Source organism: Pelophylax lessonae, assembly GCF_965119305.1.
Source record: "Pelophylax lessonae genome assembly, chromosome: 2".
Lineage (NCBI taxonomy): Eukaryota > Metazoa > Chordata > Amphibia > Anura > Ranidae > Pelophylax > Pelophylax lessonae.
In genome coordinates this window covers 110708390-110827134 of record NC_138769.1, presented here as the reverse complement: position 1 = coordinate 110827134, position 118745 = coordinate 110708390, and the positions used below count along the sequence as shown (strand labels likewise).

The 118745-nt window shown below is 43.0% G+C and overlaps 1 protein-coding gene across 1 annotated transcript; it reads left to right on the top strand.

The window, feature by feature from the left end:
- The first annotated feature begins 29465 nt into the window (after nt 1-29465).
- Nucleotides 29466-107616, top strand: ASB9 (ankyrin repeat and SOCS box containing 9). The gene is made up of 7 exons (XM_082248557.1): nt 29466-29909; nt 77085-77164; nt 78084-78191; nt 86420-86570; nt 103064-103198; nt 103288-103479; nt 107433-107616. Exons 1-7 carry the CDS (start codon nt 29810-29812, stop codon nt 107555-107557), a joined length of 891 nt encoding a protein of 296 aa, XP_082104683.1. The 5' UTR covers nt 29466-29809; the 3' UTR covers nt 107558-107616.
- Nucleotides 107617-118745: the final 11129 nt, after the last annotated feature.

Genomic DNA, 118745 nt, shown 5'->3' with positions numbered 1-118745 from the left:
CGCCGGGCGAACCGCAAGGCCATCTCTATTGAAGACTATAGTTACAAAATTTATACAGTTACTGGTCTGTAAACTTTGATAGAATGTTGATAACAGTCTACATATTTTGACTTTAGGTTTTTAATGTGGATATTTTGACCATAGACAAGGTTTCTCCTGTTCATGAAGCTTGCCTTAGTGGTCATGCCTCATGTGCCAAATGTTACTAGAGAATAGAGCTTGAGTAAGTCTCTGATCACTATGCCATGTCTTTTCTATGATAATTGCATTGGTTGCATAAACAAAATATGAAAACATTTTAGGTAGACTTCTAGGGGTTATTGTATTAAGGTTAAAGCTTTAAAAACATGCCGGACTAAGGAGTGGCTCCCACCATATCTATGATCCAAGTTTCTAGCGTGATTTTTTAACTGTGAAGATGTAATACTAAAGTTCTTCACAGGATGTCAGCAACTATACTGCTCATGAATGTACTGTATGACTGCACAGTTCCAGTCACCTCTGGTTAGACTTAAAGGATTAATTTGAGTAGTTGCAGGTGGTGGAATGATTGCTTATTATGGTGATATGGATGGATATAGGAAAATCCAGTCTGCCAGCCATCTTTGTGACCTGAAGTAACTTCAGTTCCAGAGATTATTAGAATAGAATTACTGGCATTTGTGTTTGTGACTTGCTACAGAACGTACACAATGTAATCTAAGCATCTTTCAGTTCCCCACAGACAACAGATGTTAGGAAGCAAAATATAATTTATTGTATAACAAACAGTAGTATTATGTTGTACCATGTCCATGAACTTAAGTTTGATTTTGGACTGTATACAGTATCTCACAAAAGTGAGTACACCCCTCACATTTTTGTAAATATTATATCTTTTCATGTGACAACACTGAAGAAATGACACTTTGCTACAATGTAAAGTAGTGAGTGTACAGCTTGTATAACAGTGTAAACTTGCGGTCCCCTCAAAATAACTCAACACACAGCCATTCATGTCTAAACCGCTGGCAACATAAGTGAGTACACCCCTAAGTGAAAGTGTCCAATTGGGCCCAATTAGCAATTTTCCCTCCCCGATGTAATGTGACTCGTTAGTGTTACAATGTCTCAGGTGTGAATGGGGAGCAGGTGTGTTAAACTTGATGTTATCGCTCTCACTCTCTCATACTGATCACTGGAAGTTCAACATGGCACCCCATGGCAAAGAACTCTCTGAGGATCTGAAAAAAGAACTGTTGCTCTACATAAAGATGGCTTAGGCAATAAGAAGATTGCCAAGTCCCCGAAATTGAGCTGCAGCACGGTGGCCAAGACCATACAGCGGTTTACCAGGACAGGTTCCACTCAGAACAGGCCTCGCCATGGTCGACCAAAGAAGTTAAGTGCACGTGCTCAGATTGTCTTTGGGAAATAGACGTATGAGTGCTGCCAACATTGCTGCAGAGGTTGAAGGTGTAGGGGGTCAGCCTGTCAGTGCTCAGACCATACGCCGCATACTGCATCAAAGTGGTCTACATGGCTGTCATCCCAGAAGGAAGCCTCTTCTAAAGATGATGCACAAGAAAGCCTGCAAACAGTTTGCTGAAGACAAGCAGACTTAGGACATAGATTACTAGAACCATGTCCTGTGGTCTGATGAGACCAAGATAAACTTATTTGGTTTAGATGGTGTCAAGCATGTGTGGTGGAAACCAGGTAAGGAGTACAAAGACAAGTGTTTTGCCTACAGTCAAGCATGGTGGTGGGAGTGTCATGGTCTGGGGATGCATGAGTGCTGCCGTCACTGGGGAGCTACAGTTCATTGAGGGAACCATGAATGCCAACATGTACTGTGACATACTGAAGCAGAGCATGATCCCCTCCATTTAGAGACTGGGCCGCAGGGCAGTATTCCAACATGATAACGACCCCAAACACACCTCCAAGATGACCACTGCCTTGCTAAAGAAGCTGAGGGTAAAGGTGATGGACTGGCCAAGCATGTGTTCAGACGAAAACCCTATTGAGCATCTGTGGGGCATCCTCAAATAGAAGGTGGAGGAGTGCAAGGTCTCTAACATCCACCAGATCCGTGATGTCGTCATGGAGGAGTGGAACAGGACTCCAATGGCAACCTATGAAGTTCTGGTAAACTCCATGCCCAAGAGGATTTAGGCAGTGCTGGAAGATTGGAGTGTGTCATTTAGCTTAATAAACTTATTTACACCTTATCCGTCAGGGTCTTGATTCCTTAGTGCAGCCAACTGATCTGATCACCCTTCCTGGATAACAAACAAAATGGCCCCTGCCCCCATCTATAACTGGCCTTCACAGCAAGAAGCACATGGAAGGGCAACGCATGCAAGACAAAACCAGAAAAATTCCCAGCTCAACTCACCAACCAGTTTGCTTACCAACTGAATTAACCTGTCTAACAGTATGCATTAAAAACAGGGGTTTAGTTAGCACACAGTTGCAAAAGCATGCGTAAGTTGCAGGGCCACTTCACAGCACCTTGTAATACCTGCAGTCCTAACTTTTGTAACTCTAAGAAAGGGTAAAGTGGGGTAGAGTATTGCCTGCAGGGGAATAATGTGCTCTCCTTACCCCTACACTGTGCGTTGCACACCCCTGATTCCTGTACTCCTGTGTTTTGTACTCATGATTCCTACTATGCATTACACACTCCTGTGCCCTACATTTTGTACATTAAATATTCCTGACCCCTGCATTCCATGCATAACACTCACAACTCGGCCACACCCACTGTTCGCCGTTATGTGTGCCGCATTACTGCTCTCCTTAGGGCAACTGAAAATGTCCCAGGTCTTTTACAATCTTATACACCAAAATAAAATTGGCAGCAAAGGTGTCCAGTGTGTCCCCTCACCAGTAAAACATCAATAACAAACAAAATGGCCCCTGCTCCTACCTATAACTGGCCTTCACAGCAAGGAACACATGGAAGGGCAACGCATGCAAGACGAAACCAGAAAAATTCCCAGCTCAACTCACCAACCAGTTTACTTACCAACCAAATTAACCTGTCTAACAGTATGCATTAAAAACAGGGGTTTAGTTAGCACACATTTGCAACGTATGCATAAGTATTGATGTATACAGGTGAGGGGACACACTGGATGCCTTTTCTGCCATTGTGCTATGTGCTGGGCGTCCATTGTGCCCCTGTGCCTTTAAGGAGGTTTGATCTACTTCCCAGGCCCACCTGCCCCCTATATATCCATTAAAATGCATGTGCTTCCACTGTGGAGACTCTGTTACACTTATAGTGTTTTAGGAATGCAGGTAATACAGGGTCCCAGGAAGTGGCCCTGCAGCTTACGCATGCATTTGCAAATCAGTGTTAACTAAACCCTTGTTTTTAACGCATACTGTTAGACAGGTTATTTTGGTTGGTAAGCAAACTGGTTGGTCAGTTGAGTTGGGAATTTTTCTGGTTTTGTCTTGCACCCTTGCTGGATGCCTGCATGTGGTATCCCTGACAAGGTTGTTCAAACTGTGTGCATGTGGAGTGCGCTCTCTCCCTCTTTAGTTGCAGCAGCTAAAATCAGTCTGTTCAAACTGTGCACACAGCTAGGCCACTGCAGTTGGAGAAGGAGAGAGCACACTGCACACACAATGTAATTCAAATAAGCCAGAGCAGCCACTAGGGGCGCACACTTAGAATCCAGCGCATGGATGGGGGTTAGGTTCCACCAGTTTCTGTAGAGAGAATCTCCATGACTGCATATGTAAAGGAAAGCAGGAGCAGCAGGGTATGTACTATTTATGGGATTTGGAAATGCCTAGGGGTGGTTTTATAAAAAGTTACAATGCTTACTGTTTAAATTTAGCCTCAAGGCCCTGTAAAGGTGATCTCCAAGTTTCTTGTGATTTTAAATTGTTTAGTCCCCTCCACTGTGGGAAGAGACAGGGCTGCCCCTTTCCCCAGGGTCGTTTGCCCTCATCATTGAGCCGCTCGTGGCCAGGATTCGGGAAGCACACTAAGTCCGAGGTATTAGAGGGGGTCCAATTTTGGATAAATTAGCTTTATTTGCAGATGACCCTGTATTATTTGTAGAACACCCATTCTCCTCCCTACAGACCACATTTAGTTTGGCTGACAAGTTCGGAGTGTACTCTGGGATGGGGATCCACTGGGTCAAATCTATCCTCATTACCCTAGGTCACTGGCAATCCAGACTTGACACTAACATTCCACTGCAGGGGGTTGAAGAGTTAAAATACTTGGGGATTAAGACTGGTAGATGTCTCCTGTCATATGCTGATTAGGGATGATCGAATGGTTCGGGTCGACCATCGGTTCGACCCGAACATTGGCTGTTCGAGGTTCGGCCGAATTTAGAACTTTTTGCCCAAAAAGTTTGGAATTCAGCAACCAGAACCGACCAAAATGCAATGATTCAGGAAATGGGCTTTAAAAGCCTGTGATTAGACCAGAACCATCAGTAAAAGCCAATTGAGGGGGCAGGAGAATGCTAGGAATGTGATTGGAGTGACTAGGGGGTCCATAGTCCAATCATTAGTGAATACGCCCCCCAGTATATAAGATAGCCCCCGCCAAATTCCTAGCATTGTTATACAGGGACATGGAAGAGAGTGGAAGCAGTTCTGTGACTTCTGTTACAAAGTGTCATTTAGCAATTTTTAGTGTGAGGAAAGGGATATCTAGTGAAGTTAGGGTGCTATTTTCCACTATAGTTAGCTTTAATTATTCAGTTTCTGTAGGGAAAGTGTTAAGTGTAAGGGGACCGTAGTGTAGTGTAGGGTTAACTGACTGTGACTGCTATGGAAGGGTGACAAAACCCTTCCATATCAGGGTGACCGCTATAGAGAAAAGATTGTTTCTCTTGTGTCACTTTCACTGCACTAATATGGCTCAGCTCCTGTCAGCATTCTTTTTGCTGCAGGCATTGATAGTGCTTTTTTGAGGACATGTTTGGAGTCAGGCATGACATCTGAACATGTGTATAGGGGTATATATACACACACATGTCTGTATATATACACATGCACATATATAGGTGTGAAAGGAGCAGAACACTATACTTTCGCTAATGAAATAATTTGCACTAATATGGCTCCGCTCCTAACACACCTATATATGTGTAAGTGTAAAATACATATAAGTGTGTGTGTATATACAGTATGTATATATATATATACCCCTATACAGAAGTTCAGATGTTTTGCCTGCCTCCAAAGAACCCAAAAAAATGCCAGCGCCAAAAAAAAAAAAAAAAATGCCCAGGTTTGTTCTTGCAGGCGTTTTTTTGGGCACTTTTTTTGGGTTCTTTGGAGGCAGGCAAAACATCTGAACTTCTGTATAGGGGTGTATATATATATATATATATATATATATATATATATATATACACACACACACACTTATATGTATTTTGCACTTACACATATATAGGTGTATTAGGAGCGGAGCCATATTAGTGCAAATTATTTCATTAGCAAAAGTATAGTGTTCTGCTACTTTCACACCTATATATGTGTAGGTGTGTATATATACCCCTATACAGAAGTTCAGATGTCATGCCTGCCTCCAAAGAACCCAAAAAAATGCCCAAAAAAAAGCCTGCAGGAACAAACCTGGGCATTTTTTTTTGGCGCTGGCATTTTTTTGGGCATTTTTTTGGGTTCTTTGGAGGCAGGCAAAACATCAGAACTTCTGTGTAGGGGTATATATACACACATACTTATATGTATATATACCCATACACATATATAGGTGTGAAAGTAGCAGAACACTATACTTTTGCAAATGAAATGATTTGCACTAATATGGCTCCGCTCCTAACACACCTATATATGTGTAAGTGTAAAATACATATCAGTGTGTGTATATATATATATATATATATATATATATATATATATATATATATATATATATATATACCCCTATACAGAAGTTCAGATGTTTTGCCTGCCTCCAAAGAACCCAAAAAAATGCCCAAAAAAATGCCAGCGCCAAAAAAAAATGCCCAGGTTTGTTCTTGCAGGCATTTTTTTGGCCATTTTTTTTGGGTTCTTTGGAGGCAGGCAAAACATCTGAACTTCTGTATAGGGGTATATATAGATATACACACACTTATATGTATTTTACACTTACACATATATAGGTGTGTTAGGAGCGGAGCCATATTAGTGCAAATTATTTCATTAGCAAAAGTATAGTGTTCTGCTACTTTCACACCTATATATGTGTAGGTGTGTATATATACCCCTATACAGAAGTTCAGATGTCATGCCTGCCTCCAAAGAACCCAAAAAAATGCCCAAAAAAAAGCCTGCAGGAACAAACCTGGGCATTTTTTTTTGGCGCTGGCATTTTTTTGGGCATTTTTTTGGGTTCTTTGGAGGCAGGCAAAACATCAGAACTTCTGTGTAGGGGTATATATACACACATACTTATATGTATATATACCCATACACATATATAGGTGTGAAAGTAGCAGAACACTATACTTTTGCAAATGAAATGATTTGCACTAATATGGCTCCGCTCCTAACACACCTATATATGTGTAAGTGTAAAATACATATCAGTGTGTGTATATATATATATATATATATATATATATATATATATATATATATATATATATATATATACCCCTATACAGAAGTTCAGATGTTTTGCCTGCCTCCAAAGAACCCAAAAAAATGCCCAAAAAAATGCCAGCGCCAAAAAAAAATGCCCAGGTTTGTTCTTGCAGGCATTTTTTTGGCCATTTTTTTTGGGTTCTTTGGAGGCAGGCAAAACATCTGAACTTCTGTATAGGGGTATATATAGATATACACACACTTATATGTATTTTACACTTACACATATATAGGTGTGTTAGGAGCGGAGCCATATTAGTGCAAATTATTTCATTTGCAAAAGTATAGTGTTCTGCTACTTTCACACCTATATATGTGTATGGGTATATATACATATAAGTATGTGTGTATATATACCCCTACACAGAAGTTCTGATGTTTTGCCTGCCTCCAATAACCCCCAAAAAATGCCCAAAAAAATGCTTGATACTAAACCGGCAAGGTGTGAAAATAGCGGAGCCATATCCCTGTTCTATAAGTGACAAAATACAAACAATCTTTTTTTTTTTTTTTTATGGTTCTGGACATGCTACAGAGCTAAAACTTCACAGGTACACTTTTTAGACACTAAATCCAAAGTCAAAATAAAAAAAAATCTAATTTTTTTAAATTTTTTCAATAATTGGCTCTCTATCAAAAATGACAATTTTGAAGAACTTTTTTTTGTGTGATTCATAGTCCCTGGGGCATGACCCAGAACCCTAGGCACTTTTTAGGGGCATTTATTGGGTTTTAGGGCTTTAAAAGTGTGTTTTTTGATTACCGAAGTTCGGGTCCCATTGATTTCAATGGGGTTCTGAAATCCGGGCCGAACTTTCCGGAAGTTCGGATGTTCTGGCCGAATCAAACTTTTGAAAAGTTCGGTCATCCCTAATGCTGATTTCAATTTGATGCCTCTCCTGTAGTTCTCCTTCCAGAAGTGTGTGACTTGGAGGGCTCTCCCATTGTTACAAGTAGGAGAATTAACTTGTTAAAAATAACCTATCTGCCCAAATTCTATTATTCTTTCCCCGGAACAAGCCAATAATTGTATCTAAATCTTTTTAATTGCTAGCTCCTTTTATACGGGGCAGGAAAATTCTGCGTCTTGTGAAGAAAACTCTGCAACTTCTTCTCACTCCAGGAGGTCTCTCCCTCCCACCCAGACTTTAGGTTGTATTGCTGGGTGGCCGTTTCAGTTGCCCTTCGATGGTGGTTCTCTCAGCTGAGGGACAATCCAGCAGTTATGTTGGAGGCAGCCATTGTAGGGTCCTATGCTACTCTCAGTAATTTGATTTTCTGTGGCCTGAGTGCACACCCAGCACTTACTTGTCTGATGAGAACCATTATCACAGTCTGGAGTCAGGCAGGCGAGGGCACAGTACCGTACACCCTTTTCAGTTTCCCCGCATATGCCATTTATGGGCTTGTGACAAACTCACTCAGAACAGGAGCTTTTGGAGGGGACTGCAGGCTAGCCTCTTGCCTACTGACTATAGGCCCTGGCTTGTGAGGGAACACTGATCTTTGTGCGATGTATGCTGGGGGGACCCTTGGAGTAATGTTACTTTGGATTCAGGTCCACATCTCCCCAGGACACACAGACTCTGGGACTCTAGGCCTAGGATCCATGTTAAAGGCCTAGCTGCCTATTGCCAATAGGGGACTACTCCGCACAGTCAGACTCATGGCAGATGCTAATGTTATCAGCTCAACCACCTGTCTTCCACAAATAGTTGATTGTGCTGATTAACTCACCCATTGTCTACTATGGGGATGTGTTTACACTTATAATATTGCGTATTGTACTTCATGATCTTGATGAGGGAAAGTCTGCTAGTTAATTAGCTCAAGTTAATTAAATCACTGTCATCTATTAGTTGCTAGTGGGAAAGTAGAATACTGTGTGTTTTGGTTGTTCCTTATGTTATGTTAATTATATTTCTATACACAATTTCATCTGCATATGATAATGTAATCAGGTACCTGACCTGGTGGGGTATTTATTCGGTGTGCGTTTGTTCAATAAATGTTCCAGATCTTATGCAAGCTATTCTCAGCTAGATTTGTATGGGGGCGGATAGAATATCTGATATCTATGTTCAACACTGAAGGAAGTGGTGTTCTGACAGAAGCACACAAGCACATTGTGGGGTCGTGGTTCCACTACAGGGCTAATCCCACATTACCTCATTTACGAACTTTGTGTAATCTACAATTGTGAGCCTCTCAAAGTCATAGCCTTGAAACACATCATGTCTGGAGGCAGGTGGAAGAGTTTTTCTGAGCTTAAAGCAGAATATCATCTTCCTAACTGCATGCTGTTCAGATATCTGCAACTCAGAGGAGAGCACATCGAGGAGAGCAGAGTGTCAGTGAGGAGAGCGGAGAGCGGAGTGGAGAGAATGCAGCAGGATGCTTGCAGCATGCAGGGGAGACGCTGAGGGAGTGTGGGGGGAAGCTGACTGGGCGGTAAAACTGGGACCGGGTCTGTAACAGGCGGCGGATCAGCGGCGGTGGCGGTGGCGAGTGGAGGAAAGTCACTGACAGGAGGAGAGGAAGCAGCTCCAGAGATACAGTGGGGACTGTGAGTGGATGGCGGATAGGGGAGTCAGCAGGCGCTGGGCTGATCAGATGATCGGGAGGGCCAGCGAGGATCACACAGAGAACTGTTAGGATCTGATCTGATCAGAAGAGGCGGCAGAGGTGGGGATCCAGGGGTGACAGGCACAGACTGAAAGAAGAAAGGCCGACAGGGGGAGGCTACAGGAATTGACAACAGACCAGGGGTGGCCAAGCAGTTAGACTGGGAATACCTTAATACCTGGGAGTACTTGGTGACTGGGAGTACCTTGTGACTGGGAGTACCTGCAACTGGGAGTGCCTTAGTACCTAGGAGTACCTGGTGACTGGGAGTACATTGGGACCTGGGAGTACCTGGTGACTTGGAGTAACCTGTGACTGGGAGTACCCTGTGACTGGGAGTACCCTGTGACTGGGAGTACCTTGTGCCCAGAAGTACCTTGTGACTGGGAGTAACCTGTGACTGGGATTATCCTGTGACTGGGAGTACCTTGTGACTGGGAGTACCTTGTGACTGAGAGTACCCTGTGATTTGGAGTACCTTAGTACTTGGGAGTACATTGTGACTGGGAGTACCTTACTACTTGGGAGTACCTGGTGACTAGGAGTACCTTGTGACTGGGAGTACCTTGTGACTGGGAGTACCCTGTGACTGAAAGCTGGGTGCTAGGAGCGACTGTGAAGTAACTGGAGTAGGTTTAGTATCAGGGGAGCTTGGAGTAGTGTCGGTAACAAATAACAGGTCGTTATCCTTATTATCCCCATAGAATAGAGGGTAATAATGTCCGACAGGATTGGGGATGCCACTCAGTGCACTTCTTGCTCTATGTATGCATTCCTTGATGAACCAATCAAGGGCGAATACTGCAGTGCGAGATGTGAGCGACTTGTTTCTCTGGAAGCACAGATCCTAGATCTAGAAAACAAGTTGGCAACACTGCGCAGCATCAACAACCTGAAAAGGAGCTTGGACATTACCCAGGAGGATGGAGACACAGGTGCCAGAGGTAGGCGGTTAGGTGACAGAAGGAGAGGAAAACGGAAGAGTGCTAGGGAGGCCAGTCCTGAGTTAATACACCCCAACACTTATGCCAAGTTGCATGATGTTTGGGACATAAGCTCAGGGGTGGTAGTGCTGGAGCAGGCACCCTCCCCTAGCTGCCAGGGAAGCGACGACTCCAGGAAAAAGGGAGACAGAGACTCAGGAAAGGTTAGACAGGTAGTGGTAGTAGGGGACTCAATTATTAAGAGGACAGAGAGGGCTATCTGCCAAAACTATTGTGGTCGCCAAACAGTATGTTGTTTACAGGGCGTTCGGGTTCGGCACATCGCGGATCAGGTGGACAGATTATTGGGCATGGCTGGGGAGGACCCAGCGGTCATGGTGCATGTGGGCACCAATGACAAAATAAGAGGAAGGTGGAGGATCCTAAAAAATGATTTCAGGGACTTAGGGAATAGATTGAGGAAAAGGACCTCTAAGGTGTTTTTTTCTGAAATACTACCTCCACCTCGAGCCACACCAGAGAGGCAGAAGGAGCTTAGGGAACTGAACAAGTGACTAAGGAACTGATTTCGGAAGGAGGGGTTTGGGTTCCTGGAGAACTGGGCTGACTTCTGTCCCATTCCTGGAAAAAATCAAGGTGGTGAGGATATCAACCTTGTCCTGCTACCAGATCACAAAGGTCTGAAGAAAATGTTTAAAGTTAAATGAAACCTGGAGATCAACTTTGACATTTTGTTACACCTCTGATGCTACTTATCCCGCTTATGGAATATGTACATGCTTAAAAGTGCCTCCTGGGTAGGCACATTGTGAAAAAAGGCCTATCTATTAGTTCAGTTGGAAGCATTCATTCGATAGTCCCCTTAGTGATGAGCCGAACACCCCCCCCCCCCCCCGGTTTGGTTCGCACCAGAACACCTCAAACAGAGGAAAAGTTTGTTCGAATAAACAAACCCCATTGAAGTCTATGGGAGTCGAACCTCGAAAATCAAACAGCCTCATTTTAAAGGCTTAAATGCAAGTTATTGCCCCAAAAAAAATGTATGGGGGTCCGGGTACTGACCTTGGAAATATGTAGCAATGAAAAAAAAGTTTTTCAAAACAATCGTTTTTTTGAGGAGCAGTGATTTACTGATTTTAATGAGGCTTACAGTGAAACTATAAATATTAAAAATTCCTTCAAATATCATGCCTGGGGGGGTCCCCTGTATGTGCCTGTAAAGTAGTGCATCTCTACGATGTATGTAGCCTGCTGCAGTAATACTTACATTTCTGAAGCAAAAAATGTCATACAAATATACATACAAATTTCAAATCACATGTACTTGTCATACAGGTGCAGAAAATTTGGACCTTGGTTGTTGGTGGTGCCTGAACACCGTAACCCCTCAAAGTTACTCTTGCTGGGCGCAGGAACGCCCGGGCCCTGCTGCTAAAAAATCCATACAAATTTGAAATCGCATGAACTTGTCATACAGGTTCCAAAAATTGGGCCTTTGCTGTTGGTGGTGCCTGAACACCGTAACCAAGCCCTCACAGATACTCTTGCTGGGTGCAGGAACCGGACCTGCTGGTAAGAATTCCATACAAAATTTGAAATTGCATGTGTAGCCCTACTCCCAAGGGAGCTACTGGTGATGGGTTCCCCTGGGTTACCATTAGCAACAGTAGAACATTTTGACATATTTCCAAGTGTTTTTACCTATGTTTTATTAGGAACTTGGATAGGAGAAGGGATGAGTGGGATACTTCAACTGAACTGAACTATGCACAATAGGCGGGACGATCAAGAAAAATGCTGATTGATGCTGGTTAATGCTAGCTAACGCTGGTTAACGCTGATTGAGCTAGTCACAGCTAAGCAGCTGCTTTACTTTGCCCTTGGCTATGAAAGGTTCTCTTTAAGCTTCCTGAGGTAATTCTGTCCTAAGGCAAACTATTCCTTGAGGTAGACTGTACTGCTAAACAACTTCGGGGCCCTTCCTGGCATCCCTTTTATCCCTAATCTTCAGGGCTTAACAACTTGGCACCCCCTTTACTGTAACACTCTGGGTTAGCTGGCTCTGTGATCCCCTTGACCTCTCTGGAGTGGTCCCCTCTCTTAGGCAGACCCCTGAGCAGATCCTTGAGTACTCACGACACTGTTTTTCCTGAATCTTCTGCCCAGCAGCTCCACTGGTCAGCACACTGGATCCTCTGCAGCACAGCTCAACCGCAGGTCCCTAGGCTGACTGCCTGGACCACCTTCCTCACTTCAGCAGGAGGAGAGACAGCCGTCCACCTCCTCCTGGGACTTTGCTCCCGCCAAAAGACCCCCTGTCACATGCCCCCTCCGGATTTATTCCCAACCCCAGGATGCATTGCGGCAATGCCCACCCACTGGGACAGTCATAAACCCTGGTGTGCTATTGGCTAGGTTTTCTCCACTGTCCAACAAGGTCGCTCATTGGATACAGTGGGGAGACTTCCAGACTCAACAGTTTACACCTGGAAGCATGTGACAGGCTAACTAACAGATCAGGCCCTCCTGATAAGCAGCCAGGGCCACTCTATGCTTTACCTAGCACCTACCTAGGAGGGTGCTACACATGTTTTATACAGGTGGCAAAAATTGGGCCTTTGCTGTTGGTGGTGCCTGAACACCATAACCAAGCCCTCACAGATACTCTTGCTGGGTGCAGGAACGGGACCTGCTGGTAAGAATTCCATACAAGTTTGAAATTGCATGAGCTATACAGGTTCAAAAAATTGGGCCTTTGCTGTTGGTGGTGCCTGAACATCGTAACCAAGCCCTCGCAGTTACTGTTGCTTGGCGCAGGAACGGGACCTGCTGGTAAGAATTCCATCCAAATTTGAAATTGCATGTGCTATACAGGTGCCAGGAATTGGGCCTTTGCTGTTGGTGGTGCCTGAACACCATAACCAAGCCCTCGCAGATACTCTTGCTGGATGCAGGAATGGGACCTGCTGGTAAGAATTCCATACAAATTTGAAATTGCATGAGCTTATACAGGTGCCAAAAATTGGGCCTTTGCTGTTGGTGGTGCCTGAATATCGTAACCAAGCCCTCAAAGTTACTGTTGCTGGGTGTAGGAACTGGAGCTGCTGGTAAGAATTCCATACAAATTTGAAATTGCATGTGCTATACAGGTGCCAAAAATTGGGCCTTTGCTGTTGGTGGTGCCTGAACACCGTAACCAAGCCCTCACAGATACTCTTGCTGGGTGCAGGAATGGGACCTGCTGGTAAGAATTCCATACAAATTTGAAATTGCATGTGCTATACAGGTGCCAAAAATTGGGCCTTTGCTGTTGGTGGTGTCTGAACACCATAACCAAGCCCTCGCAGATACTCTTGCTGGATGCAGGAATGGGACCTGCTGGTAAGAATTCCATACAAATTTGAAATTGCATGAGCTTATACAGGTGCCAAAAATTGGGCCTTTGCTGTTGGTGGTGCCTGAATATCGTAACCAAGCCCTCGAAGTTACTGTTGCTGGGTGTAGGAACTGGAGCTGCTGGTAAGAATTCCATACAAATTTGAAATTGCATGTGCTATACAGGTGCCAAAAATTGGGCCTTTGCTGTTGGTGGTGCCTGAACACCGTAACCAAGCCCTCACAGATACTCTTGCTGGGTGCAGGAATGGGACCTGCTGGTAAGAATTCCATACAAATTTGAAATTGCATGTGCTATACAGGTGCCAAAAATTGGGCCTTTGCTGTTGGTGGTGTCTGAACACCGTAACCAAGCCCTCGCAGATACTCTTACTGGGTGCAGGAACGGGACCTGCTGGTAAAAATTCCATACAAATTTGAAATTGCATGAGCTATACAGGTGCCAAAAATTGGACCTTTGCTGTTGGTGGTGCCTGAACATCGTAAACAAGCCCTTGCAGTTACTGTTCCTGGGCGCAGGAACGGGACCTGCTGGTAAGAATTCCATACAAATTTGAAATTGCATATGCTATACAGGTGCCAAAAATTGGGCCTTTTGCTGTTGGTGGTGTCTGAACACTGTAACCAAGCCCTCGCAGATGATGGAGACGCTGCCGATGGTTGCTTAAACCTAACAGCCCTGGGTGCTGCTGAGGACAAAAAAACTGTTTAAAGGCATTAGTCAGCCAGCCGCCTTCTCCACCGCTCCTCCTTTGGCTGAAGGATGCCTCAGAAACACGTCCAGAGAATGTTGACCTCCCAGTGTCTGGAAAGGTGGTACACAACTTTTTTTTCAAGGCCTCCTCAAGAAGTTTCATCCTCTGCTCCCTCTGTGAAGGCAGGATGAGCTCTGCAACTTTACCCTTGTAACGTGGATCAAGAAGGGTTGCTAACCAGTAATTATCCCTCTCCTTGATTGCACGAATCCTCGGGTCCTTTCGCAGGCTTTGCAGAACCAGGGAGCCCACGCAACGTAAGTTGGAGGAGGCATGAGTTTCTGAGTCCTCTGGGTCACTAAGGATGACATTATCAGCAGGAGCAACCTCTCCCCAACCATGTACAACTCTTGGGGTTTCTGGGGAATCAAAACCATCCCTTGAAGGCTGCTGTATGCTATCCTCTACATCCATGCTGCCGAAATCTTCATCCTCCTCCTCCTCTTTCTCCTGTGTGTTTTGTGGCCCTGCAGGAATGATATCTGCATAAAGGGGGCCTTGTGAGGAAAGGAAGTCCTCCTCTTCCTGCCGCTGTTCTGCCTCAAGTGCCCTGTCCATGATTCCACGCAGTGTGTGCTCCAGCAGGTAGACTAGTGGGATAGTGTCACTGATGCATGCATCGTCCCGGGTCTCACCATCCTTGTCTCACCATCCTTCACGTAAGGCCATTTCTGCTCTCTACCGTCATGTGGAAGGTAGTGTTTTGGCCTCTATGGACAAAGCGGTCAACAGGAAGGTGCACATTACTGCTAACTCTTGGCCCAGCAGGCATGAACAGGGACGTTACATTTCTTTCACGGCGCATTCTGTAACTCTGCTGGCAGCTGGGAAGGATGCAGGACAGGGTACGGTGTTGCAGCTTCTCCAAAAAGCTGGTGCTGGTTCTGCCACATCTGGCTACTCCACCACCTCCTCCTCCTCCATGTCCTCTTCTGCTCAATTGTCAGCAGCAGTGCTCCCTAAGCGTTCAAGGGGCTACACAAGCAGTCATGCTAAAAGATGCCATGCTGTGCTTCAGTTGGTCTGTCTAGGGATAGGAGTCACACCGGTGAAGAGATTCTTTCAGCTCTGCAGGGGCAGGCTCAGAGATGGTTGATGCCATGACAGCTTGAGCCAGGAATGGTTTTATGCGACAATGGCACCAACCTTCTCTCCGCCCTCTGACAGGAACACTTGACACATGTTCCATGCATGTTCTGAATCTGGTGGTGCAGCATTTCTTGAGCAGATGCCCGGGGCTTCCAAGATCTCCTGAGGCAGGCCAGAAAAGTCTGCGTCCATTTCTGTCGTTTGTTCAATGCCAGTGCTCGCTTATCTGACATTCAAGGGGAATTCAACCTGCCCACCAACCACCTCATTTGTGACATGCCCACCAGGTGGAACTCAACGTTGGCAATGCTGCAGCAGCTGCACACGCAGCAGAGGAATGGCCACCCGTAACATTCCTTCAGAGCCCTGTGCTGTGACCGGTGGCTTCCGTGCGGGAGTGACATCATAGTGGCTCCGGATAGTATTTAGCAGCTGATTGACCTCAGCCAGGTGGTGGTGCTCATAGGAGATCAAGAGTAACCGGCTATATGTATGTGTATATCGGCCAGAGGGTGACCATTTCATGTGATAACATATATACTGTACTGCTAAGAAAAAAAAAAAGAATCCTACGTGCATTTCTATATACTTAGGAGATAGTGATGTACTAGCCAAGTCCAGCCATGAAAAATGAAAGTCTCTAAGCTGATCAAAATATCTGACAGTTACTGTGGTCCCGCCCTCACTCCAACCCATATATGGGGCTGGTAACGTACAGTAATAGTTTGTCAATTCACTCTGTGCTAGGCAGCAAGGTTACAAAGTTAGTCAGGCTGAAAAAAGACACAAGTCCATCATACAATCCTATATACACAATCCTATACTCACAGTTCAGAGGAAGGTGAAAAACCCCAGCAAAGCATGATCCAATTTGCCGCGGAGAATTCCTTCCTGATCTCCCGAGAGGCAATCGAATATTCCCTAGATCAACTTTACCTATAAATATTAGCACCCAGTTATATTATGTACATTTCGGAAAGGCTTTTACAGTATTTAACCACTTCAGCTCCGGAAGGTTTTACCCCCTTAATGACCAGGCCATTTTTTGCGATTCGGCATTGCGTTACTTTAATGAAAAATTCCACGGTCGTGCGACGCTATACCCAAATACAATTGATGTCCTTTATTCCCCACAAATAGAGCTTTCTTTTGGTTGTATTTGATCAACTCTGCAGTTTTTAGATTTTGCGCTATAAACAAAAAAAGAGTGACAATTTTGAAAAGAACGCCTTATTTTTTACTTTCTGCTATTAAACATTCCCAAAAAATCTAATTTTTTTAATCAGTTTAGGCAAATTTGTATACTGCAACATATTTTTTTAAAAAAAAAAATCCCAAAAAGCGTATTTTGATTGGTTTGCGCAAAAGTTATAGCGTTTACAAACTACGGGATAGATTTTTGGAATTTTTATTTATTTTTTTGTTTTTATTAGTAATGGCGGCGATCAGCTTTTTTTAGCGGGACTGTGACATTGCAGCGGACAGCTTAGCTGAAAGTTTCAGCTTGGCTGAAACTTCTGATCTCTCCCTGCTTGTCTGACAGAAGACTCGCCTGCTTTGTTTACATAAGCAAGCTGGTCTTCTGTCAGTTTATCTGACGATTGCGGGAGGACGGCGTCAATCGCCGCCACTCCTCCCGTGGCCCGCCTCCCGCTGTGTCTAAACACAGCGGGGGCGCAGCTCCGGCGGTGCGCATGCGCCGCCGAGACCTTGTGCACCAAATCAGGTAGTACTACCTGATTTTGCGCAGCCCAGCCACCCTGCCGCAGTAATACTACGGTGGGCCGTCGGCAAGAGGTTAAAGCAATCTACTGAGCTGGACAGAACAAGCTCTTGAGGGAGTCTATTCTACATTTTCACATCTCTTACAGTAAAGAAACCTTTCTGTATTTGGAGATGAAATCTCTTTTCCTCCAGACATAAAGATTGCCCCCTTGTCCTCTGTGATGACCTAATGCTGGCCATACACCAGCCAAAAAATCGTTCGAAAATCTATCATTTGGTTAGTTCATTTGTTTTTCAACCAGTTAATGGGCAGAAATAGAAACTTGGTTTTAATATTTTAGCTGAAAAATCTAAGGAACAGTTTGGAAAATTCAGCAGAATGAACGATAAATTGAAAGGTTAATGTGTTTCTCGCCCAAACGGTTTTCACTAGGCATATGTGACAAAATGAACGAAAAACTGATTCATTGAATGATTTATCGATCAAAATTAGGTATAACATGATAGCACAATTGTCTGCTCTCACGGCTGAGTGTTTGTTTTTCATAAATGAGTTTGAACAATTTTTCGTATAGTGTATTACGAGTGTATTATAGTGTAGCCAGCATTAAAGTGAATACCTCAACACCAAGTTCACTATATGGACCACTTATGTATTTATACATATTGAATCATTGATCATATCCCTCTTAATCTTCTCTTCTCAAAAGAGAATACATTCAGTTCCTCTAATTTTTCCTCATAGCCGAGCTCCTCCATGCCTCTTATCAGTTTGGTTGCCCTTCTCTGACTTTTTTTTGGTTTCCAATATCCTTTTTGTGAACTGGTACCCAAAACTGAACTGCATATTGCAGATTCCTGTTTTTCACATATACAGTATGTTGCTGAGACCTCTACAGTAAAGTTTGCTTATAGCGGGGTAATGGTTAGGAGGGGGCAAGCATTGAAAAGCTGCCGCTAATCAGCTCCGATTATTTGTCTTTAATAGATTAGACATGCACTCTGGGTGTCCTGTTGTGCTGCAGGCTATAAGACCATGACGTCCTCAATATCCCCGTGGCTGGGGCATAGTTTGTAACCCTGCTGGATCCACAGCACTGGCATACATGCCGGTATAACAAGACATCGGACCACCAGTGGGGGGGGGGGGGAGTGTGCCCCCTTTCTCCTACGCGTTTCACTGCTCCCACTGACTGGGGCTTCGTTTGGGCATACTAGGGGATTGATTGGTGGCTCCTATATACAGTATCTCACAAAAGAAGAGTACACCCTTCACATTTTTGTAAATATTTTCTTATATGGTTTCATGTGACAACACTGAAGAAATGACACTTTGTAGTGAGTGTACAGCTTGTATAACAGTGTAAATTTGCTGTCCCCTCAAAATAACTCAACACACAGCCATTAATGTCTAAACCACTGGCAACAAAAGTGAGTACACCCCTAAGTTAAAATGTCCAAATTGGCCAAAAAGTGTCAATATTTGGTGTGGCCATCATTATTTTCCAGCACTGCCTTCACCCTCTTGGGCAGGAAGTTCCCCAGAGCTTCACAGGTTGCCACTGGAGTCCTCTTCCACTCCTCCATGACATCATCACAGAGCTGGTGGATGTTAGAGACCTTGTGCTCCTCCACTTTCCATTTGAGGTTGCCCCACAGATGCTCAATAGGGTTTAGGTCTGGAGACAGCTTGGCCAGTCCATCACCTTTACCCTCAGCTTATTTAGCAAGGCAGTGGTAGTCTTGGGGTGTGTTTGGGGTTGTTATGATGTTGGAATACTGCCCTGCGGCCCAGTCTCCGAAGGGAGAGATCATGCTCTGCTTCAGTATGTCACAGTACATGTTGGCATTCATGGTTCCCTCAATGAACTGTAGCTCCCCAGTGCCGGCAATACTTATGCAGCCCCAGTACATGACACTCCCACCACCATGCTTGACTGTAGGCAAGACACACTTGTCTTTGTACTCCTCACCTGGTTGCTGCCACACACACTTGACACCATCTGAACCAAATAATTTTGTGGGCTTTCTTGTGCATCATCTTAAGAAGAGGCTTCCTTCTGGGATGACAGCTATGCAGACCAATTTGATGCAGTGTGCGATGTATGGTCTGAGCACTGACAGGCTGACCCCCCCCCCCATCCCTTCAACCTCTGCAGCAATGCTAGCAGCACTCATGCCTCTATTTTCCAAAGACAACCTCTGGATATGACGCTGAGCATGTGCACTCAACTTCTTTGGTGGACCATGGCGAGGCCTGTTCTGAGTGGAACCTGTCCTGTTAATCCGCTGTATGTTCTTGGCCACCATGCTGCAGCTCAGTTTCAGGGTCTTGGCAATCTTCTTATAGCCTAGGCCATCTTTATGTAGAGCAACATTTTTTTTTTTTCAGATCCTCAGACAGTTCTTTGCCATGAGGTGCCATGTTGAACTTCAAGTGACCAGTATGAGAGAGTGAGAGCGGTAACACTAAATCTAACACATCTGCTCACCATTCACACCTGAGACCTTGTAATACTAATTAATCATATGAAGCTGGAGAGGGAAAATGGCTAATTGGGCTCAGTTTGGACATTTTAACACCAAATTTACACTGTTATACAAGCTGTACACTCACTACTTTACATTGTAGCAAAGTGTCATTTCTTCAGTGTATGTCACATTTAAAGATATAATAAAATATTAACAAAAATGTGAGGGGTGTACTCACTTTAGTAAGATACTGTATGTACATATATGTACAGAGCTGTCAATTATAAGTCCCACCCCTTAAAGCCATTGCCCTGGGTTTTAAACCCATCTTTACAGTGCAGGTATTTCACAGAAATTCAACTAATCTATCTTAATCCTTGCTAACCCTCTATAAAAATGATTGGAGAGATAGTTTGTTATTTTAGCCAAGGGCATTTTAGTTTTAAGCACAAAAATCCATCTGGATGCTTTCTGTATTAATAACTTATCTTTGTCCCCCCTCCTTTCAGATAGTGTCAGTTGGTATATAGCCGCACATCTTATTTCCTGCAGTGAGGAATTATGACACTGCTGGAAGTGCACTGCAAAAGGAGACTCCTCATTTTTCCTGTTATACTGCTTAAATGTTCTATTCTTTTTCCACATATTTGCATATAGAGCAATGCCCACATGCATATATACCTTTAGGGAGAGACTGTAAATATGGAGGAGTTAATAGACGCCACCATAACTCGCTGCCGACCAAATCCTCACCTATGGTCACTTACTAGCTATCATCCATGGTCCATCCCATATAATGTTTGATAACCTTCGAGCAAGCATCAAAATGTGCCAATGTTTATTTAGCAAACCTTGTAATTGGTCCCCATGGGTACCATATCTATTAACTAGGCCTATTTTGTCTTTTCCTTCACTTTAGTTTTTATTTTTAGGGCCTTTACGCTGTAAGATCTTATCTTGTTTAAGGGGCCTAATCCTGCTATCCTCGAAAAACTGACTTTGGGTAACCCCTTGCCATGAACTTTGCCTGTAGTTCAGAGCTTTCCACATGGAAGTCCTCTATCAATGTACAGTTTCTCCTGCTTCTTAGGAACTGCCCATATCGGATACCCCTATTCAGAGGCCATAGGTGGTGACTGGTGGCATGGAGCAGTGTATTTCCAGCTGTGGGTTTTCGAAATGTGGTCTCAATCCAACCATCCACTTTTTTTAGTTGTAAATCCAAGAAATCCATTTACTACTGGTCCACTTTGTATGTGAGAAAGATATTTCTATTGTTCTCATTCAATACCTCTATTGTACCCACAACCCCCCCCCCCCCTCACGAAACCAGAATATCATCCATATATTGTACCCAAAGCTTGACCTTTTCCTGAAGGAATCGACTGGTATAAACCTCTTCCTTTTCCCACCATCCTAGGTGTAGGCGTGCATAAAAATAATTGTGAATGGTATGTCTCATCCCTGTAACTGTAAGAGAGTCGTTTTTTTGAAAAACAACAGACTTACTGACTGGATAGCCAGATGAAAATAAAAGTAAAAAAGCCTAAAAAAAGAAAACGTATACAGCCATCGCAACTAAGAATCAGTTAGCTGCAATATAATACATGTTTTTTTTTTGGGTTTAATGCTGCTTTAAATATTACATGACTTTCAAGAGTACAGAGGCTGTAAAATCAGACTTTATAGAGTTTACATATAAATGCTGCTTTGACATATGTAATTAGTAGCACATAGCTTTAACTAAAGGTAGTGCTTGAAGTGTACAATCAATGTAGAGGTAAGAGAAGAAGAAACAGGAAAGGATAGGGAGTAGGATCAAAAAAGGGGAAATGGAGGGGGAAAAAAAGAAGAGTTAAAAGAAAAGAAAGATGGGGTGGGGTAGGATTCAAGCAAAGAGAGAAAGGCTAGCCAGGAGAAACTCTTTGTAGCCATAATAGCAAGAGTGGAATGTGTTCATTAGAGTTTGAGGTGACAGTTCACACCGACTGGTAGGAGATGTGAGACCCTTGCCTCCTAGACCCTACTGAACCCAGACATAGCACCCAGTAGCTTCAACTTCAGCTTTTCATTGATTAACGACCAATGTAACCTAGATTTGACCTCACAAACAAGGCTGCTGTTGAAACACTATAAAATATCAAAATTATAATTTCACTAAAAAGACACTAAAATCATTATTAGTGGACACAAATATAACATAACTTACAAAATTCCTGCTAAGTAGATACAACTGTATTGAGTTATAAATAAAGTTTTGTGTGTAAATGAGGTCTTCGGGCTCATTCACATACATGCTATGGCCTGTACGGTATGAATCAGTGTTTTTTTTTTTTTTAAATGTGGTGTTTCATTAATACTGCCTGATCCAGAGAACCCATGTGAATGGGTCAATAGTTTTTTTTAAATTACAGTAATTTTATTTTTTACAATTTCTTAAAATTATTTTTTCAAATTATTATTATTATTTATTTTTATTTTTTTTTTTACAATGTTTTTAAAATGATTTTTTGCAAGTTTCTTTTTTTTACAACTCTGTTGGGGGTGCTTGGGTGAAACAGACCCCTGACAGCTAACCTTTGAGACTTTGGACACATAAAGGTTCCTGCACTACTTTGATGCAACTTGAGTGCCAGCTAAAAGAAACTGGCTTTCAGCTGCTGCAGGGAGGCATTGTTCCTGTAATCGCTCCCCCGCCACACCAATCTCCCTATCCTTAGGCACCCTGGGGGGATGTTCAGGATGGAGAATAGGGGAAGGGGCCGGTAAGTATGTGATTTACCATCCCCTTCCTTTAGTGAATGAATACAGTCAGTGAGGTCTCACTGTGTTAATTCATAACTGAAGCATAGTAAACTGTTTACTATGCTTCCCTTTATGAATGAACAGGAGCCTCTGTCTTCTGTTCATTCATCTGCAGTGCAGCTAAGGCTGCAGAAAAAGGAATTGAAGAATCTGTGTCCTCAACTTCTTTCTCTGTCTCAAAGGTGAGATGTCAGAGGTCTGTTTAGACTCCTGATATTTCACCCAAGCACACAGCCACACAGGGCATCTTTCTTGTAATTGCCCCCCCCCCCCCGGCACACCAATCCCCTTTCCATTCCTGCCCACATTCGATTCCCCCTGCTGCCTAGGACCTCTTGTGTGCCTGGGCCCCATACAGGAGCATTGGGGGTAATATCTTATCTGCACCCCTGGTCACAAGCAAGGTTTTGGAGAGCCATGCTTTAGCGATTGTCTGATTTGTTACACGATCTTTGGACCAGTCTAGCCCCGACTTGAGTGTGTTGATAATGAGGAGTTCTGGGATATAAAAGAAGGGGACAAGAAGGTGAAATATTATTAGAAAGTTTGTAAGTACGAAGAAATAAAAAAATGAAAAATTCTGTTTTGCACAAAAAAAAGCTCTCTGAAATCACCAATATTAAGCTTATATGTGTAGCAGTTTTTCCAGGCATTGAGCCTGATATGGGTCTGCCATTGTTACTGGTGACACTTCCAACACATTTACTGTAAGTTGTGAACCCAAGTGTGAAAACTGAGACAGTGACCATTCTGGCATCTTTGTTTTGTTTTGTTTATTTTATAATGGGGATGGGAGAAGGGAATGAGTGGGATACTCCTCTGGCTCAACTAGGTTCAATTGGGACACTGTACAAAATAATGCCTGTTAGCGCTGTCTTGACGCCAGCTGAATGCCGGCCAATACTCCCTGGCGCTTGAAGATACTGTTCTGCTGAACTGTGCTAGAACTTCGACTTTAACTCTCAGGTTAACTCAGAAGATCCAGGACTGTAGGACATTTGACTCCTGACACTCTGTTTAGCTCAAAAGTCCGGTGAACAGCTCCCTCCAGCCCTTCACTGACTGAGGTAGCTCCTTGTAACTGCTTATGCTGCTGCAACTCTTAACACTGTACACTTCACACTGTACACTGCACACATTAACTCTTCAGGGCCCAACTGCTGGCGCCCCCTTTAACACTTCTAGGCACCCCCTCTAACACTTCAGGGTCCTCTGACTAGGCACCCCCTCTAACACTTCAGCGTCCTCTAACTAGGCACCCCTTTACTGCTAGCTAGCTCCTGGATCCCTTGGACCTTCACCAGAGTGGTCCCCTTTACACTAGAAAAACCCTCAGGGGCAATTCACAGTACTCATGACCTTGGAAAGCTTTCCTGGAACTGAACCCCTCTTTCTCCGCTGGTCCTCAGCACACTGGATCCCTTCTGAAGCTCAGCTTAGCTCTCACTCTGCACCCTCAGGCAAGCTGCCCAAGACACCCGATTCTTCTGACAGGAGGGGAGACAGCCGTACTCTCCCTTCTGGGACTCTGCTTCCCACCAAAGACGCTGCATCATGCATTCTCCTCAAACTTATACCCACTCCCAGAATCCTCTGTGGCCAAATCTGCCTTCTAGGGTAGATACAGGCCTGAATGGGCCAATGATTGGGTTTCTTCCACTGACCAATGAGAATCCTCTCATGGAGTCAGTGGGGAGACTCCCCTCTCAGCAGCCACGCCTGGGAGACATGACAGCCCAGCTGAAAATCATGGCCCTGCTGTTAGGCAGCCAAGGCCCACTATACTTTACCTAGCACCTACCCTGTAGGGTGCTATATATGTATACAAAACAACAAGTCACACAACAATATTTTAACCTTCAGTCATCCTGAGTGTAATTCTATACGTACCGGTTTTACCTTAAAGGAGATAATTGGGCTCTTTTGTTAACCACTTTACCACCAGAGGATTTTCCTGCTTTACGTCCAGGCCACTTTTTGCGATTCGGCCCTGTGCGAATTTAACTGACAATTGCCTGGTCATGCAACGCCGTACCCAAACGAAATTTACGTCCTTTTTTTCCCACAAACAGAGCTTTCTTTTGGTGGTATTTAATCACTGCTGCACTTTTTATTTTTTGCGATATTAATAAAAAAATGCGACAGTTTTGAAAAAATAACAATATTTTTCTACTTTGACACTTAAAAAATATCCAATATATTCAATTTTTGTCATATATTTAAGCCAAAATGTATTTAGCTACATGTCTTTGACAAAAAAATTCTCAAATGAGCGTATTTTTAACCGCTTTAACCAGGCCATATTTTGCGATTCAGCACTGCGTTACTTTAACGGACAATTGTGCGGTCGTGCAACGCTGTACCCAAATTAATTCGTTTTTTCGCCACAAATAGAGCTTTCTTTTGGTGGTATTTGATCACCTGTGCGATTTTTACTTTTTGCGCTATAAACAAAATAAGAGCGACAATTTTGAAAAAATAACAATATTTTTAGATTTTTTTTATATGAAATTCCCCCCCAAAAAATGTAAAAATCAAAATTTTTCAACATTTTAGGCCAATTTGTTTTCTGCTACATATTTTTGGTAAAAAAATCGCAATAAGCGAGTATTTTGATTGGTTTGCACAAAAGTTATCGCAGCTACTAACTACGGGAAATTTATGTCATTTTTATTGTTTTTTTTTTAACTAGTAATGGCGTCGATCTGCGATTTTTTTTGTGGGACTGCGACATTGCGGCGGACAGATCGGACCCTTGACTGATATTTTTTACACTTTTGGGGGTACCAGTGACATTACTACAGTAATCAGTGCTATAAATATGCACTGTTACTGTAAAAATTACACTGGCAGAGAAGGGGTTAACTTTTATTGGTGATCAAGGGGTTAATGTATGCCTGGTGCTTACTGACGTGTGTGCTGGGGAGGGGACTGTGTGACACAGGCACAGATCGCAGGTTCAGCTATGCTGAATCCTGCAATCTGTCACTGCCTGTCACTTAGGAGATTCGCCCGCTTTGTTTACACAAGCGGGCGGATCTCCACACTCGATCCCCGACGATCGGGGAAGACCGTTCCTCCCCTGGCCCGACTCCCGCTGTGACTGAATACAGCGGGAGCGAGCCTCCGGCAGCACGCGCGCGCGCCCACAAGGGGAGGAGTCCAGCGACGTAGGTCTACGTCGCTGGACGATAACGAGCCACATTGCCGCAGTACGCTCAATGTGAGCGGTCGGCAAATGGTTAAGCAGGTTTTTTTATTTCCAGTATTCTGTCAAAATAGGGTGCTACATCCACCCCACACCAAACTGAGTCAGGTCCCTCTGACTCTGAGGCAGCCGTCTTCTATCAAAAACACTGCCAAAAACTCAGCAGTATCCCACAAACTGGAAAAGGGAAAAACAAATGTACAAATAAATTACGGTGGAAAAATATAGCTTTACATACTCTGCTGTACAAATATACAAACATTTTTAAGGTGCATGAAAACTGATGCACCCCCCCGCCCCCACCAAACTAACCCGCTTGGTGGAGACCACGAAGAAAAACACAATGCACATTTCCTAGCTAACTGTCTGTAGACAATCCCACCTGTGGAGAAAAGGGAAGCAAAAGTTAGTCAACTGCATACACATAGAAAAATACAAGACTAACTATCTTGACAGTTGAGTGGAAAGACCCTCCTTTTAACTCTAAGGGTGACTTTTCCACTCCCTTCCCTGACTACCTCTGCTGTCCAGTGTTTTGACTCAACAGGTCCACTCCTTAGCAGGTAGAAGTCTGTACCCTATCACTGGCTAGCTATGCAGAGTCCATTGATGAAGTGAAACACAGCGCCCTCATGCTGTCTTTCAGAGTACTTCGTGAAGGAAACAGGGCAAGTCACCATGCTGTGTGACCTGCAGTCCTGCTGAGTCAGGGAAGTAAAAACAGGGGTCCTTCAGGGCACCCCCCACCAGAATTCCTGGATACTCTTGAGTTTGCAACAAACAATATCTTCACCTTGTCAGAACTGTGGACGGTTCCCACACAGTTATTTGTAATCCACAAAGAACCTGGCCCAATGGCCCAAGGGGTCTAACATAGCAACATTCCCTCCAAGACCCTGGCCTGATGGCTCAAAGGGTCTGCATTGAACTCAAACATTTTCAACAACTTGTTAATTCAGCATTACACTTTTCAAAGTTCCTTGGTCAGTTGTGGTGGCCAGCCGGCCGACACAGTTTTCCCTTGCTTTTGAATTTTTTAGATGAAATACTTGCTTCCCTCAGATATAATAATCAGGATGAGGGACCCCGAGATAAACACCTTGCTCGTTCTTGACTCTGATGGACCAGGCCTGGCCTGACCAGTCCGGGCGACGGACCTCCACTCTGTCTATGTAAATGGAGCGCCCAAAGCTCCACTGAGCTTTTACACTGTTATATTTCTCTTTTAATTTCTCCTCCAGTGAGTCCCTATATGGAGCTCCTAGGAACTCCCGGGCCGCCTCCCATGCACAGCGCGTCCCCGTCCAGCACCATCCGGATACTGGTGTCCCAGACTAGGGACGGATTGGGCTGGTGGATCTGCCCCTGGTTATGCCTGGCAGAGTCTTCACCCATGGTGGCAGTGATAGCGGGTACACTCTTCGTCTCTCTTATGAACGACATGCTCCTCTCTCCTACACGTGTCTCCCGCACAGCCACACCCGAAGGAGGGGATATTAATAGGGTCCCCTTAGTCACTCCTGATTGGCTGGATGTTCCCGCTGTCTCCACCCTTTCGCCATATTGGGCGATGACTCCTCCTGCTAGGCAGGTCTGCATGTGACGCGCTTTCCCGCACGGTGCTGTAACTCTTCCCCTGCCATGCTCTTCAACTTTAGCCCACAGGGAAGTAGCTGCTAAGCGGATCATGTCACATGCTAGACATGCATCCACTCTTCTCAATTGCAATAGGGCCACAACTGCGCCTTTCTTCACTGAAGCCAGCTGTTCCTCCTTGCTTGGCAAGAGTAATATCCCGCTGTCAGTCGCACGATCGATAGTCCTCTTCCTAACCATACATGTGCAATTTACATCTTTTATACTGTCTCCAAGGCTAGCCCCACTGCCCCTCTCAGCATGGCCGACTACGATCCTCATAGTATCGGTGCAATTACTATAAATTGTCCCGCTGTTAAATGCACAGTCAACATCAGTCCACATAGCATGCACACACACCCGACCCCTGGCACCTCTCTTTCCGTGCTCCAGTCCTCCATCTTCACCTTCCCCACCGGGACCTCTTCCTGTTAAGCAGTTGCAGCATTCATGCACTTTTACATTTTTTCCCCTGCTCTCCATGTTTTGACAGCAGAGTACATTTCATAGTCCATATGAAAGGTTTTTATCAAATTGCAGGTTTTACTTGAACATTTGCGTTGCCACAAGAAACCTTCCATATGTACTTCTAGCTTCATCCCACTCTCCCTGCCTCCCACAGATCCGGTCTCACACTTGATGTGATACTTGAACAACAGTTCTGGGCACAAACATTCACTTTTCCGACTTCTTTCTTCTGCCATTGCCAGGGGCTACCATCCCAGAAACCAATGGCAAAATCCCGGACGAGCCCCCAAATGTAGCAGTTTTTCCAGGCATTGAGCCTGATATGGGTCTGTCATTGTTACCGGTGACACTTCCAACACATTTAAGTTGTAAAGCCAAGTGTGAGAACTGAGACAATGACCATTCCGGCATCTTTGTTTTGTTTTGTTTATTTTGTAATGGGGATGGGAGAAGAGAATGAGTGGGATACTCCTCTGGCTCAACTATGTTCAATTTGGACACTGTACAAAATAATGCCTGTTAGCACTGTCTTGACGCCAGCTTAATGCCAGCCAATAATCCCTGGCGCTTGAAGATACTGTTCTGCTGAACTGTGCAAGAACTTCGACTTTAATTCTCAGGTTAATATAGAAGATCCAGGACTGTAGGACATTTGACTCCTGACACTCTGTTTAGCTCAAAAGTCCGGTGAACAGCTCCCTCCAGCCCTTCACTGACTGAGGTAGCTCCTTGTAACTGCTTATGCTGCCTCAACTCTTAACACTGTACACTTCACACTGTACACTGCACACATTAACTCTTCAGGGCCCAACTGCTGGCGCCCCCTTTAACACTTCAGGGTCCTCTGATTAGGCACCCCCTCTTACACTTCAGGGTCCTCTGACTAGGCACCCCCTCTAACTCTTCAGTGTCCTCTAACTAGGCACCCCCTTTACTGCTAGCTAGCTCCTGGAACCCTTGGACCTTCACCGGAGTGGTCCCCTCTACACTAGGCAGACCCCTCAGGGGCAATTCACAGTACTCATGACCTTGGAAAGCTTTCCTGGAACTGAACCCCTCTTTCTCCACTGGTCCTCAGCACACTGGATCCCTTCTGAAGCTCAGCTCGGCTCTCACTCTGCACCCTCAGGCAAGCTGCCCAAGACACCCGATTCTTCTGACAGGAGGGGAGACAGCTGTACTCTCCATTCTGGGACTCTGCTTCCCTCCAAAGACTCTGCATCATGCATTCTCCTCAAACTTATACCCACTCCCAGAATCATCTGTGGCCGAATCTGCCTTCTGGGTAGATATAGAGCCACTGATTGGGTTTCCTCCACTGCCCAATGATAATCCTCTCATGGAGCCAGTGGGGAGACTCCCCTCTCAGCAGCCACACCTGGGAGACATGACAGCCCAGCTGAAAATCATGGCCCTGCTGTTTGGCAGTCAAAGCCCACTATGCTTTTACCTAGCACCTACCCTGTAGGGTACTACATATGTATACAAAACAACAAGTCACACAACAATATTTTAACCTTCAGCCCACCTGAGTGTAATTCTATACGTACTGGTTTTACCTTAAAGGAGATAATTACGCTCTTTTGTTAAGCAGGTTTTCTTTTTTTTTCAGTATTCTGTCAAAATACCTCAGGCTGCTTTTTTTTTTTTTAATAGAAGTTGCTTAACTGGATTACTGTTTTCCGTCCTCCCTCCCTCTCTCTCACACACTTTTTTTTTGGCAGACATAATTCTGTATTTGAATGAAACAAAGTGCATGCCAGTTATATCCCACAGCTGACCGATCGTAGCTTTTGAAAGGATGTGACATCAATGCAGCTTTTATGTTGGGGAAAGGCTGAGTTTCTCTGTTACGTTTGGGACTGACTGATGCTTTTCATATTCTTGAACGCATGTTATCGGGTTACACAGGTAGGACTTGGCTCCACAGGTCTGCGACCTGAAGCATCCAGCAAGACTGCAGGTTTCCCCACTGGCTTCAAACGTCACTTATGTAACTAGGCATTCAAGTTCTCAGAGGAATCCACACTCTGAAGGTGTCACACAGATCTTGTTCTCAGGTTGCAATGGATGATGGAAGAACAAACGCATGTAGTGATGCCCCTCAGGACAGTAGAGGCCAGTTTACATCAGCGGTCACCTACGTTTCAAATCCTTTGATGAGTGGTAAGTATAATTTATTTCTGTTGGTAATGTCATGGGAACCTAGACATATGCTTATGTTTATGTGTACAAACCCTTGCAAAGCATCCAAAAGGAAAAGCTTAGAGTAGATCTGCCAGAGTGTACTTGAATTGCACATATCCAGAATTTGTGCCATCATTCCTGGATTATTCGCATGCTTGTACCCTTCTGCATGGAGAGAAGGGACTGTTTAGTACATGGTTGCATGGTTTTCCCAACATTTTACTCTGAAAAGTTTATTATCATCCCATTATTAACTTTTGCCTAAAACAATTGAGGCTCAACTTTTCTTGCAGTTATTAGGCATTTTAAATGTATGTCCACACTAATGTTGAATTGATCATGACTGAATATTTGATTGATCAGATGACTGGACAGTCAGACATTCAGATGTTTAAACTGATTCAAACAGACAATTGTTGATTTACTAACAGAATATGCTGTAGGCTGTTCATTTAGCAAAGTGATTTTTTACTTATCTTAATGAATGAGTGAAGCTACGTTGACCTCAATCATCCAATCATGTTCAACCAAAAATTCAGTTTTTTTTTTTTTTTTTGTACATTTTTCTTACATGTTCCTGGTTGTTCTTTGCAAAGTAGACCCAATCTAGTCCTTTAGTTAATCAACTCCAAGGACTGCTTTATACAAGAGAAAAGTTAGTTTAGCCAAATATGACAAAATTTTCCACCTGGATTAATCATTCTTTTGCTTTTCTTAAGTGAGCCACACATTCGTTTTGAGAAATACAACTCTTTCATCCAAACGATTGTGATGCTGCAGAATCCTATCTTTATGGCTTGTTTAAAAAATGTTTGGTTTCATAGCATAAAAACATATATGACATTTAAGGATACTACCTGTTTTTTTAAATCTGTACCGCCAGATCCCTGTTCTTATCCATATAAAAGCATAACTTAAGTCTCTTTTATTTTGGATAGTTCAGGGAAAGGTTAAAAACTCAGTCACATTTTTATTGATTGTCACTTTCTGTCCTCGTGATGTGGTCAGAAGGACAGGAAATTATATAAAATCTATTTAATGGGGACAGAGTGGTAACAAAAACATGGTTTTATTCATTAGAAGGAATTAGATCTCTGTGAAATGTTTATTCCTGCCTGAGCCTTCCTTTCCCAGTGACCCCCCCCTATTTCTTGTTTTGGTGTCACAGATATAGCAAATAAAGGGGAAATCTATACCTTGAAAGTCACAGACAGCAACAAAACTTTTTTGGCTTTAAGTTTCAATCTTTTCCTGTCAATAAATGCTTTCTTTAGATTTTATTTTAAAAAATATACAGGAAAAGCTCTTAAAATAAAAAAAAAATGTGTCACCACTGAAATAAGTCACATCTACAATTTGTTACATCTACAGCCAGTCTGAAAAAACAGTACAAGGCAGTTATGAGCACTCAGGATGCAAAGATGCCAATATTAACAAATAAAATATTATCTTTTGTTAGTTTGTTAGTTTAAAAAAGTCTTAATAGTTTATGTATAGCTCTACAACTAAAAAATGTTGCAATATGTCTTGCTGTATCATAGCTGCTGTTTGTAGATTTTTTGAGCAGTGGTGGCCAAGCCATATGTGGCTGTCAACTGTCATGGTGCTCTGTATCTGTCTGAACATCAGCTGCATTCTGCATACATGAAGCATGGGACAACCTTATTTATAAATGATGGGGCACCATTAGAACATGGATATAGTGCTGGCTTTTATAAGGCCAAATATTCACCTTCAAAAGTAATAATCAACGATTGCCTTGGTAATGGAGATTGGACCCTACTACATACCATCTGCTGCAGACGGTGCCAACATGTCACATTGCTTGCATTGATTTTCTAATTTATCTGGCCCTTAAAGTAGTACCTTTTTTTTTTTTTTTAAGTAGTACCTTTTACTAAATTATAACATGTGCCTAGGCTACAGTAAAAGAGCTTATATGCAATATTTAACTATATTTGTATCTTAGCTCTTTTTGATCTGGCTGCTGACACCAAACAAAAAGGCCTGAAATATGTAATGCGTTTTGCCTTTTTGATAACCCTAAGGCTAATGGGAAAATATGACAGTTCTGTTCATGGAGTGCAACAATGATGCGACTTTACACTCTCTGGCACTCAAGTATCATCCAAATCGCATCAAAGTAGTGCAGGAACCTTTATGCGTCCAAAGTCACATGTTAGGGTTAAGGGTTAGGGTTAGGGTTTGGGTTAAGGGCTAGGATTAGGGTAAAATGTTAGGGTAAAGGGCTAGGGCTAGGGTTATCGGGAATTGTTAGAGTTAGAATTCTAACCTTAACAATTAATGCTAACTCTTACTCTAAACCTAACTCTAGCCTTAACCCTAGTGCTTAACCCTAACCCTAGCATTTTACCGTACCCCTTAACCCTAACCCTTACATTTAACTGTAGCCCTTAACTCTAACCCTAACATTTAACCCTAATCCTAGCCCTTAACCCTAACATTTAACCCTAACCCTAATCCTAGCCCTTAACCCTAACATTTAACCCTAACTTTAGCCATTAACCCTAACATTTAGGCCCCATGCACACGGGGCTTTAGAAAAAACGTACGTCAAAGTTAGTTCTGACGCCGGAAAAAGCAGCTGTAAAAACATGCTTTCAGTAGCTTTTTCCATTGGCGTTATTGCACGTTTTGCCACGTTGCTTTTAGCAGCGTTTTTTTTTCTTCCATTCAAAATCAATGGTTCCCTATGGGAGCCTATTGATTTGAATGGAGGTCGCACCGCAACACCGCAAGTCGGATCCGACTTGCGGGGCGACTTGCGCTGTGAGAATCTTGAGGGGGAACTCCACGCCAAAATGGGAAAAAAACGAAAAACGGCGTGGGGGTCCCCCCCAAGGTTCCAAACCAGGCCCTTCGGGTCTGGCATGGAATTTGAGGGTAGCCCCATGCCGAAAAAACGGCGTGGGGTCCCCCCCAAAATCCATACCAGACCCTTATCCGAGCATGCAGCCCGGCAGGCCAGGAAAGGGGAGGGGATGAGCGAGCGCCCCCACCCCCCCTGGACCACACCAGGCCACATGCCCTCAACATGGGGGGGTGTTGGTGCTTTGGGGCAGGGGGATCTCTGCACCCCCCACCTCAAAGCACCTTGCCCCCATGTTGATGAGGACAAGGGCCTCATCCCCACAACCCTGGCCGGTGGTTGTGGGGGTCTACGGGCAGGGGGCTCATCGGAATATGGAAGCCCCCTTTAACAAGGGGCCCCCCACATCCCGGACCCCCTCCCTATGTGAATGGGTATGGGGTACACTGTACCCCTACTCATTCACCACATAAAAGGCAGTGTGTGTAAATAACGACAGGAGCTGTTTTGGAAAGTTTATTAAAAATCTTCATCCGACTTTTCTTGTGTTCTCCTCTCCGGGGTCTTCTCCTCTCCGGGGTCTTCTGCTCTTTTGCTGTCCGCCCTTTTTGTCTTCTCCTCTCCGGGGTCTTCTGCTCTTTTGCTGTCCCCTCTTCTTGTGTTCTTCTCTCCGGGGTCTTCTGCTCTTTTGCTGTCCCCTCTCCGGGGTCTTCTGCTTTTCTTTCTTCTTGTGTTCTTCTCTCCGGGGTCTTCTGCTCTTTTGCTGTCCCCTCTTCTGCTGTCCTCTCTTCTTTTCTTTTCTTCTCCTCTCCGGTCTTCTGCTCTTTTGCTGTCGGCTGTCGGCTCTTCTTCCTCCGGTCCTCCTCCTCCGACGTCTCCGCTAATTATGCCTATCTCCGGTCTCTGCAGCTTATTATATAGCCATTAGGGGCGTGGCCCCGATGACGTCACCGGGAGGCCCCGCCCCCTCATGTCACAGATGACGTCATCTGTGACATGAGGGGGCGGGGCCTCCCGATGACGTCATCGGGGCCATGCCCCTAATGGCTATATAATAAGCTGCAGAGACCGGAGATAGGCATAATTAGCGGAGACGTCGGAGGAGGAGGACCGGAGGAAGAAGAGCCGACAGCCGACAGCAAAAGAGCAGAAGACCGGAGAGGAGAAGAAAAGAAAAGAAGAGAGGACAGCAGAAGAGGGGACAGCAAAAGAGCAGAAGACCCCGGAGAGAAGAACACAAGAAGAAAGGAAAGCAGAAGACCCCGGAGAGGGGACAGCAAAAGAGCAGAAGACCCCGGAGAGAAGAACACAAGAAGAGGGGACAGCAAAAGAGCAGAAGACCCCGGAGAGGAGAAGATAAGAAGGGCGGACAGCAAAAGAGCAGAAGACCCTGGAGAGGAGAAGACCCCGGAGAGGAGAAGACAAGAAGAGTCGGATGAAGATTTTTAATAAACTTTCCAAAACGTCTCCTGTCGTTATTTACACACACTGCCTTTTATGTGGTGAATGAGTAGGGGTACAGTGTACCCCATACCCATTCACATAGGGAGGGGGTCCGGGATCTGGGGGGCCCCTTGTTAAAGGGGGCTTCCATATTCCGATAAGCCCCCTGCCCGTAGACCCCCACAACCACCGGCCAGGGTTGTGGGGATGAGGCCCTTGTCCTCATCAACATGGGGGCAAGGTGCTTTGAGGTGGGGGGTGCAGAGCTCCCCCTGCCCCAAAGCACCAACACCCCCCCATGTTGAGGGCATGTGGCCTGGTGTGGTCCAGGAGGGGTGGGGCCGCTCGCTCGTCCCCTCCCCTTTCCTGGCCTGCCGGGCTGCATACTCGGATAAGGGTCTGGTATGGATTTTGGGGGGGGGACCCCACGCCGTTTTTTCGGCATGAGGCTACCCTCAAATTCCATACCAGACTCGAAGGGCTTGGTTTGGAACCTTGGGGGGACCCCCACGCCGTTTTTTTCCCATTTTGGCGTGGAGTTCCCCCTCAAGATTCCCACAGCGCAAGTCACCCCGCAAGTCGGATCCGACTTGCGGTGCGACCTCCATTCAAATCAATAGGCTCCCATAGGGAACTATTGATTTTGAATGGAAGAAAAAAAAAACAAATAACGTGGCTTAACGCACGTTAAGCAACGTTATAGCAACATTATTCAGCTTTTAGCAGCGTCAGGCGTTTTTAACGCTGTAACGCTGGTCCTCAGAACGCGCAGGTCGTGGGTTCTTGTTGCAGCTTAAAAACGCCTAGGCCACTTACAGCTCAAAAACGTCTGAGTGTGCATGAGGCCATAGAATAACATGGAGGGGCGTTTTTAGGCTGCAAAAAGAGAACGCCTGACGCTGCTTACAGCGGCGTTAAAAACGCCCCGTGTGCATGGGGCCTTAAACCTAACCCCTAACCCTAATCCTAGCCCTTAACCCTAACATTTAACCCTAACTTTAGCCATTAACCTTAACATTGAACCCTAACCCCTAACCCTAATCCTTGCCCTTTACCCCAATCCTAGCCCTTGACCCTAACTTTTAACCCTAGCCCTTAACCCTAATCCTAATACTAGCCCTTAATCCTAATATTTAACCCTAACTCTATCCCCAACCCTAACATTTAACCCTATCCCCTAACCCTAACATTTAACTCAAATCCTAGCCCTTAACCCTAACATTTAACCCTAATCCTAGCCCTTAACTCTAACATTTAACCCAAGCCCTTAACCCAAACTTTTAACCCTAACTCTAGCCCTTAACCCTAAACCTAACATTTAATCCTAGCCCTTAACCCTAACATTTAACCCTAACCCTTAACCCTAACCCTAGCCCTTAACCCTAACCTTATTTCCAAACCTAACGCTAACTTGCGACTTTAGACACATTAAGGTTTCTGGGCTACTTTGATGCAACTTTAATGCTACTTGAGTCCAAGAGAGTGCAAAGTCCCATCAAAGTCACACTTTATGAACATAACTGTCATACTTAGGGTTATTAGCTAAAAAAATGCAAAGCGCATCAAAAACGAAACACTTGCATTTTTGGTGCAGGTTTATTAAAGTCTATTACATGCAAAACACAGTCTGCAGCTTGAAAAAAAGTCCCTGACCCTTTCCAAAGAACGCACCAGCTCAAATGTACAGATGTGAACTAGATCTAGGAACTAGAACTAGGAAACCATGTTAAGTAGACTGTAATGCATTTCTGAAAACGCACTAAAAAATGCATAGGTGTGAACGAAGAGTAGTATTCCCTCACACACACAATCTGGGGGCAGTAAGGGACATCCAGTGATCAGGTGGGCTGACATTTCACTTCAGGGTCCTTGAGCTTCAATGAGGTTGTGAACTGATTGGCGTCGGTGATTTTACAGTTACAGTTTAGAGTTTATTTCCCACCATAAACTCAGAGAAAGAAAGACGGTCAAGGCACAGGACACCAGGAAAATTCTACTCATAGCCATCACAGGTAAAAGGACCTTTAAGCCGGACTGGCATCCTCTGACTCTTGAGCATTAGACTAAGGTCCAGGCTGAATTCCAGCTTCTCTGGCACTTCCAGTCATAGTTTCTCCCTGGTGCTTCTTTCCAGAAGTAGCTTCTCTCCCCAAGAGAAACCTCCTCCAGTAAGGTAGTGAAAGCCTAGGCCCCAGACCTAGGCCTGGTCTCACAAACCCCTGGGTGCCATTTCTAGACAGCAGGTCCAGGAGAATGAGACCTCTAGCACACACCTGTCCTCAGGCAGGAACCCAGGGGAAAGAGAATCTCACAAGGTCACACGCAAAGCCAACATTTTTGACATATTCTATACAATGTCATTGGTGACACACCATAAAGATCCAAATCTGAGCTTATTATCTAGAGAAATAAATAAAAAAGTCTGATTGGTCATTATAAGGAAGCTCTGCAAGTTAACTGGAACTTCGTTGTCTCTGGTATAAAAATGGCAGTAAAATAGTTAACAGTTTCCATCCCTGTATTTGAGTGAATTACAACTTTTTTTTTCCCTGTTTGCTGTTTTAACAGATGCGCTATTTATTTTACGCGCTGCTAATCATTATGTATAGGTGAACTATAAACTCATGTGACAGCTGGTACAGTCAGCAGAATCAAGGAAAACAGACCTACGCTGGAGCAGCTGATAAGCTGTACTCAGTTCTGTGTAGTACAATCTTCCAGTATTACTTGTTCTCATAAACTACACTGAAATATATATCTATTATGAAAAGTTTTGGTAGAAGCTACAGTCGCTCATTTTTCTCTTAGAGTGCAATGTAAGCAACTATTCCTAGAAATGCAAACTTAAAATTTTCACTTATTCCCCATTAGGAAACATCATTAGATACTTTAGCAAAATCTTTAGATGTTACTGAATACAAGGAGGGTTCCAAAGAGACAAACATTTTACTAATAAAGCTTAACTCCAAACACAAAAACGTTTATTTAAATACATTCCTCAATATCCACACGCAATATACCTGTAAATACACCTTGTGTGTACCAAATACTTTTGCAAACCAAGCTATTACCTTGCAAAAGTAGCAGTGACATCATCACTGTGATGTACATAACCTGTGCAGAGTGCAGAGCTGGCGGCAGAGCAGAGTGGGCGGGACCCCGCAGGCTCCACTCAATAGGAGGGGCAGATACAAGACCAGTCACCCTGCACAAGAAGAGAGAGCAGTAGTGACTGGTCTTACAGGAAGCTCCTGCACAGAGACAAAGTTTCATGCTTTTTGGAAGGAATAATGAAAGAGGGTAATTATTGGTGCCATAACACATAAATTATTATATAAAAATATTTATTTAGATCCAAATTTAAAAAAGACATGGGGCATACAGTTGCTCCCCAATCGGACATTTCATAAAATAATTTTTTTCCCCATACACCACATGCATACATATAGATACTGTGTTAATCACAATGCTTGTTGTTCAACATGTTTCCCTTCTCTGCTTCTTCAGGAGATGTAAAGCATGTGTAACATACAGTATATAGACATGTTACACATGCTTTAATGGTGCAACAACACATAGATTAGGTCAGCCAGACACACCAAGGTTGTCAAAGGTGTCCCAACAATAAGAATGGCATAGAGACAGGACTGCTTGGAGCCAGAGGACACTGTCATGTCTCTATGCCTGTCTTATTGATGAGACACCTTTGACTGCCTTGGTATGTCTGGCTGACCGGTTTGCTTTTACCTATTGCTTTCATATGATAACAACTTGTTTTCCTCTGGATGGATATCTCCAGGCTTTTCTTCTGTGTTCCTTACATCTGTGAGAAATATTTGACAGCATTTTAAGGTATCTAAGCTACACTGGCCTGGGTGTGCTCTTCCTACGATCTATTGCCACCATTGGTGCTGGCTCTCCTTCCTACATCAACTTTAGGACTTCTAGCAGTGCTCATTAGAATGATTGTGATATATATAAATATATATATGTTACACATGCTTTACAGCTCCTGAAAAAGCAGAGAAGCGAAACATGCTGAGCAACAAGCATTGTGATTGACACAGTATTTATATGTATGCATGTGGTGTATGGGAAAAAAATGATTTTATAAAATGTCTGATTGGGGAACAACTGTATGCCCCATGTCTTTCTACATTTGGATCTACATAAAGATGTTTTATAATGATCTATGTGTTGTTGCACCGTTAAAATCCTCTTTCAATATTCCTTCAAAAAAGTAAATTTTTTGGGGATGAAGGTGACTTATTCAGAGAAAAGTTTCATGCTTGATTACTCCACAAATCTGGAAGAAATACACAAAGCTCACTAAGATTAAAGTATAACACATGCCTCCTGTATTTAGATAATATTTGCTTATCCCAGAGTTCAACTCTAAAAGTTATGACTTAAGCCGGCCTTAGACGGTTCAAATCGTGGCTGGTTCAGCAGTAACCGGCTGAGATTTAAACCATGTATGGGCAGGCTGAATTTACTAAGTTGATTGATCATTCCACTTGGGTACAACCAGTCTGCCAGATATTGCATGCAATTGCTGCTAGCAGCTAGTATAGCTGCTAGCAATAATCACTGTCTTCTCCCATGGGGAGGGCTTCTCCAGCCCCCCTGCTAGGAGAAAACAATGGTTCAGCAGAAGGGATTCCCCTGTCAGCAATGTCCATGAAAAGTCATGAAGTTTCTTCTAACAACCATTCACTCCGTGAGCTGAAAAAATTACTGCATGCTATACTTATTTTTTAGCACGCACTGCAAAGAAGTGGTGTGAACTGGCATGATAGGAAACAAGGCTTTTTGCATTGGGATTGCTCTGGGCAAGGCTGCTCAGCACCGTCCCAGCAGACCTAGTGTGAATGGGCCCTAAAGGTATAGAGACATACCAGAAGCCCAGCACAGCACCAAGGCAGACGCATTCCTCCTTTGTGTCTCAACAATCAATAATAACTAGCTTTTTAAACATGTTCCCCACACACCTACCAACCAGTCAGAACACAAATTCTACATTGTGTACAAATGTCCCAAGTGCGGGTGCCGGGTACAGTCAAAGCCAAAATAAATAATATTCAAAACCTAGCAGACATTCTCATTCTTCCTTACACTATCCAAATTTTACAAGAAATGTTTTGGCTGGGGTTGGGATTTCAGTGTAGACACAGTTGTACAATTTCCTGAAGAGCATAAATGATTCATTCACATGACTTTACTTGTGGCCTGAAGTTGCACCTTAAATCAGTAATAAACCCAAAACCAAAAATGTTATAGATTGCAGCTTATGAATTCTTAACTGTGGTAGCTGCATTTGTTTTCTTTTTAGGCTTTTTTAATTTATTTTCACTTGGTGATCTGGCCGATAGCACACTTCTGCCTTAGGGTATCTCTAAACTAGATTTAGGAGCAACAGAGACACCTTTGGAAAGCAGTATTGTTAATCTGGGGATAGAGAGATATTTTGCTTTAGCACAGGGGTCTCCAAACTTTCTAAGCAAAGGGCCAGTTTACTGTCCTTCAGACTTTTAGGGGGCCAGACTATGGCCTTTGCAAGTAGAAAATGCCCCAGTGTCAATGAAAGTAAACAATTTCTCAGACTTGGTGGTCAGTAGGAGTAAAAAAAATTACAAAGCATGTGTGGTTAGTAGGAGGAGGAATAATGCCCCATCATTGGTACTGGTGGGAGGAATAGTGCCCAATCATTGGTGTCAATGGAAAAAATAGTGCCCTATCATTGATGTCAGTGGGAGGAATAATGTCCCACTACTGGTGTTAGTGGAAGGAATGGAGCTTCAACCTTGTTGATAGTGGGGGGAATAATGCATCATATCAATTGGAGGATTAGTGACCAAAGGGCCAGATAGAGTCAAGCAAAGGGCCACATCCAGCACGTGGGCCGCAGTTTGGAGTCCACTGCTCTAGCAGAAGAACTTGACTAACAAATTAAAGTCAAACTCCAGCTAACACTTTTCAAGAAGTTAAAGCAACTGTGTTTTTCCTTTTTGGATAAGGGCTTTGCATAAATGAATAAAAGCTGATTATTGTAAGAAAGTGGTAAATGGTTTGTCTCAACACTCTAACTGCAGGTTTTGCTAGGCAGCTTGGTCTGTTAGTAAAAAAAAAAAAAAAGATGTACAGGCCAGATCATCAGGTGACAATTAAAGAACAAAGCCTAAAAATGAAAACAAATGCAGCCACCACATCTAAAAACTGGTAAGCTGCAATATATAATTGTAGCACTGTTCCCATAGGGCTTGCTGTATGATGACTTGTTGGGCCTCCTCTGATTACAAGCACACAGTCACTTAGGGTACAGTTCACACATCCCTCCTTACTCCCGGATGGCTCGTCACACAATAAACAGTCCAGGGGTATTGGTTTTTAGTGTTCATTTTGGAACTTGGATGGAAAAAGGGAATAGTGGGATACAACTGTAACTATTTACAATGGATAAGGACAACTCTCACCAGGTTGCTTGTGGAAGCAGCTGCACTGCTTAACCACTTGCCTACAGTGCACTTTCACCCCCTTCCTGCCCAGACCGATTTTCAGCTTTCAGCGCTCTCACACTTTGACTGAGAATTACTCAGTCATGCAACACTGTACCCATACAAAAATTGTGTCCTTTTTTTCACACAAATAGAGCTTTCTTTTGATGGTATTTGATCAATACTGGGTTTTTTATTTTTTGTGCTATAAATAAAAAAAGAGTGAAAATATTGTGAAAAAAAGCATTTTTCTTTGTTTCTGTCATAAAATTTTGCAAATTAGTCATTTTTCTTCACAAATTTTGGCCAACATTTATACTGCTACTTATCTTTGGTAAAAATAACCCAAGTAAGTGTATATTATTTGGTCTTTGTGAAAGTTATAGAGTCCACAAGCTATGGTGCGAATCATTGAAAATTGATCACACTTGATCACACCTGATGTACTGAAGGCCTATCTCATTTCTTGAGACACTAAAAAGTCAGGAAAGTACAAATACCCCCCAAATGACCCCTTTTTGGAAAGTAGACATTCCAAGGTATTTAATAAGGGGCATGGTGAGTTTTTTGAAGCTGTCATTTTTTCCCACAATGCTTTGCAATATGAAGATTTTTTTTTTTTTTTTTACAAATTGCCGTATTAACAGGTTATTTCTCTCACACAGCACATATATACTTGCAACTACACCCCAAAACACATTCTACTACTCCTCCTGAGTATGGCGATACCACATGTGTGAGACTTTTTCACAGCCTGGCCACATACAGAGGCCTAACTGCCAAGTAGCAGCGTCCGGCATTCTAGGAGCATAAATTACACATATAATTTCCTGACAACCTATCGCACTTTTGAAGGCCCTGGAGCACCAGGACAATGGAAACCCCCTTAAAATGACCCCATTTTGGAAAGCAAACAGCCCAACGTATAATTTTTGAGGCATAATGAGTCTTTTGAATATGTCATTTTTTTACACAAGTTTTTGGAAAATGTGGAAAGAAAATGAAAACACTTTTTTTTACACAAAGCTGTCCATTTATGCAATATTTCTAACACATAGCATGTATATAGCAAAAATTGCACCCCAAAATACATTCTGCTATTCCTCCTGAGTATGGCGATACCACATGTGTAACACTTTTATAGCCTGGCCACATACATAGGCCTAACATCCAAGTAGCGCTTTACACAAAGTTGTCCATTTATCCACTTTAAGACTGGGCCTATTTTTGACACTTGGTGTTTACAAGCTAAAATCATTTTTTTTGCTAGAAAACTACTTGGAACCCCCAAACATTATATATTTTTTTTTTAGCAGAGACCCTAGAGAATAAAATGGAGATCGTTGCAATATTTTTTATCACACCATATTTGCGCAGCAGTCTTCCAAATGCGATTTTTTTGAAAAAAATTCACTTTTTTGAACTAAAAAATAAGAAAACAGTAAATTTAGCCCAATTTTTTTCCATAATGTGAAAGATAATGTTACACCGAGTAATTAGATACCCAACATGTCATGCTTCAAAATTGCGCATGCTCACAGAATGGCGCCAAACATTGGTACTTAAAAATCCCCATAGGCAACATTTTAAAAATGTCTGCAGGTTACTAGCTTAGAGTTACAGAGGAGGTCTAGGGCTCAAATTATTGCTCTCGCTCTAATTATCGTGGTGATACCTCACATGTATGGTTTGAACACCGTTTACATATGTGGGCGGGACTTGCGTATGCGTTTGCTTCTGCGCGCGAGCTAACGGGGACAGGGCGCTTTAATTTTTTTTTTTTCCTATTTATTTTATTTATTATTTTTTTATTTCTACACAGTTTAAAAAAAAAATGTTTTGATCATTTTTATTCCTATTACAAGGAATGTAAACATCCCTTGTAATAGAAATAGGCATGATAGGTCCTCTTTATTGTGAGATCTGGGGTCAAAAAGACCTCACACCTCACAACTACACTAAAAAAGAAAAAAAAATAAAAATTGTTGAAAGAGGAAAAAAAAAAAAGCGGCCCTTTAAACCGGTTGCTATGCAACGTCTTTTGACGTAGCTCCGGTCCTCCAAGACCATAGAGTCGAGTGAGGGCCATCTTGCCCTCACTCGACTTCCTGTCTCTGAGGATCCGGGACCGGATAGTTTTCCCCGCTGCCGGCGGGTCCGGTAAGCTGAGAAAACGTCTGGGACGCGGCAGGAGGGGGGGGGCACCTCTTCCCCTGCACCATAAGGGTAATTCCGCGGCGAATCCGCCACTGGGACCACCCTTATCTGAAAGCCGACCGCCCGCCGTTTCAAAAAATACCGGGGTTATGGGGGCTATCTGCTGCCATAACCCCAGTATTTAGCTTTTAATGGCCGACGCATATAGTCGTTAGGCGGTCAGTAAGTGATTGCATGCACATGGCAAACAGGTGACGATGACTGATGGGGTGACAGGTGACGATGACTGATGGGGTGACAGGTGACAATGACTGATGGGGTGACAGGTGACGATGATTGATGAGGTGACAGGTGATGATGATTGATGAGGTGACAGGTGACGGTGATTGATGAGGTGACAAGTGACGATGATTGATGGGGTGACAGATGACAATCACTGACGGGGTGACATGTGACGATGATTGATGGGGTGACAAGTGACGATCATTGATGGGGTGTCAAGTGACGATGATTGATAGGGTGACAGATGACGATGACTGATGGGATGACAGGTGACGATGACTGATGGGGTGACAGGTGACGATGACTGATGGGGTGACAGATGACGGTGATTGATGGGGTGACAGGTGACGGGCGATGGTCACTGATGGGTGACAGGTGACGGGCGATGATGCACGGCGGTACAGATGGCAGTCTCTGGTGACCGGTGAACTTTAGGCTACGTTCACATGTGAGCGCAGCGATCATGGGCAGAATAACTGCGATTCTGCCCGCGATCCAGAAACCATTGCAAATTGCGGGACGCCTGTGCGTTGCCCGTGATTTGCAATAGCACCCCAAACTCTGTGCGATGTTGCTGCGATTTCCGCCTGCCGAATCGTAGTAACATCGCGCAAACAACGCATGACGCCCCAAAGAAACTCTTGTATCTTTTTTGGGCATCATGCGGTGTTTGCGTGATGTTACCGCAATTCGGCAGGTGGAAATGGCGGCAACATCGCACAGCGTTTGGGGTGCTATTGCAAATCATGGGCAACGCACAGGCGTCCCGCGATTTGCAATGATTTCCGGATCGCGGGCAGAATCGCGGTGATTCTGCCCGCGATCGCTGCGCTCACATGTGAACGTTATGGGTGTCAATTTCTGGGCACTGATGAGGTGACTGTTGGGTGACAGGTGACATTGGGGGGGGGGGGCTGAGGACTGTGTGGGGACCTTTATTGGTGTGATTTTACTTTTTACATGTGTATAGAGCAGTAACTCACTATTTCTAGCTCTTCTCCCCTCACACTGGAAACTGTATGAGGGGAGAAGAGCTAGTAACAGTGAGTTACTGCTCTTTGTTTACATTTTGTGATCGGCTGTGAATGGATTCACAGCCGATCACATAGTAAACAGTCACTGTCAGTGACTGTTTACTACTGCCGGTGACAGCTGTGTTCCTACGGAACACAGTGCCACCGACATGACCGCGCTGCGCGCTCTCTATCGCGCATGCGCGGTCATCTTGTGGGCGCCTCCATTGTGATCGGCTGTGTCATTGGAACACAGCCGATCACGTGGGAAACAGCCTGCCCTGCTTAAAGTGTCACCGTCATATGACGGCGGCCCAGGATAATGGTCGCACCGCTCCGCCGTCATATGACGGCGGGCGGGCGGCAAGCGGTTAATCCATACTGCCACATGTATGGAAAGGGTTAAGTCTCCTTGCTCCTTTCTCTCCAGCAATAGACTTGGTGAATCTACATTATCTTCAGGACACTCACTAGCATCCCCTTTACTGACACCCATCCACTGACTCTTCTAGCTGCAGTCTCCCCTCAGGTCAGGCCCCCTGACACAGATCTGTACTCACTGTACTACAGAATCAGATCCTTCAATGTCTCCCGTTTCAGTCAGTTTCACCGGACCTCTGGGTTCAGTTGCTCTCTAGCCCTCTCTAGGCCCTCAGGTTTACTACCTGAGACAGCTCTACAGAGTAGGAGGCAGCCGCTATCCAGCCGAAAGACCCCGAGCACATGTGCTCCTGGCTTTTATACAGTATCACAGCATGCACCGATGCACTTTTCCTTGTCAAATCACCAGGGCTGAATCAACCCCCTGTGCACTCCTTTGTCAGGTTTCCTCCCACTGTTGAATATGCCTCCCTATTGGACCAGCGTGGAACACTCTGCAGACAGAACGAGTTGCACCTGAGCACAATGAGCAGACCTCACTAACAGATCCTGCTCTCTGGTAGGCATTGAACAATAATGATTTACTTGAAGTTCTTCTGGTAAGTAGACAGGACTCAAAACTATACTTTCTCTCTAGCACCTACCTTGGAGGGTGCTACACGAATTAGGTTTTTCTTATTGCGTTTAATACCACTTTAAGTGCAAGTTTAGAAAGAAGAATGCAGAACTGAAACCCACAGCTTTCATTAAAAAAAGCGAGAGCCAAATTCTCAGTGCACACTTTGTACTGTACTCTCAGGCCAAAACACCTCTGGGACAGCAAACATTCAACAACTTCCGCAGTGGCTCTTCCAGCAGGAAACCTCCTGGTCATCAGACATTCTGTGAATGACACTACAGAATGCTCATTCTCATCAGAGCTCAAGACTATGGACTCTGTCATTTGTATTTATTACCAGCATAATGACGATGCTTCCAGGTCACAGACACAAGGCCAATTAATTAATCTGTTCTAGGTGGACACATGGGTAATGATATAGAATGTAGTAGGAAGATCAGTAAAAGGTGATTCAGTGATAGAATGAGCAATAAAAAACGCCTTATATGTGTCTGTATTCTGGATGCAGTATTTAGTAGAACAGTTACTATTACATTACACATAAGGGACTATTTACACTACTCCGTTTTCGTGCAGCATTTTGCTGAATGAAGATGCATGTCATGTAGAAATCCCATTCTTTCCTTTGTGGCTGCTATACATCTATTCATTGCAGGGAAACTATATAGGTCCATTCACACCTGCACTTAGGCGTTGCTCTGCATATTGTTTTACACCCAGAACATTGTGAATGCAGCCTAAGGGTTTGACATATATTAATCTCTAATGACACGTTTGACACATATGTATTTGTTCCGTTTGTGTATTTATAATCATTTTTAAATTATAATAAATAAATAACTATTATAACCTATTATGAAATGAAAAGTCCAATGTTTGGTTTTCATACATATTCTAATCATAAATTGGTAAAAGTAGAAATTTTAAAAATTTCAATATGGAGTCAGTCCACTAAAAACTGAGTTTTCCATTTTTGGGAGGTGCTGACGGTTTCTCAAACCTCTAATGCTGGCAATAGATGAAGCAAATTTATTTCCTGCAGCCACGGGTTGCAGGAAAGAAAATCGCTCGAACACAGATAGTGCTGACAGGGCAATCCCACCCGTGGAGCTATTGTGTTCTCCCAGCAGAGAACACATTGATTATTGTAATAGGGTAAATGGAATAGCAATTTTATTTATCAAACATTTATTTCTGATTAGGCAGATACTGTATATTGGATGTATATTTTGTCAGACGTTGTATTGTGTAACAGCTGTATTTTGTGTTAAAATGCTATTTACACCTCCAGCTGTTATGATGGCTATCTCGGCCTTTTCCCACAGAGCCACTGGAAGTGGCAAGCCTATCTGAACAACTATTCCGCATTTTAATCAATTTGACTTCAAAGAAACTTTAGATAGCTTAGTCCCACCCTTTGTAAAACATATAGATTGTATTAGAAGTCCTTAGCCAGTTAGAGCAATTTTTTTGAAACCAACACTATGTATTTGTGCTGCTCTCCAAGCATGTAGGTAACTACATTCTTGTAAAATAAATACATCTATTTTCCAATCTGGCTTCAGCAGTCAAAATGTTACTGAAACCCATGAGTTTTAGAGTTTCCCCTACAATAGCTAGTGGTTATAACAGCCGTTAGCAATAATCGCACGTAAAATCCAGCAGACTGGTTGTACATTCAGCCTGCCCATACATGATTTGAAGCTTGTCCGGTTCCTGCTGAACCGGCCAAGATTCGAACCATCTATGACTGGCTTAAGGCACTTTGTTTGTGAGATCTCTACATCAAGTTCTAGTGTCTGCACACCTGCTGTGGCCATAATGAGGGGGTTTTTACTCTCCCTAAGCCTCCATTCACACCTGATTGTTTTGTTGCACGATTCTCGAAGCATGACAACATTTATTCCTATTATTCCTAATGGGGCCATTCAAGCTGAGTGTAGTGTCAAGTTGTCACCTGTTGTGTGAAATTTGAAAAAGTAAAGGAGCTTCTTTGATGGCAGAATCACATGTTTTTGGCCCACTTTAATGGGAGGGTCCATGTGCGTTTATACCTGATTTTTAGGTTTTATAAGTTAAAAACATGCAATTATGCTCTTGTACTAAATGCATTAAAAACAGACACAGACATACATTTTCAAAAAAAGAAAGTAAAAATGTAAACAGCCTGGTTACACTCATGCTTATTGTAAATGGGGAGTTTATTGGTGTTTATTTTATTTTATACAAGGGAGAGTGCAACTGAGGAGTTGGAGCACACAAAGGTGCATAGGAACACCTAAAACTGCCAGGTAGACTGTCAGGAATCTTACCAGGGAGACGTCACTGTTGTAGTATCCTGAGGCTGATTTAGCAGATGTTACCTAGAAAAAAAAAAACGAATTATTAGGTGGATTGCCTTTTTAACATAAAATGTATTTGTAATACTGAGGAACAACAGATTTTTACACATGTTAGTGGTTATGATGAACACATATGCATTTTGCATTCTTTTTATATAATCAAAATTTACTATCAAGTATGAGTGTTTCTTTTAAACTAGACCACAGTTGTTAACTATTTTTTTTGTCAAAATTACTTTCAATAAAGTAAAAAATATATATATTTTTACAACGTTTGTTGTGTAGGAACAGTACAGAAATATGAAAGATATATACACTGAATCCAGCGTGTTCCTTTGGTGACAAAAGATCATGTTGCATAGACTGCAATCGACTACCACAAAACAAAGTACAAACAGAACCCAAGACAACCACATAAGTGTGGCTCTCGAGGCACAAGTCTAAAATAATCAATTAAAAGGGTGTAGAACACCTTACCCTATGGGGACACATACAGTAAGTACCTACATCCAAAATACAATCATTTCCTAAGCTTGAAATACATTTTTTATGTATTAGGATTGAATTAAAAAAGAAGCCATTTGATAGCATGCATGCTCCAACCCTAAAATGTCTATCAAGTCTTCTTTGAAGTAATAAAAAAATTAATCCAAAGTAATCCAAAAATTAGGCCATGTGCTTTGATACAGGGGTTATATTTCTTAAACTGGAGAGGACAAAATCTTGTGCAGCTCTGCATGGTAGCCAATAGGCTTGTTCAATTAAGCTTATCCAAAAAAAAAATAAAGCTGGAAGTTGACTGACGTAGGCTCTTTACCATGTGACCAGCTGTGTCCAATCACAGCTGGTCACATAGTAAATAGGTGCCATTGATCGGCTTTCCTCAGGCACGAGTAGAGGAGAGCCGATCTGCGTCTCTCCTGATGGGGGGGGGGGGGGTCTGCACTGGTAATCAGAGCATTGATTACCAGTGCAGATCCTTAGGGGGGGTGCCACTAGAACCACCAGCGATGCCCACCCATGACCCCAGGGATGCCCACCCACCCATGGCCACCAGGGATGGCAATCAGGGGTCAGGGAGTCCGCCAGTGCCTTCCGTATCAGTGCTGCCTGCCAATGCCCCCCCCATCAGTGCTGCCCACCACTGCCATCTATCAATGCCGCCCACCAGTGCCCATTATTGCCCACCAGTGCCGCCTATCAGTGCCCATCAGTGCCGCCTATCAGTGCCGCCTATCAATGCGACCCCATAAGTGCCACCCCATCAGTGCCTCCTCATCAGTGCCTGTCAGTGCGGCCTCATCAATGCTCATCAGTGCAGGAAAAAATGTATCTATTTACAACATTTTATAACATAAACAAAAAAACTTTTTTTTTTTTTTTCAAACTTTTCGGTCTTTTTCTATTTGTTTAGCAAAAAAGGAAAAACCTTGCAGTGATCAAATACCACCAAAAGAAAGCTCTATTTGTGGGAAAAAAATTACATAAATTTGGTTTAGGTACAGTGTTGCATGACCGCGCAATTGTCGGTATTGAAGTGGTTAAACTGTAGAAAAATGCCAACTCACTAGTCAGTGCGGTCCCTGCAGCATATGTATTAATAGAAAAGAAAAAAGATGACTAGAATGCCAGTCAAAGGGAAGCTGTTCAATTAAGTATATACAAAATATCTTTAAAATGTAAATTATTGGATGAAACTAGTATCAAAAATAAAACATGTATATAAATACTCTTCTTACACCAATAAAAAATACAACATTGTCTTTTTTTATTAGTGGAAGAAGAGTATTTATATATGTGTGTCATTTTTTATACTATTTTCCCCTGGTAACCTCTGGAGGAAGCCTAACATTTCATGGAACCCTGGTTGAGAAACCCTGCTTCAAAGTCATTTTTGCTGTAATATCTGCTGAAGTCATTGCTTTGGATAGGTCTGTCTTTTCTTGTTATAGAATAGCCATTGACATTCTCTGATGTTGATGAAAGTGTCACTCTGGTATCCATCTGTCAAACCTTCAAATGATGACACACCTCTCCTAACAACTCAAGTTCCACACCTTTTGTCAGAATACATGTCTATTCATAATCCTATCCTGTCTTGCAAATATTTGAGCCAAAGATTTCTCTAAAAATAATTGTAAAAAAGTAAAGAATCCCACTACACATGACATATGTTTTAACAAGGGATCAGACCATTGTGATATACATGTACTAGTAGTATATTGTATTCTGTTTGCAGCAAAAGGAAGGTTTTCAGCAAATGATGAATATGCTTGTATATACACACAAAAAAAGTGTTCTAAAATCGGATGAAATGACTGGAGGAAATAGATATATTTACTACATGTAATGGGGTGGATTTACATGTAATGGGGTGGATTTACATGTCATGGGGTGGATTTACATGTAATGGGGTGGATTTACATGTAATGGGGTGGATTTACATGTCATGGGGTGGATTAACATGTAATGGGGTGGATTTACATGTCATGGGGTGGATTTACATGTCATGGGGTGGATTTACATGTCATGGGGTGGATTTACATGTAATGGGGTGGATTTAAAGGCACACAGACTGAGGACTTTGCACGTGCAATTACTCCAGAGCTTAGTAAATGAGGGAGAGCTCTGCTGACTTTCATCATCCAATCACGTGCAAGCAAAAATGCATTTTTTTTAAATTTTTCTTGCATGTGATTGGGTATTGTTTGTAAAGTGAAGTGTTTCCTTGCTCTGCAGAAACTTGCAAATTGCACAATCAATTTGCCTTAAAGTAATTGTAAAGTCTCATTTATAAAAAAAAATAAAATAACAAACATGTTATACTTACCTCGTATGTACAGTTGGTTTTGCACAGAGCAGCCTGCATCCCCCTCTTCTTGGGTCCCTCGTTCCTGCTCCTGGCCCTTCCCTCCTATCGAGTGCCCCTACAGCAAGCAGCTTGCTATGGGGGCACCCGTGCGGAGCTGCAGCTCCATCTGTCCATTCAGACGTGGAGTTTCCTTTCAGCCCCACCCCCTCTCTCTCCTGATTGGCTCACTGACTTTGATCGACAGCCACGAGAACCAATGACGCCGCAGCTGTATCTCAGCCAATCAGGAGGGAGAGTCCTAAGATAGCCGAGGATCTCATGGATATCGCTGAACAGAGAGGGGGCACAGGTAAGTATTAGGGGTGCTGGGGTGGGGGGGGGCTGCTACACACAGAAGGCTTTTTGTCTTATTGCATAACTGACTTTACAAATCTTTAGTATCCTTTAGTGTTAGTAGAACTATAGGCACAACTTTATTTTTTCATTTTGGATAGAGTAAGAGGGGGTTATAACCCCTGCTAGGTTTTTTTTTTTGCCATCTGTGTCCCATTTAAACATTTTCCTCTATTACTTTTAATTACTTCTACAACCAAACATTTAGCATTTCCCTTTGCTTTTACTTTCAATGATATTGGTAAACAGGACAAATATAGAGAGGATGAATCTACCTAATGGAGACACAGACAACAATAAAAACCTGACAGGTGTTCTAATCCACTTCCAGTCTGTCCAAAACTAAAAAAAAAAAGTTTTTTCTTTAATTATACTTTAAGTAAATCAACCATCAATGATTTCCAAATGTCTATATTTAGGTTTCTATGCATTGCAGTTAAGAGGACTGATCCAAAAGGTCAGAGACTACTTCAAATTGGCTATTATATTTTTACATTCCTTTAATACTGCATGCTTATACCACTGCTTAATTACTGCATGCATTTAATTATTTATTTCCTTCTGTGAATTGACTTTAGTCCCTTTTCATGCCATATTTACTGATTTGAGCGTTTTGCGGTAAATACTGTGAAACGATATAGTGAATTGGCAATTTCAGGATTGCATGTGATATGTAGGCAAAATGGGTCTGGACACCTAATTACTACATGCGAGATGCTTTTGTGAATGGATTTTCACATTTTTTATATGAAATTCCCCTAAAAAAATGTAAAAATCAAAATTTTTTAACATTTTCGGCCAATTTGTTTTATGCTACATATGTTTGGTAAAGAAAAAAATCGCAAAAAGCGTATTTTGATTGGTTTGCGCAAAAGTTATCGCGTTTACTAACAAAGGGAAAGATTTTTGTCATTTTTGGTGTTTTTTTTTAACGAGTAATGGCGGCGATCTGCGATTTTTTTTGCGGGACTGCGACATTGCGGCGGACAGATCGGACCCTTGACTGACATTTTTGACACTTTTGGGGTTACCAGTGACATTACTGCAGTAATCAGTGCTATACATATGCACTGTTACTGTAAAAATGACACTGGCAGGGAAGGGGTTAACTGTATTGTAGAGGGAGGGGTTAAGTGTGTCCTAGCGGCGTGCTTCTAACTGTGATGGGACATGGCTACTACTGTAAAAACAGAGATCAATGGTCCTACATAGTAGAACCGTCTGATCTCCATTTTTACACAGGGGAGAATGACAGGCGGCTTGTTTACATTAGCCGCCTGCCTTTCTCCCTCTCTTTCGACGATCGCAGTGTGACCGGCGGACATCGGGTCCGCCGGTCACACGCACGGACTCCTTAGTGAACGAGCCGGGGCGGGTGCGCGCCCCAGTGGGCGCGCGCTCGCCCGCTATTGGCTCACAAGCCGGTCACAGGCTAGTGACTTATATATACGTCACTTTGCCTGGCCGGGGCTGACCGCCGCAGTATATGTACTTGCGGCGGTCGGCAAGCGGTTAAGGTGCGCTGCGTTAAGGTAGCCTATTTCATTTTACTGGGTTTACAGTATGTCTTCATTTGCAAGAGAAACTGGCATGACCCTTTCTGGTATGTGCCTTATGATATCCTGCATCGCTGTTGTGTGCCTTCCACTGCAGTTATACTCTGGGATCCCATTTTAAATAAATGACACCACAACACACTGCACCATGACTTTTGCGTTACAACATGTTAAAGAAATGCATGGTAAAACATACATTTTATCACATATTACCACAATGCACAGGTCTGAATGGGCCCTTAATCTAACCCATAAATTGCCTCAACATAAAGATACCCCTAAACCTAATCCTTAAAGTGGATGTAAACCTCAGACATAAAATATGAGCAAAGCACATCCTTCTATACTATGTATTTGTCTCAATTAAGAGCACAAAGTGTAATTTCTGTCTGCTGCCTCCGTCCACTACTCTCTGCTTCTGAGAAGTTTAATTAACCACTTACCGACTGCCCACAGTAATATTACTGCGGCAGTGCGACTCCCCTGGGTCCAGTCACGTAGTACTACTTGACTGGAGGGGAAGGGGTTTTGACAGCATGCTCCCGCTGTGTTTAGATTCCCTTACTCCCCCGATCGCCCTGTAAACAGAGAGAAGACCCGCCTGCTTATGTAAACAAAGCAGGCGGATCTTCTGTGAGAAAGTCAGGGACAGATCTGCAGTTTCAGCTAAGCTGAAACTACGATCTGTCTGTGCCTGTCACAGAACTCCTCCCCCCCCCACACAGTTAGTAAGCATATAGGCATACATTAATCTCTTTGATCACCCCCAGGGTTTACCCCTTCACTACCAATGGGATTGTAACGGAACCGTCGACCCACACCGTACTTGTGGTCTTCCGTCAGTATGTGGCTTCCTCCAGTCTGGACATAGATGGAGATATTCCAGCCGCCCTACATACAAAAACTAGCCTGAACTTAGCTTGTATGTCTCTGAAAAGCAACTAACTCTTTATTGAACACAGGCGCAAAAGATAAAAACTCAGGGGACAATCCCCCCCTCCCCCTCTTTGCATAATAACAACACACTGGGCGGGGAACTACATTCTGTAACATGACACACAGGTGTATTCCACTTTCCAACAGTAGACAGTCCCCAGGAAGGGCTGCTGGAGAAATCCCCCCCTCCCCTCTAGAAGCTAATACACATGTACATCCCATAATAGGTAGATCATAAGGCAGACAGAACAACAATAGAACAAAGGAATGCAGGTACTTAACAATAACAAACCCCACCCCATCTCAACCTATCTAGCAGAGGTCTATGGGACACCATTTCCAATATTATAACAGTCTGAAATTGTTCATCTTTATATATTTCTCTGAGGAATATTGTTCTTAAATATTGCTGTCATAGGTTCAACACAAACCACACATACGGAACCCAGGATAGCCGGGATAACACCAAATGCTGAGTCCGGTGTGGTTTTACAGCGAGTCTGGTTAGTGCAGACCCAACTGGGGTTCTTGGTCACCCTGTGCCCCTAATAGACACAGGGGACTTACACATAAGAGGAGACTAGGGGGCAGAGAGAGGGTTTTCCCAACCCCTCTAAGGTAAGCTGAGTTCCACAGGACCTCCAACCAAAGTGTCTCCCGTCACAGGGATTATTACAGTAACAGTGCATATTTTTAGCACTGATTACTGTAGTAATGTCACTGGTCCCCCCAAAAGTGTCAAAAATGTCAGTTAGGGGTCCGATCTGTCCGCCGCAATGTCGCAGTTCCGCTAAAAATTGCAGATCGCTGCCATTACTGGTAAAAAAAAAAACAATAAAAATGACAGAAATCTTTCCCGTAATTAGTAGACGCGATAACTTTTGCGCAAACCAATCAAAATACGCTTATTGCGATTTTTTTTTTTTACCAAAAATATGTAGCAGAAAACAAATTGGCCTAAAATGTTAAAAAATTTTGATTTTTAAATTTTTTTTTGGGGGAATGTTATATAGCAGAATGTGAAAAATATTGTTTTTTATTCACAATTGTCACTCTTTTTTTGTTTATAGCGCAAAAAAAAATAAAAATCGCAGAGGTGATCAAATACCACCAAAAAAAAGCTCTGTTTGTGAGAAAAAAAGGACGTAAATTTTGTTTTTGTACAGCATTGCATGACCACGCAATTGTCAGTTAAAGTCAGGCAGTGCCAAGTTGAAAAAAAGTGGCCTGGTCAGAAAGGGGGCAAATCCTTCCGGAGCTAAAGTGGTTACCACCAAGAGGTAAAAAGGTGACAGGGGAGGGGAACACCAGCACACAGCCTGTGATTGACAGCCTCAGCTTTGTTCCTGTGTGAAGTAGGGTGTGTCCCTTCCCTCCAATCAGTTCTCACTGGGCTCTGCAGAGTATAATTTCAGCTCCCTCTCCTCTGCTTCATAAAGAGCTCAGACAAGTTGTATAATTTCTGGACTTTGAACGGCTGTAAAAGATAAGACTGCAGATAAACAGGAACAACTTATGTAGGATGGTTTGCTTCATCTCTGTGTATGACCTAATCACTTCACTAGGTATATGTAAAGCATCGTATACACGCAACGAATTTCCGCCGACCGGTCGTCTGTCTTTTGTCCAGAGTGCATGTCTGTTGGTTGGAATGTGCTCTAGACTGCACATGAATTTTCCCGCACGACAAAATTCTACTTCAGAAGTGACATCATGTGTTGGATTGCTTTCTTTGTGTTCTTTCATCTCTGAGCATGCCTAGTCTTGCTCATAAGATTTTCCCCATCGAAATCTGTACTAATGAGACGAAAATCGGACGTGTTTTGATGGTTGACAAAAATTATATAGCCTGCACACCAGGATTTTTTCGGCCGAAAAGTCGGAGTCGGTTGTCGGAAGCATCATACTAACAAGCCGAAAATCGGCAGATCGGTCGTCGGATGAAAATTCCCGGCCGAATTTCGACTCGTGTGTACGGGGCTTTAGGCTGGGTTCACACTGCTGTGCAGAACGGTTCACATCGGGGGTCCAGTGCCTCCCTGTCCTCCGTTTCAGGGACGAATCAGGCCCGAATTTTTGGCTGGATTTGGACCTGAAACGGACCAGAAGACGCACATGACTCTTCTGCAAACTGCTCTGCAGCCGTTCCGGAGATGTGTGTGTGAACCGGCTCCATTTGGAAACCCACATCCAAAACATACATTTTATTTATTATAAATTAAAAAACCCTTTCAAATGTTTTTTATACGTGGGTGTAGCTGCACAGTGTAATAGGGAATGTGTGTTATATGTGCTCCTAGGACAAAGTATAACACCCCCAGTGACAATTTATTTTTAAGATTTAAACTGTTAATTAAAGGTGACTATTGCAAAATGCATGATTTCTGTGTTGCAGCTTGTGTTTACAACGATGGAGATTAATCAGAAACTATTGAATTTAAAGGCATTTCAAATCTGAAAATGTGTTTGTTAAGACATAAGCCTTTCTCCTTTAAAAAAAAAGCTTAGGTTTTTCTCACTGAGATTTTAACATCAAACAGCTTCAGTCAATGCCAACAGGTATTCCTCCAGCTGAAGGCAGGCTCCAACGTGTTATTCAACAATTAGGCCCCTTTCAGATGGGGTGGAGTGAGTCCATTCCAATTAGCAGGGATCAGCTCACAGATGTCCTGCTCAATGGAGCAGAACAAGCGGATGACACATCCGTCATACCCACCTTTCCATAGGAATGCATGACACTTCTGATCAGGTCCACCTGAAAAATTGACAGGTGGATCTAATTTGATCACGCGTGTGAAAGGGACTTAGGCCAAGTATAGTGGGCAATCTCCAACATAAGGAAACAATCATGTTCCTCACTACCAGCACAGTGATTAAAGGAATTTTAAGTCTGACTTTATAGTATGTGTTTCTCTGCTCCTCCTGTAGATACCATAGTGATCAGTCAATGATTGAACCTTAATGATTGGGGAACTTTATGGATGCTGCTATTGATGACTTGTTTATGCTCCTACTGATTGATCCATTGGACTGGAAAAATGATTCAGGCTAGGAGTTTTGATTTTACTGGCTGCATTGAGTGACTTTTTGGTAGCAAAGGGAAATAAATAGAGGAAAAAACCTCAAGACATGGACTATCTATGGACTAAAAAAGGAATCTGTTTACCAGCTCTGCATCTTACTTTTGTGATCATGTTCATTTACACTTTTTGGAAGAATATATTAAAGCATACACGCTATACTCCTTTTTGCCTACATGTTCTACTTTGCTTTCAGACTGCTTGTTTTGGAGTTCCAATGTAGATCTGGCATTTAGCTTTTTATTTCCTCTACTGAAATGTATATCTGTGACTAATGGGCCATACACACTATAAGATTTTCTGAAGACTTTTTCCTTTAGACTTACCAAAACCATATAATATGAGGTCAAACCTAAACACTTTCAATTTGTATGCAGTCTGGCAGGCCCTTGCACTACATAGAAAAGGTAAATCTGAAGGAAATCTAACCGCAAAAGTTGGATAGTGTGTATCCAGCTTAAAGCCCCGTACACACGAGTAGAAATTCGGCCGGGAAATTTCCTCCCGATGACCGATCTGCCGATTTTCAGCTTGTTAGTATGGTGCTTCCGACAACCGACACCGACTTTTCGGCCGAAAAAATCCTGGTGTGCAGGCTATATAGTTTTTGTCGACCATCAAAACACGTCCGATTTTCATCTCATTAGTACAGATTTTGATGGGGAAAAATCTTATGAGCAAGACTGGGCACGCTCAGAGATGAAAGAACACATAGAAAGCAATCCAACACTTGACATCACTTCTGAAGTAGAATTCTGTCGTATGGGAAAATTTGTGTGCAGTCTAGAGCACATTCCAACCAACAGACACCACTCTGGACAAAAGACGGATGACCGGTTGCCGGAAATTCGTTGCGTGTGTATGAGGCTTAAGACTGGGTTCTATACAATTTGAACTGCATCTTGATCTTTTCACCTCTGGTGCACCTGTACTATAGAATATGGGCTGTTAAGGTCAGAAGTTTTTCCTATGAACTTTTTTAAGAACTATGTTGGGGACTTTGCATCCCCCATTCTATTTTTTCCTCCCCCTCTCCCTCTCTTATTTGCCCTTTTCCTCCCCTTCCTTCCATATCCTTCTTAATAAAATTAATAACAATATTGTGTGTGCACATACTGCAACACAGGAGTTGATTTACTAAAACTGAAGAGTACAAAATCTGGTGAAGCTCTGCATAGAAACCATTCAGCTTCCAGGTTTAGGGGATTTCTTTCACTTTCACTCTTAATGATAATGGAAAACAGGATAAATAGAGGGTAATTCTCTCATACGGGGACACGGACAGTAATAAAAAACCCTCTCAAACCAGGGGCTGAACAGCACGGTGGGGTTGATTTACTAAAACTGCAGAGTGTAAAATCTGATGCAGCTTTGCATGGTAGCCAATTCAATTCTAACTTCTGCTTGTTTAATTAAACGTTGATGGAAAAAAAAACCTGGAAGCTAATTGGTTTCTATGTACAGCTGCACCAGATTTTGCACTCTCCAGTTTTAGTAAATCAACTCCACAGTGCTGTTCAGCCTCTGGTTTGAGAGAGTTTTTATTGCTGTCCATGTCCCCGTATGAGAGAATCACCCTCTCTATTTATCCTGTTTTCCATTATCATTGAGAGTGAATGTGAAAGAAAATCCCAAAAACTAACAGGGGTTATAACCCTCCTTTACTCTAAAATCTAAATCTAAAATGAAAAAAGAAAAAGGCTTTAGTTATACTTTAAAACTCCCAAATTTCTATCCTAATGTGTCTTTCTATAAAGAGATTGTAGCTAGGATTAATAACACAGTAGTGGGTAGAGGTTTCATACCTTGAAAGATTTCAGAAAGCTTGCTGCAGCTGAATTTCTAACAACTTGTGCTGTGCCAATGCAGATTGGGAGAGGGGATAACTACTGAGAACTTCACAATAATTGCTGAACAAACAGTCAACTGTGTGCAACAAAATTTTCCACTCTCAATCACAGCTTCACCTCAGTTCCCCACTTCTGGAACATCTTCTTTACCTAATAAGTGCACCTTTGTGCAAAAATAAATATTAATTGCTATGTTGCTCCTCATACTGGCTGATTCGATATCAGACAGCAACCCAAAGAATAACCATCTCTATAAGGCTCCATGTACACGGGACGTTGTTAAAAGTCCCTTTGAATGCTGGAATTTTTAGGACGTTTGAAACGTCCGTTCAGTCGCGTTTGTACCCGCGCTTAGCGGGCGTTTAGGGGCGTTTGCGTTTAGAACCGTTCCTAGAGGTCAAAAAAATTATTCCCCTTTAAAATGGAAAAACGCGAACGCTAAACGCGGGTCATCGCGTTCAGACGCGTTTGGACGCGTTTGTGCGTTTGAAACGCCGGGAAACACACGTTCGAACGCAAATAATTGCGTTCTAAAAACAGTCCCTGAACGCAACTGCCTGCAAATGACTGTAAATGACCATGTGTACATGGACAGATAAGATAAAATGTAGATGGGTTCAGGGGCTTCTGAAAAAAACGCCCAACTGCTCCTAAACGGCCATTTCCAGCATCCCGTGTACATGGAGCCTAAAGCTTGTCTTTAGTGCAGTATGTGAAAGTATGTGCAAAAGTATAGTTCCTAACTGTCCCTCATTTACAGAGACTGTCCCTCTTGAAACCCAATCCCTCTGCCCCCATTTCCCTGTCCATAGTCCTGCTTTTTTGATCTGATATACAGTACAGACCTGTATAACAGAATGCACTATATTACTACCATATTTGTTATAACCTTTTGTCCATTTTCTTTTTTTTTTTCTTTTTTTTTTTTTTTTCCATTTTCTATATCATGTGAATCCGTTATTTTGAATACCCAGTATACAGGAAATGTTGTGAAGTAATTGCTCATGTAGGTTTGAAGAGGACCTCCCCCCTTATCATAAAAATGACAACAAATCCACCTTTATAAATGTTTAGTAATGGCCATCTACAAACTAAAGTTTATAAATAATTGCAGGTTTTTTATTCTTTGCATACCTTATTTTTCTTTTCCTTCCCGTTATTCTCACAGTGGTTATTTTTACTAAGGGCAGATGAGTCCATTTCCCTTTATTTCCTGGAACTCTGAATCTGTCTCCTGGATAATGTGGCAGAAATTTCCCAGGATGCAGCTGTAAGACCAGGGTTACGTCCAGTGGCGGCTGGTGCTCAAAATTTTTGGGGGGGCGCAAAAAGAAAAATGTAATAGGTATTGCTTCGCGCCAAAAAACGCAGTAAAAAAATTGCGTGACTTTGAAGCTGTGCCCCCTTCAATGCAATGAACACTGTGCTGTGCCCCCTTCAATGCAATGAACACTGTGCTGTGCCCCCTTCAATGCAATGAACACTGTGCTGTGCCCCCTTCAATGCAATAAACACTGTGCTGTGCCCCCTTCAATGCAATAAACACTGTGCTGTGCCCCCACAATGCAGAGTTCAGCGTGCATGCCCCTTTCAATTCAGAGCGCCACAGCATTGTCCCCAATCACTGCAGAGCGCCACAGCATTGTCCCCAATGATTGCAGAGTGCCCACAGCATTGTCCCCCAATGATTGCAGAGTGCCACAGCATTGTACCCCAATGATTGCAGTGTGCCACAGAATTGTACCCCAATGATTGCAGAGTGCCACAGCATTGTACCCCAATAAATGCAGAGTGCCCACAGCATTGTACCCCAATGATTGCAGAGTGCCCTCAGCATTGTACCCCAATGATTGCAGAGTGCCACAGAATTGTACCCCAATGATTACAGAGTGCCACAGCATTGTACCCCAATGATTGCAGAGTGCCACAGAATTGTACCCCAATGATTGCAGAGTGCCACAGCATTGTACCCCAATGATTGCAGAGTGCCACAGCATTGTACCCCAATGATTGCAGAGTGCCACAGCATTGTACCCCAATGATTGCAGAGTGCCACAGCATTGTACCCCAATAAATGCAGAGTGCCCACAGCATTGTACCCCAATGATTGCAGAGTGCCCACAGCATTGTACCCCAATAAATGCAGAGTGCCCACAGCATTGTACCCCAATAAATGCAGAGCGCCACAGCATTGTACCCCAATAAATACAGAGCGCCTCAGCATTGTACCCCAATAAATGCAGAGCGCCACAGAATTGTACCCCAATGATTGCAGAGTGCCACAGCATTGTACCCCAATGATTGCAGAGTGCCCACAGCATTGTACCCCAATGATTGCAGAGTGCCACAGCATTGTATCCCAATAAATGCAGAGCGCCACAGCATTGTACCCCAATAAATGCAGAGTGCCCACAGCATTGTCCCCCAATAAATGCAGAGTGCCCACAGCATTGTACCCCAATCAATGCAGAGTGCCCACAGCATTGTACCCCAATAAATGCAGAGTGCCACAGCAATGTACCCCAATAAATGCAGAGTGCCACAGCAATGTACCCCAATAAATGCAGAGTGCCCACAGCATTTTCCCCCAATCAATGCAGAGTGCCCACAGCATTGTACCCCAATAAATGCAGAGTGCCACAGCAATGTACCCCAATAAATGCAGAGTGCCCACAGCATTGTCCCCCAATCAATGCAGAGTGCAGCGTGCGTGCTCCCTTCAATTTAATGCACTTACCTGGCGGCGGCGGTGGCGGCGGGTTCTTCCCTCCTCGATCCAGTCCGTCCTCTCTGCGGTGGCGGGAAGGAGAGCGGCTTCTCCCTCGTCCTCCGAACGGCGGTGACGGTGAGTGACTGACTCATGCACCGGCACCGCCCCCATTGTGACGTCAGGGATCGGATGTCCTGGATGATGATTGGTCCAGGCTGGAGACTGGACCAATCACAGCCAGGATATCCGAAAGTGGGGGTGTCCAATCGCAAGGACTTGCGATCGGGTTACGCCCCCAGAAGGCTGCCGATCGGCGCCTCTTCTGGGACGTAACCCCCCCCCCCCCCTAGCCACCACTTCCCTTACAAAGGCCGGCGAACCCAATTTTTTTTTTTTTAAACTTTATTTGTTCGCTGTCATTTTTTTTTTTTTTTTCTTTTTTTTTTCTTTTTTTTAGGGGTAGGGGGGCGGCGCCCTGGCGCCCGTTATGCACGGGCCGCCACTGGTTACGTCACTAGTGCCTCTGCCAACCAGGAAGTGGGAAAACAGTATATGTAAGTAAAAGCAAAACAATGTTTGTTTAAAGCAGGGCTTTCCAAAAAATTTTGGGCCGAGACCCACTTCTGAATACAGTTATTTTTCGGGACCCACTTGCTTGTAACTGAATATTGTAAAGCGTTACAGAATTTAATAGCGCTATATAAATGCAAATAATAATAATGCATATTTTAAAGGGAGGAGGATGTTAAAAAAAATAACAATTTACTACTTTTCAATTTATTATTGAATGCACTTGCCAGCTGTTCTAAGTGAGGGGCCAGAAACCTGTGGCATGTGTGGCATATACAGTGGGTACGGAAAGTATTCAGACCCCCTTAAATTTTTCACTTTTTGTTATATTGCAGCCATTTGCTAAAATCATTTAAGTTCATTCTTCTTCCTCATGAATGTACACATAGCACCCCATACTGACAGAAAAACACAGAATTGTTGACATTGTTGCAGATTTATTAAAAAAGAAAAACTGAAATATCACATGGTCCTAAGTATTTAGACCCTTTGCTCAGTATTTAGTAGAAGCCCCCTTTTGATCTAATACAGCCAGGAGTCTTTTTGGGAAAGATGCAACAAGTCTTTCACACCTGGATTTGGGGATCCTCTGCCATTCCTCCTTGCAGATCCTCTCCAGTTCTGTCAGGTTGGATGGTAAACGTTGGTGGACAGCCATTTTTAGGTCTCTCCAGAGATGCTCAATTGGGTTTAAGTCAGGGCTCTGGCTGGGCCATTCAAGAACAGTCACGGAGTTGTTGTGAAGCCACTCCTTCGTTATTTTAGCTGTGTGCTTAGGGTCATTGTCTTGTTGGAAGGTAAACCTTCAGCCCAGTCTGAGGTCCAGAGCACTCTGGAGAAGGTTTTTGTCCAGGATATCCCTGTACTTGGCCGCATTCATCTTTCCCTCAATTGCAACCAGTCATACTGTCCCTGCAGCTGAAAAACACCCCCACAGCATGATGCTGCCACCACCATGCTTCACTGTTGGGACTGTATTGGACAGGTGATGAGCAGTGCCTGGTTTCTCCACACATAACGCTTAGAATTAAGGCCAAAAAGTTCTATTTTGGTCTCATCAGACCAGAGAATCTTATTTCTCACCATCTTGGAGTCCTTCAGGTGTTTTTTAGCAAACTCCATGCGGGCTTTCATGTGTCTTACACTGAGGAGAGGCTTCCGTCGGGCCACTCTGCCATAAAGCCCCGACTGGTGGAGGGCTGCAGTGATGGTTGACTTTCTACAACTTTCTCCCATCTCCTGACTGCATCTCTGGAGCTCATCCACAGTGATCTTTGGGTTCTTCTTTACCTCTCTCACCAAGGCTCTTCTCCCCCGATAGCTCAGTTTGGCCGGACGGCCAGCTCTAGGAAGGGTTCTGGTCGTCCCAAACATCTTCCATTTGAGGATTAGGCTGGCCATACGCCATACAATTTTCTTATTCAATTTCCTTTAGATTTACCTTAAACTATGTAGTGCAAGGGCCTGCCTGATTGCATACAAATTGAAAGTGTTCAGGTTTGAACTTATATTATATGGTTTTGGTAAATCTAAAGGAAAGTTGAACAAGAAAATTGTATAGTGTATGGCCAGCCTTATGGAGGCCACTGTGCTCTTAGGAACCTTAAGCGCAGCAGAAATCTTTTTGTAACCTTGGCCAGATCTGTGCCTTCCCACAATTCTGTCTCTGAGCTCTTCAGGCAGTTCCTTTGACCTCATGATTCTCATTTGCTCTGACATGCATTGTGATCTGGAAGGTCTTATATAGACAGATGTGTGGCTTTCCTAATCAAGTCCAATCAGTATAATCAAACACAGCTGGACTCAAATGAAGGTGTAGAACCATCTCAAGGATGATCAGAAGAAATGGAAAGCACCTGAGTTAAATATATGAGTGTCACAGCAAAGGGTCTGAATACTTAGGACCATGTGATATTTCAGTTTTTCTTTTTTAATAAATCTGCAACAATATCAACAATTCTGTGTTTTTCTGTCAGTATGGGGTGCTATGTGTACATTCATGAGGAAGAAGAATGAACTTAAATGATTTTAGCAAATGGCTGCAATATAACAAAGAGTGAAAAATTTAAGGGGGTCTGAATACTTTCCGTACCCACTGTAAGTGGAGTTGTAAGTAATCAGCACACTCATAGACAGTATAAGGCAGGCAGAGGACAGAAATCAACCACCCCAGGACAGTGATCAGCAGGCTATATGGCACTCACCCTCCTTCCTCTCCCAGCGGTTCACAGTGAAGGTGAAGCCCCTGTTTGCCCTCTCCAGGGCCCAGCACACCTCACCCAGAGTCTCCATGATGAGGATCTCTATGCTGGTCTTGGTGTCCTTGCTCTTCTCCTTCAGTTCCTCTACTGGGGTCACAGAAGCTGCCATGAACTCCTGATACTGCCGGGCCACCTGGTCCTCCCAATGACACAGAGGCTGCCGTCTCTGCCCGCTATAGCTGAGAGAATCCCGCCGCCAATATGGCCACCACCACTGCTGCCAGCAGGACCGAGGAGATGGCTCTGCGCCCTATGAACTTATCCTACATAACAGCTTACTCACTGATGCAAGTATCCTCTTTGTGGGAAATGCAGATAAGCCTTCGTAAACTGCATGGGCGGGGTCCTGAATCCATCGCGATATGACTGCTCTGGCTCTCTGTAATTTGCGCAGGCTTGCACAGCACAATTTAAGCGGGCCCGCTCCCAGTGATTTCCGGCTCAGCGCAACCCACTCAAACGCAGCTCGCAACCCACCAGTGGGTCCCGACCCACAGTTTGGGAACTCCTGGTTTAAAGGATAAGTTTACCTTAAAAAAAAAAAAATTATAAAAGGCACTTTTTTGCAGGTAAAAAAAGCTCATTTGTTACTTTTTTTTATTAGGAGCCTGTAAAACATTGCTCCTGCGATCAGCAGATAGTGGGTGCAATTCCAGGCTCCTGCAGACTGCAGAGGAGCTGTCTGCCTGTACCTCTGATATGGGCAGGCAGTTACTGAATTTCAGGAAGATCAATGAACTACAATTACACTCACCAGCGCCCTCGTAGTTTATTGAGAACTACAAGCTGTAAGCTGCAATGAATGATCTTAGTTGTAGTTCATTCATTTACAAAACTCTATAAATGAATGACGTGGCTGGGTGGGCAGAGCCCCGCATGAATGTGCTGTTTTCAAATTGTGACTGCAGGTGCAGGGAGCCAGAGATAGCCAGGTTACTAGCATTTTCATCAGTAGGCTAGCAATGGTAGCTGACATATTTTTCTCATTACAGCTTTCCCTTATTCCATATTGCAAAATATGGCCGTCGTTTGTTGGCAGAAGTGGAGTGGGGTGTTTACCTCCTCTGATTTATCTAAAGTCTGGTGGTGATATATGGGAGAAGTACAGATACAAATAAACGATTTGGATAATGTAAAGGGTCTCAAATAAGTAAGATTCACCTGAAGGCCATCAGGGATATCAAGAATTCGTACACGGAGGTACAACAAAATACAAAGATCTGGGTCCGGGTTAACAATGTGAGGAATATGTTATAACATTAGAGCATTAGATAAAAGAAAGATAGTGCAAAAAAGGTCTAAAAAGAAAATAGGGAAAGATAAGAGAGAAAAGATAGGTAGAGAGGGGACGGTAGAAGGAATGTAAGGGAGTGGGAATGCAGTGGGATGATCTTCTAAGAAGGAATACACATAAAGATCCAGTTATCAGTGACACTGAGACCATAAGGACAGTGGTATTAGTGTTATATTACTGAACCGGTTGAGCCAGATGTGTCTTTTTTCAACCTGACTAATGCTGGCCATACACTAGCAGAAAAATCGGTAGAAAATCTATAATGACGATCGTTCGCCCAATATTCTTATAGTAAGTGGGTGACAAACGGTAAAGGCTTTCAACTTTGCGGCCTTAAAAAATTGTTTGAGAAATTGGAAATATTTTTGCTGATCTACCGGCATTCTTGTGTTTTGTGTCTGCCTCGCCCGAGAACAATCATGCGACTTTTCTTGCGCATGTGCCAAAACCTTTAACCTGGAATGTAGACATATTAGAGGATGAGCATAATAATAAAAGAAATGTCTGATCCACGAAAAAACATTTTATGTAAAGTGCATTTAAGTTCCACGGACGTTCATGGCTAAACTCATCAAACAAGGGCACACTGCTAGCTTTTGCAAATATAGAGTATACAATAACAACCAAAATTGTGCAATAATCAACAAACTTTATTGTAAATAAAGCACAGCATGTCACAAACAATATAAAAATTATAAAACATGTTATGGTCCCAAAAATACAATGATCGTTATGTATGTTGTAATGTTCTACGTTTATGTATTTTCAAATAAAGTCTTTGCAGTGATGTAAATTATTTTTTATTCAAAACAATTATTTGCAGTCATTATTGTTTCAATCTTTCCACAACCAAAAATATTCAGGTATTACCTGCCAGTTTGCATTGACATGGGAATTGAGGAGCAATGGTGCATGTGCTGCATACATATGATAACGATAAAATGGTTAATTTATGTTCATGGAACGTTTATCTTTATCTTTCGAAGTTTGATCATTCCATGATGGTAGTATCTTTTGCCATTCCGATAAATCGTTCCATTTTACAAAACTCGCACGGCCGATTTTTCTGCTAGTGTATGGCCAGCATAACTATGTAACTATGTATCGAGCATTACCTGTAACCAGTAGAGTTTTTGAATTCAAACCAGTCGGCCCATATGTTAGCCTGTCTGACAATATTACCCATGGATACAGTATGTGAGTAAGTTCTTCTAGGAGACAGACTTCATCTATTTTATGAAGGCATTGCTTTAATGTAGGAATCTCAGGATGACCCCACATAACCGGGAGGAGGGCTTTTGCTGTGTTTAGTAAATGAGGTGTGAGGGAGCGCTTATATAGGCCAACTGGTTCCCGATCCCGAGTACTATGCAATAATACAGTCCAAGGAACAAGAGGAAGGGATAGCTTAGTTATTTGATTTATGAGGCGGATAACATCAGACCAATAGCAGCGGATCAGCGGGCATTCCCACCATATATGGGAGTGTTATGCAGTGTTCCCATGGTTCCTCCAGCCCAATGGGGAACTGGAAGGGAACATGTTGTGCAGCTTAAGCGGGGTGTAATGCCATCTGACCAGAAGTTTGTACTTGGTTTCAGCCATTTTGGATGAGATTGAAGAGGATTGAGAGAAGAGTAGAATTTTGTCCTTCTGCTTATCCGGTAGGAGTAGCATAGCTAGTTAACCCTACAGAGCTCCACCTGGTGGCTGTAAGTGGAAAATGTATAATATATTTACACTGTATATGCAATATTATATATCAAGCTGTTTAAAAAAGAAAAAAAAAACGTGATTCCTATTTCTGGACTTATTAAAGAAAATATAGTTTTAAAATACTCAAGATTCTTTTTTGAACAAATTATTTATGTGAAAAAAGATTGCAATGTGGGTCAATAGCAACATTTCCGATGCTTTAAAGCAATTGACATATGAGAACAGCAGTTTATACAGAAAAGTATGAAAGTGTGAGACATCACTTCTATGTAACCTATAGTTTCAAACATCAAACCAGATTTTACTTTAGGATAGGGGAAGGGAGAAAGTACGTAAACGAGGCAAAGGGGAGAAAATTCTCCCTAGGAAAAACATAGGTGTAAGTTGGTCTTCTAAACTGGGGAAGGCCTACAAAAACTATACCCCCTAGGGCAGGGGGTCTTCAAACTGTGGCCCTCCAGTTGTTCAGGAACTACAATTCCCATCATGCCTAATCATGTCTGTGAATGTCAGAGTTTTACAATGCCTCTTGGGATGTGTAGTTCCGCAACAGTTGGAGGGCCGTAGTTTGAAGATCCCTGCCCTAGGGGTTTACACAACAGGACATAGAGTAATCAGGGTCTTTTTGGTAGGCTGGTCCTGGGGTGAAAATAAAAGGGGTAAAAAGTCGAAGATAAAAAAAAAGGGGAGTAGCAATAGTTGGAAGGAGTGGGCTGGTGGAAGGAGGAGGATGGTAAGAGAACTTTTAGTCTTTTAGGAGGCATGATTTGTAAGCATCAGCAGCTCTATATTAATGTCAATAAAGCCAAGTATTGCTGAATCATGTGGTCGTACACATTGTACTTCTGAGATGACTGGGCAAATATTCCATCAACTTGATATCATTTACTCAAGATTATTTTATAACCCAAACAGGAGCTCCAGTCTCCCCCCAAAATTAAAAGTCAGCAGCTATAAATACTGTAGCTGCAAATTTTTAATATAAGGGCCCTTACCTGTCCAAGGATCCAGCATTGTCCTCACCTGAGCCAATTCTTCAGTCGGCTTTGGGTCCAGGTACTGGCATCTTGACAAAGGGAAACTGGCAATGAAGCCTTGCGGCTTCACAGCCGTTTTCCCATTGCGCATACGCAAACCGCACTGCACTTTGTGAATGGTCCCGCAGTCTTCCAGGACCTATGATGTGTCCCAGAAAGCTGCAGGGGAAGAGGGGGGCTGAGGCGATCTGACCGGAAATGGGAGCAGGTACCTGTCAAAACCAGGTACCCGCTCCCCCCCAAGAAGTGAAAATGTGGCGGGGTGGGGTGGTAAATACGTTTAAATTCCTGTTTTGGGTGAAACTCTGCTTTAAGTAATCATTCAAACCCACAGCAGTAACTGAAGAGTCTGTGTCTCACGGATTTTCCCATGATAACGGGACATGCTGATAATCACAGTTTGTAAAATATAAATGTTCTGATCTGATGCCAATGTCATTTTATGGAGGATCACATTTTGCAGTGTGCATGACAAAGGAAGTCTCACTCAAGGAAATGCCTTGAAATTATAAACAGAAAACAGCCTGTAGCAAAAAGAAAGCATAGCAGAGAACAGAGGGACAACGGGGACCTGACAACACACTAATTTGGGGTACAATCACCAGATCTTTTATATAGATCTTGTCTGGTAAAGTTACCATGTAAATGTTAACCTAAGCCAGATCTTAAGTACCAGTGACAAATATTACTGCAGAGTCCCTGCTCAAATAGCTCTCCTAGAGATGGCTGTTCCTTTCATGTAAATACACTAGTATAACTCACTATTCTGTTTTAAATGCTGTTTTATGCATTGACATACCTCCATAGACCCAGTATGCCTGGACAATAGGGCCACCTGCTGACTTGGCACCATCCACAGGCAGCTTAACTCTTTAATAGTACACAGGAGTTGAACTCCACATAATTTACTTCACATAATAGCAGTTTTTTGTATTCCTCTGGAGTGTAAGAAGACCATGACATTCTAAGTCCTGTGTTTGTGAGAGGGACAGCACATGCACCCATTTACCTATTGGCAATCAGTCGGTAACCATGCGCTATTATACATTTTTTATTCAGCCTGCAAATGTTTTTACACAATCGCGTTAATATGCGTTTGTGCATATGACATATTCCCATAACTAGAATTGTTATCTTCAGACATACATCATGCACACATGTGCTTGTTTACTCAATGCCGGACAGCATCAATGTATACCTGATGAAGACGTCACTACACTCTAACGAACGCACGCCGTCAGCCCGCAAGACAGCCTGGAACGCAAGCCGCTCTCCACGCTACAGACACTTTACTGGCGGGCTTTGCACAGCGTTTTTTATCCATTGTTTGTCCTTTAATTATAATAAAATAACCCTAATGGTACTGCACCATCTGGAGCCTGTCCTTTTTGTTCCCTGAATCAAACTTGGAGGACCGTGAGGACCCTATTTGCCATACGTGGGGGATTCCGGCCGGGAGGGATCAGAGCCCAGCAGTCACCATCTTTCTGGCCTGGAGGGTCATAAAAGCATTATTGGTCTCTTTGCCGTAAGGCAGTTGAGACCCACCTTATCTGGTGAGTTTACATCTTACCTTCTTTGAAGTCACCTGCATGATTGGATTTCCTGGACCATTGGAGGATCCAGCACCAAGCACTTGCACTTTTTTTGGCACTCTTTTGGATTATTTATCACTGAGTCACCTATGAACTATTTTTGAATCCCACTTGGCACATTATTTATACTGTGATTTATTTATGCATTTTTTCACTGTGCAATTTTTATGAACTATTTTGGACTTCACTTGGCACATTATTCATATTGTTACTTATTTTATTTAATTCCTCACTGTATTTATTAATAATTTTTTAAGGGTACAGTATTTAGAGATTTAGGATATTAGCTTTTTTATTGCAATTTTATTCTCACCTCTCCCTGCTCACACCAGCAAGCGCTATATTATCCCATCTAGTTTGGTATTTCCTATACATTCACTTTGCACTTTATAGCAGCTGCTTATTATTTAATTATTTAAATACCTTTTATATAGTAGCTATACTACCTGTCCTACTAGGCACTCCTAGGCGCGAGGAATATATTCGTTTGAATATATACTTTTGTAATACCTGAGTATTGCCACATTCCACCATTCTCTCTTATGGCTGACTATACGCATTACCTGCAGCTCCTTGGGCATGGAAAAAGGCCGGCATTTTATGCTAGAGTTTATTTTATGCCTCAAAGTGTCTGTGTGCATGAGGTCTTAGAGCCCTTTCACACGGAGGTGCTTTTCAAGAACTTTGGAACTAAAACAAGTGCATGAAAAGCTCATGAAAATCTATTCCCATTGAAATCAATAAATGTTTTTACACTTGGGCGGTGCCCTGGTGGGGCAGTGAAAAAATCCTGCAAAAATCATCTTTGGATCGCTAAAAAAAAACGCCTCAAAAACACCCCTCTCCGCTGAAATCAATGGAAAGCGCCTCAAAAGCACCAGAAAAGCGCTTCAAAATGGTTCTTGAAGCAGTTTATGAGTCACATGTCTTCAAAAAAGTGCACCACTAACGCTTTAAAAGCGCCTGAAAATCGCCACAAAAGCGTTCAGAGTTTTATGGGCGATTTTCAAGCGCCTCAGTGTTGATCTATGGGAGCTCTGAAGTATAGGAGCTGACTGGGATTTGCGTACTTCTGCACCTGGAGTTTCAGCGCTTCTTAGCACACTACTGATAGTTTTGTTCTATTAGAGTGACTGCCTATCTAAACCCAAAACCAAAAATGTAATATACTGCAGCCTACCAGATGTTAGATGTGGTGGCTGCATTAGGCTTCGCTTTTCAAGAATATTTTCAGCAAGCACAGAAAATACCTGCTGGTTTTGTAAGACATGCAGTATGCTTGTGACCTATTTACAGCTAAATCTGAAATTTGGTGATGGGGGGGGGGGGGGGCTAGGGAGTTGCAGCACTAAACACATTGGTTGCCTGTATTGGTCTGTCTGTATACCATGCTAAACATGCAGGCTGCTGCTGGAAAAACCTTCCTTCGTGCCACCCGATACTGCCCAGAGCAGCGATCTTCTGGGGTTGCACAGATTAACAGCTGAGGCTGCAAATGTGAAGGCCTTGTGTCACTCATCCACCTCTTTCTGCCTCCTCCGCCATTCACAGAACTCATATTATTAAAGCAGAATTCCACCCAAAAATGGATCTTGCACTTATCTGTTTGCTCCCCCCTCCGGTGCCACATTTGCCACCTTCCAGGGGGAGCGGGTACCTGTTTGACAGGTACCCATCCCTACTTCCGGTCGAGTTGGCTGCGGCGAAGTACGTCATAAGTTCGTCCCCCTCCTGCTTTGCCCGCTGCCGCACCATTCAGAATGCGCAGCGCGCTTCAGGTATGTGCAGTAGAGAACTGTTTATGAAGCCGCAAGTTTCCCTTCCCGGCAATGGCGGCGACAGCACCCGACACCTGATGTAAACATCAGCTGGGGTGCCGACATCGCTCAATCCAGGACAGGTAAGTGTCCTAATATAAAAAGTCAGCAACTACAGTATGTGTAGCTGCTGACTTTCCATTTTTTCTGGGGACAGAACTCCGCTTTAATGTCCCACAATGCAGTAGGTTCTGAGAATAGAAAGTGGAGATCCTGTCATTCATCTGCCCCTCCTTCATTGCATTGCATTGCATCGAAGAACAGTAATAGTATGAGTTCTGTGAGAAGTGGAGGGGGCAGGAAAGAGCAGATAAGTGGCGCAAGTCCTTCCAATTTGCAACTGCTGCATTTACTCCCATGAAGCATAGCCCCCTTTGTGAATACACATATTCCTCTGACTGGTATTATCTATTTTAAGTTGTTTTCCAACTGAAGTTCCTTGCATTTATCGTTATATTTTTCAATATTAAAATTCAAATAATTCTCTTTACATAACTATACAGTTGCCTTCTCCTATACACTATTGTGCTGTGTTCTATTTTAGCTGCATGAAGCTCAAATGTAGTTTGGCGCCCTCTAGTGTACAAATACCTAACTGAAACACACAGCAGTGTCATTTGCTTACTGCTTTAGGTCCTGCTTTTTCTATAAACTAAAAGTGAATATGCAACATACTCATCCAGGGGAATTTACTAAAACTGAAGAAGCCAAAATCTGGAGCAGCTACCCATGGAAACCAACTAGCTTCTAGCTTAAATATTCTTTTTTTTTTCTGTTATTGCAAAGATTTTTATTGAACTTGTTTACAATACGGTACAAATATAGAATATGCAATAACAAGCTTTAATTTTCATAACTTAAAACTGAACTCCAGGCACAAAAACTATAATTCTTAATAGCCACAAAGGATATAAACCCACTTCATATGCACCAAATGTCTTTGCAATCTTAGATATTACCCTGTAAAAGTAGCAGTGACATCATCATTGTGCTGTACATAGACTGTGCAGAGAGCAGAGCAGTGCGAGGGGCCTAGAAGACCCCACTAACTACAGGTGGCCGACACAAAATGACACAATGGGGTGGAGACAGGACCTGTCACCCTGCATAAGAGGAGAGAGCAGCAGTGACTGGTCTTTACTACAGGGAGCTCCTGCACAGAGCGAAAGTTTCACAGTAGATTATTGCTCAGATCTGAAAGTAATACACAAAGCACACCAAGTATGAACACAAATGACTCTTGTATTTAGACAATGTACAGTATGTTCCCCTGCTTCACTGCAAGTCTACCAATTTTCTAAGCCTGATTGGAAACAATAGATTATGTGGCTAACAGATTCTTTTCAGCATGGATTCTTCTCACATTGCCTGCTACAGAGGAAGAATCTATGAATTTGTATACAAAGTGATGACAATATGAAGCAGCAAGCATAAATACATGTATAATTCAAGTGAACATATGTGAGTGATGTTTAAAAATGTGCATTCTTTTTAAAATACAATATATGTTTCGCTTTAGAGGTACCCATAGATGTTATATGGCCATGGCTCAATCCTATTTATTTCAGCAGCATCACACAATGATAGTGATATATCAATGCATCTTCACAGCTTAGCAGAAGAAAAGGAAAAGACTGAAAAAGTGTGTTGTGGACTTATAGAATTGGAGGCCATACTAATAACTTTCAAAATTCCTCCAGTTCTATCAGTCTAGTTCCAAACCCTGATGAAGTGGGACCCTTATATCTCCTGAACTCATAGGCTTTTTATGTTACAAGAGTGTAAATAAAATAAAATCTGGACTTTATACTTTCTGCTTTTGGCACTTTTTCTTCTTGCACACCCAGTCCTTACTCAAGCAAAGAGCTGACCTTCAGCCACCACTCTGGGGAGAGCTGCCTAAGGATATATTAAAAAGTCACCATGTTTTAGGGGTTCAAATGGCCCCACTTCATTAATGTTTGGTATTGGACTGATAGAACTGAGAAGACCCTGAAGGGCAATTAGTATGATTATTTCAGATGCCAACTAAGCCTTAAAGCGTTTGTTAACCGAAAAAAAAAAAAAAAAAAGAATCCTGCTCCTTTAAAGCATGTTATACAGCACAGTTCTTATGCTGTGTAATTTGGCCCCCTGTATCACCTGAAATAGCTGGCTGATCCTCCCTGGTTACATCCTGCCCCCTGTAAACTGACCACGGTGTATCATCGCTGCTGAGCCTTGACACCGTGGTCAGTTTACATGCCTCTGTCATCCGCAACCCTCCTGTCTCCCTGCCAGTCAGCTCTTACCAATCCCGCCCCCCCCCCTTTCCTGCTACTGAAATACCTTTAGACAGAACACACAAAGCCCTCTGTTATAATGCCTCCTAAGCTGCAGTGTATGCCAATTTCTGCCTGAATTGACAGTGCCGATTGGCGGTTATGTTACTCCTTGAGGCTCCCCTCCTCCCTGGCTGATGTCTCGGCTCTCTCCTCCTCTCCTCCCCTTCTCCCGACTGACGTCAGCGAGGGAATCTCGGCCCCTCCCGCTCTAGCTGTCAGAGGGAGCCTCGAGAAATCACGTGACCGCCAATCGGCACTGTGAATTCAGGTAGAAATTGGCATCTTTTTTACAGATGTAGCAACCTCCTAGGTAGGTGCTAGAGGGAAAGTATCATTTTGGATCTTTTCTGCTTATCATAAAGATAGCCAGGTAAATCCTGAATAATAATAAATCTATATTGTTCTCTGCCTACCAGAGAGCAGGATCTGCTAGTGAGGTCTGCTCATGGTGCCCAGGTGCAGCTCAGTTTGTCTGAAGTGTTTCACACTGGCCCAATAGGGGGGCATATTAGATAGTGGTAGGAAACCTGATAAATGAGTGCACAGGCATTTAGTACAGCCCTGGTTATTGGCAGAGGAAGTGCCTCAGTGCATCCTGGGATACTGTATAAATGCCAAGGGCACATGTGCTCGGGGTCTTTCAGCTGGAGATCAGTGCCCCTTCTCTGTAGAAGTTGCTTTGCGGCCTCAGGTGGTCGACCTGGGGGCTTGAGAGTCAGAGAGGAGCTGAACCTGGAGGACCTGCTGAGCTGACTGGTAGGGAAACACTTGAAAGGATCTGATTCTTCATATAGTGAGTATAGCTCTGTGTCATGGGGCCTGTCCTGAGAGGGCCATCTGCCAGAAGAGTCAGTGGATGGGTGTCAGTTAAGGGGATGCTAGAGACGGACCTGAAGATAATGTAGTTGCATCAAGTCTGCTGCTGGAGAGAGCAAGAAGACTTAACCCCTTCCATACAAATGACACTATGGTTAAAGCAGTGTGACTGCTTCCACAAGTAACCTGGTGAGGCCAAATGAAAGTTGTCTTTATCAACTGTAAATTGTTCAAGTTGGAGGCCTGAGAAGTAATCACAGCAAGCCCTACAAGGACAGTGCTACACAAAGAACATACACTGCAGCATAGGAGGCTTTATAACAGTTTATAAATTGCCTTTACAACCACTTTAACTAGAATTTGGAGCATCATACTAATTACCCCTCAGAATCCCTGGAATGTTATCGGTCCAGTACCAAACCCTGATAATGTGGGATCCTTTAATCCCCTGAAAGAAACATTGTGAATTTTAATGACAAGAGTCTGAATAAAATTAAATCTGAACATTATTGGTTGTTCTTTTGTTTTTTTTTTTATCTACCTTGTACACCCAGTTCTTTCCTGAGCTGACCTTTGGCCAACACTTCTGGGAGAGCTGCTTAATCGTGAAGTTTATGTATGGATGGTTTTGCATAGTTACACTGGACCAGCTCAGACCAATCTAATGTTCCATACCTATGAGAACCATGTGGAAGCTGAAAATAACTGTAGTAGGCACCTCTACTATAGTGATCTTCACTAACTTCCGGGTACCATGGCAAACAGCTGCCCTGCTGCAGTGAACACAGGGGTTCCTTACTCAGCACAGACGCCATTCAGGGAACACTTTGCATTTCCTCAATGAATACAAAGAATTCTCTGATTGGACTAGGTGGAGGGGAGGGGCAGTGGAATCATGTATATACACTGCTCAAAAAAATATAAGGAACACCTTTTATTCAGAGTATAGCATCAAGTCAATTAAACTCCTTTAACAATTAACAACAGATGCACTAGATGGGCAACAATGAGACAAACTCCAAAACTGGCATGGTTTTGCAGGTTGAGGCCACTGACATTTATTTTCTCTACTCATCTTTTCTTACTGTTTTTCACTAGTTTTGCATTTGGCTAGGGTCAGTGTCACTATTGGGAACATGAGGCGACACCTTGCTGGACCCTATAGAGATTTCACAGCCAGTCCTACTCCTCCAGGATGGCACATCAATACGTGCCATTGCCAGAAGGTTTGCTGTGTCTCCCAGCACAGTCTCAAGAGCATGGAGGAGATTCCAGGAGACAGGCAGTTACTCTAGGAGAGCTGGACAGGGCAGTAGAAGGTCCTTGATTCATCAGCAGTACCGGTATCTGCTCCTTTATGCAAGGAGGAACAGGATGAGCACTGCCAGATCCCTACAAAATGATCTCCAACAGGCCACTGGTGTGAATGTCTCTGACCAAACAAACAGACATTTTCTGAGGGTGGCCTGAGGGCCTGACCTCCTCTAGTGGGCCCTGTGCTCATTGCCCAGCCCCGTGGAGCTCGATTGCCATTTGCCTTTGAACACCAGAATTGACAGGTCTGCCACCGGCGCCCTTTGCTTTTCACCGATGAGAGAAGTTTAACCCTGAGCACATGTGACAGACGTGAAAGGGTCTGGAGAAGCCATTGAGATTGGTATGCTGCCTGCAACATCGTTCAGCATGACCAGTTTGGTGGTGGGTCAGTGATGGTCTGGGAAGGCATATCCATGAAGGGAAGCACAGACCTCTACAGGCTAGACAATGTACCCTGACTGCCATTAGGTATCAGGATGACATCTTTGTACCCATTGTCAGACCCTACGCTGGTGCAGTGGGTCCTGGGTTCCTCTTGGTGCATGACAATGCCCAGTCTCATGTGGCGAGAGTATGCAGCTAGTTCCTGGAGGATGAAGGAATTGATACCAATTAATAGCCTCCATGCTCGCCTGACCTAAATCCAATAAAACACCTCTGGGACATTATGTTTCGGTCCATCCGACGGCGCCAGGTTGCACCTCAGTCTGTTCAGGAGCTCAGTGATGCCCTGGTCCAGATATGGGAGGAAATACCCCATTACACCATCCGTTGTCTCATTAGGAGCATGCATACAAGCAAGTGGGGGCCATTCAAACTACTGAGTATCATTTTGGGTTGCTGCAATGAAATTTCAGCAAAATGGACTAGCCTTCTGCATCATTTTTTCACTTAGATTTTTAAGGTGTCTTTAAATTCAGCCCTCTGTAGGTTGATCATTTTAATTTCCATCAAACTATGTGGGATCCTTTTGTTTCTAACACATTACCCAGTCCATATCAGTATAGATATCCAGCATGATATTTTTCCCCATTGAGATCTGATGTGTTTTCAAAGTATTCCTTTAATTTTTTCGAGCAGTGTATATTAGCACTTTATGGTACCTTCGAAATGCAGGTTTGTCCTTATGTCAAGCAAGCAAAAGGTCTAAAGTTTTACATTTTTCTGTTTTTTATAAACATTCAAAGTTACAATCGTTGGTTCCTAGTCATAATTAGCATTTAGTCATTTGCGTTACTTCCATTTAGTGATTTCAAGTATTTCCATGAGATGATCAGTTGGGCTACTGTGTTATAATAACAAAAATGTATTTCTGCTTTGTAGACAAATGGAAATAATTTTCTTTCCTCAAATCATCTAATCTCATCTCTGCTTTTTAATGCTTTCAAAATTGCGAATAGTGATTACCATCATCAGTTTATTGTTTTCATAAATCATATTGTGTACACACTGGTAGAATTATGGTAGGGTTTAAGCATGTAATCTGACACCAGATTTCTCACTTTCCAGACTTTGTCTCGGACTGGTCACTGTTACATGAAGCAGCAATACATGGGCGCTTTGGTACCTTAACAAAACTAATTACAGAGGTAAGTAAAGGGAATCATAATTTGATTTTAGTTTATAGTTTATATTTTTTTAAACTAGTTCTGCGTGGTAAAGGATTAAGCGGACGTTAGGCTTAGAGTCATGGTTTAGGAAATTATTTTTAGGAGTTAGATTAGGGGTTTACAGCTTGGGGGAATAGTTAGGCTTTGTGTTAAGATTATATTAAGTGTTAATTTTCAGAGTTATCCTTGATGGTAAGGAGTTAGTAATAAAGAATACATTCATGGATAAGCCTTAGGCTATGTTAGGAGTTAAAGCTAAACTCCAGGCATACATATAGTTCATCCCTCTGCAGGTGCACCCTTGCACTGAAATGTTCCATTGCTCCTTATTAGAAAAGATAGTACTAGCCAACCTTCCAATGCTCTAAGCAGAAATAAGTCTCCAATCACAGACTTAACATGCCAACTTACCCCGAGCTGATGGTCACAGCTTCCTGGGAACTGGGGCTTGGTTTCTTTGCTCCAGGATCTCTCCAATACTGCTTTGAATAAAGGTACTCTCAAGATGAGACCAATATCTTAAAAGCATTAACAGCACAGAGAGATAGGGTAAGGGTGGAGTTAGTAAAAACATTCTAGAATGCACAATGTACTCCAAACCACAGGTCCTGGTGACAATAAATGATAGTTCAGAACGCCATTGGTATAACCAGAAAATCAAGTTTTGCTTTGGGCGCTAAAAATCCTAATCACCTAAAACGAATGTACTGTATATACCAGGCTCACTGTGTTAGAATATAGAAAACCACAGTCTAAGACCCAGCATTATGTCTCATGGAATCTTTATCTTATATAATAAGAAATGTTCCCATGCATGCCTCGAGTTCTACCTTAGAATGCTAAGGTACAGGCATTGCTGTTTCACCTTTTGATAGGTTTTCCTATCCTTCTTTTGTAGGGACATAGCGTAAACCTGGCTACAGCAGATCATGTTACTCCTCTACATGAAGCTTGCCTTGGAGGTCATTCTGGATGCGTCACCTTTCTGCTGAAACATGGAGCTCAGGTAACAACATTCTTACATTCTATTAGAGTGTGAATATATATAACAAGGTCTAATCTGAAACTTCCCAAAGCATACTATGAGAGAAATGAGAACACTGGAGTGACTAAAGAGAAGTAAGACTCAGAAACCTGGAGCCAAAAGGGAGCTGTCACTCATCACAAAATGTGATGACACTCAAACAAAAAAACAAGATTAGCTTTTATTATTATTATTAACTCCACTTTTGCTTCAGTTTTCTTTGCACCAGTTTTTGTGAAATGTTATTGGTCACCTGAGATATACCTCTCCCCTCTCTAGCCTTGGACCTGCTTTTCATCTCGTCATAACTAGAGTTGATCGAACACCTGGATGTCCGGGTTCGGCGGGTCCGGCCAAACTTGAAAAAAAAGTCCGGGTTCATGACCCGGACTTAACCCGAACTTTACCCCGATCCCGAACCCCATTGAAGTCAATAGTGACCCGAACTTTTGAGCACTAAAATGGCTCTAAAAAACACATGGAAAGGGCTAAAGGGCTGCAAATGGCAGCAAAATCTTCTTAAGAGCATGGCAAGTGCTCCGCAAACAAATGTGGATAGGGAAATAACTTAAAATAACATAAAATACATAAAAATAAAAAATAATAATCTTGAATGATGTAGAAGGAGGACGAGGCCCATATGGAGTAGGAAGTTGAGGTGGCGGTGGATATGGCAGTGTAGGTGGAAGCGGCGGCGGTGGAGGAGGAGGATGAGGCAGCCAGCACTGGTTTTGGTTTTTAATTACATTTTTTTTTAAATTAGGGTACACCCCAAAAGAGTAAGAAAGATCAAATACAACAATGGCTGGGTAAGGCCGGTATACATGTCTATTCTGCACAAGGTACGGACAGGTCCTGTGGGATCCATGCCTGGTTCATTTAAATGAACGTGAGCTTGTCCACATTGGCTCTGGACAGGCGGCTGCGCTTGTCTGTGATAACGCCCCCAGCCCTGCTAAATACCCATTCAGATAATACACTGGCTGCAGGGCAGGCCAGCACCTCCAAGGCATAAAGGGCAAGCTCAGGCCATGTTCCCAACTTGGAGACCCAGAAGTTGAAGGGGGCAGACCCATCATTCAGTACGTCTAGGCGTGTGCACACATACTGCTCCATCATGTCAGTGAAATGCTGCCTCCTGCTAAGACGTTCCATATCGGCTGGTGGTGCTGCTGCTTGTTGTGGCGTGCTGACAAAGCTTTTCGACTTTTCGGCCATGCTAACCCTGCCTTCTGAGCTGCTGGTGGTGCCCTGGCTGCGTTGGCGACCTCTTCCTCCTCCTCTGCCTTGGCCTTGTGCTTCCACTGTGCCCCTGCTGTCAGGTGGGAATGCCACCAGCAGCGCGTCTACCAGCGTGCGCTTGTACTCGCGTATCTTCTGATCACACTCCAGTGAGGGAATTAAGGACGATACGTTGTCCTTGTAACGGGGATCCAGCAGCGTGGCCACCCAGTAATCAGCACAAGTTACAATGTGGGAAACTCGGCGGTCGTTGCGCAGACACTGTAGCATGTAATCGCTCATGTGTTCCAGGCTGCTCAGAGGCAACGAAAAGCTGTCCTCTGTTGGAGGTGTATCCTCTGTGTCCTCTGTATCCCCCCAGCCACGCACCAGTGATGGTCATGAGCTAGCCTGGGTGCCACCCTGCTGTGAAAATGGTTCCATCTCCTCATCCTCGTCATCCTACAGAACTGTTCCCCTGCTGGACAATTGTGTACCTGGCATTTGGGTGCAGGAACCCACCCTCGGATCCACTTGTGAATGACTGCCCTGAAAGCCTTGGAAATTATACCTCTTCCTCCTCCTCCTCATCCTGTGCCACATCCTCTTCCATCATCGCCCGAAGCGTTTTTTCAAGAAGGCATAGAAGTGGGATAGTTAAGCTGAGAATGGCATCATCGGCACTGGCCATGTTGGTGGACTACTCGAAACAGCGCAACAAGGCACACAGGTCTCGCATAGAGGCCCAGTTATTGGTGGTGAAGTGGTGCTGTTCCGCAGAGTGACTCACGAGTGCGTGCTGCAGCTGAAACTCCACTATGGCCTGCTACTGCTCGCACAGTCTGGCCAGCATGTGCAAGGTGGAGTTCCACCTTGTGAGCAAGTCACATAGGAGGCGGTGAGCGGGAAGGCCGAAGTTATGCTGCAGCGCTGACAGGCAAGCAGCAGCAGGGTGAGAACGCCGAAAGTGCGCACAGACGGCCCACACTTTCTGCAGCAGCTCTGACATATCGGGGTAATTTCTAAGGAACCTCTGCACCACCAAATTCAGCACATGCGCCAGACAAGGGATGTGTGTCAAACCGGCTAGGCCCAGACTTGCTACGAGATTTCGCCCGTTATCGCACGCCACCAGGCCGGGCTTGAGGCTCACTGGCAGCAACCACTCATCGGTCTGCTGTTGAATGTCGCTCCACAACTCCTGCGCCGTGTGTGGTTTTCCCCTAAACAGGCAAGTTTTAAAACTGCCTGCTGTCGTTTAACCCTGGCTGTGCGGAAGTTGGTGGTGAAGCTGTTACGCTGACCGGATAAGGAGGCAATAGAGGATGAGGAAGCAGAGTAGGAGGAGTTCAGGAGAGGAGGCAAACTGAAGCGCCCTGCAATCCTCGGTGGTGGAAGGACATGCGCCAAACTGCTATCCGCCTCAGGCCCAGCCGCCACTGCATTTACCCAGTGTGCTGTTAGGGAGATATAACGTCCCTGACCGTGCTTACTGGTCCATGTATCTGTAGTTAGGTGGACCTTGCCACAGATGGCGTTGCGCAGTGCACACCTGATTTTGTCACCCACTTGGTTGTGCAGGGAATGGATGGCTTGCCTGGAAAAGTAGTGGCGGCTGGGCACGACGTACTGTGGGACAGCCACTGCCATAAGGCTTTTAAAACTCTGCGTCTTCACCAGACGGAATGACTGCATTTCAAAAGCCAGGAATTTTGAAATGCTGGCTTTCAGGGCCAGGGATCGCGGGTGGGTAGGGGGGTACTTCCTCTTCCACTCCAGTGTTTGGGAGATAGAAAGCTGAACGCTTCCACGGGACATTGTGGAGATGGTTGTTGGTGACCCAGGTGGTGGTGTTGCTGGCAGATCCTCTGTTTGCGGGGTGGCATGTGCCACTGTCACTACAGAGGTGGATGAAGAGGCTGAGCCTGCAGCAGAAGAGGAATCAGGAGGAGCCAGAGACCTTTCTTGCTTTGTGAGGTGTCTACTCCACTGCAGCCCGTGCTTTGCACTTAGATGCTTGGTCATGCAGGTTGTGCTCAGGTTGAGAAGGTTTATGCCTCGCTTCAGGCTCTGATTGCACAGCGTGCAAACCACTTGTGTCATGTCATCATCACATTGTCTGAAGAACTGCCACACTAGGGAACTCCTTTGAGCTGGCTTTGGTGTGCTTGGTCCCTTGCAGTAGCAGGCGTAGTGTCTAGGGCACGGCCGCTCTGCTTTTGCACCCTGCTCCCTCTTCTGCTGTGCTGGTGGCTCTGTGCGACCACCGCCTCTTCCTCCAAACTACTCAGGTCACCTGCATGACGTTCATTCCATGTGGGGTCGAAGACCTCATCGTCCTCCACATTATCTTCCACCCAGTCTTCACCCCTGCCCTCCTTGTGGATCTCCACAATTCGGAATTCCGCAGCAGTTGGCACCTGCGTTTCGTCATCATCCGAGACGTGCTGCGATGGTCCTCCCATGTACTCATCTTGAAACATAAGTGGTTGGGCATCGGTGCACTCAATCTCTTCAACTTCTGGGGCAGGGCTAGGTGGATGGCCCTGGGAAACCATGCTAACAGAGTCATCGAAAAGAAGAAGAGACTGCTGCATGACTTGGGGCTCAGACTGCTTGGCTGATTTGCAAGGGGGTGATGTGAAATATTGATAGACATCGGCTGCAGGTGCCAACTCTGACCTTTTAGCAGTAGACTGGGTCGGAGACAATGTGAAGGAACTGGAGGCACTGTAAGCAACCAAATCTACTATCGCCTGTACTTGTTCTGGCCTCAACATTTGTAGAGGCGCATTAGGCCCTGCCAAATACTGCTGCAGGTTCTGTTGCCTACTCACACCTGAGGAAGGTGTTTCGCTGGTGCGTGTAGCTGGCACAGATCGATCACGTCCTCTCCTTGCAACAGGAGCTCCACCAGCAGCACCATGACCCAGGCCACGTCCCTTATTTGACCTTCTCCTCATATTTCTCTAATTTAGGATCTTCCTCTAAATGGGTGTTTATTGAATAGCAGAATAGAACAACAGTATCCAAAGGGTGTATCTCACAATAAAATATGCAGACTAGGCCGCAATTTAATTTTTTTCCCCTAAATGGGTTTTTATTGAAAAGCAGAATACAACAACAGTATCCAATTGGTGTATCTCCCTGTAACATATGCAGACTATCCTGCAATTGAATTTTCTTCCCCAAAATGGGTTTTTATTGAAAGACGGAATACAACAACAGTATCCAATGGGTGTATCTCACTGTAACATACGCAGACTAGGCTGCAATTTAATTTTTTCCCCTAAATGGGTTTTTATTGACAAGCGGAATATAACAACAGTATCCAATGAGTGTATCTCCCTGTAACATATGCAGACTAGGCCACAATTTAATTTTTTTCCCCTAAATGTTTTTTTTATTGAAAAGCGGAATACAACAACAGTATCCAATGGGTGTATCTCACTGTAACATATGCAGACTAGGCTGCAATTTAATTTTTTCCCCTAAATGGGTTTTTATTAACAAGCGGAATAGAACAACAGTATCCAACGGGTGTATCTCACAGTAACGTATGAATGAAAATGTTTTATTTTTCCCTTTTAATTGGTGCTTTTTGAATAGCAGATTAGAACTGCAGTGTCTAAACGCTGTATGACAGTGTCACAGTAAAGTATGAATGAAAAACTGAAAAATAATTGTCCCCTTAAATTGGGCTTTTTGAATAGCAGATCAGAACTGCAGTGTCTAAACGCTGTAAGTCACAGTAAAGTATGAAGGAAAAAGCGTTTTTTTTTTTTAATCCAGATCAAGCAGACACATATGCACTGAGCTTGCATTACATGGCTGCTACACGCCGCACGCCTCCCACCTAACAGACTGATAAAAGTTTTTTTTTTTCTCCCTCCTCCTCACTGGGCTCAGGTCAGGGCAAAAAGATCATGCACTGCACCCCCACACAATAAAATCAATGTAGATCGCTGTCTGATTAAAAAAGATTCTTCCTATTCTTTCCCTGAAAGCAATCTCCAGCCTGCCCCTACAATAATCTCCTATTTCTCCCTCCGCAGCATCAGAAACCTCTCCCTACAGTAGTTAGAGCAGAGTGACGTGCGGCACTATGTGACTCCAGCTTATATAGAGGCTGGGTCACATGCTGCACTGGTCAATCACAGCCATGCCATTAGTAGGCATGGCTGTGATGGCTTCTAAGGGCACAGTAGTTAATTGCTTGTTGATTGGCTGCCCTGCAGCTGTTGAAACCACGCCATTAAAACTGTGCCAAAACATGAAATAAATTACCGAACAACGGACTGTATCCCGAACATACAGTGAAATGTTCGGGTCCGTGTCTGGGTACCGAACACCCAAAGGTCCGGTACAATCCCGAACAATACAGTTCGGGTTCGCTCAACCCTAGTCATAACAAATTACCTTCCCTACCTGTTCTGTCCAGAGCTATACACCAAACCTGGCAGCCTACTAGCTGTGCAGTAGGCCAGAGGTGCAGCTACCTTTGATTGCATTTATGGGTTTATTTGAACAAAAACATTTATTCTACACTTTAATATTATGCATTTTAGTTGGCAGTAGTGACAGTTCAAACATTCTGCAGTACAAGGTTGTGGATTGTCAAGAATTGGTTATGCTCTTTGCTTTGGGCTGTTGTGTTTTTATATGCCTGGGTTGCTTTGTACTTTCAGTCTGGTCCCAAAGAAATTCACATCATAATGATACAAAACTATTTTTATGATGAATTAATATACAAAGTATATTCCTCGCGCCAAGGGATGTGTAATATTAAGTTGTGATAATAAAATAGGACTCTAGTTTATAAAATCTATATAAATATATGGTATAGTTGTGATAAATTAGCAGCTGCTATATGTAAAAGATAGTTTGAGTGTGAATGATCTCATAAGGGGATCAAATATAGTGCTTGCTTAAAAAACTTCTGATACCACGATGTATATGTATAAGCTTCACATGACCCTAAAAATTGTCTCATATACTGTATGTCAGCACAAGATGTGCAAAAAATGGTGTGAATAAATAGGGTATAAATAAATATGTTTAAAATTATAATTTATGTGACATAAATAAATTTAAATATATAAATTCAAATTTCTTATATTATAGTAATTATGTAAACAATGTGGTGAAAGAACTGTATAAATATAGGATTGTAGAAGTAAAATTATAATAGATAAAACAGAATATCTGTTATAAATTATAATGTGAAAAAAACTTCTATATGTGAAAAAGATTTTGTAATTGTAAATTTTGTAATATAGAAGTTTTTTTCACATTTCGGATATTCTGTTTTATCTATTATAATTTTACTTCTACAATCTTATATTTATACAGTTCTTTCACCACATTGTTTACATAATTACTATAATATAAGAAATTTGAATTTATATATTTAAATTTATTTATGTCACATAAATTATAATTTTAAACATATTTATTTATACCCTATTTATTCACACCATTTTTTGCACATCTTGTGCTGACATACAGTATATGAGACAATTTTTAGGGTCATGTGAAGCTTACACATATACATCGTGGTATCAGAAGTTTTTTAAGCAAGCGCTATATTTGATCCCCTTATGAGATCATTCACACTAAAACTATTTTTATCTCAAGACCCACAAATGTTGCATGTTTGCAGACTCCTCCATTTTCATATGGGGTGTTTCAAAATGAAGCAAATTAATCTTAATGTCTTAAGCCTCGTACACACGCACCGGTTGTTGGCCGTAAATTTTCGGCCAACGTCCGATCGGCCGATTGTCGGCTTGTTAGTATGATGCTTCCGACAACCGACTGCGACTTTTCGGCCGAACAAAATCTGGTGTGCATGCTATAAAATTTTTGTTGGCCGTCAGCAGAATGGCCGATTGTTCCTCAGTCAGTACAGATTTCGGCAGACAAAAATGTGATGATCAAGACTGGGCATGCTCAGAGAAGAAAAAACACACGAAAAGTAGACCAGAACATGACATCACTTCTGCAGTTGGTTGTTGTTGGCCGACAAAATTCGTGTGCAGTCTAGAGCACATTTCAACCAACACAACAACACTGGACAAAAGACGGCCGATCGGTTGGCCAACAATCGGTGCGTGTGTACGGGGCTTAAGTGTTTAAAGGGATCTTGGTGTCTAAGGCTGACCATATACTAGCAGATTTACAAACAATTTTGTATGAAAATTCTGATCTGTATATCAAATGACTTGACGAATGTAATTTGAAATACTTAAAAAATCAGTTTTCTTGTTACATTGCATATGGGAATGAATGTAATTTCCCAAACAAAAACTACATTTACTGTTAGAATTTCATTAGTTTGAGAAATGCTCCTTCTAATTTTCTGGTCACTATGGTCGAAAACAGACATTGGGTTGCCCCCACTAGTGAATAGTAAATCAAATGAATGTTCTTAAAGCATAAACATTTCAAACACATTTCTACAAGTAAATGGCCAGCTTTCGTCTGTAAGGATGGAGGTTCCATGTTTTCTACTGGGCTCTGACAAAAGGATTGTATCTAAACCTTTTTTCTTAATCCCTTTTATCCATACCACAGCTGAGCAAAATTGTGCCCTTGCCACATCCCTCTATTTACTGGTGAATGCATTAGGTACTGTATATACACCAGACTGAGAGCTGCCAAATGGGGCAGTATAAATGTAAGCAATCAAGCACAAAACACAATGATAGTGCCCTGAAAACATATTAATGCTACTAGAAAGAAACCCACACTGCAGTGTGCTCTTCAACGTAATCCTTACTACTGGATTGCTAAATAGTATTGGAAGATATTGAAAGTGGTCGGGAAGCCTGGCTAGGTCTGCAGCCTCTACAGCCCCCATTCCTATGCCAAAGTTGATCTGTTTTATACACATTTTTACAAAAAAAAAAAAATAAGACTTTATGTTGACTTATTCTAGTAAGAACAGCAGCAATCTTAACTAAACCACTTGTTGAATTCTCTCTAAGGTCAACATTCCCAATATTGACTGGAAAACTCCAATATTCAATGCTTGTGTCAGTGGCAGCACAGCCTGTGTGAACTTACTTCTACAGCATGGAGCCAGCCCACATGCAGTATGTGATGTAGCATCTCCAATACATGAGGCATGTAAAAGAGGTAACCGTTTACAGTATCATCCTTTCTTTAGCATTTTATTCTGTGTCAGTGTATTTATATGTGGTAGAATGTATACATGGAAGAAAACAGACATACAGTATTTTTTAATACCTGTTAAGATTGTGTTTATTACAGAGTTTTCCCTTGAGAATTCTCTCTTCGCATTAAAGCGTAAATACATCTTTTTGAGAAAGCTGATATTATATAGTGGGGCAGTCAGTAAAATAATAAACCATTATTTCCTGTCCCAATCCACTATCCTTTTATGCTTAATATCTTATTTTGCTCTATTTTTCAAATTCTGATCGCTACTACTTGGGCATGTGTATAGTAAACTTGCATATGCAGGCAGGTACAGTATACTTTCTCCACTGCATGTGGCACTCAACCACAGCACCATTGTAGGGGAAAGGAAGTCATGAGGAACATCATTCCTCTATGGTTTCCAGGGTCACTGGGGAAGCTATCCAATTGAATGTTGCTACCCCATGTGACTCTAGCAGCCATGTTGGGTCAGGCAAATAGTGTGAAATGTGCAGAAACTGCACTAATTCTAGTGTATCTCTAGCTGCTTGCACTGCAATGGACATGTCATTGCAATAAACCGATAATCAAAGAAAATGCTGCGCTATACCAAATCACAAAATAAATATCCCATAATAAACTGAACAATAATAAAATGACAGTTCAGTCCAAGGGAGTAAAGTGCACAGAATAGAAAAAAAATCCCAGTGCAGTGAATAATCGCAGAACAGGGTCGTGCCACCTCTTGTGCTCCAATCCTCAATGGGAAAACTTTCCACCACTTGTAAAAATGACTGCTTACCAGAATATATGGACTCAGTTACATAAAAAGGTACTGGGTCAACCACGTTTTGAATATGTCCAGGAGTGGTACTAGAAAACTCCAAATGTTTCCACACGTAACAACGCAATGAATCCGCTCCACATAGATTGGTGTCAAAACCGTGCGTTGGACCATAGAGATAAAGAAAGGGTCCACATAGTGTAAAACTGTATCTCCAAAATGTATTTAGAAAGGTAGAAAACATACATCATCCCCAATAAACAAGCGCTTGTAACATCATCCAGTATACAAGATCATAGTGCAATGGCCTGAATGGTAAGAAACCCAATGTGTTTCGTCTTCAAAGCATCATCTGGGGTCTGAAGAAACATTTCAAGTAATTACCCTAATTGCTGTCCGCTTGCAGGCACATCCTGAATCATTACTTCCTGGTACCAAACATGGCGGTGTAGAGTGAGTGCCAAGCCTCATTCTGGATTCACATGAAATGCCAAGCCTTACTCTGATTGCTGGAGTGAACTCCAAGCCTCACTCAAAACTCACATGTGTGAATGTTTAGAGAGAGCTCCAAGCCTCATTCTGAATTCACATGAAATACCAAGCCCTACTCTTTATAAGTTACTTTAGCTCGTTCAGGTAATAGTGGTCCCAGACCCTGATCATTTCTAAGTACATCCTAATGTTTTTTAACAATGTTTTTAACCTGTCTATGTTGTAAGGAATAGGTGGTAAAAAAAGACCACTTAAAATTGTCATCATGACTTCGCTTAGGTTGTTCATCTAAAAGGGACCCTCTATTGATATTAAGAATTTCAGAATTCAACTCATGTGAGTCATATCCCTTCTCCAAGAATCTATGTTTGAGTACAGAAGCTTGTTGTTTAAAATCTAAAGTGGTTGAACAGTTACAACGCAGTCGCAAAAATTGGCTGCGGGGCACTGATTTCAACCAATTCCTGTGATGACAGCTGTCAGTGGGGATAAAACCATTATGGTCAGTAGGTTTAAAATATGTTTTAGTCAGTAACTGCTGGTTTATAATTTCTATCTCCAGATCCAAGTAGTGGATCTTCTCCCTGCTGGCCTCAAATGACAGAGAAATACCTCGGTCATTGGTGTTAAGAGTATGGAAGAATTGTCCCAATTTCTCCAGTCCACACTCCCCTTCCAGGAGGATGTTGTCTATATATCTAGCCCAAAGGGCCAATTCTGGTCTCTTAAGGGCATAGACGACATCCTCCCCCCACTTGGACATGAAGAGGTCTGCAAGGCTGGGGGCAATATCCATGGCCCTTTCCTGTTGGTAGTATTTGCCCTTAAACAAGAAATAATTGTGGCTGGTTGCACACACCAACAAGTCTATGACGAAAGATCCCTGAAGTCCAGAAATAGTTTCATCGTGCAATAAAAAAATATTCTACTGCTTCCAAACCCAAATGGTGGAGAATACAGGTATATAAGGAAGCAATATCAGCTGTAGCTAATATGCAATCATCCTGTATCTGGATGTTATCTAATAATTTAATAGTATCTTTGGTATCTTTTTTAAAAAGAGGGGATTTTCCTCACTTGTGGTTGTAGATAAAAATCCACATAAGGTCCTATGCGAGACATAATGGAATCTATGCCACTCACAATAGGGCGTCCTGTTGGATGTATGGGATTTTTATGCACTTTCGGTAAATAGTACATCACCAGGATTCTAGGAGCCAAAGGAGTAGATAAGTTCTTTCTTTCTTCTCTAAAATCCCATTTTGAAAGCCCTTCTCAATAAGCTTATTTAAATCCCTCTAATATTTAGAAGTAAGATTGTTAGGTAATTCCCTATATGTTTGATGGTCACTCAGTATATTATTCATCTCTTTCAAATAATCAGCTTTATCCAAAATCAGGATTCCGCCCCCTTTGTCAGCGAGGCGTATAACCAAATCTTTATTCTCACATAAATTCCTCAATCCTATTTTAAATTCAGATTGTTGCCTTACTTGCTTGACCTATAATTAGTCTAAATCCTTTAATACTAGATATTTGAAAACATTAATAGAGGGAGCTACTTGGCCAGGTGGATTAAAAAGTAATGGGTTAGAAAAACCCAAATGCACCACCTGTGAATCAATTCTAAGGGGTCTCCCAATAGGATTAGTAACTAGATATCTTTGAATGTTAATCTTTCTGATAAATTTGTGAACATCAATAAATGTGTTAAATTTATTGAGTTTCTTGGGGGGGGGGGGGGGGATACAAATTTTAGACCTTTATCAAATATTAATGTCTCTTCCTTGGTAAGTTCCACGTTACTTAAATTAAAAATTCCTTGACCTCTTATGTTCTTTTTCTTTTTCCTTTGGATTCTCTTCCCCCACGGTGACTCTCTTGGGCCTGGATCTCTTTTGATTCTTTGGGTTTCCCTGGGGAAATCTCACCCACCACAGGAAACTGGATTATTTTGATTGTAATTGTAAGGAGATTGGTTGTAACCATCAGAGTCCCTACCCATATACGGGTAGGTACCATTTCTGGGATAGCCTCTAAGTGGAGAAAATCTATTATGGATATCCATCTGAAACCTTGAGTCATTATATGAATGATACATGCCCCGATCTTCAGTCCCATACCCACCATTATACGTGTTTGGTCCCTTAATATAGCCCCTAATATGATTCCCATTAGGGTGATATTGTATGTTTCTTGGGAAGGGGTAATAATAGTTATCTCCTCCTCTATTGGGACAACCTTTTCCTCTATTATTGAAATTGGGGCCTTTTTTGTAATAATGATTACTGGGTGTGCTGTAACCGGAACTTCTGCCCCTCAACAATATTTCTTATGTTTTTTGTTTTTTTTATCTCTTTCTTCTTTTTCTAAATGGTTTTTAAGGTTGGTAGACAGGGAAGTATACTCCACTGACCCTTTAAATGGCAAGAGTTTATCCTTGAGGTCCTTGATTTCTTTGTCAATAATAGGTCATTTACTATGTTTCCTTGCAACCAGAAAGCCCAGGAGTTTGATGCAAGCCTCATTAAAATACTTGAACCATGTATCAGCTTCCAAATCTCCCTGAGGGGGGATACCTCCCATCTTAGACTTCTTGGAATCATCTGTTTTACTATATATTGTTCCAAAAAGGCTATATCCCATTCAAGGTGTAATTCTGACACCATAGGGTTCTTTAATCTCAGAAAAAAAGCCTCCTAATTCTGTGTCACCTCCTGAAGCCACAAACACACCCTCAGTGGTGAATGTTCCAGCTGCTCTATATTCAAACACATCCATGGTATTAGAATAAAATAAAATGATTAAAAAAAAAGCAGCAGTAACCAAGTGTCTAAATATAAATAGTGTGAAATGTGCAGAAACTGCGCTATTTCTAGTGTATCTCTAGCAGCTCGCAATGGACATGTCATTGCAATAAACAGATAATCAAAGAAAGTGCAGCGCTAAACCAAATTGCAAAATAGGTGGCACTCAACCACAGCACCATTGCAGGGGAGAGGAAGTCATGAGGAACATTGTTCCTCTATGGTTTCCAGGGTCACTGGGGAAGCTATCCAATTAAATGTTGCCACCCCATGTGACTCTAGTAGCCATCTTGGGTCAGGCAAAGCCTATTTAGGGCCCTGGCTCTCAAGGTTGACATGCGTGTGTAGTGTAGGGACAGGTTAGCCGTCTGACAGAGACAATGATTAGCGGCACAGGGAGTTTCCTGATGCTTAGAGAAAGGATAGAGGCACACCATCCTACCTGGAGGCCTTTGCTGTAAGGTCAGGTGTTGCAAGATTTAGAGTTTGTTTTGATCCACCATGAACAATCTATATGCATGTGTATGAAATACAGTCATACAAATATGAATCAGTAAGCATGTAAAAATTCTAAATGCCAGCCAGTAACTCCAGTCACAGTTATTTGTAATAGAATAAGGAGTAGTTAAAATGTCCTCTTTGTAACAGGGACCTCCCTGAGGAAATGTCCCCTTGCTTTCTGTCCCTGTAGCACTCAAACAAGAAAAGGGGACAGTCTATGGGACAGTAAGGGCTAATTCACAGTGCTTTGACCTCTGAAGAGCATCCTGCAATCAGAGAGCATTTGACAAGCTGTCGGGAGGCATTGTATTGCCAGTGTGAATCCTGCACTAGCGCTCTGCAACCGTAGTCGCAATTCCTGCTGTGGTTAAGAAACAATGCATTGTGGCTGGGGCATGTGCACACCCCTGGCCACTGCCTCTGCAGCTAAAGGGGGGACAGTTGGGAGGTGGTAAAAGCAGCTCAACCGCACAGTTTAGCCATGCATCAGCCACTAGTGTGAACAAGCCCTAAGGCTTTGACAGCAATAAAAACATGGTCAGAACTTTTTTCCCCTCACTTTCCAAATTTCTTTATCCACACCCCTATTGTCAAGATTAGTCATTATTTCCTGTTCCTGCAGAACGTGAGGGGAGATCTCACCAAAAATGTCACAGATGACAATAAAACCATGACAGAGGCTCTAACCTTTTCATGCGCTACCAAAAATACAGTATAATAAAAGGTTTTGGCTTAATTCGGTCTTCAAACACATCAAAAATCACATCAAAAAAGTTCAACAAGGATTTCTTTTAAGTAATCTCTTAACATGTATGGAATTAAGGTGTAAAAATAATGATAGGGCCACTTTAAATTCTTTACAAATATGTACTAGACTTACAGAGAATGTAGTGTGCTCTAGCCTTGTATCTGCAGGACTATGCAGTGATGGCGTCAGCATTCCCAGCTGTATTGCTTGGGTTGCAGAGTACTTTATTATTGCAACCTTGGCAATGAATTCTTTCATTACATCTCCTGACCCTGACGCTGTGTACAATTCACAGGTTGTAATATTACATGAAGAACCAGTCGGTGTTGCATTACTACCAATTTTCCCATTGAACTGTTGTGTTCCTCTGCCAGTACAGCTCCATTAGCTGAGACATAAGTCTCCAGGAGCGTTAAAGGGATGACACAAAGGGCAACTAATTGCTGATACAGCCAATATGAGTTTCAATGTTGTGTCATTAAAGACAACTTACCAGGTCTGCACTGCACAGACCTAATTACTTTAAAAGGGACTCTGTCCCCGTCAGTGATTTTATTTCAAGCTGCCAAGTAAATGGAAAGAGTTGACTCCTGTTTCTCAGAAAATGAACTTCTTTTGTTATCATGCAGTTCTCATATTAAACATCTTTGTGACATGAGCTATATTCAGGAGAATTGTAGCAAGTGGAGATTGGTGGGAAGCTGTAATTTGTAAAATATACTCACCTTAACCATTTAAGCCCTGGAGGATTTGGCTGCTCAAAGACCAGGCCCTATTTTGCGATTCGGCACTGCGTGACTTTAACAGACAATTTGCGCGGTCGTGCGACGCTGTACCCAAATGAAATTGACGTCCTTTTTTTTCCACAAACAGAGATTTCTTTTTGTGGTATTTGATCACCTGTGCAATTTTTATTTTTTGCGCTATAAACAAAAAAAGAGCGACAATTTTGAAAAAATAATATTTTTCACATTTTTTAATATGAAATTTAAAAAAAAAAATGTAAAAATCAAAATTTTTTAACATTTTAGGCCAATTTGTTTTCTGCTACATATTTTTGGTAAAAAAAAATCGCAATAAGCGTATTTTGATTGGTTTGCGCAAAAGTTATTGCGTTTACTAAGTACGGGAAATATTTATGTCATTTTTATTGTTTTTTTTAAACTAGTAATGGCGGCAATCTGCGTTTTTTTTTTTTTGCAGTACTGCGACTTTGCAGATCGGACCCCTGACTGACATTTTTGACACTTTTGGGGGTACCAGTGACATTACTACAGTAATCAGTGCTATAAATATGCACTGTTACTGTAAAAATGACACTGGCAGGGAAGGGGTTAACTTTACTGGTGATCAAGGGGTTAAGTATGTCCCTAGGGGCATGATTCTAACTGTGGGGGGGCATGGCTTGTGATGTAATCACAGAGACATACGATCCTACATAGCAGGATCGCATAGCCTCTGTGATTACTTTAGTAACACTTCAACCACTTGCCGACTGCCCGCCACAGATATACTGCGGCAGGCTGGCTTGGCTGCGCGAACCACCGTACCTGTATGGCGGTTGTGGGAGCACTCCTGGGGGTGCATGCCCACCCCCATTAGGCAGAAGGGAAGCCGATCCACATGAACGGCGGCTGTGATTTCCCCCCAGGCACCCGTGATCGATCCCCGTAGAGAGAGAACGACAGTCTGCTGTTGTAAACACAGCAGACCATTATGCTCTCTGGAATGAACACAGGGCGCCTGTGATCCTCCTATTTAGGATGACAGGTCTCTGTGTTGATTTCACAAGTCCCTTCCCCATACAGTTAAAAAACACCCCTAGGCTCACATTTAACCCTTCGATCGCCCCTGGGTTAACCCCTTCCCTGCCAGTGTCATTATTACAGTAATAGTGTATATTTGTAGCACTGATTACGGTAGTAATGTCACTGGTCCCCCCAAAAGTGTCAAAAATAAAAATATGTCCGATCTGTCTGCCACAATGTAGCAGTCCCGTTAAAAATCACAGATCTCCGCCAATACTAGTAAAAATAAATAAATAAAAATGACATAAATCTTTCCCCTAGTTTGTAGACGCAATAACTTTTGCGCAAATCAATCAAAATATGCTTATTGGGATTTTTTGTACCAAAAATATGTAGCAGAATACAAATCGGCCTAAAAGGATGAAAAATTTAGATTTTTAAATTTTTCTATTTTTTTGGGAATGTTATATAGCACAAAGTGAAAAATATTGTTTCTTTTTTCAGAATTGTTGCTCTTTTTTTGTTTATAGCGCAATAAATAAAAATCCGCACAGGTGATCAAATACCACCAAAAGAAAGCTCTAAAAAAGGACATCAATTTTATTAGGGTACAGCGTCACACAACTGTGCAATTTTCAGTTAAAGGAAAGCAGCGCCGAATCGCAAAAAATGGCCTGGTCATTAAGGGGGCAAAACTTTCCAGTGGTTAAATTACTTTTTTAAATTATTATTATTTTGTTAAATTATTATTTTGCCACAAGCATAGCTTTCCAACTGTCCCTGATTTGTAAGAACTGTTCAACATTGAGAACCAAATCTCTCAGTACCTATTTTCTCCCCAGTTGTCCCTCTTTTTGGGTCTGATGTGTAGACCTCTATGAAAAAAATATGTACTTTTTTAACTACCAAAAATGTTATTTTATATTGCCTTTGGTATTTTGAAAAGACAGTATAAAAGAAATGGAGTGGTAAAAAATAAAACCACTTTTAGATATACCGTAACTAATTGTTGTTCACATAGTAATCCTTTGTGGTCTGCTTAATTGAGGTTGTATCTAGGGGTTTCTCCTTTGCCTAATTTTTTGTGTTAAAGTGGAATTCCAGGATATTACTAACTACTCTTAAAACTGCTCCCACCTCCTTCCTAACACCTGTATTTAACCTGTAGAAGAAAGATGCATATACCATTACTTACCTATTCTCTCTTTTTTTTTTTTTTTTCTCCAATATTACTTACCTATTCTCAGTGGCATCAAGGGAGAGGAGGGAGCACAGACAACTAATGGCCCATATAAAGCCTATTTACGATGTCACTTCTTAGGCATTCTAACAGTTGTGGGAACAATCTCTCCTCTCCCCTGTGGCCAGAGCAGGCTGACACAGGAGAGATCGAGTGACCGGAACAGAGCGGGCCTGGAAATAGGTAAGTATATGCATCTTTTTTTCTACTGGTTAGTTAGCATAGGTGTTAGATGTGGGGTGGGAGCTTTTTAAGATTAGTTAGTGATATCCCAGAATTCGAGTTTAAAAGTGGCCCCTCTTTTTCATCTCATAAAGTTGGGAACTATGGCCTCAAGTGCTCTGGGGAGTCAGGTTGCAGGTATTTTTGTTCTGGTTTTGACTCTGAGGTCGCAAGTGGATGGATGTCAATTGGGCCTTCCATGCACTCACCACCTGTGCCCGAGTCCGAATCCTCAGTTGATTCTGGACAGACCGTGGAACTTGCAGGATTGGCTGGATTATCTATAGTTGCTGTACTGGAACTTCCTTCTTCCAGATTAGACATGTGCAGAACGGAAACATTTGTTTTATTTTGTTTGATATATTCATTATGTTACTAATTTTGTTTCGTGAATTGGTTTTGGAGTTCGTTTAGGTTAGTTTAATTCAATTTTGTTTCATTTATGCATTTTCTAACAAATTCTACATTTTTGGAAGGATTCAAATTCGGATCGGTCAAAAAAATATTCAAATTTTGAGTGAAGAATAGTGGGCCAGTGACTCATCAGCTGTCAGCGGGCTTCCCCACTGAGAGTTTAAATGTAAACAAAAGAATGCCGGCACTAGAAAAGTCAGAAAAAAAAGCAGTAGGCCCTATACTAGGCCCTTCGGGTCTGGTATGGATTCTAAGGGTGTGTCTACGCCCACATTTTTAAAAAAAATGGTTTGGAGTCCCCCCAAAATCCATACCAGACCCTTATCCAGGCATGCAGCCCAGCAGCCAAGGAAGGGGGGGAGGACGAGTGAGCACCCCCCCTCCTGAACCATACCAGGCCACATGCCTTCAACATGGAAGGGTGCTATGGGGCAGGAGGAGCTCTGCCTCCCTACTCCAAAGCACCTTGTCCCCATGGGGACAAGAGCCTCTTTCCCACAAAACAATTTTGTTTAATGGGTAGGGGTACTATGTACCCCGTACGATTTTGATAAGCCCCCAGCCCGCAGATCCCCTCAGCCACAGCCCAGGGTTGTGGGGAAGAGAACCTTGTCCCCATCAACATGCTTTGGGGTGGGGGGCACTCCCCCATTTTGGGGGCATGTGGCCTGGTATGGTTTTGTTGCTGGCATTTTTTTGTTTACATTTCAGCTGTCAGTGGGGAAGTACTTTTGGACCGAAACGAATTGCACATGTCTATTCCAGATCAAGAGAGGCCTGGAGGCTCAAGAAAGAGAGGAAACAGGTACTATTAACTGGGGATTTACTGTACAGGTGGGACATCGACAGGATCAATCATCCCCTGATCTCCTGCTGGTTTGGTGGAACAGTCGCCACTTAACACACAGGGCCTTAGCAGGTTGCGATAGAGACGTCTCTATCTCAGGATTAGGTCCCTCTGAGACTTTCATACACTGGAGTTGGAGGGAAGGGTTGTTGTTCAAACCAATAGGGGGTACATGCTCATTTGGGCTTCAGCTTACTGACTCGCTTGTTTTTGGTATTTTTCACTAACGCCCAGTCCCACGGTTGCAACAGCAGATCCGCCAGTACAGAGTCCTTGGCCAAGTCCATGGCCAAGTCCTTGTGTCTATCTAGTACACCCTACTTGGCTTTCTGTAATCTATCTCAGTGCTCCTGCACCCAGATGCTAGATATTCGGGATGCCACTGCAGGAAAGCCCAATAGGAGATCCACCGGTGGCCGACCATAGCACCCAAACATCAGGAACAAGACCAGTGCACAGTGGCCCAGTGCACGGTATTGTTGTAGGCCCACACTACGGCCCCCACATGTTGGTGCCATCTGTCTCAGTGCCCTTGTTTGAGAGTTCACAGCATCCTCAGCAAGATGTGATTAAACGACTCACAAGCTCCATTGCCCTGTGGGTGTTACAGTGTGGTCTGGGACTTTCTAATACCGCTGAGGTGGCACAGTTCGGACATAATCACTGTCTCGAACTTCAGATCTTGATCAAAGCATATCCATTTTGGACAACCGTAGGGTTGAACCACATGTTCCCAAAACATTTTAGCTGTGGTTGGGACCATTTAATCCTTGGTGAGAACCATCACTGCAAACTTGGTAAAGTGGTTGACAAAAACCAGGGCATAGTGGTATCCTGAGGGTGAGCTGGAGATTGTTTGAAAGTCCATGGTGACCAGCTCCAGGGGTTTCAAGGTGGTAATGGTCATTGGCGAGGTTCTTTCAGGTGGGAACTTATGTACAGAACAAATCTTTAATTTCTGGTAGACCTTCTGGACCCATTCCACCAGTCACGGGCATAACAAGTATCTGCTGACCAAAGACTCAGCCCTGTCAGCCCCAAAGTGTCAAATTAAAGTGGATAATACTTGGCAGATTTGGAGGATGTGCGACTGGGGGGAGGGGGGGGCAACAATTTGTAGAATGTCCCACTCTTCAGTAGGAATGTGCACATGGCGATACAGCACATTTTCCTGTGTCTTGAGTCAATCCCATTAGTATCCCTCTATCGATCGAGCTGTGTTAGACAGTCTCTGGCACTCGTGGGAGAAGTGCTTATGCCGCCAAGAGAGGAAGTGCTGCACTTGCATAAGGGTCTGGATCCTTCTGTTGAATCAACATTCATTGCTCTCAACTGTACATTTTCAGTGGATTCCAACTGGGGAACTGTCCCCTGTTCTTTTAGCAAGCATGAGGTGGCTGCCGGAGGCTACCTTGATGTCTTCTCGGCAGGAGTCCACATCCCCAATGGGTGTTCCACCATATAGCAGGACAGAGCATCAGTATCTCTATTACGTTTTCGAGGTCTATTGTGGATCTTGTACTTGAATCGCACCAGGCAGACAACCCACATTTGCTCTAAGGGCCCTAGCTTGGCTGTGTCCAGATAGGTGAGAGGGTTGTTGTCCATAAACACCTCTATGTCTGCCCTAATGAGGTGTTCTGTCAACTTCTTGGTATTGGCCCACACTAAAGCCAGCAGCTCCAACTTGAAAGAGTTATAGTTATGGAGGTTCTTTTCAGTAGGTTGGAGGCTGTAGCTGGCATAGGTGAAAACCTATTCACATCTGCCTTGTACCTGAGTCTCCCAGGCCTTGTAAACTCCCAACCATATACACCCGGATTGGCTTTAAGTAGTCCGCATAGGCCAATAAAGGTGCCAAAGTAGTTTTTGCTTATTGATCTTAAAGGCCTGTTGTCTGGGATGACAACATCCCAGACAAAAGCCGCCTTGCTTCTGGGTGGCGGGACCGCTCAGCAGCTGGGTAGGTGATCTTCGAGAAGATAATGATATCATTCAAGTAGACTTGCACAGTTTCAAAGTTGAAGTCATCTCTCAATTAGGCACTGAAATGGGCTGGGAGCATTGCTCAGGCCAAAGACATACAGTTAAATTCAAACAGTCCCAGTGGTGTGACAAAGGCAGTCTTTTCATGATCTTGATCTTGCACTGGGATTTGCCAGCAGCCGCTTGCCAGTTCAAGGTTGAAGAAGTACTTGGCTTGACCCAACACCATAAGTGACTCCTCTACGCAGAGTAGCGGGTAAGCATCCTGAGAGTGCAGGCATTTAATTTGCAATAGTCCATGCAAAACCGCAGGGTTTAGTCTTTCTTTTGCACCAGAACAAGTGAAGCAGCCGATGGACTATGGCTCTCTCAAATCACCCCACTTTGTAGCATGTTACAGAGCAAGTCCTTAACCCCAGAGCACACAGCTGGGGAAAATAGATGGTATCGCTCACGAACGGGTAGAGCATCCCCTGTATGGATTGGGTGATTAATGGCTTTAGTAAAGCCATCGATTGATTGAGGGATATCGTCTTGAAGGATAGCCAGGAGGGGTACCGTTAGTTTTGTATCCTGAACCGCTGGGCATAAAAATCATAAATCATAAAAATCATACTCCATGACAGTGGACTCTGAACATGTGTCAGTCGGGCACAGGACGTCTTGTCCATTAACAAGGGCAGCCACCACTGGACTTGGTGTTACCATAGACTCTGGTTTGCTGGGACCTTGTGATTGTGAAAACCGTGCGGAGTGGGTTATCGCTCTCTGTGTTGCGGCTGTATTAGTGCTGAGTGGACACCGAATCATGGCCATCAATTTGTTTTATGGTTTTTATGCCTTTCTAATAAAACTACTACACTATGAGATATTTTATTTTCTTCTGAGCCATCTCTATATGTACAAGTTGCTTGGAAGGAACATTTTTTTAATGTCTTAGCTGATTCCCTGCTTGAAATATGTGGAGGTTGAAAAATGTTTTTCAGACTGCTTGTGATTCAGGGACCATCTGGTGAGTGTTCAGTGTGCACATTAATCACTGAGTGTCTGCTCTATGTGGATAGGAATATCTCTGGTAGATTCATCTATGGACTTCACTATATGAACTTGTCAAACATAAACAACATTTTTTTTCCACTTTTATTGCAATGGTATTCACGGACTTCAAATTTATGTGATTTATTCTGTGTATATATATATATATATATATATATATATATATATATATATATTATTAATCAATTTGGTTTGTGGTTTTGTATTATATATCCTAGTATATTGGTATATACATTATATATTTATTATCACATGTATCTATATGCACATTACAAGTAGAGGGCTTGGTTATCACTAGCGCCCCCTATATTGCATATCAGCTCTTGCTGGGACCTTGTTTTGACTGTCCCAAGGATCGTCCCTCTGCCCTGGGAGACAATAGTTTAACGGCGGCCTGCATGAGCTTTTGAAATCAGGTCGACCACAGTTCTTATTACATGTCCAAAACAGCTGCACTGCCAGCACTTACCATCTTCCTCTGGGTAATGGGTTCCCACCCTTGGGGGAATAAACCAAATCTTGTTTAAGGACAGTTCTTCTTTCAGGGAGGCCCCATTCATGGTGAGCACCCTTAGCACTGTGTGTCTGGCTAACAGTGGCGAGAGTGCTAGGTCCTCCTCTTTCATGTGTGCTGGGTCATACCGTATTGTTAATGCCACAGCTTCTGCATCTTCTTCCTCCCGCGTAACCGATCCTACCACCGTATCGTGGAAGGAGGTGGCGGGTTGCACTCTGATTAATTTTTGTAGGGCCCTCTTAACTGGGCCAGCTTTCAATCCTATCACAAACTTGTTCCTCAACAGGTGATCCCAGTCAGTGATATAAGCACAGCCATGTGCATTCCTCTTCCTCGTTTCCAGAGGTTTTGTAGTGACACTGCAAAATTAGTGAGGCTCTCGTCTTCCTGTTGTCTCTGAATGAAGAATCTGGGCCTCAACTCTGGGATCATCATATACATGTTACAATTCTTCTAGGGGCGCCCAATCTTCTTCTGGGAGCGCCATCACTGCTTGGCAGGCATCATCTATCAAAGAGTTAATAGCCATTTCTGTGAGCAACCAGCCAGGAACCTGGTACAGGTGAGCAGCACTTTCAAGTCTCTCCTCAATCTCAGCCAGGGGAATGTTGGAGCCATTAAACTTTGGCACCAGGGCCAGAGCCGATCCTATTGGTGCCATGATGGTGCCTTCTCCTCCTTCCACACCCCCTGCAAGAAGGGGCATATCTTGCTTACTGCCCCCAAGTGTGGGGAGGTGCAGCAGGTGTATTTACACTGACTCTGGTGGCAGATAACAGAACATGTATTAATGCAAATCCAGTAATTCACAACAGACCCAATAAGAAGGCACCTGACTGGGAATCCTCACTGCATGTAACAACAACATGTAGCAGAGCAGGTCTCAGATGTGCAGACAACATCTGTCTTGAGGGGTAGAATGAGGCCTGACTAAGGTCACACACAAATTGGGAGGTCTCCAGATAGGATGGAGTGTTCCTATTCTTTTCCTACTCATCAGGAACCTCTCCCTGCCGCTAATCACTGTCCATGTCAGATGGGTGACCTGTACCTACACTACCCACATAAAAATGAGCACCAAGCCTGGGAGCCAGGGTTTTAATTGGGCTCTGCCTGACCCAAAATGGCTGCTAGAGTCATATGGGATGGCAGCATACATTTAGCTAGCTTCCCCAATGACCTTGGAAAACCATAAAGGAACCATGTTTCTCTTGACTTCCTCTCCTCCTACTATGCTGCAGCATTTCAGAACCACCTACAGTGGAGAATGTAGACTGCACCTGCCTATACACCTCCCTGACACCCTGTGATTGGACAGTGAAGGTGCAGCGACAGATTGATGAGGTCATCACTCTCCTCCAATTAGCATTTTCCTTTTCAGCACATACAGGGCACCTGGTTGGTGCCCCTCCTTTTCTCAATCTGAGTTCTGCTGTACTGGGGAGTACAAGAGGCTGAAATCAAGTCAAATTATGCATTTGTACTAGTTGCATTTTTTAAAATATATGCTGGTTTTTGTTTACATAAATACATAGCTGGAATTATTGGTGTTTTTGTTTAATATATGTTTGCAGTTCAGCTTTTAAAGAGATGTATGGGAATTTTTTTTAAATGAATCATACTTACCTAGGTGGATGCAGCATCTGACCTGTATTCTGCAGTGCATTTTGAAAATGTATAAAATGGAAAATAAAATAACCCATGGCATAAATGCTCTACTCAGTAAACCTGGTATTATTACGCTGTTACCCAAAACATGCTTTTCACTGGAATTTTCCTTTTACATGCTTGCTGTCCTATCTTTCATTAAAGTTGTAAATTCTGTCTCTAGAGGTTATCCATACAGTATGTCAGGGAATGGGAATATTTTTTTAAGCATTGCGCATCAACAATGTATTTTCTGTTTTTTATAGTTTAGTACAGTATGTTGCTTTTAGGCATAATATCCTTTCCCAGTGTAGCCTGTCAAGGATGGGGAATCCATAACCAATAAGGGAAGACTGGCTTATGGGGACTTGGTAATAGCAGCTGAGGTAAAGTGGTGGTGTAGGCCACAAGGAGAAAAAGAGAGCCTCATGTAGTTACGAGGAGGTAAGAGACACTGTGGAGGCCGGATGCCTGATGACACTGAAGGGAATGGGATCAACATTCTTGCTTGTTCAATGAAGGTGAGAGCCTTTTGAAGAGCTGAAGTGCAGGGTCTAAGGAGCCACTTGGTTTTCACCAGAGTGCCATGAAAGGGGTGATAGGCTATGCTACTGACAACTCCCAGATGGCGGCCTCCTGATTTACCCAGGTAGGTAGCTGCTGGAAAGTGAGATGCACAGAAGACAGATAAAAGTCTATTGCAGCACTGGGTTGATAGGTTCACTAGGTGTAATAGGTACAAGTCTCCTGTAGCACTGGGATTTTGAATACAGAGGGAAAGATTGGAGAGTACAGGAGACACACAAGTGAAGGGAGACTAGGTGCAGTCAGGGGTGCTAAGAGAAACACATAGGTACTCATAACAAGTTGCTGGTTCAAACACACAGGGAATCACACAGGTACTGGTTGTAGGTTGTAGGCTGGAATACACAGAGTCACAGAGAATCGCTGGAGTCAGGAAAACTGGGGATACTGGGAACATGCAGGGCTCACAGCCGATCAATGGAGACATGTTCAGAAAGTCAGTGATCAAATGCCAAGTAACACATGCACTGGCTCTTTAGGACAGAGCCTGGCCATCAATTGGTTGAGGTACCAGGGTCTGCTCTATGGCTGCATGCCAAAGGCCTTGTTCAGAGGAGAAGATTCTACGCTGGAACATGGCCCTAACTTCTATCCTCCAGCTTGTCCTCTACTTCACTTCCCACAGCAGAGATTCTTTGATAGCACCACTGTAGACACTTTTTACTACATGCTGGATCTCAGCAACCAACACCCTTTCTCTTAAATGGCAGAAGATTTTCTTCCAGTCAAAGAACACAACCCCAGTTTCCATTAAATGGTGTTAGGCAAGGGACAATCTACGTAAGCATTCCTTTTTAAGTCAGTAAATGGGAGCTTCAATATCAGGGTATATAAAACGGGTATTCACTAAAATGTCGTCCTCTGTTGTGTTTCAGGCCATACGGAATGTATGGAGTCTCTGGTGAACTCTGGAGTTAGTATACAGCAATACATAAAGCACCTGGGCTCTCCGCTCTATGTGGCCTGTGAGAATCAAAAAGTGGACACTGCTAAAAAACTTCTCGAGCTGGGTATGGAATCATTCTGATCCTGAATACAAACTTTTCTTTTTTCTGCTGACATTTAAATTATTTCAAATTTATCTTGTGTTATCCACTAGGAGCAAGTGCAAATATTGGTAAAGATCTGGACACCCCACTACATGCTGCTGCAAGAAATGGCAATGTCGATTTAGTGAACCTACTTATTGACTATGGAGGAAGCACACAGAGCAGAAACACAGATGGAAAACGACCCTCGGAGCTCATCCCTCCACATAGCTCATTGAATGAGATCTTTTTAAAAAGAGAAGGTAGACTTTAATCCAACGTTCATGAGGACCTGTAGCAATAATAATTTGAAACTGTTCCAGAAGAAGATCTTTACTATAGGAGGTTAAAGCGGTATTAAACCCAAAACTAAAAATGTTATATCCTGCAGCATACCAATCACTAGATGTTGTGTCTGCATTTGTTTTCTTTTTTTAAGGCTCTTTTCCCTCTGTTTTCACCTGCAGATCTGGCCAGTAACACACCATCTGTATTAGAGTGCCCACACTCTGGATGAATGAGCACAGGGGACACAGCAGACAACAGAAATGTCAGTTTGGAGAGTAGGGTAGTGTTAAATGTATTAGCAGATTTAAATACACTAAAACATTGAAGCCAAACTCCAGCACACATTTTTTAATCAGTTACAGTTTTGTTTTCTTTTAGGATAAAGGTTTTACATAAATAAATACAAGATTATCATTGTAAGTACCCCTGCCTTTGTTAAATGGTTTGTCTCATGCCTTTAAACATATACTGTACATGTGGAAGAGAACTTATTCTTTTGCAAAACAGACTTACTGGCTGGATCACCATGTGAACGAAGAAGGAAGAAAGCCTAAAAAATAAAACTAATACAGCCATCCTATCTAAGAATTAGCTTTTGGGTTAAATACTGCTTTAAATAACAATTCGTTTTCATGGTGCTAAAAAAAAAAAAAAAAAAAATTAGTATCAAGGATTCTCTTCTTGCTGTCGGAAATTTAGAGACTGTCATGTACATTCCAAAAGACCTCCAACATGTGCCATTAGAACATAAATTGTAAAGTCAGCTTTACAAAAAATCACACTATGCTGTCCCATGTGGGGTGGGTATAGCAGTGTAGTGTGCTAAACCTACCCTCCAGCCAGGGCTTCCTTACTGGTTAAATAGTAAATTCCACAACTGCATTTACAAAAAGCTTCTTAAAATCCTCTGCAGCAAAGAATGGTCCCGTCCTGAGTAATTGTAGGGATAAAGCAACCGTTGGGACCAGCATCCCCAAGTGCCATGGGAGGAAACACTGTCTTGTTCTTTTGGGCCACACATGTGCATTTTCCACTCTCACCTTTGATGAGCTCAGCTTCCATGACAGGAGAGAGCACATACTGTGCACATACCACTCCAAGAAACTGGACAGTGTTTCCTCCCATGGCGCTAAGGGTTGCTTGTCCGACAGGCTGTTCTGTTACTACAAAAACCTGGGATTGAGCCATTGCTGTGGATATAATTTTTAAAATGGAAAGGAAGCCCTGGCTGGTAGGTAGGTTTAGCACACTATGTTGCTATACCCATATGTACAGCAGAGTGTACATTTTTGTAAAGCTGCGCTTAAACTTTAAAGTGCATGTAAACCCTAAATTTATTCTTTAGCATGTTTGGCATTTTGCCTCATTGTATAGTTTTCCTAAGCACATCCATTTGTAAAACGATTGCAAATGTTATCTGTGAAAAAGTGCACATACAGTCAGGTCCATAAATATTGGGACATCGACACAATTCTAATCTTTTTGTCTCTATACACCACTACAATGGATTTGAAATGAAACAAACAAGATGTGCTTTAACTGCAGACTTCCAGCTCTAATTTGAGGGTATTTACATCCAAATCAGGTGAACAGTGTAGGAATTACAACAGTTTGTATATGTGCCTCACACTTTTTAAGGGACCAAAAGCAATGGGACAGATTAACAATCATAAATCAAACTTTCACTTTTTAATACTTGGTTGCAAATCCTTTGCAGTCAATTACAGCCTGAAATCTGGAACGCATAGACATCAGCAGACTTTGGGTTTCATCCCTGGTGATGCTCTGCCAGGCATCTACTGCAACTGTCTTCAGTTTCTGCTTGTTCTTGGGGCATTTTCCCTTCAGTTTTGTCTTCAGCAAGTGAAATGCATGCTCAATCAGATTCAGGTCAGGTGATTGACTTGGCCATTGCATAACATTCCACTTTTTTCCCTTAAAAAACGATTTGGTTGCTTTCGCAGTATGCTTCGGGTCATTGTCCATCTGCACTGTGAAGCGCCGTCCAATGGGTACTGTAGCATTTGGCTGAATATGAGCAGATAATATTGCCCAAAACACTTCAGAATTCATCCTGCTGCTTTTGTCAGCAGTCACATCATCAATAAATACAAGAGTACCAGTTCCATTGGCAGCCATACATGCCCATGCCATGACACTACCACCACCATGCTTCACTGATGGATCATGAGCAGTTCCTTTCATTCTCCATACTCTTCTCTTCCAATCACTCTGGTACAAGTTGATCTTGGTCACATCTGTCCATAGGATGTTGTTCCAGAACTGTGAAGGCTTTTATAGATGTTGTTTGGCAAACTCTAATCTGGCCTTCTTGGCCTTCTTGTTTTTGAGGCTCACCAATGGTTTACATCTTGCGGTGAACCCTCTGTATTCTCTCTGGTGAAGTCTTCTCTTGATTGTAGACTTTGACACATACGCCTACCTCCTGAAGAGTGTTCTTGATCTGGCCAACTGTTGTGAAGGGTGTTTTCTTCACCAGGGAAAGAATTCTTCGGTCATCCACCACAGTTGTTTTCCGTGGTCTTCCGGGTCTTTCGGTGTTGCTGAGCTCACCGGTGCGTTCTTTCTTTTTAAGGATGTTCCAGACAGTTGATTTGGCCACACCTAATGTTTTTGCTATCTCTCTGATGGATTTGTTGTGTTTTTTTCAGCCTAATGATAGCTTGCTTCACAGATAGTGACAGCTCTTTGGATCTCATATTGAGAGTTGACAGCAACAGATTCCAAATGCAAATAGCACACTTGAAATTAACTCCTGACCTTTTATCTGCTCCTCGTAAATAGGATTATGAGGGAATAACACACACCTGGCCATGGAACAGCTGAGCAGCCAATTGTCCCATTACTTTTGGTCCCTTAAAAAGTGGGAGGAACATATACAAACTGTTGTAATTCCTACACCGTTCACCTGATTTGGATGTAAATACCCTCAAATTAAAGCTGAAAGTCTACAGTTAAAGCCCAAAGAAGCACGGGTTGCCAGTGATGTCGTTGCCTGGTGATTCCAGATTAAAAGACACCTGAAGAGCAGGGGTGCCAACAGGGAAGATGACACTCTGGATGAGCAAATTGATCTTGACAGCAGGGCTGAGCAGGAAGCGGAGTCAGGAGCCAGAACCAGGATCAGGATCAAACACAAGAGGGCAATCAGGATTAGAAGCAGGAGCGTGGTCAATATCAAGCCAGGGTCATGCACAGGAAAGCAGGCAGTAGCAGGTCTGTGGAAACAAGCCGGGGTCAGAGCCAAGAGAGAAGCCAAGACAGGCCCAGAGGCAAGTTGGGTTGGTAACGGGTAATTCAATAATACAGCGAACATAGGATACAAGTGGCTGACAATCATCCAGCAACTAATTAGCAAAACTGCTGTCCTTATAAAGGCCATGGGACACCAACAACTATCGCACTTTGCATGTGCCCACACGCACGCAGTTGCACCAGTGTGCGCCCCACACTAGTGCGCACGGACAGTCGCCTGACCACATTCTTACATAAATTAACATGGCTATGTTGGGGATTTGCCTATCTGCCAGGTCTTCTCTGGTTAGTCCCCTGACAAGAGCACTGCTTACACACAACTAAGTCTAGATTTTTCCCTATAATATAGGAAAACTCCACTTTTAAGTTCCGGTCTACCTTAAGAGTTGTATAAATAATGTACTTTGGCTTCAAGTTAAACAACTACTGTATCTCTGTCTATAATGTTCACCCTCTGTGATCATGTGAAACCATGCAATTCATACTTCTGTATGTTTATTAAAAAGGTTTCATTGCTGTATCTTGCTATTGTCGATTCATTTAGACTGTGCTGTACCACATATTATGTACCAGATTCATGTGTGTTATTTTGTGTTTCTTGATTTGTTTTGTTGTGTTTATTCTCTAAACATCTGTGGAATTCTTTTCCCAGGGCCGCTGACTTTGAAGCAGATTTGTCGCCTATGTATTAGAAAGTGCTTTGGACAAAAAGAGCACCATAAAATATGTCATCTTCTCCTTCCAGAGACACTAAAGCAATTCCTTTTACACAGATAGATTACAACATATTTATAGTTTTTTTTGTTTTTTTTTTAGTGTATTGTGTGTATATTATATTGGTAAACTATGAACTGGAACTGACTTGAACAGTTTTAAGCAAGTAAACCTGCTGTATTTTGTAAATATTTGTTGAGTTTTTCTTTTTTTTCTTTTTGATATGAGAACACATATCTTATAAACTCAATCAATTTCCATAAATTACAAGTATATTCTATGTGTAAGAACTTTGAAATGGAAACTGCATTGGTATCCGTTTTACAGATTTTATATCTTGTTTTGTTATTTCTATATTAATTGAGGAGAACATTCTTAGATTTCTAGAGGGAAAGCCAAGCACTAGACACTCATCTGGTGACTGCCTCAGTCTGACTGAAAATCCATCTGGGGCAGAGAAGAGATCAACGATGATGTGTTACATAAAGTATAAAAACATTTCTAGTTTTATTTTTTAATCCTGAACATAGTAAATACATTAAGATATACAAAATCAATATACATTGGGGGGCTACACGAACCTTGCTTGTAAGGCCGAACTAAATAATACACCTCAGGAAGTGCCGCCATGGCTAACAGAGGATAGACTTAGAGCTAAACTAGAGAAACTTAACATAAATAAGTCCCCGGGACCGGATGGCTTACACCCAAGGGTTCTTAATGAGCTCAGCCAGGTGATTGCCAGACCGTTATTCTTGATCTTTAAGGATAGTTTACAGACGGGTATGGTGCCAGCTGATTGGAAAAAAGCCAACGTGGTACCAATATTTAAAAAGGGACCGAGATATATCCCGGGTAACTATAGGCCGGTCAGCCTAACATCAGTAGTCTGCAAAATTTTGGAGGGGATGATAAGGGACCACATACAAGACTTTAGTAATGAAAACGGTATTATTAGTAGCAATCAGCATGGATTCATGAAAAATCGTTCTTGCCAAACCAATCTATTAACCTTCTACGATGAAGTGAGCTGCCACCTAGATAAAGGTAAGCCTGTGGATGTGGTGTATCTGGACTTTGCAAAGGCCTTTGACACCGTTCCCCACAAACGCTTACTGTACAAACTAAGGAAGGTAGGTATGGACCATAAGGTGAGTACCTGGATATAGAACTGGCTCCAGGGGAGAGTACAGAGGGTGGTGATTAATGGGGAGTACTCGGATTGGGTGGGTGTGGAAAGTGGGGTCCCCCAGGGTTCTGTCCTGGGACCAATCCTGTTTAATTTATTCATAAATGATCTAGAGGAGGGGATATCTAGTACAATCTCAGTATTTGCAGATGATACTAAACTAGGCATGCCAATATCTTCTATGCAGGATGTGGAAATCTTGCAAGCAGACCTGAACAAAATAACAGGGTGGGCAACTACATGGCAGATGAGATTTAATGTGGAAAAATGTAAAGTAATGCACTTGGGGGCCAGAAACCAGAAAGCAAGCTACTCACTAGGGGGGGAACCTCTGGGTGAGTCTAGGATGGAAAGGGACCTGGGGGTACTGGTAGACAACAGGCTTGGCAGTGGCATGCAATGCCAAGCCGCCGCAAGCAAAGCCAACAGAATACTGGGTTGTATAAAAAAGGGGATTCACTCCAGAAATAAAGAGATTATTCTTCCACTCTACAAGACTCTGGTCCGGCCACATCTGGAGTATGCTGTCCAGTTCTGGGCAAAGTCCAGAGAAGGGCAACAAAAATAATTAGGGGAATGGAGGACATCAGCTATGAGGAAAGACTACAAGCACTGAACCTATTCTCTCTGGAGAAGAGACGATTGAGGGGGGATATGATATCAATGTACAAATACTTTACTGGCGACCCTAGCATAAGGAACAAACTATTCAGAGAAAGGAGATACAATAAGACACGTGGCCACTCACTAAAACTTGAGGAAAGGCGGTTTAACCCTAAAGTGCGTAAGGGGTTCTTCACTGTAAGAGCAGTAAGGATGTGGAATTCTCTTCCACAAACAGTCGTATCAGCGGGGAGCATTGATAGTTTCAAAAAACTATTGGATGGACACCTTAAAGACCACAACATACAGGGGTATACAATGTACGGTTAACAGCAAACACACACACACATCATAGGTTGAACTGGATGGACTTATGTCTTTTTTCAACCTCACTAACTATGTAACTATGTAACTATGTACATTAAAGGTAAGTTCAACCTTTTTATCAAAGCCCCCCTGCATTTACCTGCTTGAATGATTATCTTTCACTGACCATGTAAACTGATGTATTGGTCCAGGCATTTGAAAGCCCGCTGCAGTTACAGTGCCTTGCGAAAGTATTCGGCCCCCTTGAACCTTGCAACCTTTTGCCACATTTCAGGCTTCAAACATAAAGATATAAATCTGTAATTTTTGTGAAGAATCAACAACAAGTGGGACACAATCATGAAGTGGAATGAAATTTATTGGATATTTCAAACTTTTTTAACAAATAAAAAACTGAAAAATTGGGCGTGCAAAATTATTCAGCCCCCTTAAGTTAATACTTTGTAGCGCCACCTTTTGCTGCGATTACAGCTGTAAGTCGCTTGGGGTATGTCTCTATCAGTTTTGTACATCGAGAGACTGACATTTTTGCTCATTCCTCCTTGCAAAACAGCTCAAGCTCAGTGAGGTTGGATGGACCTCAGTCTCCCACCTCAGTCTTCTTCTTGTATGAGCTGAAAGTTTAGAGGGACGGCCAGGTCTTCGTAGATTTGCAGTGGTCTGATTCTCCTTCCATTTCAATATTATCGCTTGCAGAGTGCTCCTTGGGATGTTTAAAGTTTGGGAAATCTTTTTGTATCCAAATTCGGCTTTAAACTTCTCCACAACAGTATCTCGGACCTGCCTGGTGTGTTCCTTGTTCTTCATGATGCTCTCTGCGCTTTAAACGGACCCGTGAGACTATCACAGTGCAGGTGCATTTATACAGAGACTTGATTACACACAGGTGGATTCTATTTATCATCATTAGTCATTTAGGTCAACATTGGATCATTAAGAGATCCTCACTGAACTTCTGGAGAGAGTTTGCTGCACTGAAAGTAAAGGGGCTGAATAATTTTGCACGCCCAATTTTTCAGTTTTTTATTTGTTTACAAAGTTTGAAATATCCAATAAATTTTGTTCCACTTCATGATTGTGTCCCACTTGTTGTTGATTCTTCACAAAAAATTACAGTTTTATATCTTTATGTAAGTTCAAACAGGAAGACAATTTATTGGAAGAACACAGCACACTTTTATACAGAATTTGGAACATCCTGCCCCCAACAACCGCCCTCCCATTGGTCAATTGCAAAGTACCTGCAGTTTCCATTCAGGTCCTCTTTAGCCATGCAAATGAGGAATTGAAAATGAGTCAGCAGTGATTGGTCTGATAGCTTGACCAGAAGGACTGCCATGCAAATAAGGACTTGAAAATGAGTCAACAGGGATTGGTCAGATAGCTTGACCAGAAGGACTGCCATGTGCAAGGAGACAGAAGCCCCAGGGGGCAATCAATGTACACAATAGTCAGACACAGAACAATGGTTCCCTAACGAGCCCTCAATACACATTACTCTGAGTGTCAATACATCCCTTAGCAGACAACAGGTGAGGTCATTAGCACACCTGACAATAGGTGAATGGAAAGCCACCTCGGACAAAAAAGCAACATTGTTTAGACAGCCCGTCTCCACATTGAACTTCCTGGAATAGGCATATTAGGAGTTGAACTTCCTGGTCAGAGAACTCATGCTGTACAGGGAATAAAAATCTTCATATTACAAGGGCGACATTATTCCTGAATATGACCATATTTTCAGTGTTCATCACTCTCCTGGTCACCCTGCATCCATAACAGATGCAGGGTGACTTAAACATAAGAGAGCCCCATAAGGCTGGGCATGGTGCCCCCCAACCTCTCAAAAGGAATTTGGGGTCCACAACCCCCATGCCCAAAGTGACTCCCGTCACAGGAATGTACCTAGCTCTTTTCTTAAAACAATCTACGGAGCTGGCCAGAGATAGGTATTAAGGGATTCTTTATTGCAATTTTCCTACAGATGTAAAGAGTGCCCCCTTGTCTTCTGTAATGACCTAAAAACTCTACACCAAGTTCACTATATGGACCATTTACAGTATGTATACATGTCTATCTCATCCCCCCTTATCACCTCTCCTCAAGATAGAAAAAATTCAGTTCAGCTAATCTTTCCCCATAGCTGAGCTCCTCCATTCCTCTTATCAGTTTTGTTGCCCTTTCTCCAGTGGGTGCCCAAAACTGAACTAAACCTTTAAACAAAAAACTAAACCTTTAAACAAAACTTACCCTTTAACGAACATCAGTATCATTTGTGTCTGGAAATCGTTGTATTACATACCTTTAGAAACTACAACTTTCATGCTTTCCAATTTTGAACCACAGTCCAGCAAATTATGTAAACTATCAATCTTGAGAGTGCTAATAATTTTTGGTATCTGTTTTTATTACAGTTGCATAGTTTGTATGTTTAAAAATAGACACAGGTCCATTCAGTTCAGCCTATTTATGTGTGATTTTTATTCTCCATAGGGCCTGGTATGGATTGGGGGGGGACCTCAACACAGATTTTTCTTCACATTTTTCTATTTCCAGCAATGTTTTTTATTTCATTTAGGTGTCAGCAGGGAAACCCGTTGACAGCTGATAACTCATCCGTTTTTACACAGCGGCTGGCTTTATCACACACACACCAGTATCACTTTCTGCACTAACAGTAGATTACATTGGTATTCAATACCAGGATTGCACATTAAGTATAGAGTGCAGGGTTCAGGTGTGTGCTACACACAGAGCGCATGGTTCAGGTATGCGCTACATACAGAGTGCCGGGTTCAAGTGTGAGCTACATGCAGAGTGCAGGTTTCAGGGGTGCGCTGCATACAGAGTGCAGGGTTTAGGGGTGCGCTGTGTACAGAGTACAGGGGTGTCCCTTTTTCCCCCACATCTCTCCCAGTACAGTGCTCTACTCACACCCCCAAATCCCCCCTCCTTGACAGTACCTGATAGAACACTGCGGTTGCAGAAGAGATGGATAGGAGGAGAATGTTGTGTAGCTGCAGGGCATGTGGAGTCATGGGCACAGGCTTCATGAGCTGTTGCAACCAGACAAGCCCTGGGTTCCATCTATGCAGAGAGGCAGCAGTTGGGATCACTCCATAGCCAGAACTAGTGGAGCAGGATCAAAAAATGTGGCCGCCTGCTTCTTCTGCCGCTGACTCCAGCCAACTTGTACTTAAAAAAATCCTAACTGGCTCCAAACTCTGCCTAGATAAGTGGCTGTTGGTGCTGCATCATTCTGTCAATGGGTTCTTTCTTACACTTGTTGAACCAACACTAACCTGCCTGTAAAAAGGACAGATTTTTATTGACATCAGAATTACTGACATTTAATGACAGAAAATTTTCCAAAGCTGAAGGCTGCTCTCCAAGACTTAAGCAGGCCATACGTGGTACAATTTCCAACCCGTGGTTGCAGGGAAGAGATTTGCGCGATTCCCCCATTAACACAGGCAGTGCTGACAGGGGAATCAGCAATTATCTTATAATATGATGTAGCACCCTCCTAGATAGGTGCTAGGTAGGCAGAATAATTTTGGCTCTGTCTGCTTACCAGCAGAGCATTAGGCTAAATTAATGTGCTCCCTGCTTCTCAGGGAGCAGGATTTATTAGTTAGGCCTGCTCCATGCGCCCAGTGTGTGATTCATCTGGGCTGAGGGAGTGTCCCCACTGCGTCCAATGGGGAGGCACGTTGGACGCAGTGGGGACACTCCCTCAGTAAACCCAGCCAGTGACACACAGGCTTTGTTACTGCCCCAGGGATTGGCACAGACTGGCTGTCTTGGCTCATTATGGGGCAGGGTATATAAAGCCAAGGACACGTGCTCAGGGTCTTTGGGCGGGAAGCCAGGTCCCAGAAGGAGGGTGACGGCTGTCTACTCTTCTGCAGGTGGTGGTCACAGGCAGTCGGCCTGGTGAACTAGAGTGTGTGGCTGAATCCAGAGGTCCAAGAGAAGCTGACTGGTGGAGTTGGGAGCATCGGTGACTCTGGAAAAACAGTATCCATGAGTACAGAGGAACTTGCCCAGGGTCTGCCAAGGAAGGGGACCACTTCAGAGTGTAGGAGTCAGTGGAAGGGTGTCAGCTACACTGAGAGAGAGAGAGAAAGGGGGTGCCAAGTTAGAACCCTGAAGACGATTACCAGTAGGAACACTTAAATTACCTTCATTCCAGTGGCAGAGTGAAGCAGCGGCCTTGCCGCATCCTCAAGTCAGATGTCCTCAATAATGTGAATAGTTACTATTATTATTATTATACAGGATTTATATAGCACCAACAGTTTGCGCAGCGCTTTACAATGTGAGGGAAGACAATACAGTTACAATACAATTCAATACAGGAGGAACTAGAGGGCCCTGCTCTTTAGAGCTTACAATCTGAAAGAAACATCTACTAAGTACACAGACCAGGCTATTGTGCAGAGATGTGCCTCTGCCTCTTCCTCTGCCTCTGGGCTATCAAGGAATGTCTTATTAGATTGTAAGCTCTTGTTAGTCTATCCCAAAGTACAAAGGAATGTAATAAGGAAAGGCCTTTAATAAAAAAGACACAGCTGTGCTGTTTTTTTTTTTGTTTAACCACTTCAATACAATGCACTTTCACCCCCTTCCTGCCCAGACCGATTTTCAGCTTTCAGCGCTCTCACACTTTGAATGACAATTACTCAGTCATGCAACACTGTACCCATATAATATCAAAAATGGGGTAAAAGGGTGAGAGAGACCTCTAACTCCCCAAATAGAGAGGTACTCAATGGGATGAAGGAAAGGGGAAATGGGAGTTGTTTCTGGATTTTAGGGTACCAGTATCTACTGATTATGAAATTAGTATAACATATAGTAAAATGAAATATCTTTATTCCATATAAAAATAAAACACACAGACATACATAGTGACAAAATCGACAAAACTTATGTACAATCAAAAATGACTAATATCCATTTGACAATACATTAAACTGTGGAGAGTAGTCGGGATGTCTCCACGGTTAATTCTCTACATGTTTCGCGGACTGGGCCGCTTCTTCAGGAGAAACAGTGATTTTTAAAAAAAGGAGCGATTCTATAGAATAAAACAGAGATTGAATGAGCCAAAACATATGGTTTATGGACATTTACACAAACTTAAGGATATTAAGCAGCATATATGGGGAGAAGTATCTATGTTACCTGAGGTCACCATAGAACAGAGCATATCCAATGGGGACGGCAGGATCATCACAAAAGTCTCACCTGCAGGTATGGGAGACCTTAGTGTTATTATACAAAATAGGTATTAAAAATTGCAGCGTTCAATATTGCTATAAATTGTATCAATGTATGAATAGAAAATAGAAGACAGAAAGAAAGACGAAGGGGAAGGAAAGGAAGGAAAGGGAAGTAGGGAGGGGGGGGGGAGGGGGAAAGGAAGGGGGGAAAAACAAGGGAGGGGAGGAAGGGAAGGGAGGAAGGAAGAGGAAAAGAAGGAGAGTCAGAGTAGAGATGAAATAAGACCGGGGAAAGGGAAGACAAGAATGGAAGGTGTGCAGGGGAAAAAGCGGCAGGGAAGAAAAAGGGGGGATAAAGAGAAAACGAAAAAAAAGATGTAAAAATATACATTGACAACTCATATTATAGCATAATAATCACCTTTCGTAGGTATAACAATGCTTGAACCATGCAGAGAGGGCGTGAGGGCTTGATAGAAGTTTTGTGTGTATATAAATTGATAATTCACCTAAATAGTCTGGTCAATGGAAAAGCCTAAAAAGACCCAAGTGAACAGACCCGACCAAAAGGTTTCACCCTAAAGCGGACTTATTCCTTGTCAGTCCATCCAGCCGTGGAGTAGTCAATTTACTCTCAAAGTGTCCTGAATGAATCAGGAAGAAAGAGGAAGGAAGTAATCCTGTAGCGATATAAACCATAAACAAGGCTTCTTATGTGTCTCCAGGCGCTTACGACGTCACGACGCCGCAATAGCGGCGTCCTACGTCAAGCGCCCAGTCCCTCCTAAGTGCGCATGCGCATAAACCACGCCGTCGCACTCCGCCGGAAATCCGGCGGTACCAGCGGATATCCGCTGGTAGGGGGGACACATACCCGCCGGAGAGACCGGATCCAACCAAAGGGTCCCCACAGCACTGTGTCCAGGTGACGACAGGAAGTACAATGATTAACAGAAAACGTATTATATATGGTAAAGCCCACAGTATAACAGCATCATATGGGTACAAACATACATATATATAAATACAAAAGCTATTAACACAAAGTTAATCCATATACCGGGGTACCGATATTGGAAATATACATTATTACAATGTAAATAGTTAGAACTAGCATGTATAAAGACTCAATGACAGGGAAAAATACATCTTATGATGTATGTTGACATCCATAGGGGGTGGGAACGGGGAAGGGACAATGTGAAATTGATGGAAAAAAGGGGAGGAAAGAGGGAAGGGGAAGAAAAAGGGGGGGGGGGAAGGGAAGACAACGGGACAAGAAAAAGGGGGGAAAAATTAAAAATGGGGCACAACGAAGGAAGGAAAGGGGTAAAAAATCAAGTCTGGTCCCAAAACCAGGTCGGGCGTTAAAGGAAAGGCTTGTATGAAACAACTTAATTTAAGCCTGGTGGGATAGTGGCGTTCAATCTTTCGATCCATTGGGTCTCACGTTGGAGCAACTTTTTATCCCAATTGCCCCCACGCGGATCCTCCAATACAGCATCAAGAACAAAGAATTTGACCACTTCAGGGTGGTATCTATGATGAATGCCGATGTGGCGTCCTACTGCTGTAAGTTTGCCACCTGAGGAGTAGTACAAGTGGTCTCCTATTCTCTGGCGCAGTTCTCGTCTTGTCTTACCGACATAGAAAGAGTTACATTGGCAAGTCATCAAATAAATGACACCTCTTGTCCCGCATTCATTTTGGGAACGAGGTGACCACAGTTCCCTGTTGGGGAGTCGATATGTTGAACCTTCTAATATCGAGGGGCAGCGGGGGCAGTCCCCACAGGGGAAGGTGCCCCTGGTGCCCATGGAACGGGGTCTATCTATAGTATAATGACTGTGAACCAAATGGTCACGAAGTGATGTGGCCCTCCTAAAGACCAATTCTGGGGTTTCCCTGACATAATTTTTTAATATGTGATGATCCGTAAATAGATGCCAGTGGCGAGTAATCACTGAACGTAATTGTTTATGATGTGCTGAATATTTGGTAATCAGTTTTACTGTTCGTGGTGTATTAGGTTTTCTAGAAGGGTACAGTAGAGAAGATCTGCTCCTGGCGTGGGCCTTGTTAAAGGCCTTTCTAAGTGTAGTACGGGAATAACCCCTTTGGAGGAGGCGGTCCCGGAGGGCATTGGCTTGTATATGAAAATCATCATCTCTAGAACAGTTACGCCTTAAGCTTAAATATTGGGCAAAGGGAATACTTTGTATTAAAGGTTGGGGGTGCGCACTAGACGCATGTAATAAAGTATTACCAGCTGATGGTTTTCGGTAAAGATCCGTAAAGATAGTCCCATCATCTGATTTTGAAATAGCAAGATCCAGAAACGTAATTTGAGATGTATGATGTGCATATGTAAATCGTAAGTTCCAATCATTTATATTCAACTTTTCCAAAAATACATGTAACATGTCAGTTGGACCTGTCCAGGCCAGGAGCAGATCGTCTATATACCTGTACCAAAATGGCACAAATGATAGATATTCTGTAAAGTTCTCATCTGCAAAAATGAACCTCTCCCAGCCCCCCAGGTAGAGATTCGCATATGACGGTGCACATGTGGTCCCCATGGCCACGCCCTGTCTCTGTAAAAACATATCCTCCATAAAGGTAAAATAATTACGAGTGAGGATGAATTGTAAGAGGGTAAGAATGACGGTATTTAACCTCCATGTCGATCTATCCTGTTCCATCAAAAATTCACTGATTATTCTGATGCCCCGTTCATGTGGGATGCTGGAGTATAGAGCATCCACATCAACCGCCACAAGCAGGGCATCATGGGGTAGCTGAACCCCTTCTATATGTTTCAGAAGGTCTGTAGTATCTCTAATGTAAGAAGGCAGGGCGTGGACATGGGGAGCAAGATGTGAGTCGACATATTTGCTGGCACAGTCCCGTGAGGGAACCTATGCCAGACACGATAGGTCTAACTGGGGGGAAGGAGAGGCATTTATGCGTCTTGGGAGATGTGTAAAAAGTCGGTACCCGGGGAAATTTAGTAAATAGGAACTCATAGGTATCCTTGTCGATCAGGCCCTGTTGCCAGGCGCCGAAAATGATACCAGTGTATTCCTCACGGAAGCCCTGTACCTCCATGGGAGAAATCTTCTGATACCAATTCTCGTTGGGCAGGACATCTAAACACATTGTCTGATATTGTTTATGGGACATAACAACAATGTTGCCCCCCTTATCGGAGGGCTTGATTATTATATCCTGTCTTTTTTGTAGTCTCTTAAGGGCTTGATTTTGTTCGGGGGTAAGGTTGAAGCGGGGATTTCCCCAGTTGGTCTTTTTAAGGTCTGCGATAGAATGATGTAAAAATGACCAGATGGTGGGACATGTCATGAGATCAGGGAATTGTGTTGATGGAGGTTTAAAGGCTCGTTTAGGAACAACAAGTTCCATGGGACCAGCGGCTGGGGGTTGGGAGGCTCTCTGGGAAGGAAGGAGAGGATCGCCACTACACTCTGGGGTCGTGGTGGATTCATCAGGGCCGTTGCCTTCATCATAGAGCAACATAAGGTCGCGTAAGGCTCTAAATTCGGCCATTGAAAAATGTTTCGTACGTTGAGTCAATTCATTTTCTAAATGGAGATTTTGTCTGTCTTTATCAAAAATATACTTGTAGGTCAAATTTCTAGAAAATAGGTATAAGTCCTTAATGGTGTCCATGATATTGATAGAGTCATAAGGACAGAAACCCAGGCCTAGATGAAGTACTGAAATTTCATCTTGGGTAAGTGAGTGATTGGTAAGGTTAATAATGTTTAAACCTGTGGATTCGTGGGGGAGGGGGTCGCCGGGAGTGGTGGGGTCAGTGCTTGTGTTTTGGGGAAGTACATGTCCAGATTGCCCTGTGATTTTCAGTGTTCTAGTAAAACTGGGT

Excerpts from the sequence above, each read along its gene's own strand:
- ASB9 (XM_082248557.1), top strand. The coding sequence starts at position 29,810 with ATGGATGATGGAAGAACAAACGCATGTAGTGATGCCCCTCAGGACAGT. Across the intron at positions 77,165-78,083 it reads TAACAAAACTAATTACAGAG|GGACATAGCGTAAACCTGGC; the intron begins GTAAGTAAAGGG and ends CTTCTTTTGTAG. Across the intron at positions 86,571-103,063 it reads ACATGAGGCATGTAAAAGAG|GCCATACGGAATGTATGGAG; the intron begins GTAACCGTTTAC and ends GTTGTGTTTCAG.